At 45.5% G+C, this 144179-nt stretch overlaps 3 protein-coding genes across 7 annotated transcripts; 1 reads left to right on the forward strand and 2 right to left on the reverse strand.

Moving 5' to 3' along the window:
- Nucleotides 1–6817: 6817 nt before the first annotated feature.
- KLHL20 (kelch like family member 20) lies at nt 6818–53153 on the reverse strand. Of its 2 annotated transcripts, XM_040407233.1 has the most exons (12): nt 53002–53153; nt 48220–48403; nt 42373–42946; nt 25661–25819; nt 24617–24711; nt 23008–23123; nt 22265–22448; nt 21553–21696; nt 15677–15810; nt 14085–14293; nt 12617–12723; nt 6818–10102 (listed from the first exon to the last, which is right to left on the reverse strand). In XM_040407233.1, exons 2-12 carry the CDS (start codon nt 48240–48242, stop codon nt 10018–10020), a joined length of 1830 nt encoding a protein of 609 aa, XP_040263167.1. In that variant the 5' UTR covers nt 48243–48403; nt 53002–53153; the 3' UTR covers nt 6818–10017. The 2 variants fall into 2 exon arrangements, with proteins under 2 accessions (XP_040263167.1, XP_040263168.1); XM_040407234.1 differs by lacking the exons at nt 48220–48403; nt 53002–53153 and adding an exon at nt 44853–44969.
- Nucleotides 53154–53182: 29 nt separating this feature from the next.
- On the forward strand, nt 53183–118851 carry ANKRD45 (ankyrin repeat domain 45). Of its 3 annotated transcripts, none has more exons than XM_040407006.1 (6): nt 53183–53268; nt 57069–57341; nt 96799–96966; nt 112965–113059; nt 117411–117549; nt 118646–118851. In XM_040407006.1, the coding sequence occupies exons 2-6, from the start codon at nt 57074–57076 to the stop codon at nt 118672–118674; spliced, it is 699 nt and encodes a 232-aa protein (XP_040262940.1). In that variant the 5' UTR covers nt 53183–53268; nt 57069–57073; the 3' UTR covers nt 118675–118851. The 3 variants fall into 3 exon arrangements, with proteins under 3 accessions (XP_040262940.1, XP_040262942.1, XP_040262941.1); XM_040407008.1 differs by having other exon boundaries at nt 53234–53263; XM_040407007.1 differs by lacking the exon at nt 53183–53268 and adding an exon at nt 53276–53340.
- Nucleotides 118852–121025: 2174 nt separating this feature from the next.
- Nucleotides 121026–135137, reverse strand: PRDX6 (peroxiredoxin 6). 2 transcript variants are annotated; one of them, XM_040407009.1, is made up of 5 exons: nt 134968–135137; nt 123820–123976; nt 123166–123312; nt 122846–122992; nt 121026–121582 (listed from the first exon to the last, which is right to left on the reverse strand). In XM_040407009.1, the coding sequence occupies exons 1-5, from the start codon at nt 134988–134990 to the stop codon at nt 121451–121453; spliced, it is 606 nt and encodes a 201-aa protein (XP_040262943.1). In that variant the 5' UTR covers nt 134991–135137; the 3' UTR covers nt 121026–121450. The 2 variants fall into 2 exon arrangements, with proteins under 2 accessions (XP_040262943.1, XP_040262944.1); XM_040407010.1 differs by having other exon boundaries at nt 134972–135078.
- Between the last annotated feature and the right edge of the window lie 9042 nt (nt 135138–144179).

The raw sequence follows: 144179 nt of genomic DNA on the forward strand, positions 1-144179 counted from the left end.
ATCTCTCCTCCTCCCCCCCCCCCCATGCCAAATTCTTGACCTTCCCCTTCCCTCCAGCCAGAGATGTAACTTGACCAGCATGCACTTTCTATAATACCGGTGTCTTCTTATGCAGCACAAGGGTCTTTGGACCCCCTCAGGCTCCTGGGCCCAGTAGGACTGCTACCTTTGCACTAGCTATAGCTATAGCTATGCCCCTGCTAGATCTCATATAGTCAGCAAGATGGACGGATTAGAGAAAAGCCGACAAAGTCTAGTACACAGGCGAGCCGCACTGCTGCTATGGGGCACATCGAGGGAAGATGCCAATTACATTTTTAAGAAAAACATCAATAGGGCATAGTCACCCCTTTCTGTGCTGTCCTTGGCTTCTTTTCCTTGCATGCCTGAACATTATAACACAGGCGTAGAAGAGTCTGTTCAGGGACAACAGATGTGGGTGAAAAAATCCTCACTGCCACGGTTTACACAGCACGATCAGCTGCCCAGAAACAATGACTTAGGTGTCGGCATCAATGATTACACCCGATAAATTAGTGTTTTACACGTTCATCGAGTTATCTGCGGAAACTTTACCTGTGCCAGTTATCGGGAACGAGAATTCGTACTAGCGGTTATTGCAGATAATTATCCTAACAATTACCCCATGTAAATCCAGCTTAAAGAGAACCTTTCACCGCTCCTGACATGCCCGTTTTAATAGCTTCGTGCATTCCCCGTTTAATAACAATTCTGGAGCATCTATTCTTATGGCTACATGTTGTGCCATTCCTTTATTATTTCTACTAGAAGTTATGGATGAATTGCTAGCAGTTTGCAGTAAGGGTACAGAGGGGCGGTAACCAGTTGGGGGTGTGTACCTGCACAGTCTGAAAATGGCAGCACTGATTGGATAGAGTGAGTCTGTGCAGGTACACACCTCCAACTGGTTACCGCCCCTCTGTACCCTGACTGCAGACTGCTAGCAATTCATCCATAACTTCTAGTAGAAATAATAAAGGAATGGCACAACATACAGACATAAGAATAGATGCTCCAGAATTGTTATTACATGGGAAATGTATGTAACTATTAAAACAGACATGTCAGGAGCGGTGAAAGGTCCTCTTTAAGTACAGTAAAACCACTGGACTCCATGCATTTACTGGTTTTCCACATTGTAACAGCTTATTGCGGTAGTTTTCATAACAGGACATGTCTCAGCTGTATGTTTATTAAAGGGTTTATCTTGTTTCAGAAAGAAAAAAAAAGGACTCTTGGGATATGCCTGTAATTAATAATAGTTGATATTTACCCACAATATGTATGATGCCCGCTGTGCTGTTGAGTGTGCAGAGATGGACTAGCCATAGCCACCACAGTGAAATTTCTCTGTGGGCTGATGCCCCAGAGGCCTCCCCAAGCCCTCCTATATAATGATCTCAAGCTCTCAGTAGTAATTACAGCTAGGAGCAGCAGGTATTTGTGCACTTGGCCGGCAGCTGCAGGTGCCTACCTGAACTCAGCTGTATCACCTTCCTCAGTTGAATACTGCAATGGGGACAGCAGTATTTTGTGCTGCACTGTGGTATTTGGGTCTGCTGAGGTGGTAATTTGTGCTGCCTTACGGTATTGCTTGTCCCATCTACGTGTCTTTCCTTATGTCAATTTGGACCCACCGACAGCATAGGGGCCCTTTTAGGTTTTTTCCAGGGCCACTTTAAGTTCTGAGTCTTCCCCTGAGAGCGGGCACCATCGATAAAGACCTGACTTCCACAATACGTGTATGTCGGAGGATGGGAAAGGGTAAAAAAAAAAACAAAAAAAAAACCAACTTAAAAATGGTAATGTTTTCTTAACCCTCTAATTGGGCCAAAGACAACATGTATATATGCTAGTCCAGGGATCAGCAATCCCCCGCACTCCAGCTGCTGGGAAATCACAACTCCCAGCAAGGGCTGAAACAATTACTCGGTTAGATGGAGTAATTAGGCACACAAAAAATCCTTGATGCAAATTTTTTGCATCGAAGATTCGTTTGTGTCACGTGACCACGGAGCAGGAGTGAAGCGCTTGCTATTACTCCCACTCCATGGTCTTCCGCTGGCCCGCAATACTCACATTTCCAGCAGGGGGCCTCCGGACACTTCACAGCACGTCCATGGTCCCGCGCTGCACTGACCTCCTGACGTACGCACGCCGTGACCTGACGCGCTGTGTGACGTCAGACGTAGAGCGGAACAATGGAGTGTCGGCGGCGCCCCTGCTGGAAAGGTAGGTTGGTGCGACTAAGGCCGGGCTCCCGGACTGCACAGCGTCATAGCAACCAATGCTATGAGAGCTGCTGGCACAAGTGGCTGGGGGGTGGGAGCTGCTGTCACAAGAGGGGGGGGGAGCTGATGGCGCTGGGGGAAACTGAAGCACTTGAGCTGATCAAACAGGGGGGAACGAAGGGTGTTGGGGACTGATGGCAGGGGGTCTGATGAGTTTTTATAAAGGAAAACAGTATTAATTCATTTTGTCTTATTAGATTACTGGATTAATTGTAAAAATAAAATCGATAGAATATTCGATTTCTAAAATAATCGGTTTACTGCAGCCCTACACCCAGCATATACACACACACACACACACACATATATATATATATATATATATATACACACACACGTCCATAGTAACAAGACAACGACAGGTTATTGAAAAAAGAAGCATTAACATTTATTTGACGCTAACATTTTTTTCTTTGTTTACACTTTACACATGCTAAAAAAGCATAAAATGACCAAGTAAACATTTTATGTACACAACACTTTATAAAAAGGTGCAAATGATGTGTAGTCTTCACCTTTTGTGCATATGCTTTACAGGTATTACCGTCCTGCCCGTGCTTTATTTTTTTAAGCAGAAATTGGGTAGCAGGTCAGTCACATGAGACTGTTAGATTGCAGAGTGAGAATTAGGTAGATCTAGTGTACGGATTATTTAGGCAGAACAGCCATCAGCTGAGTAATTTGCAGTTCAATGATTGACGGGACCACGGGTCCCGTCAATACAATTGCCAAAAAGTATTGTAAACATTTCACGGGGATGGATGGGTTTTTGCACATTTCACAGCGTTCCGAGGTTGCAATAAAGCCTTCAAGCCGGAGATTCCTCCGCAGAGTACGGGCATTTGAGGACGGGGGGGGGGGGAAGTCTTCTTGTTTCAGATTACAGAAGGTGAAAATTAACAACCATACCTGGTGAAATGTAGCATCTTCACTCATATACAAGGCAATTTAAGGAGCCGTTTAATGCAATCCTGAGTCCAGCCTCTCAATGACAATTTAAGCTGCACTTGCCAACATGATGCGGTACCCAACAAACACCGATAACCTATACCTGCAGGATCGTGCCCGAAAGACATCACCAGTAGGTAGTGGTACACACAGATGAAGCGTATCACAATACAACGCACTTCTCAGACTTGTATAAATCCTTACATCGCCATGTCCTAATGCACTTCTAGACACTATAGGGCCAACTGAGGACATTGAGGAGATGATAAACTGGAGGAAATGGAGTAAATGTGCCAAATGTTTTAAAAAGAGATTACCATCTACACAGAAATGTTCATATAGTGTCTCTTAAAGCGTTGTCCAATTTAGAAAACCCATTTTCAGAGCGCAGACCACTCTAGAGGACATATTCAGCATTACATGGGCAGTCCATTGATGGGGACGGGCAGTGTATCCCCCTGTGATGGCATAGCAGGCAAACTGAACACTTACAGGGGTTGGTCACTTTCTGGCTTCTTTGACAAATGTAGGTAAGGTGACTATATGACACTTACTAGTATAGTCTTTGTTGATTTTCTGTGTCGCTTGCTATATTTCATAAGTCATGTCTCCTTCCTGACCAAATATCTCACAGAAAACCTGTCCATAAGATGGCTGCTGATGAAGGGTCATGTGACCAGTAAAAATAAAAGTCCAGACACATCCCTCAGCCTTCTCCACTCAAATACATCACATCTGTCTCTGCACTTGCAATGTTGAGTGTTTTATTGCCGGAGCAGTGTATTTGAATAGAGGAGACTGAGTGATCTGCCTGGTCACATGACCCTCCATCAGCAGCCATTTTATGGACAGGACTTCTGTGTGGACAGCACAAAAGACTTGACCAACAAGCAGAACATTGTGGATGTTGGTGTTTTTTGTGGCAAATTTTTTGTGGTAAACATAGCATGCTCTAGGTTTGACATTTTCTCTGTTATATGCCCATTAGACTTCTTTATAGGACTTAAAAAAAAAAAAAAAAAAAGGCATGTACAACATTTTTGTCAGATTTCACTCCGAATTCTGCACTGAAATCAGATGACAATCCACACCCTATGCATGTGAATAGTGTTTCCGCAACCCTGGTCACATGCCAAGGAAAAACTCTATGCAGGGTTTTGGCTGCAGGTAGCATGTTGCTTGTTTCACACGGGACCACTGAGGATTAGGCTACTTTCACACTAGCGCTTTTTGCGGATCCGTTATGGATCTGAAAAAAACGCTTCCGTTACAATAATACAACCGCATGCATCCGTCATGACCGGTCTTCTATAGCCATGACGGATCCGTCTTGAACACCAGAGAAAGTCAATAGGGGACGGATTCTTTTTCTATTGTGCCAGAGAAAACGTTTGGCTCCGCTTCGTCAGGCGGACAGCAAAGCGCCGCAGGCAGCGTTTTGGTGTCCTCCTCCAGAGCGGAATGGTGACTGAACGGAGGCAAACTGATGTATTCTGAGCGGATGCTTTCCCATTCAGAATGCATTAGGGCAAAACAGAGCCATCTTGGACCGCTTGTGAGAGCCCTGAGCGGATCTCACAAACGGAAAGCCAAAGTGTGAAAGTAGCCTTAGTCCCACTGACCGACAGTGAGGTGAATCCTCCTGTGGATCTGCGGCAAGTCCGATATACATGTGAAACAATAGAACACGGAACAGTCTGGGGGTTGGTGCAGGGGGTGCTGAATATGTTTAACAGGCATTGTATACATGGATGACTTGATAGAAAGAAATGTTTTAAGGCTGTAATTCTACAGAAAAGTCCTTCATTAAATATTTACATCAGTTACATAGTATAGCGCTGATTCTATTAAAGTAAAAAAGCATATTTTTAGATTCTGTTAAAGGGCATCTGTCAGCAGATTTGTACCCAATACACTGGCTGACCTGTTCCATGTGCGCTTGGCAGCTGATCAGAGCCTCGAGGTGCAATGACAACGCCCCTGTTCCTCCTAGAGGCTCATTTGCATATATTAAAAAATCATTTTTCTCAGCAACATATGAACAGGAGACCAACACGGATGCCTTCAGATGCAAAGTGCACATGCGAGAGGTCAGCCATTTTCATAGGTACAAATCTGCTGACAGATGGCCTTTAAAGAAAGCCTTTTCTTCTAATCCAGTAGTCCTTTACATGCTGCCCACCACAAGCCTTGGCCGCATCAAAACAAAGGTGCAGCACAGGGCTGGGCGCGATACTGAAAATGAAAAGTAACTCGCTCCAATCTAGAGCGACAGATTATCCGACCAATTTCTGTCCAATCGTTGGTGTGTATAACAAAAGATCTGGGTGTGTAAACAGCCATCTGACCAATGATTGGTGAGAATCTGTCAGATAATCTGTTGGTGTAATACAGCCCTAAGAAGGCATCACTTGCTGATCCATTTATCCACATAGGTAAAAAAACAATCCTGTTCAGACAAAATGTGGAGGAGTTCACTCCCTTCATTTTACAACACACACTGAAAACATAAAAGTGTGAGTCAGACTGGTTACTATGCTGAAAACGTATTTATGCTTGCACAAATTTGCATTACTAAGTACTGTGGGGAAATCCCGAATGACGTTAGGATACCTTCACACTTACATTGTTTCCGGCAGAGGAGCTCCATACTGGAATTAAACGGATCCGTTATGACTACACACCAGGATGCATCCCTTCTGAAAAAATGGCTCCTCAAAAAACCGTATCCGTCACCATTGACTTACATTGTTTTCAGTGCCGGATCAGTTTTTTTCCCCATTTTTATGACTGGACACAAAACCGCAGCTTGCAGGTTTTTGATGCAAATTTTATAGCCAAAATCAGGAGGTGATCATAAAAGGAGAGAAAGATTAACCACTTCGGGATCAGAGCATTTTTTTGTTTTTGCATTTTTAAACTCCCTGCCTTCAACGCTATAATTTTTTATTATTTTTTTTTTTCTCTACATATAGCCTTATGTGGGGTTGTTGTTTGCAGGACAGATTGTATTTTGTAACAGCACCATTTAATTTTAAAAAAGTTAAAAAAATTCATTGCAGGGTAACATTGGAAAAATTCAATTCCTCCCTTAGGCCCCTTTCACACGAGCGTGACGGATTGGCTCCGGATGCGTTCAGTGAAACTCGCACCATTTTGCAATCAAGTTCAGTCAGTTTTGTCTGCGATTGCGTTAATTTTTTTCTGCCCGGGTGCTATGTGTTTTGATGCGTTTTTCACGCGCGTGATAAAAAAACTGAAGGTTTACAAACAACATCTCTTAGCAACCATCAGTGAAAAACGCATCGCACCCGCACTTGCTTTCCGGATGCAATGCGTTTTTCACTGAAGCCCCATTCACTTCTATGGGGCCAGGGCTGCGTGAAAAAAAAACGCAGAATATAGAACATGCTGCGATTTTCACGCAACTCAGAACGCTCATGTACACAGACCCATCAAAATGAATGGGTCCGGACTCAGTGCGGGCGCAACGCGTTCACGTCACTCACTGCACCTGCGTGGAAAACTCGCTCGAGTGAAAGAGGCCTTAATTTTTGCTTTTTTTGCCGTCCACTAAAAATGACATGGCAACCTTATTCTGCTGGTCAGTACATTGGCAGCAATACCAAGTTACAACAGTTTTTAAGAACTTTTTAAGAACCTTTGACAAAAATGTTTTTCTTTGCATCACCAAATTCTGACATGTGTAACTTTTTGATATTTCTGTCTACAGATCTGTGTGAGAAATTATTTTTTGGGGGGTGAGATTTAGGTTATACTGCTACCATTTAGATTTTTTGATCACTTTTTATAAAAAAAATTTAGGGGGAAATCATCCAGCTTTTTTTTCCCCATTACGGCTTTATATCTTAATAGTTTGAACATTTTGAGACATAGCAATACCAATTAGGTTTACTTTTTAGTTTATTCTTATATGTAAAATGGGGAAAGGGGCTGATTTAAATTTTTAATATTTTTGTGTTTTTTTAAGTTATTTTTTAAGTTAGGGGACCTGAACATGTGAAAACTTTGAATGCTTATACCATAAACTGCATTTGTGTACTATTGCAATCTGTAGGATTTTCAATGGCTGTCTATAGGCAGTTTCCGATGAAAGGACAGAGGGAGCCCCCTCTGCCTCTATCTAACCACTCCGACGTGGTGGTCACTACTGAATGGAAGAGACTGATTTATCTTGATCCTAATGTAGTAGGTGACGTAGTCAGAGTTTATATTTGTGACTTTGAACTCGGTCCTTGCACCCCACGGGGCACAGTCTGTTGCTGGCCATACTGATTGACTTGTACTCTTAGGTCAGTACTTATGCATGAAAGGCCTCTACACTATAAAAAAGTATCACTATAAATTTAATGTTTGTGGCCTTTTTCGTGGTGTTTTTTTTAAAATCCAGTTTCAATTTGTACATGTGTTTTTCAAGACCTATAGAGAAGGCTATAGGAGAAACACCAGGAAAAACACATTTTAAGAAAAATAAAACGGACCTAAACAAAACCCCAAAAAGTTACCAAAATGACACAAACCAAAATGCATTGAAGGCAGTGTCTTTTATATTTGACTATAGACTTTACAGTAACATCTGGCATTTTGGGCAAGAAAAAAAACCTAAAAAAAACATGGCATTTTTACAAATATGCAATATGTGAAACCAGTCAAAAGGTATTTCCAGGATTAGCGCCACTGTAGTGAATACCAGAGACAGCCCATGGACAAGAGAAGTGTTATTTCTGGACTAAAAAACAAAAACAAAAAAAAAAATGATAATTTTTTTTTCTAACTCAGACCAACCCCTTTAAAACAGGATGCCATTGGCATTACAGATTCATTAGCACGGCTCCGATGTTTCTCATAGAGCAAGGGTCAGCGACCTTCGGTGGGTCAGCTGCCGTGAAACTATCACTCCCAGCATGCACACTTGCTCATCTGTTCTTGCAACTGCCCAAAAAAAGTGAGGGGAGGATTCTGGGAGTTGTAGTATCAGAACAGCTGGCGTGCCGGAGGCCGCTGATCCCCGTCACAGAGCATGCCTCAGGCTAAGGACAAATGTACATTCTTTCTCACTCCATTTTACAGAAATTTAAGGCAGACGTGACAACAGAACAAGGATGTCTATTCCCAAAAATACAGGTAATTGTAAGGACTCATTAAACCCAAGCTAATTCGGGCTTTCAACCCTTGGAAAATGAAGGTGCAGACTATGACTCTCAAAGCCATGAGACATTGGATAAGTTATATTTACAGTAGGCATAAATTAACTAAAAAACATTCTTCATACAAATGTACAGAATTTTATGGTAGCCACCTTAAATCTGCGTAGGCACATGAGACAGGGTTTTGCTAGGGTTGATGGAAAACGACCAGTTGGTGACCACCACAAACAAGTCATACATGAGGACCTGTTCCGCACTGCGATTTGGCCGATTCAGGGTCAGTACGTGGCCAATTGCGCCCCAATGTGTGTGATAAATTGCCAAATCAAATGTGTCTACGACGGGGTCCATAAGGGAGCTTGCAAGACCAGCAACAGGTAATGTGAGGCCCATATCTGGAGAAGTCTCCTCTAGAACAATCCTGACTCGCTCATTATTTTATCAAGTGCATTCCAGAATGTTTGTTTTTTGCTGACAGAGCAGTAAATAATTAAAAATTTTTGCAAAGCCTTCAAGATGAGGGTTTTTGCAGGCTTCACAGAACCTCACTAATGTAATACAAACCTTAGCCTAGAGCTAGGCCTTCGATGTGAGCACCTTATGACGCATTACAACCCTACCATAGGTGGCATAGTATATACCTGCAGGAACATAAAACTGCTGGACTGGATGAAGTATGTAATACTTAGGTGGACTGCTTTTTCACCCACAATAATATCATCTTATACACAAACTGTACAATGTTTGCTACATCTTCACAAGGCAGTGCTACTTTGAGAGTAGCCTAGTCATGGCCTGGAACAGTATGCATGGTAGCAGTTAGTGCAGCAGGTTTTAGAGGCACAAGGAAACTTGGGGGAGACACTAGTGCACGTGGCTGTACAAGGCATGTACTGCAGCATCTTACTGTATGGAAAAGGCTCATAAATCTCAGGGTGGATTAGGAGCATCCAATGGAGGGGTCAAAAAAAAAAGAAATAATCTTCATTTTGCAAGCAGTCATTCATGTGTCCTGTTAGGTCAACCATTTCAAAGCTAGGAATTCACATATTTGCCCAGTTATAGGAAAGGAGCAGTCTTGGACATACTCATACCGTATGCACTGACGCAATGATTTTGGGTATCGGTGGATTGTAACGTAGGTTCTTGGCACATCACCGATCTATTCAGGATCAGATAACATGCAAGTAAACGTTCCTCAGCTTCACAGGCTTGGTGCCACCAAGACGTATCACTTTCAGAGCTTCCCAAAAGATACAAGAGTCATTGCATCACCTACTAAAACTGAAAAATCGTAGAAGGAAACTGGTGTTGGGGAAGGGGGAAGTCAAAATGCAACAAACTTAAGTCTTCCATAGGGGCCAAAGATACCGCCGGCATCCCATGTAAAAATCAGGAAGACTAAGAAGACTTGTATAATGCATTAGAGAGGGATATGGATAGGACTATTCTTTTAATAATTACGCGTCCCTTGGTGTTACTGGTGGAAATGCTAACCACAAGGGGCTTATATCTCAAGATCATGAGGGAAGTCTCTGGCAGTATTCATGAACCAAGGCTTTGTCAGACTCGACGTCCGATCAGACGCACTACCAGATGTGGGATTCACAGTGTGTCATTTTGATCACGCCAACGCCTCCACCTAACCGCCGGTAGTTCATGCCTCCATACAGTCTGCAAAGAGAAAGAAGCCGCTCATTACTTTCCAAAGTACACTGGTAACCAGACAAGTGAACAGCAATTGTACTATTACAATGGCAAACGTGCAAATGAAAGACCCCACCCCCCCCCATTATATTCCAATGCCTTGTTAAAGGGGATGTCTGCCATTATATGTTAAAAGGCTCGCTAGTGACAAAAGAGGAAAAAAAATATAAAATGCAATATTCATGCCCGCTGCTCCTTTCCCAAAGTCTCACGGTGCCCTGCAGGAAACACCCGCTAAGAATCACAGACAGCAGCAAAGACTGGTGGCGAGAGGTCAGTGAGCGAGTATAGGATTTATTTTATTAATTTTTGCCATGGGGAGCCTATAAAAATATGTCCAGACAAAGGCCTCATGCACGCGAACGTATTTAATTTCCGTTCCGTTTTTTTTTGCGGATAGGGTGCGGACCCATTCAGTTCAATGGGTCTGCAAAAAATGCGGATAGCACACCGTGTGCTATCCGCATCCGTATGTCCATTCCATAGCCACGCAAAAAAATAAAAAGTCCTATTCTTGTCCGTTTTATGCATTGTTACAATGGATCCGCAAAAAAAAAACAGATGGCATACGGATGCCAACAGTTTTTTTGGCGTATCCGCAATTCACGGACCGCAGAACACATAGTCGTGTGCATGTCGCCAAACCCTGCATTTTTCATTCTGGTTTTTTTTTGTCATATTTTTGCTAAATGCCAAAACGGATGTCCGGAGAAGGGCATCATCATTGGAAATTGCTTAGCGTCTTACCTCTGCAGGGATTACATTTCATTTTGGGGGGAAAAAAATTAGCAAATACATCCCTGTATATATGCACTAGGGCAGTGATGGCTAACCTCCGATACTCCAGCTGTGGTAAAACTAGGACTCCCAGCATGCTCTATTCATTTTTATGGAGTTGTGAGAACAACCAAGCGTGTGTGCATCTTGGGAGCTGAAGTCTGACCACTGCTGGAGTGCCGGAGGTTCGCCATCACAGCACTAGGGAGTACACCCAATAAAATCTGGTCTTTTTTTGCGGAACAGATTTGTGGACATACGGATACGGAATGCACGCAGTCAGTGAAATGAACGGTTCCACATAAGGGCCGCAAAAAAAAAATGGAACGGAAATACATTTGTGTGCATGAGCCCTAAGGCTGAATTCACATGACAGTTATTTTTTTATTCTTCTAATCCATCAGAAGAACAGAAAAATAAAGAAAAAAACTGATCCTTGAAATAAAAAAATGGATCCGGTGCATTAGTTATGCACATTTGGCGTCCGTTTCAGCCATTTCAGTCAGAGATCTGTTTTTTTAAAAGGAGAAAAAGTCCCTTATTCCTGTCTAAAATGACAGTTATGCACATTTGGCGTCCGTTTGAGCCATTTCCATCAGATATCTAATGCACCAGATCCATTTTTTTTTTTTTCAAGGATCTGTTTTTTTCTTTATTTTTCTGTTCTTCTAATAGAAGAAAAGAAAAATAACAGGGATGTGAACTCTCCCTTACCTCGCCATCTTCTACCACTGACTCCAGCAAACACACTGACAATCCGGTTGCCCTCCCATTTTTTATTTATAAGTGGCCGGCATGCGTCTGCTGCAGCCAATCAGTGGCCTCTGAGGTCACGTGGCATACTACTGGCATCAGGGTCCCAATCACTGAGCAGTGGCATCAGTAAAATGGCCACTGATTACCCGCTGGTAAACACAGACGAGGGGCCTGCCCATCAGTGGGGGATAGAAATGGTGACTAGTTATTTATTTATTTTTTTAAGAAATTAGATAACTGCTTTCAACTTTCAGTAAGACAACGGATTAGGGGGGGGAAAAAAAAAAAGGAAAAAGACCCAGAGCAATGAGAGAAAGAAAGCATCATTTTACCTTACAATTATTTATAATTTTTGTCTTTTTATTTTAATTTTGCTGTGTGTATCAGCATACAAATAAACTGGTAAATTCTGCAGTTTCCATACTGGCTGCTAGATGTCAGAAACACCGGCAGCTTCTTTTACTCTGACTCAGCGCTTGGCCAGACACAGATCATTTGGCAATAAATATAATAATTAGCATTTGTCAGTATAATTTGGATATTGTAACTTGTATAACCGGGAATACTGGTGTGGAAAATGTGGCAAACCTGAGAATAGCTGATCGGTGGGGGGGTGGGGTTTCCCCACCTCCCGCAATAAGATATTGATGGCCTATCCTGAGGACTGGCCATCAATCTAAAAATCCTGGAAAAAACAAAACAAAAAGCCTTATACTCTTTAGTGTTTTAGGGCGTTTTGTTTTGGCCTTTATTTCAAATTGCGGCATATGCAAAGAGCAGTGTTCTTCCAACTGATTCTCTTTAGAACTTCAAGAAGAAGATGCATATACTGAACATAAAAAAAACAAAAAACAAGGACACCATAAATGCTTGTTAAAAAAAACAAAAACAAGAAAAACACTATATACAAAACAGGGGTCACAAAGAGATTAAATCTGTGTCACGTACCTCCATGTATTAGCGTCTGGGTCAAATACTTCTATCGTCTTCAAGTATGTTGTTCCGTCAAATCCTCCTACCGCCATCAACTGTCCATTCACCACAGCAAGACCGACCTATAGCACACGCATAAGCGCAGTGGTTAAATACTGCTAAAGGGGCTGTCCGGTTTCATGACATTCATGATAACTCTGGAACTTGTGTAACTTTAGCTCCTAACCAGTGTCGGTATGAAAAATGGCCCCACCGGTCATACTGCTGCACCAATAAGGGAGATGTTGGAAGGGAAGGACTGGGCTATGGGGCACGCCAACAAACCCTAAAGGGGTATTACTATATTAGACATTTATGTGTATTATATACAAACGGGACCTGAAGTTATATTTTCTGGTAAAATCTCATCCGTCTTCCTACCACTATAAACGCATTATTCCGAGGCAGAGGATCCACAGAGTATCAGCCCCCAGGGAGCATCCCCAAATGTGAACAAGGTCTTCTAACATTACCAAAAAAATCCCGCACTGACTAAGTGTTCAGGAATTAGCAGACCACTGGCAACCCGGACCATATGTGAAGGCATTATTCTAGAAACAGTCCTCTAAGACAACACCAGGGCAGATCCATGGCCATGATAAAGTCATCAAGGGGGAGATTTAGCATCCAGTTTGTGGCAGAAAAGTGGTGTTAAAAAGTCATGTTTGAGACTTTTTTTTTTAAATTGTCGCAAGTGCCTTTTTGACGCCGCCATTGCAACAATTTCTTAAAGGGGACATGCCCAGTGTGGGGGGTGATCAGCCAATGCTACAAATTTATCTTCATTTACACCACTTTTCTGATGCAAATGGAGCCAGGAATCTATGGCATCTCAGAGCTCAGACGCGCGGACTGCTGGACGATGCGCCTAAGTTATGACGGGGCCTGGACCCTGTCATAAATTAGGTGCATCTTCCGGCAGTGCAGGGGATATCAAGATCAGTGTAGAAAGCACCGGTCTTGATAAATTGCCCCCTATGACATAAAATTTTTAGAGACGCCATCTAAGTCACTGATAACTTTAATATGCCCAACTGGCACTGCACAATGGTCGGAGGAACTTTTAGCAGAACAATGAACATCCAATTTGCCATAAATATCTGACAGGTGTGAGTCTCAGAGGTGCGACCTGCAACCATCTTGAGAACAGGGCCCTGCCCCACACCGCCGTGGAGAGGTGGCCATGCAGGCAGGAGTTCTGAAAACAGCCAAGTAAGCACACACTGCCATTTTTGGAAGTTCAACAGAAGTGAATGGAGAAAGTAGCACATGTGCCGCCATATCTCCATTCACAGAAGCACAAGACGGAGACCCGTTCCCGAAACAGCAGCGGGTCATTTATGGCACAACATAGCTATCTCTGACAGCATTGATAAATCTACCTTACTATCTCAAATATGGATATAAAGACCTTAAAATCATTTTACAGCACATATGTTCCTACCCCACTCCGCCGCGAGGTCATGGCGACTACTGGTGACCACTGGTTGGTCCTGGGATTGTACCGTTCAGCACTACTCAGCTCTGTGGTGTCATCTCTTCCGCCTACTGCATAGATCATATCCTGGTACACAGCACAGCCCAGGTGTTTTCGTCGGGTACCCATTGGGGCTATTGTGTGCCAGCGATTTTCCTGAGGATTGTACCGCTCAACTGAAATAGGAGAACATAAAACTGTGAAGCAACTTTTTTGGGCAGATTTGTGGGAAGCAAACATTTCACGCATTGGATGAAAAATAGTTTTGGCGCCTCCATTTTAGACAAAATTTGCAAGGAGGTAATTTGACTTCTAAAATCGTACGCACCCTGGTTATTACTTAGGGCAGGCAGATCTGCTAGTAACGTGGCCCTTCTGCGCGTACGTCTTTTTAGACTGTCTGCTCTACTCCCTAGGAATCCACACTCGCTGTCAGGGTTCTAGCTGCCCAACATCTCACAAAAGGATAAATGGCCGATTTACAGATATATCCGATAAAGCAACGACTGTCAATTATTGTGAAGGGGCAAGGAGAGAAGAAAAACCATGAGTCTGCATAATGGCTGATGATAAAGAATTCAGCCAACTTAGAGAAAGTCTTCTTATTCTAGTGGCGATTGTATTCCTGGAAGAATTTATAACGGCCATGGCACAGTAATCTCATGTAGGAGATGTGAAGCAGCACAGAGCATTCCATTATAGGAGCTTGATAAAAGGGTTAGTCAATAACTTGTTAATTTAATTCAAAAGAAGCTGGCAGAATTGTAAATGCAGCTCTGGAGTATGGCTCACTTTCAGTAAATGTCAGGAAGGTGCGGTTCACACTGGTTCTATTCTGTCGGGTCTCTTTTGAACGTAACAGACACAATAGTATAGTCTTCTCAGCTGCTTGGTAAAATAATGTATTTTCGCTCCATAAGACGTGCAGGGGAAATGACAGTGCGCCCTATGGTGTGAATACTAACAACCGCTTCCATTATGTAGGAGGCGCTGAGTGTAGCGCTGCGCTGGTTGTACTCATAGCTCTCTGGTCTTCTGCCCGTGTCCTGACTGCGAACAGCATGAGGGCGTTCCGCACATAGGAGCGCACTATGACCTCATGATGTGCTACTTTTTTCCTGATTTGAGCTTGGAGGTCTGATGTGACGAGGAATGGGGCTCTGATACAGAGGTCTGATGTAAATATTTTTTCTTATTTTCCTCCTCTATATCCTAGGTCTTATGATTTGGTGCGTCTTATGGAAGGAAAAATATGGTAAATAACAGACTCTTTAAAAATGGAAGCCATGAAGCAGAACATAGGGCACCCTCATCGATTAACTCTTTCTGCAGCTTTTATCAATTGTATCAACCTATAACAATGTTATTTTTTTAATACAGAGCTACCTGCCCTCATCCAACCTCAGGTAATAGTCAAGGATCTGTTAATTGACATGTGCAATCTTGAGTGACAAATGTGCTCATAAACACCGTTTACTCCCACCCCCCCACAGCAGAAATCCATTGAGGATAAATGAAAACAAAAATAATAATTATGTAACACCCTTAAATTTACTCACCGGTATTGAGAGGAGACGTTCCATCTGAACCCCCAACAGCATACAGAAAACCGCCAAGGACTGCGACAGCCACTCCAAGTCTTCGCGTACTCATGGAGGCAACGCGTGTCCATTTATTTTCCTTTGGATCATACCTATATGACAGAGGGAAGAAATTAGGCAACTTTTTCAGATACGCACTGCCGCCAATAGTACCGCTCTGTGTCAGTGAATGGGAATATCTATAAGTTACATTCAGAGGCCAAAATCCTGTTCTGACCTAGCCTAATGTGTCAATCCAAGTAAGTAAGATAGGGTACTTTCACAAGAGTGATGTTTCCATCTGGGTGCAGTCCGTTTTTTTTGCACACGGACACGTTGTGCATATATCCATTTAATTGAACAACACTATGCAGAGACCTGGCTTTAGGGTCAGTGACTAAGCATGTGTGACCAGCTGCACTCATAAGTATTCATGTAAGGCTTCATGCACACCACAAACCATGGATACCGGCCACGTGCATGCTGCCATTTTATTTTCACCACCTGTAGAAATATTCTAACCTTGGCCACCATTTGAAATGAATGGTTCTGGGTGTGCATGGAGCCTATAGAATATCCCTGCTGTGGTTCTATACGAAGCATGTTCAGACTAAGAACTCTACCTTTTAATTACTACCGTACAGGACAGTTTATTGCCCAAGAGGATATTTCTCAATCTGGTCTTCATTGCAACATTAGTTTGTGAAACTCGCCTTTGACTGTCTCTTTATAATTATAAAGCTCACTTTAATGACAAATGTGAATTAAAAAGTTTGAGCAGATTTGTCACATTTATATTAAAAAAATAGTGTAACCTGCACCCCAAGGTCAATAAAGGAATAAAGAAAGAAAAATAATAATTAGATTTAGATATATCTATCTCAGGAGGTATGGGACAAGAACAATCACCTTTTATTAAAAATAGTTTTTTTTGTGCTTACCTGTAAAAATCCTTTTCTCGCCGGGTTCATTGGGGATACAGAAGACCATGGGTATAGCTGCTGCCACCAGTGTTAGCTCCTCCCCTCAGATATACCCCTCCTGCAGACACTGAGCTAATCAGTTTCTACAAAAGCAGTAGGAGCAGCCAGGAGAAGCCAACAGAAAACAATAAAAAGTAAAGAAAGGCGAAGATGGGTCAGAATCAAGAACCAGAGGGACCCATCAAGGAGCGCCATCAATGCACTTACGGGGGAAGGGGGGGGGGGGAAGGAGAGGTGTCCCCCAATGAACTCAGCAAGAAAATAATTTTACAGGTCAGCACAAAAAATCCTATTTTCTCACTCGTATCATTGGGGGGACACAGAAGACCATGGGACGTTAAAGAGCAGTACCATGGGGAGGGAACAGGGACAGAATCAATCCAAGGCTGGTCATAATGCCCCGCACAGAAATGTGGGGGAGGGCACACCGGGAACCCTGATAAGGGACAGGAAGAATCATTCCCAGGAAGGCCAGCCAGAGAGCAGCTGAACACGCAGAGGCTCCGGCTGGGCAGAAGAACAGTCCAGGGAATATAAGTCACGGCTTAGGAGACTGCAGAAGATACAGTAGAGAGAGACCTAGCCTGGATTCAGAAGACTTCTTAGGAAGGGATATCCACAGGTCAGAACCCCAGGAAAAAAACACGCTAGAGCCATTAACAGACACAACATGGTGTGAGAAGAAAAAAGGGAACCACTCAGTGGAAAACAGATTGGAAGAATACGAACTAAAAATGGCGTCAGTGCAGATGAAGTGCAGTCTTGCAGATGTGACAAAAATGTTGCCCCCCATGGGGGACGAAGTTGGGGTTCCAGAAGGCAGGGCCCCAAAACCATAACAGGCTGCCAGAAGAGAAAACTACTCCAGTGGGACCATGACAAACAAGACAGGGCTAGAGAACCTGGATGACGGGCATGAAAATGGCCCACAAGAAAAAGTTCTTGAGGGAGTGAAGAAAGTCAATGGGAACAAGGCAGTGAAACTGACCCCAAACCACAAAAAAGGAGGGGAGTAAGCTTGCAGGAAAAAAAAAAAAAAAAAAGTGTCCTCTGGAAGCAAAAATGTCCCCTCAGACCTAGGGCCAAAAGGGTTTGCTGCATAGAGTGTTCCCCAAGGGGAACGCCAATGTGATAAGTAGAGGTAGGTAGAGGAGGACCTTAAATTCCAGAACAAGAGAGGAGAGAAGCCGACAGATACGCCATGGAAGTGTGCCTGAACTGGCAGACCTAACCGGAAATTGAAGAAAAAAAACACCTAGGCCAAAGGAACGAAAATATTAAGGTTGTGTAAACTCATGAGACACTGTCGGCTGCCAATGAGAGTGATGATACAGAATGAATAGAATCGAGAGGCAAGTGCAAACACTCCGTCAATTAAAAAAGGAGGGTAATGCTGCAGGCTGAACAGCACCCAATGGAAGTACAAGTACTCCGCCCATGGAAGGAGGGTAATGCTACAGGTTGTATCGTATCCAGGGGAGGAGCTATTACTCTGTCTATGGAAAGAGAATAATGGTACGGACTGTATGGTACCCAATGGCAGTGCTATTACCTCGTCTATGGAAGAAGGGTACAGGCTGTACAGTACAGAGTGGAAGTGCAATTACTCCACCTATGGAAGGATGGTAATGCAATAGGCTGTACAGTATCCAGTGGTATAGCCATTACGCTGCCTATGGAAGGAAGACAATGCTATGGGCTGTACAGTATCCAGTGCAAGTACTCCATCTATGAAGGAAGAGTAATGCTACACAGTACGGTATCCAGTGCAAACCCTATCACTCCACCTAAAGGAGGAGGGCAATGCCACAGGCAGAACAGCATCCAGTGCAAGTGCAATTACTCCGCCTATGGAAGGAGGGTAATGTTACAGGATGTACAGGGTCCAGTAGTAAGCGCACATATTCCGCCTAAGGAGGGGAATGTGACAAGACCTACAGAATCCAGTAATAGTGAAACAACTGTGCCTATGGAACTACAGGGAATGCAGTATTCAGCGGTAGTGCAAGACTGCTGCCTTTGGAAGGAAAGTAGCGCTACCGGACGTATGTATCCAGCATTAGTGAGAGCATCCGGCTGTAGTGGTAAGAACCGACTATGGAATGGCAGTGGGAACTTGGTCCAGAACAGGACCAGATAGCTTTGAGGGTTAATAATAATACCTAATTAATTACTTACAACTCAAATCTGAACCCCCAGATGTCTCGAGTCCAGGAAGCATTTTGCCCAGCGCAGTAGTACTGAAGGCAAGGAAAGAGTTAAGCCCAGGGGCGGAGCTTATTGGCCGCTGGTGGAAGAAATGTCGAAAAATTTTGCGCTCTGATAGAACAGTTCCCGTCTCCGAAACAGTCTTGAAGATGCGGCCTATGTAGGCCGCAGAGCCGGGGCTGACCGGAAGAGCTTCCGGTTGGGGCGGCAACGCAGGGAGGGAGCGGGAAAGCAAACCTGTGACATACCCCGGCCGGACAATAAGCCGGCCAGGAGCTAGGGAACTGCCGCGGGAAGCCGGATGGGGGTGGTTGGCCGCAGAGAAGCCTGGGCCTTGATTACCAGCAGAAGACATGGACCGGAACACTGGGAATAAGCGGCCTGACATGAAGTCTCCCTCTCCCTCCCCCTCCCCCTTCCGAAACTGAGGCCTCAGGGGGAAGGGAGGAGGAACGGGGCCTTGGGGACTGAGAGAATACTCAACCGTCTGGCGTTTTCTGCCCCCCTGGCTCCAGCCGGGTCACCAGCTTCGGTGTGTTACCCCTTGGTGAGGGTAGCTACACCGGTAACAGAGGGGACTTAGCAGAGGCCAGACCTGGAGACCCGAAAGCTGGTGGGATACAGAGGCTTTAGGAACCTCTGGTCCTCCTTGCCTTCTGGAGACTGGGAATGAGCAGCAGGCTTGGGGACCCCCTGGACTCCCGTCTATTGGGCGGGAACGCAGGAATCTTGGAGACTGCCAGCAGCCCAGCTAAAGGAAAGAAAATAAAATTTAAAAAAAATCAGCAGACCTGCAAAGCAGGGAGGTCTGCCTCCTACGGACACTAAGCTAAAATTGATTAGCTCAGTGTCTGCAGGAGGGGTATAGCTGAGGGGAAAAGCTAACACATTTTTTTGCTTAGTGCCGCCTCCTAGTGGCAGCAGCTATACCCATGGTGTTCTGTGTCCCCCAATGATACGAGCGAGAAATACATTTTAATACATTTGTAGGTTACAATTTAAATACTATATTCAAAAGTATGTGACCGAAATTACAGTGGAAAATTCTGCTTCAGTTTTGCAGCCATTATTATGTATTAAGTGTGGTTTTTAACACCAAATAACTTTGGGTTCCACCCTCTCCATTGCAAAAGTTCAAATCCGCGGTGGAGATCCGCAGGATAAATTGACATACTGCAGATTTCAAAACCGCACTGGAGGTCAAGGTATGAAAACTGCAGCATGTAGACAAGATTATGTCATCCACTTTGCCAGTAACGGAGAATGCTGCGGATCTGCCTGGCGAAAACCTGTGATGGCAAAGTTGCTGAATTTTTGTCATGTGTGGACAAAGTCTAAAAGTAATACTATATTATAATACAGATAGATCGATAGACAGACGTACTGCTTGAAAATCTCATCAAATATTATTGGGGGGAAAAAAAGCTACTTTATTCTTCGACCAAAGCAATTTTTAGTTGTTGAACACTTACTTAAAACTACAACTCCCAGCATGCTTAGCCTGCCTACAGCTATCAGCTTATTAGGGCTCCAGATGGCGACCAAAATGGTCGCCAATGGGACTTCGCCATTTGTGACTGTACGCAGCCTAAGTTCTCCTTACTAGCACAGTGGAGAAGGAAGGAGTCCCTCCCTCTTTACTGTGACGCGGCCGCCACTACCACCAATGGGGATATAGCAGGGAGGAGGAGGGGAGGAGCTGTCGCCACTGCGCCACCAATGAATGTAAAACATAAGCATAGGCAGCGGTATCACAGACCCGGCCTCAATAACAGGGCATGCGATACGAGGCAATTAACCCCTCAGGTGCCACATGCTCTGAATGTTGAAAATACCGGGGGGCACAGCGGCGAACGGAGCGGCGCCCAGGAATAATAGTAAGTGCACTTAGATCCCTGGGTGCCGCTCTATGCATCCTGCTACTAAGTTCATATTCTTTGGACCTATGAAAGGTCCTCTTTAATTACATTCATTGGTGGTGCAGTGCGCCCCCCCAAAGCCTCCCCCCCCCCCCCCCATTATCACTTGCCACAAGTCGTCGTCCCCCCATTGCTATATGGTGGCCACAGGGTCCCATACCCTCCAGTGGTGGCAGTGACAGATTACACTGCTGGGGCTCAGATCGTTACCATGGCAGCCAGGACGCTACTGAAGCTCTGGCTGCCATGTTCAGCTCCCTGCTGCTGTGTGCACAAAGCACAGGGCAGCAGGGAGATGTGAGATCCTATTCACCCTGATAGAGCTCTATCAGGGTGAATAGCACAAGCGATGAAAAGATCCAGGTTCTATTCCCTAAGGGAAGAAATTTTTTATTAAATTAAAGTTTAAATGGCCCCCTTCCCAGATTTACATAAAACAAATTCTGAATGTGCCTTAAAGGGGGGCTACTGGGGTGAAAATGGAAATATGTCCGGGTTCAGCTCTGAACCCAGACAACCCCTTTAAGGCACATTCTTATCAGTAAGATAAGAACTGAACTATACTAAATGTTTATAATGTCAGAGAGCAGAGATAAGGAGCCCGTCTGCTCCTGGTCTGATGGAGAAGAAAAATGCAAAAGTGTGCTACTCTGGCATCACTTGTAAAATCCAAGAAAACCCCTTTTAAACATTTTTTAAATAAAGATATATCTATATTTCTATTAACGCACACACATATAGATACCTTTCTACAATGTTCAGGCAGGAGACACCATCCTGACCGCCTACAGCATAAAGATACCCCCCTAGAACAGCCACACCAACACTCGTCCTGCAAGTGCTAGTTGGAGCCACATCACTGCTCCACTGGTTTGTCTTTGGGTCATATCTAGGAGGAAAAAAAGACAATTTATATATTTTTCCACAAAAAAAAATATCTATATATTCCTCAATGTCTTAAAGCCTATGGACATATTTGAACTAAAAAATTTTATGGATAATTTGCTTCCTAAATGCAAAATTAAGCATATCCAAATAGTCTTTATTAAAAATGTTCTACCATTCGGCTTCTGCAGAGAGTGTGTAAGCCCATCACCTAGCTGCTGGATCTGACCTAAATCCACCAGAGCTTTTCTCATGTTTCTAACAGCTCTGTCTGCTCTCCATCTTCCTTCTCTAAGAGTCTAGAGGGGTCAAGGATTCAAGCAGGACAGCTCACACAGGCGGTAGATCGGGAGGGAAGCAAACACAAGGCCACTTGTAGAGGTCAAGGAAGCATTTTGGACACACAGATCCAGTACATATTATTGGGAGAGGCCATCCACATGAGAACAGTCAAACTAGGAACAGGTTGTGAAATGAATATCTGGTGCTCTGCAATTTTTCATGTCAAATGCTATCCATAGCCTGTAACATATTGGGAAATCAGGACATAGAAAGGGATAGCTAAACATTACCTTTCAACACTGTTGAGGTATGAAGATCCATCATGGCCTCCTACAGCATACAGGAGATCATCTAAAACACTAACTCCAACCCCACAGCGCCTTTTGCTCATAGATGCCACCATTCTCCACTCGTTGGTTTGAGGGTCGTAACGTTCTACACTAGAAATAGCATCTCCGCTACACCATCCTCCCACTGTAAAAAACAAAACAAAAAAACATGTTGAAGTGGTTCAGGGTGGCTTAGGGGTCATCACTGGTGCCTTACAGCACGGGGGTCCGTGGTTTGAATCTGACCAAGGGCAACATCTGCATGGAGTTTTTATGTTCTCCTCGTGTTTGGGTGGATTTCCTCCCACACTCCAAGTACATACTGATAGGGAACTTAGATTGTGAGCCCCGTTGGGGGACAGCAAGTGGTGATAATGTCTGTAAAATGCTGCTGAATATGTTGGTGCTACATAAGTGAGTAATAAAATAGAAAAAAAGTTAGCATTGAAGAGTCCCCCAATGTTTAATCGGTGGTAGTCCCCGGTTGACCGAGACATAGCAGCTTGACTGTACAAGCATCTGTGCCTGGCACTGCAGCTACTCTCATTCAATCCCTTTCAAGTGAATAGGACGAGCTGAGATACCAGGTACAGCTGCTTGTACAGGAGACAGCACTCAGAGGAGAGCTATACATGTATTTATAATGACAGTTTTTTTAATTTTTTTATTGTTTTCTCGGACAACCCCTTTAAGGAAAACTGTACCTGCAAACAGAACCTCCCCACAGCGAATTGGCTTTCGAGGTCTCGTTCTTGGACCCTGCATTAGTGGACGCTCCTGTGGAAGCAGAAGGTAGTTCTTGGCTTCATCCACCAAGTCCCTAGAAGGAAAGTTGACATACTCATGTGAAATGACGACATTTTTTTTTTTTATTCCTTCTTTATTAGCACTGCCATGTTTTTATGCTTAGAGTGTTCCTAGCCCTTTGAACAAGTTTATTAAAAAAACAATTCTAAATGCAACTGAATTAATCTCTGTAATATAATTTAATTTTAAACAGGCGCCTGAAGTTCAGGTATCAATAGCGCACTGGTACAGGTGTCCCTATACACAATGGCACACCGCTAACATGTTAGCATCATACAGATTCCATTGTGGGGCCGCAGTGAGTGCTGTACTGGCAGGGGCACACATCACTGCTCCTGCCCGTGCCAGGGCTGCTTAAGCCGGCCTTCAGACATCCGATGTGCTATGCCAGGCTTTAGTGGAGCGTCCACGGGCAGGAGCAGCGATGTGCTATGCAAAGCTCCTGCCTGCACTCACTCCACCATCAGGGAAGGAGACATTGTACCTTTCTGGTATGCAAGGCTTTAGCAGAGCGGGTGCGGACAGAAGCTTTGCTTAGCACATCGGATGTCCTATACCAGGCTTGGAGTAGAGCGGAGTTGGCACTGGCCCTTACCCGGAATCCATACACCACTGACATGTACGAACATTCATTGACAAAAAAAAAAAGTAAATGCACCATGAAGGAGTTGTTAGGATCAAACAAAACTGAGTGTAATGTAATGACGATATAGGAAAGTAATTTAGACATTAGAGCGAAAGAATACGTTTATTGGGGAAAACTGTACAATGGAAAGGAGGCTGCCCCATCTCTAGCCTGGATACAAGATGAAATATGGTTGGGCATGGAAAGATACAGGTTCCATATGGTATCCTGCGAACCATTTGCCCACAGATGTTACAGCTGGGCCTGTAGATCCTGCACACTAAGTGGCCAAAGCTGAAGTCCCAGCTGGTCCCATATATGCTCTACTAGCAATAAATCTGGAGATCAGACGGCCAAGGAAGTGTTGTAATCTGGCGGAGACATTCCTGGGAAACCCTAGCTGTGTGTGGACAAGCATTATCCTACTGAAACATGCTAGTTGGAAGCCCTGCCATGAGAGGAACACATGTGGCTGCCGGATGTCCTGCACACATCGCTGAGCTGTTAGTGTCCCTCGGATCGCTACTAGGGGTGACCGGCTGTCCTATGTGGGGGCTCCCCTGATCATCACACCAGCAGTCGGGGGCATTGTGCTGCAGAAGATTTAAAGAAGAAGTAGAGCGTCGATGGCTCAGTTCGGATAACTCCGGACCAGCACATACAGTGGGTTAGTCAGGGACAGCCCCTTTAATTTTGTTTTGAAGGTAAGCGGAGAAGAAAACTCAGTAATACACAAAGTAAATCATTTACATAGCTCCAGATTATTTTTTTTGTCTAGATTGCAACCATGAAATGTAAAAATTAAAGTTTTATCTACCCATGGGAGCCAATAGATATGGGATTAAAATTTTGAATATTTCCACATACAGATTGTAACATACCTGCATTCTTCATCACTTTTAATCAATGGATCAGACCCCACCGTTCCGACTAGGAATTTTGGACTTAACAAGGGTAAACGGACATGTTGTAAAACCTAGCACGAGAAAGAAGGAAAGACACCTTTGACCTACAAATCACATGTGTGCTGTGCGCCCTTTTGTAATACTTTTCTATTGCTTGAAGCTGTTGAACACCAGCATGGCCACTACAAAGTCAACAGAGCCTTCTGCTTCTGGCTCCAGCCACTGTTTGGGGGCAGGTGTCTGATGCCCCCCCGATGTGGTATTGATGACCTATCCTGAGGAAGGATCATCAATATCTTTAGCTATCTATATCCAGTAATACGCTCTTCTGCATTTGGTAGGTTAGCAAGAAGCAGAAGACGGATAGAAGTGCACAAAAAATGACTAATGCCCATTAAACTATGTTCTTCCAACACTATTTTTAGTATACTTTAAATTGCTGTTTTCAGGAGGAAATCAGACAACACAGGGGAACCGCCTGCAATTAAGAAGTGATCATTACTTACCTGACAGAACCCGCACCGCTGCTCCGGTTCTCCCAACCGGGATCTGTATACTCAGACGCAGCAGTGACGTGATCACCGCTAACCATCATGGACCTCTTTGGTGCGGCAACTGCCTGTTTAGTGCCCTCAAATCTCTGCACTTCTAATTTACAGCTGTAGTGTCCGGTCAGGGGCCCGTCATTCACAGCAGAGGGGACGGGGAAGTGTTCAGTGCAGAGAGCCGAGGACAGTGAACAGGAAGGGAACGCCTCCATGACATTTGCAATTGAGGAGCCGTAGGGATTAAAGATAGGACTTCTTGGTCATGATGATCTCCCCAGGTAAGTTTAGTACACTGCTCCTGTGGACACCAATATAGTGCTGTCAGCAGTACTGAGGGGTCGGAACGGCTGACAGATTCCCTTTAATGTCAGCCTCAGGCATCGCCATCTGTATTCACTGCTGTATTAACATATACTGCGGAGGACCATCTCAGCATTTGCATCTCGTAGCGTACCAGGACCAGTGTACATACCTGTGGTAGCTGCGGCCTCCGTTCCTGAATGCTGTATTTTACCCAGGCCATAACCGCGTTGAACACCTGCTCTTCACTGCGCACATTTAGCTCATCACTGGAAATAATGTCGATCAGCTGATTGGCTGGAAGAAGCATAAACTCCTCGCTTTCCATAACCTGTGTTAGAAAAGTAATCAGTGCAGACCGTGAACATAAGAAGCCCGACATCCAAGATCCTTTCAAATCCTCTCCTTTAGGCCTCACACACTTGACCAAGTTCGGTCCCCAACAAGATCCGAACCCATTCAATTCACATCATGTACTGTCTGCATCCGCATTTCCGTTCCGCGGCCCCGCAAAAAAAGATAAAACATGTTCTATTGTCCGTTTGTGGACAAGAATAGGAGATTTCAACAGGAGTTAACAAAATGGTGGCATTCACACGGCTGGTATCCATGTTTTGCAGATCCGCGGCTTGTAGCCGGTAAAACACTTACAGTTGTGTGCACGAGGCACTAATCCCAGTTTGTCACAAATTACACTTAAAACTGAGAAATATGTAAAAGCCATCTTCCTGTGTGTCCCTATAGGACTGCTAGAGATACAGTAAAGTGCTCGTCTATTTCCAGCAGTCACATAGAGAACAGATGGAGCAGTAGAGCGCATGCTCGACCAGACGCTCTATTCATTTCGGGGTTTCTGTCCTCATTCTCGAGTTCTTTAAAAATGTGAAAAAGATAAAGTAACAGATCCGTTTTTCCGGATGACAACCAGAGAGACTGATCCGGTATTGCAAAACATTTGTGAGACGGATGCGCAGTTTACAAATGGTATCCGTTTGCATACAGATTGCCAGATCCGGCAGGCAGTTCCGGTGACGGAACTGCCTTCCGGAATCCAACGACGCTAGTGAGAAAGTACCCTAAGTATATTGAACAGATATTGCCCCACTTTAGACAGACCTTCCTATAATTCCATGATGGAAGTGTATGCCGGGAATACACGCTCCCATTCTGACACATGATGCTAGCATGTGATCCAATGTACATGAAGATCCCAGCTGTAATGCCTTTTGATGTAGGTGGCACAGTTCATGTGCCATGTACCACTGTCGTCCACCAATATAATGGCAGCAAACATCACAAATTCCATTTAAGGGGTTCTCCCACAAAAATATTTTACAGTTTTCAATCCAGCACCTGGATCCGAATTCAATTTATATATTGCTAATGATATTATCTCTCTGTATGGTATAATTAGGTTACAACATATGTTAATCAATAATTCATATAATGTGTTATCTATGTGTAACAATGTATTGATTTATATATATGTTATACCATGTATTTATCATTTAGAATGTATTGTAGAAGGTACAGAAACATTGTAGTAAGTTTATGTTAATTGGATTTCTGAGAAGAGTAAATGTTATTTCAATACAATAGTTATTCATGGATGTACAAATTCCGATGCCAAGCATCAAAGCCGTTATATAAAATTTTCATCAAGTCAACCTATATTTCAAAAAGATAGGAGAAGACAGCCAACTCCAACAAGTCCAGGATATAGGCAATTAAAAGTGTCAGGAAAAGATCTTCCTCAATGATTTATATTAAGAAGGTCAACGAGGTCATGTGAACGTATTATTAGATATTTAATTTTAATGCTTAAAAGTTGTGATGTTCATCTGTAGTACCACAGTGCCATCTGGAGGCAGATGGACAATATTATATTATTTCATTATTTGTTCTATACCATATTAGGAGTTAATATGACATCATGGTGTTATTAGCATGCGAATACACCCACCTTACCTGATTAGGAATCCCTAATCTAAAGGGGATGATTCTTAGATAAAGGGGGGGGGGAATAATTACTTGTGTGCGGAGCAGCAAGGGAGATCCATATAGATCCAGGGATCCATATTAAGCCATAGATCCATCCAATCAAAAAGAAAACTTTACCAGAAGAAACTTGGATTTTTTTTTTGGCTTACTAGGAAAGTTCTTCAGAACTGGTGCCATCTGAACTCTGTCTACCTTTGACCCGGTAACGTATATTTTATTTACTACTCATGATATTAATAAGATATTTCTCTCGGTATATAGCCAAGAGTTCCCATACTGTGGGAATATATAGTGTTAGGCGCCTCCATAATGCTGATTATTCTCTTAGCAAAGATGCATATTGTTAATGGAAGATCTGACATTTGAAAAGAGGACTAAACCCTTGGAAAGTTAGTTATTTTCCATAGTCTGATTGCCAAGCTGAATATTTTATCATATTAATATCATATATTTTTGATTGCTCATAGGAAAACAGAGTCAAGGGATAACAGTTATTTTCCTGTAATCAGTGTTTTTATTGTTATAGTCTGTTTGTAAAACAGAAGATCCTAAGTTTCTCTTGGTATATGAGTCCGTTTGTTAAAAGTATGACACTGGTTGTCATAAATCACACTGTGCTGATCAGATAGAAGTGTGTTAACTAGGGATCGACCGATTATCGGTTTGGCCGATATTATCGGCCGATATTGAGGATTTTGAACGTTATCGGTATCGGCATCTATTTTGCCGATATACCGATAACGTATTGGGAACACAGAACGCGCTGCTGACAGCGCTCTCTGTGTTCCCTCCACAGCACAGGGGAGAAGGAAGCAGTGTCTCCTCCCCCTGTGCTGCTGCCGCTGCCGCCAATGAGGGGATAGAACATAGGAGGAGGGGCGGGGCTGTGGCCGCTGCGCCACCAATGAAGATAAGCCTTTCATTCATTCATATACAGGAGGCGGGAGCTGGCTGCAGAATCACATAGCCGGCTCCCGACCTCTATGAGCAATAGCTGCGGTCCGCGGTAGTTAACTCCTCAGGTGCCGCGGATCGCAGCTACCGCTGATAGAGGTCGGGAGCCGGCTATGTGATTCTGCAGCCTGCTCCCGCCTCCTGTATATGAATGATCGATAGACTTATCTTCATTGGTGGCGCAGTGCGCCCCCCCCAAGCCCCCCAGTATTAATCATTGGTGGCGCAGTGCGCCCCCCACCCCCATCCCGGCCAATAGTAAAAACATTGGTGGCGCAGTGCGCCCCCCCCCCCCCCCAGTATTAATCATTGGTGGCAGTGGCCACAGGATCCCCTCTCCCCTGCTCCTCCGATCGGAGCCCCAGCTGTGTAAGCCTGGGGCTCCGATCGGTTGCCATGGCAGCCAGGACGCTATTGAAGCCCTGGCTGCCATGTTCAGCTCCATGCTGCTGTGTGCACAGAGCACAGAGCAGCAGGGACAGTGTGAGCTCCTATTCACCCTGATAGAGATCTATCAGGGGGAATAGGACAAGGGTTCTAGTCCCTAAGGGGGTTGAAAGTTAGTAAAAAAAAAAAACACAAAAATATGAAGTATAAATGAAAAAGATTTATAAAAAAAAAATACACATTAACAATAAACAAAAAAAAATACACATTAACAATAAACATATTAATTTTCAGCAGATTTGTGTAGCAATTTTTTTTTTTCTCAAAAATGAAAATTCCCAGAATATCGGTATAAATTATCGGCTATCGGCCTGAAAGTTCACAAATTATCGGTATCGGTATCGGCCCTAAAAAATCAATATCGGTCGATCCCTAGTGTTAACACCACCGTGTGGTACATTTTGGGTATTATTTTCTAACTTCATAATTTGTTTTGCAATTGTATTGATTTTATATTCTGTTTTATAATAAACGATTATATATTTTGCATATACAATTGTCCCTTTGTTTCACTGCTTGCACAAATCAAATTAAGATACTTGATAAAAAAGAACTTAGAGACGTTTTTATGTCCGCCCGAAGGAGAAATATAAAATTTATGTTTTTTGTATCCTCTCTTTTATATGAAGATTCTTTTTATATAGAAGATATGACAATAGCCACCGAGTTATTCAATAAAATGTATCTGTACAGCGCCACCTGCTGTTCTTTCTTATTTCTTTGACCTGCTCACTGAGAAGGCCGCACATGCTCAGTTTTCATCCTTCAACTGCCCCCTGAGCTGTAATAGGGAGAGCATGGACACGCCCCCTGAGCTGCAGCAGAAGAGACACTCCCCCTGAGCTGCAGCAGAAGAGACACTCCCCCTGAGCTGCAGCAGAAGAGACACTCCCCTTGGGCTGTCAGCTAATGCCCTTAAATAAGTGGCTCAAAGAGTGCAAATGATTCAAGTTTTTATTAATTAAATTCATTACATTGAATCAAATGCACAATTTTTGCATGTAGAGAAGTCTCTGCTCTTTACAACCCCCAGCAGCTGCTTTGACTCTGTTATCCCTCCAACCAGCACTAAAATAAGGCTGTGTCCTTGTCCGAACCCTCGCCCTGGTCACAGCTGCTGGGTTTCTCCACAGGACTCCTATAGAGAGCATACAGCAGGGGACATGAAACAGATGCCCTGATGCTATAGCCCCGTTCTAAACGTGCCCTTGTTAAATCATTCATTATCAGGGAGAGAAAAAATAAAAAAAAGACAAGGTGCAGAGCTCACCATCTAGGGCAGTGGAGGCGAACCTATGGCACGGGGGCCAGAGGCGGCACTTGGAGCCCTCTCTGTGGGCACCCGCACCCTGGAAAAAGACTTTTCCTGCCATTCATCAGCACAAGGTGCACTATGAACAGCACAGGCAGTGCACTGAATGTAGGCAGGCTATAATAGCTAAATGATAAAGTACATGGAAGATAGACTATATTGGACTGTAGTATTCAGGTAAATTGCTGTGTTGGCACTTTGCAATAAATAAGTGGGTTTTGGGTTACAGTTTGGGCACTCTGTAAAAGGTTCACCATCACTGATCTAGGGGATACAACAGTCATAGTATCGTCAATGTTAGCGTGCCTATTCAGTCTTGATTGACATCCTGCTGGGCATGGGGAGTCAATGCTAGCTCTGACGAGCAGAAAGTCTGATCTCACACTGATCTGGCACAATAATCTAAGAATCAGACCATTGGACTCTATGGCACTGTGCTTAGAATGTTGCCTTGGATTTTCAATAACAAATCTCTAAGGCTACTTTCACACTTGCGTTCGGAGCGGATCCGTCTGGTGTCTGCACAGACGGATCCGCTCCTATAATGCAAACGATGGTATCCGTTCAGAACGGATCCGTCTGCATTATATTTCAGAAAAAAAATCTAAAGTGTGAAAGTTAGTCAGACGGATCCGTCCAGACTTTGCATTGAAAGTCAATGGGGGACGGATCCGTTTGAAATTGCACCATATTGTGTCAACGTCAAACGGATCCGTCCAGGTGTCCGCCTGCTGAGCGGAACGGAGGCCAAACTGTGCCAAACTGATGCATTCTGAGCGGATCCGCATCCACTCAGAATACATTGGGGCTGGACGGATGCGTGTGAGAGCCTTCAAACGAAACCCTGAACGCAAGTGTGAAAGTAGACACAAATGGTTAACTGTCTAGCTGTGTGAATGGTACTTTCACTTTGTGCCAATCATCTAATAAACTAAAAGGTCGTAGACACTTATTTAACCCCTTTTTTTCCTCCCTTAATTTTTGTGCTTTTGTTTTTCACCCCCTGCCTCTCCGGGGCCAGACATTTTATTTTTCCGTTCACATAGCTGTATGAGGGCTTGTTTTTGTGGGACAAGTATCACTTGCTAATACCACAACCGTTTTATGGGTTTTGTTTTTACAGTGTTCCCTAAATGGTAAAACTGACCTGTCACTTTCATTCTCCAGGTCAGTACATTTATGGCGATACCAGATATGTATAGTTTTGAGTACATTTTAATATTGAGAAAAAAAAAGTAAAAATTTTTTTCTTCTCTTTTCATCGCCATATTCTGACCCCTATAACTTTTTTGTAGTTCTGTGTATGGAGCAGTGTGAGGGCTCATGTTTTGCGAGGCGATCTGTACTTTTCATTGACACCATTTTGGGGTGTGTGTGGCTCTCTGATCACCTTCTACGACAAATTAAATAAAAGGTGAAGTGACCAAAAGAAGGCAAATCAGCCATTTTGACTTGTTTTCTGTTTCGCCGTATGGGATAAATATTTTTCCATTTTAATAGTACAGGTGTTTTCGCACACGGTGATGCAAGGATGTATTTTTTTTTATTATTATTGTTTGTGTTTTTATTTCTATTTTGGGGAATTTGAAATATATGGTACTGCGTTGTACAGTACCAGCAACGTAGGTGATATTTTAAGGGAAAAAAAAAAAAAAAAAAAAAAAGGTGTACTGACCTGCAGTGTGGACCTGAAATCTGCAGTACGTCAGTCTATGCCGTGGATCTTCAGCACAGATTTCACATTTGCAAAGGAAAGGGTGAAACCCATACAACACATGTAGCTTTGGCCACAGTCTTTTTCCCTGCAGAGGATTATTTGGTTGTATATCCAGTCACATGTGGACATACCATACATTTGCAGAAATGCTGCTGATTTGACATTTACTCTGCATTGCAAAGTGCAAAATGAATGTAAATTGGCAGAACACACCGACATGTTGCAGACTTAAAATCTGTCAATTTACCCGGGATTTTTTCAGCCGATTGTGGGTAAGTAATGCTAAAAACGTACTCACTCTGCTGACACTGTACAATGCTGCGGAAGTCAAAGATGGTAAATCCGCAGAATTTGTCATGTGTGGGCACATACACACACACACACACACAAAAACCTGCGCTGCAGCCAGGATGCAATGTTTCGGCTGCTGCAATGTCATGCCGTACACCCCACGTGACCACTGCAGCCAATCACTGGTCTCAGCTGTACAGGAGTTAATCACTGCTGCAGTGGTGGAACAGAGAGAATTAAGAAGAGTGAGCGTCGGATATTTGTTTCTATTATTATAATTTCGTCCCTTACATTTTTTTAATCCCTGTAATAATCTTAATTTTGTTTTGGGATAAATCCAAGGACTCCATAGACTTTCTTAGACCATAAAAGACATTTTAATTAGTATAAAACATGTGTGTGTGTGTGTGTGTGTGTGTGTGTGTGTGTGCTGGTTGCATTCAGTCCTAAGCCTCCTTTGCATCGGCCTTAGAGGCAAAGTTAGGCTACTTTCACACTAGCGTTCGGAGCGGATCCGTCTGATGTTTCATCAGACGGATCCGCTCCTATAATGCAAACGCTTGCATCCGTTCAGAACGGATCCGTTTGCATAACAGTTTATTTCAGATCTGATTTTTCACTTCGGAAAACTCAGATCCGACAGTATATTCTAAACACAGAAGCGTTCCCATGGTGATGGGGACGCTTCAAGTTAGAATATACTGAGAACTGTGTACATGACTGCCCCCTGCTGCCTGGCAGGTGCTTCCAGGCAGCAGGGGGCAGACCCCCCCCCCCCCTCCTGTATTTAACTTATTGGTGGCCAGTGCGGCCCCCCCTCCCTCCCCAGTATTAATTGTAAGCAGTGCGGCCCCCCTCCCTCTATATTCATCGGTGGCCAGTGCGGATATTAAATATGAGCAGTGCGGTCTCCCCCTCCCTCCCTCCCCAGTATTAAATATGAGCAGTGCGGTCTCCCCCTCCCTCCCTCCCCAGTATTAAATATGAGCAGTGCGGTCTCCCCCTCCCTCCCTCCCCAGTATTAAATATGAGCAGTGCGGTCTCCCCCTCCCTCCCTCCCTCCCCAGTATTAAATATGAGCAGTGCGGTCTCCCCCTCCCTCCCTCCCCAGTATTAAATATGAGCAGTGCGGTCTCCCCCTCCCTCTATTCATTGGTGGCCAGTGCGGATTCAAAGTATTGTGATCAGTGCGGCCTCTCCTCTCGACCCCCCCCCATCATTGGTGGCAGCGGAGAGTACCGATCGGAGTCCCAGTTTAAATCGCTGGGGCTCCGATCGGTTACCATGGCAGCCAAGACGCTATTGCAGTCTTGGCTGCCATGGTTACTTAGCAACAAATAGCAGCATTATACTTACCTGAAGAGCTGCGATCTATGTGACCGGCCGGGAGCTCCTCCTACTGGTAAAGTGACAGGTCTGTGCGGCGCATTGCCTATAGACCTGTCACTTACCAGTAGGAGGAGCTCCCGGCCGGTCACATAGATCGCAGCTCTTCAGGTAAGTATAATGCTGCTATTTGTTGCTAAGTAACCATGGCAGCCAAGACTGCAATAGCGTCTTGGCTGCCATGGTAACCGATCGGAGCCCCAGCGATTTAAACTGGGACTCCGATCGGTACTCTCCGCTGCCACCAATGATGGGGGGGGGGGGGGGGTCGAGAGGAGAGGCCGCACTGATCACAATACTTTGAATCCGCACTGGCCACCAATGAATAGAGGGAGGGGGAGACCGCACTGCTCATATTTAATACTGGGGAGGGAGGGAGGGGGAGACCACACTGCTCATATTTAATACTGGGGAGGGAGGGAGGGAGGGGGAGACCGCACTGCTCATATTTAATACTGGGGAGGGAGGGAGGGGGAGACCGCACTGCTCATATTTAATATCCGCACTGGCCACCGATGAATATAGAGGGAGGGGGGCCGCACTGCTTACAATTAATACTGGGGAGGGAGGGGGGGCCCCACTGGCCACCAATAAGTTAAATACAGGAGGGGGGGGGGGGTCTGCCCCCTGCTGCCTGGCAGCACCTGCCAGGCAGCAGGGGGCAGTCATGTACACAGTTCTCATTATATTCTAACTTGAAGCGTCCCCATCACCATGGGAACGCCTCTGTGTTAGAATATACTGTCGGATTTGAGTTTCACGATGTAACTCAAATCCGATGGTATATTCTAACATAGAGGCGTTCCCATGGTGATGGGGACGCTTCAAGTTAAAATATACCATCGGATTGGAGAAAACTCCGATCTGATGGTATAATCCTGACTTTACATTGAAAGTCAATGGGGGACGGATCCGTTTGAAATTGCACCATATTGTGTCAACGTCAAATGGATCCGTCCCCCTTGACTTGCATTGTAAGTCTGGACGGATCCGTTTGGCTCCGCACGGCCAGGCGGACACGAAAACGCTGCAAGCTGCGTTCGGGTGTCCGCCTGCTGAGCGGAGCGGAGGCCAAACGGTGCCAAACTGATGCATTCTGAGCGGATCCGCATCCACTCAGAATGCATTGGGGCAGTACGGATCAGTTCGGGGCCGCTTGTGAGAGCCTTCAAACGGAACTCACAAGCGGAGCCCCGAACGCTAGTGTGAAAGTAGCCTTAGAAGCCCCTGTGAAAAATGGTGCCGCACGCTACATTACTCTGACGACAGGACAAGCACTAGGAAAGGAACCCAACAGACTTCATTCTAGAACTTAAAGGACATCTGTCAGCAGATTTGTACCATGTGGGCACATAGGAACATGGGACCAACAAGATGCCTTGAGCTGCCAACTGGTCAGCCAGTTTCATAGGTACAAATTCTGTTGACACGTGCCCTTTAAATACTGTTAGGTTATAAATATGTGATTGATGGGAGTCCGACTGCCGGCACCCCCGACACACAGATCAGCGCTGCGGCCTCTTCATTGTATACGAAGCACAGCTAGAGGCTATGAACGCCTTCCAGGCAATTTTTTTTATGATTGCACTGCACTTATTATGGGCTGAAAAGAATAATAATAATAATAATAATAAAAAACAAACAAACGTTTTCAGTTGTTCTATATTTAACATTTTCAGTAATTTTTGTCATTAAAAGGTTAGGTTTGAGATCTGCAAAAACGCTTCCATTACAATAATACAGCTGCATACATCCGTCATGAACGGATCCGGTTGTATTAGGTCTTCTATAGCCATGATGGATCAGTCTTGAACACCATTGAAAGTCAAAGGGGGACGGATCCTTTTTCTATTGTGCCGTTTGGCTCCGCTTCGTCAGGCGGACACCAAAAAGCCTCCAGAGCGGAATGGAGACTGATCAGAGGCAAACTGATGCATTCTGAGTGGATCCTTTTCCATTCAGAATGCATTAGGGCAAAACTGATCCGTTTTGGACCGCGTGTGAGAGCCCTGAAACGGATCTCACAAACGGACAGCCTTAGGCCTCATGCACACGGCCGTGTTCCGCGGCCAAGAGCGGTCCATGGTAACCCGGCCGGGATTTCTTTCTGACCGCAGGAGCGCACGGCGCCATTGGTTGCTATGACGCCGTGCGCTTCATGCCGCCGCTGCTGTACAGTGATACACTGGTATGATCTATACGAGTGCATCACTGTACAGCAGCGGCGGCATGAAGCGCACGGCGTCATAGCAACCAATGACACCGTGCGCTCCTGCTGTCAGAAGGAATCCCGGCCGGGTTACCACGGACCGCTCTCGGCCACGGAACACGGCCGTGTGCATGAGGCCTAAGGCTACTTTCACACTCGCGTTTTGGGCAGATCCATCATGGATCTGCAAAAACTAATCCGTTACAATAATACAACCGCATGCATCCGTCATGAACGGATCCGTTTGCATCATCTGTAACATAGCCAAGACGGATCCGTCATGAACTCCATTGAAAGTCAATGGGAGACGGATCCATTTTCTATTGTGCCAGATTGTGTCAGAGAAAACGGATCCGTCCCCATTGACTTACATTGTGTGCCAGGACGGATACGTTTGGCTCAGTTTCGTCAAGCGGACAGCAAAACGCTGCAGGCAGCGTTTTGGTGTCCACCTGCAAAACGGAATGGAGACTGAACGGAGGCAAACTGATGCATTCTGAGTGAATCCGTTTCCATTCAGAATGCATTAGGGCAAAACTGATCCGTTTGGACCGCCTGTGAGAGTCCTGAACGGATCCCACAAACGGAAACCAAAACGCCAGTGTGAAAGCAGCCCCCGTGAACTACTAACAGCTTGTAAACACTTAAGCCATAGCCTTATCAGTAAGATAAAGGATTGAGCTATAAGGACTGTTTATGAACTTTCAGGAAATCAGAGATAAGCCTCACATGAGCCATCAGCTGAGAGAAAGGGGCTGACATTTTTTAATACAATTATTTCTAGCCCCCCACAATCAGATACTGATGACCTATCATCTAGCCAAGTATTGGACAACTTCTTAAAACACAATAAATAAATGCTAACATTTAACAATGACCTGAAGATGGGCGTATTAGGAAAAAAAATAAAAGACATGTTCTGCTACTTTCTTCAAAGCTCAAGTGTATAGAACGGTAACCTGAAACCCCCAATATCCGCCCAGGTGGTTGTCGTATAGCCTTCTATGTAAACAGGTTTAGGATTGCACACTCGCAGTAAAGGAATGAGGGATCTGTGAGGGCCTCAGCTGTCTCTGCAACTCAACACGCGGCTCACTGTAACCCCTGTCATCTCCTCATGAATATGCTGCCCATAAGTACACTTGTAAAAAGGTCTACGACCGCTCCGGGGGGAGGGGCTCGCTTTAAGACATACTTAAGATCTGCAAGAGTAACTATTCCCAAAAACAATAATATTCTTATAAGCCGACATGCTCTGTACGGTGAAGGTCGTGGATTATCAGAAGGGCTGAACAATCGCTCCATTGATGCTGCAATGCCTCCCTGACACAAGTCTATATACTGCAGGGGCGGCTAGGAATGTCCACACGCCTGCCCCGCAAGATCCAGCAGTAGAGTAGAGGCGGCCTTCATTTTCTCAATGGACTAAACAGGAGGAAGAGAAAAGTCAGCGGGTCTCTGCGGCCTATATGTGCAGAGCAAGGACAGAATATAAGTCCTGGAAAAGGTGACTTGCATTCTACTGAGGGGTCCTGCCGGAGATGATCGTATTTCTCCCACCTATTATAAGAAACTCCGAAATTATAACAGTGCATTCAGAAAGTCTACAGACCCTTTCACTTTTTTCACATTTTGTTATGCTGTGGCCTTATGCTAAAATAAAAAAAAAAGTTTGTTCCAAACTTCTTCCATTAAAGAATTATGGAGGCCACTGTGCTTTTTGGGACTTTTAGAGCAAAATAAATGTTTTTGCATCTTCTCCAGATCTGTGCCTCCACACAGTCCTGTCTCTGATCTCCACAGGCAGTTCTTTGCTCCGATATGCATTGTCAGCTGTGAGGTCTTATATAGACAGGGCTGTATCTTAAATCATGTCCAAGCAACTGAACTTATCCCAGATGGATTCCAATCAAGGTGTAGAAAGATCTCAAAGAGGATCATGAGAAGTGGAAGGCTCCCAGAGCTAGATTTCAAGTTCCATAGGAAAGGGTCTGAATACGCAAGTCCGTGCAACATTTTAGTTTTTCCTTTTTTAATAAAATGGGGGTGGAACTGAAAAAACAAAGGGGGTCATTTCTTAATGAAAGTACGCCCCAGATTCGGTCGCAAAGGGGATTAGAGGCTGAATCTGCGATTTTTCCCTGCTCACGCCACTTTTCCGAGGTGATGGAAAAAGGGGGAGTGGCATGGGCATTGAAGAGGGCGGGCCATCCGTCCCCCTTCATTTACCATTTTCTACGCCAGTTTATGGCATGGAAAATGGTCTTAAACTATGCCAGCAAGGGAAATGCCATGTCGTAAGGCCGGGTACACCTCACACCAAAGTTATGTAGAGGCAGTACGACATGCATCCGCACCCAGCGCCGGTCTTAATAAATGACCCCAAAAAGGTTTTGCAAACGGCACAGGATGTTGAGGGGGGGAAAAAAAAAAAAAAAAAAAAAAAAAAGGAAAAAGAATTGATATCTCCCCGATCCTTCAAAAACGTACCTGTTCCTGGTGCAGTCTTAGGGCTCGTTCACACGACCGTGTGAAGCTCGTGCCGTGGACCGCAAATTGCAGTCCGCAATGCACGGGCACCATCTGTGGGGCAGCCGCATGGGGATCGTGGACCCATTCACTTGAATGGGTCCGCGATCCCTCCGTTCCGCAAAAAGATAGAACATGCTCTATCTTTTTGCGGTGCGGAGGCACGGAACGGAACCCCAGGAAGCACTCCGTAGTGCTTCCGTTCAGCATCTCCGGATTTGTGGACCCATTGTAGTGAATGGGTCCAGATCCGTGATGCGGAATGCACACGGAACAGTGCCCGTCTATTGCAGATCCGCAAATGCGGTCCGCAATATGGCAACGGGCAGCACACGTTCGTGTGAACGAGCCTTTAACATGCAGAAAAAGCCAGGTGAGGCCTGATCATCCAATCACTGGTCAAAGCCGGTCACCACTGTGGCCAGTGATTGGCTGAGTGGTCATCTACCGTTTCCTGCCTGACAAGACCTGTGTGAATAGGAGAGGCAGGGGATCGGTCAGGAGAGCATAGATTTTACTATGCTGAGCCATTTGCAAAAAATATTCTCCCGCTAGACTATTCCTTTAAAAAAAAAATAGTTTATGGATCTGCATAAGGGTACTTTCACACTTGCGTTTTTCTTTTCCGGCATAGAGATCCGTCCTTCAGGTATGCGCATGCGCAGACTGAAAAAAAGGTGAAAAAATAAATGCCGGATCCGTTTTTGCCGGATGACACCGGAAAGACTGATCCGGCATTTCAATGCATTTTTTCGACTGATCAGGCATTTTTAAGACTGATCAGTCTTACTAATGCCATCAGTTAGCATACATTTTACCTGATCCGGCAGGCAGTTCCGGCGACGGAACTGCTTGCCGGATCTCTCTGCCGCAAGTGTGAAAGTAGCCTAACCCTCGTTTCATCCAATTTAAAATGACAAAAAAAAAAAATGTATAAGCGAGCCTGAACATATTTTCCAGGAATGCAGGGAAGTAGGAAATGACCTAAACAAGTACGTGTGGGGGTTCAATGGCATGGGACATTCCAATAATCCGGCCTGAGGATGGACATGTGCATGAGCCCCATGAAATGCATAACTGAAGAGCAACATACCCTCATGTGCTGCGAGGAACAGGGCAACAACCAGAGACTACCAGAACTGCATGGGAAGTTCTAATACGTGCAACATAGAAAGAGATGCACCTCCGGCCAGCTAGAGGCCACCATACTGTCTGCATTATGGGTACAATGGAATGAGTAAAATCTAGAAGAAAAGCACCAAATTAAGACGCTCAATAAAAGGAAACCATAAAAAAAGGACAAAAGTCTGAAATCGCCTTCTTCAATTAGGAATAGCTCCAGACTGCTCTCCTGAAAAAAAACAAAAAAAACAAACAAGAACACCCCAATATATTTACCAGGAGCCATAGGGTTCCCATAACTGCTTGCACCTTCTCAGGCCGCAGTCAGTCCAGAAATGGCATGTGAATTGGATCACGCCTATCACAATCCTGGTTTGCTCTCTAAATAGATTTGCTCGAGAGGAAAGCATACGGGCACACGCGCTTCCGAGCAGAGCCCTGAAACTGAATCTCATGGACTGTCACGGGCATGTGCATCCACCATAGACACTGACCGAAAACCCACCTGGGACCCTGGCAATATTACACCAATTGAAAGACAGGACCCCCTGGGACGTGGTGACTAATTACCTCCAGTGTGATAGCCTCTGCTTTGCTGGTCTGTAAAGCTTTTGCTCGTCTGCAATGGACAAGGTCTACAACAAACTAAAAACTATAAAACGTCCATTTATTTTTAGATAAAACAAAGCCTCCATAAACTACCGCATCGATTAAGACTTTGACGTTCAATATAAAAGCAATTAGAGCGGAAAATAAAATAATGGACAAATTGAAAAGCCATCAATCATGCTATGAAGAAGTATGGCCACAGCAGCTCATTAGTTTCCATACGTTAAAGGGGTTGTCAGGCCTTCGAGTTGACAACCTTGGGGTCCTCGTCTATGCCCCTGAACATTTTAAAAAAAAATAATAAAAATTATCAACTCACCCATCCGCAATCCTACTGGTGCTCTGTTCCTGGCCACTTTTGGTCTCTGCAGCCAATCACTGACCTCAGCAGTCACAGCAGCTTGAACCCTACGCCACAGAAGCGATGCACGTTCAAGCGATGAGGCTGCAGCGGTCACAGGAAAAAGCCGCTTCCTGGACCTGCAGAGATCGGAAGCAGCTGAGAACGGAGCAGTGGCAGGATCGCCAACAGGTGACATTTATTTATGTTCCTGGGGATAGAGGAGGACCCTAGGGGTGGTGGCTCAAAGCTGGACAACCCCTTTAAAGGGGATGTCTCATCTCAGACAATGGGGGCATATTGCTAGGATATGCCCCCATTATCCGATAGGTGTGACTCCCACCTCTGGGACCCGCACGTATCTCGTAAACAGAGCCTTGAAAGTCACTGAGGGCGCACCGCGCTTGCGCGGCCACCCTCCATTTATTTCTATGGGGCCGCCAAAAATAGCCACGCCCTCCATGACTTTAAAGGCTATCGGACAATAGGGGCATATCCTAGCAAAATGCCCCCATTGTCTGAGATGACACAACCCCTTTAACTTGTGCATGTGGCATGCTTGTACGTACTGAGAATCCAAGCTAAAGACCTGACCGAGAAGTCAATTATCGGGAAAGAACTGTCCATTGCCGATAACTGCCTGCTCATCAGTATGATTATTGATAATTAGCAACAAGCATTTGCATGAACACCCATTCCTGATAATCGGCCTGTGTAAAGGGGCCTTTAGCTGGGAGCCAATATCTTCAATATAACGGACAAGGGCAACTGGGAGCTCTCCATTTTGAGTAGCAAGTATCAGCTGTTATTGGTAATGGGGGCACTAACTGCCCTCAATCCTATTGGTGTCTGGACAGTTTATAGTTTAATGGGGTTGTTTATCTTTTGGGGGGCTTTTAGCAGACCCCCTTTGTGGCCGGGCCTGTGGAGGGAGGCATACTTATCCGCTCCCTGCCGCTGGCTCCAATCTCCCCCACCGCCGCTGCAGCACTCGGGTTTTCTGCTGTCAACATCTGGTTTGATAACGTTGCAGCCAATGACTGGCCGCAGCAGTGACCTGCCCCATTTACATCACATGACCAACTGACATGCTGCAAAGGTCACAAAGTCACTACTGCAGCCAGTCCTTGGCTGCAGAGGTGTCAAACAGGAGGCAGACAGTGGGGGACATGAGGGCTACAGTGGTGACGAGCCGGGAGCCAGCAGAGGTGAGCAGGTAAGTATGCCCCCCTCCGCAGGTTCAGCCACAAGGGGGGTTCTGCCGAAAGAGCCCCAGAAAATGAACTTTTCTGCAATGGAAATTCCACTCTCAATCTGAATGCATTTGTTGTGGCTGGAAGGACATGAAACTCCTCAAACTCCATACAGATGAATGGGACAGTCACAGAATCTTACGCGGTGAATCTATAAGCAACTCTTTTTCTAAGAGAGGGGGCTAAACATCAGTCCCCCCCGCCACACAAAAAAATCCATTTCAAAATAGGTTGGCCACTGCAGGCAATCCTAAAGGTACATTAGTAAGTGAAACAGGAGCTCTTAGGAGCGGCCGACCATGTAATGTGTATGAGGAGGGGGGGGGCCCAATGGTTTGGGGAAAGAAAGGATCGGATGTGTTGAATCCACATAAGATAGAGGCCGAAAATGTGCAGATAAAAAGTTGCATCAGCATTTTTTGGATAAATTGGACAGATGGAGGTTCTATCCTCGGGGACAGTCAGGGATCTTCTTGCTGAATCGGTGTGAAATAAAAGATGTACACAGTTATAGGGCTGAGTAATGAAAATGGACACGTACTTATAGGGGACCCTATTGTGAACTTTAGGTTGAACAGGTGTTGTTTGTTTAAAGGGTGGTGTCCTTTAGCTGTCATCACGGTGTCACTTTTGTCATATTTCAAGGGCACTCAAGTGGCAGGAAACCTTATCCCACCTAGAGAATTGACTTACTGCCATTTTCCACCGCCTTACCTCTTGGAAGTTGTGCTGGGTAAACTTGTCTGCAATCCTCAGCAGCTCTCTGCAGGAGTGAGTGTCGGCAAAGGCTCGGATACCCAAGCAGTTGGATGGATCAAGCTGCCGCTTCAGGAATTCACAGCAGGCCTCCTGGATCTCTGCAAGCTGGAGGAGACAGGCGGCCGGCAGCAGCGTTTGCACATTGCTTTCTTCTACTGTGATTTGCGACGTGTAAGAGAAGTCAATGAGCAACTCCATGGCCCGCTCGTCAATGTCCCGGATCACCACTTCGGTCTGTCGACTTTCCGCTAGCTCCCCGGTAAACATCGCCCGAAAGTAAGGGCTGCAGGCAGAGAGGATGACCCGATGGGCGTAGATCTTTTTGGCACCAACCACAAGGACCACGTCACAGAGCTCTCTGTGCTTCCGCAGGAGGTTAATGACCTCCAGTGTCTGCCGCGGATGCTTATCTGAGACATAAGGCATGCGGGCCGGCTGTGGGACCCCCTCCGGTAACTTGTTGGGGTCTCCCAGGGTGCAACGGCTCGTCACATCCATTCCAGTCTCACCTGGGCGCGTATTCAGACACCTGAGAGCAAAAAGCAGAAAGATATCAGTAAATCAAAATAAGACGCCATTTACCCGTTTTTATTCAATCTTGGAACAGCAGAAAATAATAAACACTCACATGACATTGTACGTGCACAATCTGACCTGCAGCGCCAATTTTAAAAACTGCTCAATGCCAATTGTAGTGTATTCGTTGTGGATTTTCACAGCGCATTTCTAGAACATGCCAATTGCTGTGGACTTTCCCTTGCATGTGCGCTTTGGCTATATGCTGTCTACAAACTGCGGCTATCTTCTGTCTGCTAGTTCCATTTTCCTCAGTCCCCATTAAAGAAATGGCTAGTCTTGTCCACAAAACGGAGAAGACTAGGACATGTTCTATCATTTGCGAGAAGGACATATAGATGCAGACAGCATGGATGGATGGATGGGTCCGTGCGCGATAAGATAAAAATGTGGATCGAACTATGACCCAAAATACAGTCTTGCGCATGAGGTCTTACCCTAATAAAAGCAGACTTCAATGTGCTACAGATTTGGTGCAAAACAGTCAGCGTTACTTTATTGGGGCGCGTTCAACGTCCAGGAGTCTGACATTTGCATACAAGTCCAAACAGAATCCATGGAAATCCTGCTTCTGAGGATTTCCATTCCCATGTGGATTAATGAATGAAGGTTTGGTTCACATTGCATTTTATGCATCCGTTTGACATACATGTTAGAAATCGGATGGGAAAAACGCAATGTGAACCCAGCCTAATCTGGGGGCATACAGTTGCAAATTTAAAGCGGAAATATGTGGTGGAATCTGCTCATCAATTGGAATTTACCTTCTAGGATCAAAACTATAGTCTAAAGCTGCGAGGAGCAGTTGATTGTTGAGAAGGAAGCGTTCCTTCCCAGCAAGCGATTACTCGTTAAAGGAGTTGTTCGGGTTCAGCCCTAACCCCTTCTTCCCCCACTCGGCCCCTCTGACATGAGCTTCCGCCTAGCAGTGAGCACGGAGACATCACCGGCACTAATGGGCAGGCTTCAGTGCTGCCCTAGCTTGCAGAATGGCTAGGGCAGCGCTAAAGCCCGCCCATCAGTGTCGGTGACATCACCGGGAACACTGCTAGGCAGAAGCCTCAGCCTAGCAGTGGAAAAATGTAAACAAAAAAGCCCTTGCACTGCACAATATAGCACAGGGCAAGGGAGAGCATCGGAGCATGAAATGATCCGATGCCCACGTCAGAAGGGCTGAGTGGGGGAAGAGGAGGATATGTCCGGGTTCAGCTCTGAACCCAGACAACCCCTTCAAGTAGAGGTGAAGCACTGCATTTACATGTATGTAATCCCTTGTGACCATACAAAAGCATTGCCTGGGAACAATGACTGGGGTGTCCTCACCTCAGATCATTTCGCTTGTTTATTGGGCGATATGTGGCACCTTTACACAGTGCGATTATCGGAAACGAGCACTTGTAGGAACGCTCATTCCGGATAATCAGCCTGAACATTGGGCTGTGTAAATGCGGCTTAAACAAAATGAGCAGACCTTTCATAACCAAGCTTCTCTAAGCGCGACTACAGCACACAGTATTGATGGATCCCACCACATATATGCACTCATCAGATCTGTTAGGAGTAACGTTTAGAAGTGCATTAAAAGAAGCACTGTCCATACAAGACCTGACTGCGGTTAATAAATGCTATATCTGACAGCCACATAGAAGTACTCTCTGGCAACATTATAACATTTGTGAACATCAAATAATAAAAGAACATTTCTAACCTGCATATGGAATACCGGAAATTTACCATGCTAGCGGCTGGCGTGCAGGATCTAAGCTTCTCATGCCCCTTGCTTTCATACTACAGGCACACTACGTCTTTACTTGCTCCCTATCATAACCTATCGTGAACCCGTCTGTAGGACCCATTACCAGGCTATGAGATCGGGCATCTGTGAGCCGTCTCGGTCCTCGCTCGGGGACAAGCTGCTGCTGAGGTCGACAAGAGACAGTGAGGAAAGCGTGGGATGGACAACACAAGGAGCGCCTTCCCCGACTCGCCCATCATTGATCCAACAGCTGCAAGGTGAAACTGGAGCCCAGACCAGCGGGCACAGGGATTAGCTTGCCTCAGCTCTTGGCATGGGAGAAAACATTAAAATGCATTTATATATAGAACGGATGGGAAGGGAGGATACGCTGTGAGGGCTGCAATCCATTTGCAAAATAAAAAAGGAAAATTTTTGAAAACGCAATAAATACTTTACACGTCTTTACTTCCAGACTTACTGACAAATGAAAATTCAACAGGAATAGCACTAAATAACCTTCTCCGGAAAGAAAAATGCATTGAAAGCAAGAAAATAGAATAATACTAAATGAAAAACCCTGTTAATGTAATAAGGGACTAATAAGGAGGCACTTGGGGTACGACCAAGCGGTCAGGTTTCTACATGCAGTTTTGGAAGCCAAAATCAGGATTGAATCATAACAGGAGAGAAAGTATAGAGGACAGATAGGACTTCTCCTCTCTTTAGAATTCACTCCTGGCTTTGACTTCCAAAACTGCACCAGGAAACCTGAGCGTGTGGCCGTACCCTTAAATATATGAACATTAAAGAGGGGGAACCCCGGCTCTATGAGCCAGAACAGAGGGACAGTGACTACCATTCTGGTGAACTTGAGCCAGCCTTGTGTTCCAATGGAAACTGTTCTGCTAAATGGTCACATTCCCCTGCAGTGACCGCTTCAGGGAAACTTCCTGGTGACCTCGGCTTCCTCGGCAGTACGACCGGGGGCATTCAGCTGATCACATGGGGACCAAATTCTGAAAGGCGTTGTTTCTGATAAAACAACCATGTAATGACAGAAAGGGATTTGTGCAAAAATAAATAAAAAATTTGAAAAATGCATCTTCCTTTACAGCAGTTTTCTGGTGTAAATGAAGCCAGAAGTCAATGGCAGCTCTGAGCGGTCGCAGATTTCTAGTTAGGTGCAGGGACTGCGACTAATTTATGACGAGGTGTGGGGCTCACCATAAATTAGGCGCATCCTCCAGAAGCACAGGGGATATCAAGACTACGGATCGACCGATTATCACATTTACCGATGTTATCGGCCGATATTCATGATTATCTAAGTTATCGGTATCGGCATCTAACCTTGCCGATAGCGCGCTGGACGCATTATCACAGAACATGAGGGCGCTGCTGTCAGCGCGCCATGTTCCCTCAGCAGCACAGGGGAGAAGGAGTCACTTTCTCAATCCCCCCCTGTGCCGCCGCTGCTGCCAATGAGGAGAGACGGGAGGAGGGGCGGGCGCACTGCGCCACCAATGAAAGTTAACGTCTAATACAAATACAGGAGGTGGTGCCCAGCCTATATGACAGGGAGCTGCGATCAGCGGCAGTTAACTGCTGCTGCTGATCGCAGCTCCCTGTCAGAGGCAGGGTGCTGGCTGTGTGATTTTTGCCGCCGACACACCCGCCTCCTGTATTAAACATTAATTATCATTGGTGGCGCAGTGCGCCCCCTCCCCCCCACCGCCCAGTATTATAATCATTAGTGGCAGTGGCCACAGGGTCCCCTCCTCTCCTCCTCATTGGTGGTGCAGTGGCAGCTTCTGATCAGAGCCCCAGCAGTGTAATCCTGGGGCTCCGATCGGTTACCATGGCAGCCAGGACACTACTGAAGCCTTCCATGGTAATCTCCCTGCTGCTGTGTGTACTATGCACAGGGCAGCAGGGAGAGGGTGAAGTCCTATTCATCCTAATAGAGCTCTATCAGGGTGAATAGGACAAGGGATTAAAAGATCCCAGGTTCTAGTCCCTAACGGGGGAAAATAGTTATTAAATAAAAAGTAAAAAAAAATAAAAATATGTTAAAAATTACAGCAAAATTCTAAGTATAAATCTCGCCCTTTCCCAATTTTACATATCAAATATATAAATAAATAAATCACATATTGCCACGTCCGAAAAGTCTAAACTATTAAAATATAAAAAAAAATCTCCTATGTGGTAAACGCCGTAACAGAAAAATATATATATTTTTTTAAAATGAAAACGCACAGAACATCGGTATAAGTTATCGGCTATCAGCCTGAAAGTTCACAGGTTATCGGTATTGGCTGTAAAAAATCTATATCGGTCGATCCCTAATGAAGACCAGCGCAGAAAACACCAGTCTTGATAAATCTCCCCCACAGTGTCTATGGGCCTCTATTCCTACACTACTCATAGGATCCTTTTGGCAGGCATCTACCATACTGTCTAAAAATTGATGCAAATTTGCTAAATTCGGCTCAAGTACAGTTCTATAATTTTTCCCTGATTTAAAGGGGTTGTCTCACTTCAGCAAATAACTTTCTCTACATGATAAATGCTAATACAAACCATTTACTAATGTATTCTGAATGTCTATATTGCTTCCTTTACTGGCAGGATAAATTTTTCCATCACATTATACACTGCTCGTTTCCATGGTTAGACCCACCCTGCAATCCAGCAGAGGTGGCCGTGCTTGCACCAGCCTATGTGAATTCCTGCGGTCTCGGCCACCAGAGAGGCTGGAACTCTTTCTTATATAGTGCAAGCACGACCACCACTGCTGGACACCAGGGTGGTCGTAACCATGGAGCTGTGGATAATGTGATTGAAAAATGAATCCTGCCAGCAAAGGAAGCAATATGGATAATCACATTACATTAGTAAGTGCCTTGCATTAACTTTCTCTACAAGATAAATGCCATTTGCTGAAGTGAGACAACCCCTTTAATTGAAAAAAAGGCGGAGATGAAAGGGACAAAGCTTCATTAGGGGAAAGAAAGTGTGGCCTAAGATGGGACATTTAGCACCAAAATGGCGCCACAATTCTGGCATTAAATTCTGTCTCAGATTACGCCAATCATCAGCTGGCGTAGAATCAGAGACATGTGTCTGTCCCTGCACCACATTTATCATCCAGCCTGAGCCCGTGATAAATCTGGTGCCGGTCTACGCACAGGATCTGTAAGACTAGAAAATCTGGGCCCCTGTGTACAGGCCAAGCACGCATTGCCAACCCTGACCTAGAAAATCTGGGCCCCTGTGTACAGGCCAAGCACGCATTGCCAACCCTGACCTAGAAAATCTAGGCCCCTGTGTACAGGCCAAGCACGCATTGCCAACCCTGACCTAGAAAATCTGGGCCCCTGTGTACAGGCCAAGCACGCATTGCCAACCCTGACCTAGAAAATCTGGGCCCCTGTGTACAGGCCAAGCACGCATTGCCAACCCTGACAGATGGCTCTGGTACTCACCTACGCATTGGCTTTCTGTCCATGCACAGTGAAGAGAAATCTTCACACAAAGTGTAAAAAGAGTAACGGGGAAGACAGACGCATGGAGTCTCTACCAGTCCTCTCTACGGCGGTAGCCTTGCTTGCAGAACGACATCCAGTTTACGGCCTTCTGCGTTGGCAGAGATGCGACTTCTTGCTGCATCTGCAAAAAGACAAGACGTAGTAGTAACAATGCTTGGAAAAAGGAGAAACCCCGTGAGCCGCTTACAGTCACATTTTCCATCTCACAGAAATAGATGCTATTAGGACGAGAAATCCATCTATAGGTTCTGGAGATGTCGCTGAATTCCGCTATGTCATAGGCAATTTCAAAATCTGGACTAGATCCCAGAACACAGAAGAAACATCTCTCGGCGCCGGCCTCTACATCGGCTTTCTATTAGACTCCACATTCCTCTGCAGAGTGTTTCACAGCCAGGAAATAGGGGTTTCTGAGACTTTTCTACTGATGACTAGTGTTGAGCGAACTTGTGTTTTTAAGATCGGCGTACAAGGTTCAGGTTATCCAAGGATCCCGTCATGGATTCCCACTACCAAGGACCACAAATTGTGGTCCGCGGTAGCTGAAGCCATAACGGAATTCCTAGATAACCTGAACCTTGTACGCCGATCTTGAAAACACAAGCTCGCTCATCCTCAAGATAGGTCCTCAGTATCTGATCGGTAGGGGGTCCGACAGCTGGGACCCCAGCTGATCAGCTGTTTGAGAAGGCAACGGTGCTCGCAGTAGCTCCACGGCTTCTCCAGCTTTTCCTAGGACAGTGACGTCACATTCATCAGTCACGTGGCCTAGGAGCAGCTCCGTTCCCTAGAAGTGAACGGGGCCGAGTGCGATACCAAGCTCAGCGGCTATTTAATGTACTACATTGTGCTTGGTCAGATGGGAGAAGGCTACGGCGAGCGGAGGTGCCCTATACTGATAGGCAAGGGGTCCCGGGTGGACCCAAAGTGACCAGAAACTGATGACGAGCTGCATCCAGCAGAACTGTGAATGCAGCTCTGGGGTACAATACAATGTGTAAGATTAGTCCAAAAACAGTATTGAAATGGAAAGCTCTACACATGAGAATATTGCTGCTTTATCCTCCAACCTCCATGTAAGGCTACTTTCACACTGTTTGGTGCGGATCCGTCATGGATCTGCACAGACGGATCCGTTCAGATAATACAACCGCACGCATCCGTTCAGAACGGATCCGTTTGTATTATCTTTAACATAGCCAAGACGGATCAGTCATGAACTCTATTGAAAGTCGATGGAGCACAGGTCCGTTTTCGATTGTGTCATAGAAAACTGATCCGTCCCCATTGACTTACATTGTGTGTCAGGACGGATCCGTTTGGCTCAGTTTCGTCAGATGGATACCAAAACTGTCCGCCTCCAGAGCGGAATGGAGACTGAACGGAGGCAAACTGAGGCATTCTGAGCGGATCCTTATCTATTCAGAATGCATTAGGGCAAAACTGATCCGTTTTGGACCGCTTGTGAGAGCCCTGAACGGATCTCACAAACGGAAAGCCACAACGCCAGTGTGAAAGGAGCCTTAACTTCAATGGTGAATGTGGAAAGAGCTGTGGTCTGGCAGGAAGGGGATGTCTGAGATAATAAAAATTCTTGGAAATGCAGCCAATCACGGTCCCCAGCAGTATACCGCGACCGCTGCAGCCAATCACCCTCCATAGCAGTATATCTCTGAGAACAGTATCTGTAGAGCCGCTGTGGGAGCCTCATGAAAAACACAGCGTAGCATTTTCTGCCGTGGGATACGCGCACATTTTGTTGTGGATAAAATCCTCCATCTTACCATACGGTACTCGCAGGCTACACAGAGATCTACATACACCCAGGTTTGAGGAACGGAAATGGAGGTCGGCATCCGGCCTAAGGGAAATGCAGATCGCAAAGCAATCCAATCATCGGACACGGACAAAACGGCAGATTTTAGGAGCCTGTTAAACCTGAGGTTTTTTTTACTGGCCTGCACCAAAATGTTCCCAGATATCCACAAAAAACTAACCAGAAGGTGGGAGATTTCTGAGGGTCTATGGATGGACTACTGTCGTCAGCTCTTCTGTCATTCCTTTTACATTAAAAATCTAATTTGAAATAACAAGAAAAAACCCGAACATACAAGATGCGGGGACAGATCATTTTTTTTTTTACAGGTTATACTGACAATTTAATGCAGGGCAGAAGAAAAAAAAAAAATATCTAACATGCCCAACGTATGGGGTTGTTTCCAGCACAGAATCCACTCCCTAATACCTGCACCAGGCATAACAGTCAAGAGCGGGGTGGGCAACCTGCGGACTCCGGCTGTTGGGAAACTACTAATCCCAGCATGCTCCATTCATTTCTATGAGAGTTCTAAGAAGAGCAGAGAAAGGATGCATGCTGGGAGTTGTAGTTTCACAACAGCTGGAGCGCCGCAGGTTGCCCACCGCTGGTCTATAGTTATGCCACTGGAAAATCAAGCACTTCCTTCATTAGGCCCCATTCACACGATTGTATTTTTGGTGCGCATCCATTCTGCATTTCCTGCAGATCGCACATGGACCCATTCATTTCTATCAGTCTGCAAAAAAAATAAAAAAAACGGACAGCACACAATGTGCGGTCCACATCCGTATGTCCGTTCTGCAGTCCAGCAAAAAAAGATAGAACATGTCCTATTCTTGTCTGTTTTGAGGACAAGGGCAGGCATCGTTACAGTGGATCTGGAAAAAAAAAAAAAAAAAAAAAAAAAAAAAAGAAGATGCAACATGGACGTCATCCATATTTTTGGCGAAACTGTGCTTTGCGGATTGCGAAATACATATGGTCGTGTCCATGAACCCTTATAGTCTATGGGTCAGTGAAAACCATGGATGCCATCCGTGTTTCACAGATGATTAGGAAGAGATACTTTGAAAATTATTGGCCAGCTTCACAGTGTCCGTGAAACACCGATAGCAAAAAAATGGACACACGGATCCTTCACAGCGGCATCACTGACCACCTTTTCACGGATCACATGAAGGACGTGTGACTGAGAGCGGCCCATGCCTAAGGCCTTATTCACATTTCTGTTTTTCACCGACGTGTACTATCTGCATTTTCCATGCACACGTACCCATTGATTTTAACGTGTCCGTTTACACATCGGTAGTTTTCCATTTCAGTGGAAAAATCACGGAGACGTGCACCACTTCAATGGGAGTGTTTGGTCTGCATCACGGAAGTCTAAAGATCCGTGAAATGCTCAGATGACAGACGGAGAGCAAAAAAACAATGGACACATGGACCAAATACAGATTCTTTCCACTGACGTCAAATGGACAGAGAAATGTGAACGAGGCCTTAGTCTTAGACAGCATAGACTTAGGCCTCATGCACACGACCGTATGTATTTTGCAGTACGAAAAAAAACGGATCCACAAACAAAAAAAAGAATGACGTCCGTGTGCATCCCGTATTTTGCAGAACAGAACAGCTGGCCCTTAATAGAATAGTCCTATACTTGTCCGTAACGCGGACAATAATAGGACACGTTCTATTTTTTTTGCAGAACAGACATATGGAAACAGCGTAACTTCCGTTTTTTGGGGGGATCCATTGAAATGAATGATTCCGCAAACTGTCTGCAAATAAAAATAGAACGGACACGGAAAGAAAATACGTTCGTGTGCGGGGGCCCTTAGGATGCTCAGGCTGGATGAAAAATCTGGCGCGTATTTATCCGCAGTGTATGAGACCAGCAGCGAAGTGGATTCGATTTTAACAACTCTCATCTACAAAAAAATAAAATAAACTGCATGTTAACGGCCATTCGGAGAGAATTGCAAATTTGCAGCAGATTGTTAGCCCTTTCCATATAGAGGGGTGAAATCTGCAGGCGAAGTCTCCTGGTACCAGTAGATGAACACAAAAACATCAGTGGGACCAGTTATCAAACTGGTGTAAAGTAGAACTGTCTCAGTTGCCCATAGCAACCAATCAGATTCCACCTTTCATTTTCCAAAGGAGCTGTGAAAAGTAAAAAGGTGGAATCTGATTGGTTGCTATTAGGGATGAGCGAATCGACTTCGGATGAAACAACTGAGCCAATACATTCTAATACTGTACAGAGTGAGCGCTCCGTACAGTATACAAACAAAGTATCATGCGAATGTTTCATCCGAAGTCGATTCGCTCATCCCTTGTTGCTATGGGCAACTAAGCCAGTTCTACTTTGCACCAGATCTTGTCCGTGTCTCACGCCACCTACCGTTAGGGGGAGACATGAATCTACGGACAGGTCCCAGTAAAGCGGCTCAGCCGTGCTGCACCCAGTCCCATAGAGAATGAATGGAGCCGGCTCTCAGGATGGGTGGGGGTCCCTATCCCTTATCCTGTGGATAGGCAATAACCTTTAAAGATGTTGAGAGTTGTAGTTTTACAACACGAGGGTGGATCAGATGATTGTGGAGGCTACCAAGAGAAAGATCAAAGGCCACAAATGGAGAAGTCCTTTAAATCGGGTCCTTTTTCCAGGAGGTTCCAGCCTCTAAGGGTCCTTCACAGTTATAATTAAATCCTCGCGACATATCGTGACTGGCCGCTAGCTATGGGGAAATACTGGATCTTCGGTAGACGATTTTACAATTCTTGTGAACATATCATTGTGTTTATGGGTCAATTAATCAACACGAAGCGACAGAGAGAACATTCGACCACCGCTGGGCCTCTATGGAGAGCAGACACAAACTACAGGCACTTACCGTCCTCCAGCTCCGCAACCTCTCACCGGTCTACCCGGCAGAACCGGGCACAGGCGCTGCCTTTCCAACCGGAGACTTCGGTCTTCCTCCACGACAGACCCGGAAGAGGTCCGCCGCCTCTGCTCTTCCCCCTGCCAAGACTGTGTCACCTGGAAGAACGTCTGTAGAGCTGCACGCTCAACCAGAACGAGGCTTGACGCGCACTTCCGGCGGTGCAGCAGTCTCCATGACAACGCGTCTACAGCGGCTTCTAGCGGCGTAGGTCAGGTGAGACGAGGGGGAAGTAAGGACGGCAGGAGGGGCTGTTAGGTGGGATGGCGGGGCAAACTTATTAAAGGGGTAATACATTTAATTAGCTGATAATTGTTGTAAAGATGGCCTTGGCAGGGATGACAAACTGGGAGAGTCCTTCACAGGGTGATGGGAGTGGTCATTTTCCGAGGGGCGTGGTTTATATTCAGATCAGACAGAAATTATTATTCAGACCCTTAAATTAGATTCAGGCCCCAGACCAGACCCCCGAAATATACTCAGACCTGTACTCAATATACTCAACACCCCCCCTCCCCCAATATACTCAGACCTCTGTTTTAATATCACCCCCCCAATAGTGTCAGACCTCTATATTAGTATCACAGACATCCCAACCTGCAAAAACTCATTTCAGGGAGGTTTTCTTTTTTTTTCTTTCACGAACTTTTTATAAACTTCTCCAGACATATGCAGTATCTGCACACTTTGCTCTATGGTGTGGAGGACTGGGCTCATTACCCTGCCCCAAATTATCACATTTATGTATATGATTAAAGGGATTCTGTCACCACCTTTAGGCCCTGTGAGCTAAACATCTGCTCATGTCCAGGGCAGCATTCTGATTTCTAAGGTGGCCTTATAAAAGCTATTTGTGGCTTTATTCTGCGGAGAAACAGGTTTTACTAACCTGTCAATCATTGAATTAAGGTGCCCAAGCAGGGGAGGTCTGTGGATGATTGGTGCCCGGCCGCACGCATCGCCGTTCGTGCCCAGCGCCGCCTTCTACTCCTCAGTGCCGCCTCTCCCTCGCTTTGAGATCCCGCGCGTGCGCACAGGCTCAGCCTGATGCGCCGTTGCGGACTGCTGGCATCGGCTTCTTCTTGCACTGTGCGCACGCGCCGAGAAGGGGACACTGCTGCAGGTTGCCGGAAAGGTTTACTGCGAGTAAACTAGAGATGGGAAGTTCGGATCATTCAAATGAACCGATTCATGAATCGAATCTTCGGGTTATTCGCTGAGCTGACAAGAAGCAAGTGAACCGAAGCTTAGGTTGCGCAATGTGCATGCGCGGATGCTTCCATTCACTTGCTGAGTCGGCTTTTGGTCTGAGTCAGGAAGTTTATTCTTTAAAACCCTGTGTGTAATTATCTACCCCACTGTAGGAAAAAAACAAGCATCCAGGGGGTGTGAATTTAAGGCTACTTTCACACTAGCGTTCAGAGCGCATCCGTCTGATGTCTGCACAGACGGATCCGCTCCTATAATGCAGACGTTTGGATCTGTTCAGAACGGATCCGTCTGCATTATAGTTTAGAAAAAAATCTAAGTCTGAAAGTTTATCAGACGGATCCGTCCATACTTTACATTAAAAGTCAATGGGGGACGGATCCGTTTGAAAATTGAGCCATACTGTGTCAACTTCAAACGGATCCGGAGCGGATGCTGAACGCTGCCAGACTGATGCATTCTGAGTGGATCCGCGTCCACTCAGAATGCATTAGGGCTGGACGGATCCGTTTGGGACCGCTTGTGAGAGCCTTCAAACGGAGCTCACAAGCGGAGCCCCGATGCTAGTGTGAAAGTAGCCTTATGGGGTAAATAATATAATTAAAATGGAGGGTTAAATGTGTAAATGTATTTAAAAAAAATACATCTCTCCCAATAGTTCTATAGCTACTGAATGAGACAGAAGAAGGGATGCCTTTAACATATATATCTCCTTGAGAAGCCAATTTGACCCTAAAGGGTTAATTCAACCTGTAATCTAAACTCTCTGTCCTGTCACTTCTCTTATCTCTCTGCTCTGCTATCAGTAAACCTTTCCTATATTGTTTCACATGGGGTGTCAGGGAGCCGCTATCTAATAGCGGGAGACTCCCTGAACCTCCGGGAGAGTTGAGATCCCTGGTATCAGACCCCCTAAATATACTCAGACCTGTATTAATATCATCACCCTCCCCCCAAATATAGTCAGACCTCTATATTAATATCAATTCCCCTCCGAATATACTCCAAGCTTTATATTAACATCAGACACCCCCCCCCCCCAAATATATTCAGACCTCTATATTAAAGGGGTTTTCCAAGATTTGTATACTGATGACCTATCGTCAGTGGGGGTCCGACACTCCTGTCATCGCTGCGGCCTTCTCTCTGCTTTTCCTAGGCTGAGTGAGTTCACGTTCATGTGTCATATGGTCTAGGAGCAGCTCAACCCCATTGAGGAGGATAGGTCATCAGTAAAAGAAAAAAAAAATCTCAGAAAACCCTTTTAATATCAGCCCCCCCCCCCCTTAAACATATTCTGACCTCTATATTAACCCCTTAAAGACCGAACCTATTTTCATTATTACAATTTTTAATTTTTTTCCCCATGTTCCAATAGCCATAACTTTTTTAATTTTTCCATTCACATATGAGACATATGAGGGTTTTTATTTTGTGGGACAACATGCATTTTTTAAATGGCACCATTTAATTTACCATCTCTCGTATTAGAAAACAGGGGAAAAAAACAAAACTCTGCTAAGGTTTTGACATCACCATATTCACTGTGCCCCCAAAATGACATGATGTCCTTGTTTTTTGCAGAACAAACTGTAGTTTTTATTGGTACTTTTTTTGTGTTACGTCCGACTTTTTGATCACTGTTTAATTTTTGGGGGGGACAAGGTGACTAAACATTTTTTATCTGTCACTGCATAGGAAATGTTTTCAAATATATCTACGGTGATATACCAGGAATACCTAATATGTTTATTTTATATATATATATCATTTATTTTTTTATATGTAAAATTGGGAATGGGGGCGTGATTTAAACTTTTAATATTTTGATGGTTTTATTTAAAGGGATTCTGCAGTTTGTTTAAACTGATGATCTATCCTCTGGATCATCAGCATCTGATCGGCGGGGGTCTGACACCCGGGACCCCCGCCGATCAGCTGATTGAGAAGGCAGTGGCGCTGGCAGTAGCGCCGCGGCCTTCTCACTGTTTACCGCAGGCCCAGTGACGTCACAACTAGTATCAATGGCCTGGGCTTAGCCCCACCCAGGCCAGTTGATACTAGTCGTGACGTCACTGGGCCTCCGGTAAACAGTGAGAAGGCCGCGGCGCTCCTGGAGCGCCGCTGCCTTCTCAATCAGCTGATGAGCGGGGGTCCCAGGTGTCGGACAAACAGAACACCTTTAATAACTATTAGCCCCTTAGTGGGCTAGAACCTGGGATCTTTTGATCATTTGTCCCATTCACCATTATAGAGATCTGGGCCAAACACAAGGACGTTCTCCTGGCGGCTCCCTGGTTTTCACCCTTTAACCCCCTATACAGGGATCTGGTCTTCACTGCAGGAAAGCACCAGGTCACTGCCTCTTGGAGTCTTTTTGTGTTTGGCTACTGACCAAGAGACACTGGTGCACGGCACCGAAGAGACTGGCAAACTCATAGCTCAAACATGCCAAGGTCATGGCAGGCAGAGCACATGCAAATCTGAGAAACAGGTCCAAGAACAGGGCAAGAGGTACCAATCGGAACCGAACCCGAATTCGGTAAAAGTTTTTTTACATTAGAAAATAAATTTTTGAGGTTATTACCTGGTCTCGCGAGACTTCGCAAAGTAATAACTTCGGCTCATCGGAGCCAATACATTCTAATACTGTACAGAGCGCTCGCTTCGTACAGTATTTTAACAAAGTTTTAATCCGAAGTCGATTCGCTCATCCCTACTCACAACCTTCATCTGACCATGGCACTGTCCTTAAAATGTTAGCGCTGTTGTTGAAATTTGACATCTTCCTATTTTTCACTATTTAGGTGTAATGGAGAATATAAAGAGGATGGATATTCTAAATCCTCTCACCCACGACAACCCCGTACTTCAGTGTGCTCTGGAAGGAAATCTACAAGGTCTACAATCCATCTTTGAAGATCCAGCTGATGACCACCATGAGCAATGTAGCAAACTGCTTGTAGAAGAAGATCTCCTGGGGAGGAACCCGCTGTTCGTAGCCTCTATACTGGGACGTACAGAAGTGGTGAAGGGATTGGCTAAGTATGGCGCCAACTTTAATCAGCAGACAGCTCGAGGTACCCTTATATCTCACATATCTTTGGACTCCTTCTCCTTGGGCCACATATAGCAGCTTACAGGCAGTCTGTCAGCAGTTATGAGGCCTCAAAACAGCTAGGAGCACGGTTCGGACATGTCTAGAGTGATGGTCAGTGAAATGTAAGTTTCCTTAAGCCCCAGCACTGCAAGTTCCCAGGAGGCGGCACCTTCGTGTTCAGTGCCCTGGGCATTCTACGGTGACCGCTTTTCAGCACCTCCCCTCTGCTCTGAGTGACGGCTCTAGTGTCTCCTGATTGACCCCTTGCACTGAATGCTCCTCAGCTTCCTGAGTCCCAATCAGTGGACCACTAAAGCTGTCACGCAGAGGGAAGGGGCTGAAAAGCGTTCAATACAGAATGCCCGGGGCAATGAACATGAAGTGGCGCAGCCTGTACGACCAGGTATGTCTGCAACGCTCTCCCTGTCAAGGTATAGCGTTGTGAGTAGATTTAAAGGCTCGAAACAGCTGAAAGACTCCTCTTAGGCTGGGTTCAGACCTGAGCGTCTTTGATATGCGCGTTTAACACGCGTTTTTGACGCGCGTTTTTGACGAGCGTTTTTTGCAATAGTAAACGCGCGTTTGACGCGCGTTTGTGTGATTGACTGCAATGTCCTATGGCCACAAACGCGCGTCAAAACGCCCCAAAGAAGCTCAAGTACTTGTTTGAGCGTAGGGCGTTTTACAGCGCGTTTTTCAGCGCTGTAAAACGCTCAAGTGAGAACCAGGGCCATAGGGAAGCATTGGTTTTCATGTGTTGAGCGTTTTACAGCGCGTTTGAACGCGCTGTAAAACGCTCAAGTGTGAACCCAGCCTTAAAGGCTATGGGCACCCTCGGGGCAATTTAGTTTTATGATTGTATTTTATGCTAAGAATACATTTTTTAATTAGTATTAAAGGGATTTGGTCACCAGAATTAACCCTATTAAACTAGCTGACATCAGCGATGTGCTAATGTCAGCTGAACCTAACTAGCCTATTCCTACTTTTATCTATGCCCCCGTTACTCCAGAAATATAACTTTTATAATATGCTAATATAATATGCTAATTAATCTGCATGGCCTTTCCGCAAAAAAAGATACAACATGTCCTATTTTTGTCCGTTTTGCGGACAAAGATAGGCATTGTTACAATGGATCCGCAAAAAAACAAACGGATGCAATACGGATGTCATCCATATTTTTTGCGGATCCATGTTTTGCGGACCTCAAAATACATACGTTCGTGTGCATGAGCCCTAAAAGTTACTGCTACACGTTGAGGATTTTTGTGTGAAAAAAACAGTGTAAGGCCTCATGCACACGACCGTTTTTGTGGTCCGCATCCGAGCCGCATTTTTTGCGGCTTGGGTGCGGACCCATTCACTTAAATGGGGCCGCAAAAGATGCGGACAGCACTCGAGTAAATGGGTCTGCATCCGTGATGTGGGGAGCACACGGTCGGTGACAGCATATTGCGGACCCGCTGTTTGCGGGCCACAATACGGCCACGGCCGGGCAATGGCTGTGTGCATGAGGCCTAATACAGTACCAACAAAATGAATTAGATTTGAAAAATCTCTTGTACACTTTCGGGCAGATTTATCCCGTCTTCACTTCATTCTGGCTTCAAAAAGTCACAAAATAGGGCTTTTGTGACCTTTTTTACTCGCTTGCTCAAACATTTTGAAACTTTTTGCATTTTACACCACACACTCCAGTTTTGTAATATGGGTGGGAAAGTGGGTGTGGCTAGCTATGTTAATGAGTTTCACTCCAGATTTATTATTAAGGGCTCATGCACACGACTGTATGTATTTTGCGGTCCACAAAAAAAAAACGGAGCCGCAAAAAATACAGATGACATCCGTGTGCATTCTGTATTTTGCGGAACAGAACAGCTAGCCCCTAATAGAACAGTACTATCCTTGTCCGTAATGCGGCCAATAATAGGACATGTTCTATTTTTTTGCGGAACGGAAATATGCAAACGGAATGCACACGGAGTAACTTCTGTTTTTTTTTTTGCGGACCCATTGAAGTGAATGGTTCCGCGTACGGTCCGCCAAAAAAAACAGAATGGACACGGAAATAAAATACCTTCGTGTGCGTGAGCCCTAAGACTTTTTTTTTAAGTTGCAAAAACGTTGCAGTCGCTCCAGCTGGAGGGTAGAGTAGGAAAACTGGAGTATCTTTTCTAGACATAAGTGTTAGGCTTAAAGGGGTTATCCCATCTTAGACAATGGGGACATATCGCTAAGATATGCCCCCATTGTCTGATAGGGGCAGGTCCTACCTCTGGAGCGGAGCCGGGGAGAGTTGTGGCGGGAGGACCGCCGGGTTTCCTGGGGTCCGTCCACCACCAGGCGCAGCTTCCCGCCTCTCCCATTGAAGTGAATGGGAGCGCACAGCACATGCTCGGCTATTTTCGGCGGCTCCATAGAAATGAATGGAGGGCGGCTGCGCATGCGCAGTGCGCCCTCCTCAACTTTCTCCGCTCCATTCTCCTTGTAGGTGCGGGACCTGCACCTATCGGACAATGGGGGCATATCCTAGCGATATGTCCCCATTGTCTAAGATGGGAATACCTCTTTAAGGATAAGACAAATTTATCAAACAGCATGAGACATTTAATAAGTGTGGCTTAAAGTCCTCCAACGCAGACTCAAGCAAAACTGACTTCAAATATTCCCCCCATTCACTTTGCTGGTCCTATACAACACTGCAGAAAATCAGTGACAGCACATGTGCAGCTAATCAGTCATGTGTGAACCTTCCCCAGGTTTTTAAATGATTTTATTTATAATTTAAAGGGCTTATCCGAGATGCGCTGCGATCCCCTGCGGCGGCCACTTCCGGGATCACGTGCCGCACATTAATAAAGCATATGTAGAGTCCCAAACTACTTAGAATAGCTGAGACTTTCTTTTCCTCCACCAGTGCCTGCCGGCGTTCATAGTGTATTCAACGCCAGCAGATTTTTCCAGCCAAATTCCAAGTGCTGCCCTCTAGTGGCTGTGCTGCAAACATTCAGCTCAAAAGAGATGTAAAAGAAGACACATCCTTATGGCATAATAATTGTTAGGATTTATATATCTGCAGACACCGTGACCAGTGTACGGTAAATGGACAAATTGATCAGAAATAAAGGATAATGAGTGTTCATTAAAAAATGGCTGTTCTTGCATCAAAGCCAGGATTATTCAATTCTGATGATTTACATGAGAAGATGCTGTCGTGTGTACAATAACTGTACGGTGTACTGTATATAACCAGCTTTAGGGTAGTAGCGACAAGAGCTGAGGATTGTTTGTCAAAATGTCACATGTAAATGCAGCTTAAAGGATAACTGTCGTATATATTCTTTTTTGGAGTATTGGATTGTGGTGATTAATATCTCCTTGGTGGCCCTATTTCAACTTTTCACTGTGTATTCAATTACCCCTTAATTCCACATTTTTGTTCCCTGTACTGCCTACTTTTACCTGTGCTTAAAATAGGGTTGCTAGGCATGGTCCGTCTATCTGTTGGAAGACGCAGAAGCAGGCTGCGTGCAAGGTCAGATTACTGACAGCCAGGGACTGTAAGTAAATGATTAAAGCCAGGTCCTCCCCAGCAGCTGATAACAGTGCCTGGGCTGTGTGCACTTCTCCCTGTCCCTGCGCTTGGCAGACGCTCCCTCACTCAGCAGAGCTGGAGAAGTAGAGTTGGAAGCAGCGCAGAGCAGGGAAGGGAGATCTGCCATCTGCTCAGTGTATAAATGAGAGCAACATGTGGTAAGAGGACCCCTTTGTGCTGCAGGAGATTAACCCTTTAGGGGAGGGCTCTGGTTACTGACACTTTTGGGGGGTTATTGTTACTGGCTAGTGAGGGCAGGCGGGATTAGCCTCAGGGTGAGGGCAGTGGCGGCCATCTTAACTGAATAGTGAAATTGCAGTTTTATGCAGACTGGTTGCTAAGGGCTGAATCTTATTAAATATGGGGTAAGTCAGTCTAATAGTAACTGATTCTGGAATATCATGTTATTAGTAACTACATATATGAAAATTGAAATTAGGGTCTAAATGTGACAGTTATCCTTTAACCACCTCCGGACCGCCTAACGCAGGATCGCGTTCCGGAGGTGGCAGCCCTGCGCAGAGTCACGCATATATGCGTCATCTCGCGATGGCCGAGATTTCCTGTGAACGCGCGCACACAGGCGCGCGCGCTCACAGGAACGGAAGGTAAGAGAGTTGATCTCCAGCCTGCCAGCGGCGATCGTTCGCTGGCAGGCTGGAGATGTGTTTTTTTTAACCCCTAACAGGTATATTAGACGCTGTTTTGATAACAGCGTCTAATATACCTGCTACCTGGTCCTCTGGTGGTCCCCTTTGTTTGGATCGACCACCAGAGGACACAGGTAGCTCAGTAAAGTAGCACCAAGCACCACTACACTACACTACACCCCCCCCCCCCCCGTCACTTATTAACCCCTTATTAGCCCCTGATCACCCCTGATCACCCCATATAGACTCCCTGATCACCCCCCTGTCATTGATTACCCCCCTGTCATTGATCAACCCCCTGTAAAGCTCCATTCAGATGTCCGCATGATTTTTACGGATCCACTGATAGATGGATCGGATCCGCAAAACGCATCCGGACGTCTGAATGAAGCCTTACAGGGGCATGATCAATGACTGTGGTGATCACCCCATATAGACTCCCTGATCACCCCCCTGTCATTGATTACCCCCCTGTAAAGCTCCATTCAGATGTCCGCATGATTTTTACGGATGCACTGATAGATGGATCGGATCCGCAAAACGCATCCGGACGTCTGAATGAAGCCTTACAGGGGCATGATCAATGACTGTGGTGATCACCCCATATAGACTCCCTGATCACCCCCCTGTCATTGATTACACCCCTGTCATTGATTACCCCCCTGTCATTGATTACCCCCCTGTCATTGATCACTCCCCCTGTCATTGATCACCCCCCTGTCATTGATCACCCCCCCTGTCATTAATCACCCCCCCCTGTCATTGATCACCCCCCTGTCATTGATCACTCCCCCTGTCATTGATCCCCCCCCCTGTCATTGATCACCCTCTGTAAGGCTCCATTCAGACATTTTTTTGGCCCAAGTTAGCGGAATTTTTTTTTTTTTTTCTTACAAAGTCTCATATTCCACTAACTTGTGTCAAAAAATAAAATCTCACATGAACTCACCATACCCCTCACGGAAACCAAATGCGTAAAATTTTTTAGACATTTATATTCCAGACTTCTTCTCACGCTTTAGGGCCCCTAGAATGCCAGGGCAGTATAAATACCCCACATGTGACCCCATTTCGGAAAGAAGACACCCCCAGGTATTCCGTGAGGGGCATATTGAGTCCATGAAAGATTGAAATTTTTGTCCCAAGTTAGCGGAACGGGAGACTTTGTGAGAAAAAAATTAAAAATATCAATTTCCGCTAACTTGTGCCAAAAAAAAAAAATTTCTATGAACTCGCCATGCCCCTCATTGAATACCTTGGGGTGTCTTCTTTCCAAAATGGGGTCACATGTGGGGTATTTATACTGCCCTGGCATTCTAGGGGCCCCAAAGCGTGAGAAGAAGTCTGGTATCCAAATGTCTAAAAATGCCCTCCTAAAAGGAATTTGGGCACCTTTGCGCATCTAGGCTGCAAAAAATTGTCACACATCTGGTATCGCCGTACTCAGGAGAAGTTGGGGAATGTGTTTTGGGGTGTCATTTTACATATACCCATGCTGGGTGAGAGAAATATCTTGGTCAAATGCCAACTTTGTATAAAAAAATGGGAAAAGTTGTCTTTTGCCAAGATATTTCTCTCACCCAGCAAGGGTATATGTAAAATGACACCCCAAAACACATTCCCCAACTTCTCCTGAATACGGCGATACCACATGTGTGACACTTTTTTGCAGCCTAGGTGGGCAAAGGGGCCCATATTCCAAAGAGCACCTTTAGGATTTCACAGGTCATTTACCTACTTACCACACATTAGGGCCCCTGGAAAATGCCAGGGCAGTATAACTACCCCACAAGTGACCCCATTTTGGAAAGAAGAGACCCCAAGGTATTCGCTGATGGGCATAGTGAGTTCATGGAAGTTTTTATTTTTTGTCACAAGTTAGTGGAATATGAGACTTTGTATGAAAAAAATAAATAAAAAAAAAATCATCATTTTCCACTAACTTGTGACAAAAAATAAAAAATTCTAGGAACTTGCCATGCCCCTCACGGAATACCTTGGGGTGTCTTCTTTCCAAAATGGGGTCACTTGTGGGGTAGTTATACTGCCCTGGCATTCTAGGAGCCCAAATGTGTGGTAGGGAGTTTGAAATCAAATTCTGTAAAAAATGATCTGTGAAATCCGAAAGGTGCTCTTTGGAATATGGGCCCCTTTGCCCACCTAGGCTGCAAAAAAGTGTCACACATCTGGTATTGCCGTACTCAGGAGAAGGTGGGGAATGTGTTTTGGGGTGTCATTTTACATATACCCATGCTGGGTGAGATAAATATCTTGGCAAAAGACAACTTTTCCCATTTTTTTATACAAAGTTCGCATTTGACCAAGATATTTCTCTCACCCAGCATGGGTATATGTAAAAAGACACCCCAAAACACATTCCCCACCTTCCCCTGAGTACGGAGATACCAGATGTGTGACACTTTTTTGCAGCCTAGGTGGGCAAAGGGGCCCATATTCCAAAGAGCACCTTTCGGATTTCACAGGTCATTTTTTACAGAATTTGATTTCAAACTCCTTACCACACATTTGGGCCCCTAAAATGCCAGGGCAGTATAACTACCCCACAAGTGACCCCATTTTGGAAAGAAGACACCCCAAGGTATTCGCTGATGGGCATAGTGAGTTCATAGAAGTTTTTATTTTTTGTCACAAGTTAGTGGAATATGAGACTTTGTAAGAAAAAAAAAAAAAATCATCATTTTCCGCTAACTTGTGACAAAAAATAAAAAGTTCTATGAACTCACTATGCCCATCAGCGAATACCTTAGGGTGTGTACTTTCCGAAATGGGGTCATTTGTGGGGTGTTTGTACTGTCTGGCCATTGTAGAACCTCAGGAAACATGACAGGTGCTCAGAAAGTCAGAGCTGCTTCAAAAAGCGGAAATTCACATTTTTGTACCATAGTTTGTAAACGCTATAACTTTTACCCAAACCATTTTTTTTTTACCCAAACATTTTTTTTTTATCAAAGACATGTAGAACAATAAATTTAGAGCAAAATTTCTATATGGATCTCGTTTTTTTTGCAACATTTTACAACTGAAAGTGAAAAATGTCATTTTTTTGCAAAAAAAATCGTTAAATTTCGATTAATAACAAAAAAAGTAAAAATGTCAGCAGCAATGAAATACCACCAAATGAAAGCTCTATTAGTGAGAAGAAAAGGAGGTAAAATTCATTTGGGTGGTAAGTTGCATGACCGAGCAATAAACGGTGAAAGTAGTGTAGGTCAGAAGTGTAAAAAGTGGCCTGGTCTTTCAGGGTGTTTAAGCACTGGGGGCTGAAGTGGTTAAAGGGGTTGTCCAGGTTCAGGGCTGAACCCAAATATAATCTCCCCTTCTTTCCTTGACTATGTATAAGGCCCCTTTCACACGGGCGAGTATTCCGCGCGGAGGCGATGCGTGAGTTGAACGCATTGCACCCGCACTGAATACCGACCCTTTCATTTCTATGGGGCTGTTCACATGAGCGGTGATTTTCACGCATCACTTGTGCGTTGCGTGAAAATCGCAGCAAGCTCTATATTCTGCATTTTTCACGCAACGCAGGCCCCATAGAAGTGAATGGGGTTGCGTTAAAATCACAAGCATCCGCAAGCAAGTGCGGATGCAGTGCGATTTTCACGCACGGTTGCTAGGAAACGATCGGGATGGAGACCCGATCATTATTATTTCCCCTTATAACATGGTTATAAGAGAAAATAATAGCATTCTGAATACAGAATGCAAAGTAAAATAGCGCTGGAGGGGTTAAAAAAAATATAAAAATAATTTAACTCACCTTAGTCCACTTGATAGCGCAGCCCGGCATCTCCGTCTGTATTCTTTCTTCAGGACCTGGGTAAAGGACCTGTGGTGACGTCACTCCGGTCGTCACATGGTCCATCACATGATTCATCACCATGGTAAAAGATCATGTGATGGATCATGTGCTGACCGGAGTGACGTCACCACAGGTCCTTTACCCAGGTCCTGAAGAAAGAATACAGAAGGAGATGCCGGGCTGCGCTATCAAGTGGATTAAGGTGAGTTAAATTATTATTATTATTTTTTTAACCCCTCCAGCGCTATTTTACTTTGCATTCTGTATTCAGAATGCTATTATTTTACCTTATAACCATGTTATAAGGGGAAATAATACAATCTACAGAACACCGATCCCAAGCCCGAACTTCTGTGAAGAAGTTCGGGTTTGGGTACCAAACATGCGTGATTTTTCTCACTCGAGTGCAAAACGCATTACAATGTTTTGCACTCGCGCGGAAAAATCGCGGGTGTTCCCGCAACGCACCCACACATTTTCCCGCAACGCCTGTGTGAAAGAGGCCTAAGAGGAGCATCGGAGCAGCTCCTCGCTCTGATGCTCCCCCTGTCTTGTGCTGCATTGCGCAGGGAAAGGTCTGTTTGTTGTGCTAGGCAGAGACTTCTGCCTAGCAGGGAGCCCCGCGATGTCACCGGCACAAATGGACATTGTATAACGCTGTTCTGGGTGGTTTTAGAGGCGGGTACTACTAGTGATATTAGTGATGCAGCACAGGGCAAGGGGAGCATCGGAGCAAGGAAATACTCCGCACCACTCCTACATGGTAATGCCACATTCAGACTCAACACATTTGTTGTAGATGCATACTGCAGATCAGTGGCGTAACTCGAAGTGACAGCAAATTTTTTGAATGGGCCCCTCCCGTGCAACCACCACTCCTGCAGCTAGATCTCTCTCTTAGACCAGGCCAGTCCGTTTCCTACACGTACAGTACAGACCAAAAGTTTGGACACACCTTCTCATTCAAAGAGTTTTCTTTATTTTCATGACTATGAAAATTGTAGATTCACACTGAAGGCATCAAAACTATGAATTAACACATGTGGAATTATATACATAACAAACAAGTGTGAAACAACTGAAAATATGTCATATTCTAGGTTCTTCAAAGTAGCCACCTTTTGCTTTGATTACTGCTTTGCACACTCTTGGCATTCTCTTGATGAGCTTCAAGAGGTAGTCCCCTGAAATGGTTTTCACTTCACAGGTGTCCCTGTCAGGTTTAATAAGTGGGATTTCTTGCCTTATAAATGGGGTTGGGACCATCAGTTGCGTTGAGGAGAAGTCAGGTGGATACACAACTGATAGTCCTACTGAATAGACTGTTAGAATTTGTATTATGGCAAGAAAAAAGCAGCTAAGTAAAGAAAAACGAGTGGCCATCATTACTTTAAGAAATGAAGGTCAGTCAGTCAGCCGAAAAATTGGGAAAACTTTGAAAGTAAGGGCTATTTGACCATGAAGGAGAGTGATGGGGTGCTGCGCCAGATGACCTGGCCTCCACAGTCACCGAACCTGAACCCAATCGAGATGGTTTGGGGTGAGCTGGACCGCAGAGTGAAGGCAAAAGGGCCAACAAGTGCTAAGCATCTCTGGGAACTCCTTCAAGACTGTTGGAAGACCATTTCAGGGGACTAACTCTTGAAGATCATCAAGAGAATGCCAAGAGTGTGCAAAGCAGTAATCAAAGCAAAAGGTATCTACTTTGAAGAACCTAGAATATGACATATTTTCAGTTGTTTCACACTTGTTTGTTATGTATATAATTCCACATGTGTTAATTCATAGTTTTGATGCCTTCATAAAATAAAGAAAACTCTATGAATGAGAAGGTGTGTCCAAACTTTTGGTCTGTACTGTATATACTGTGTGTCATGTCACGCTATATACTGTCTCTGTATATAATGTCATTGTATAATACTGTTAAGGGGGCCCTGACAAAATCTTTCAGTGCTCCTCCCAGACGGACCCTTTTTTAATTTGGGCCCCGTAGCAGCCACTTCCCCTGCTTCCACTATGGCTACGTCCCTGCGGCAGATGTAAAACTTGTGGATTGTCCCACAGACTGTTGTCTGAACTCTCTCTCAGAGTCTCTATTCTTTGTGTCAATCACTTTCCTATAGACATAGCCGTCCCCGCCTACAGTGCCTTGCAAAAGTATTCCCCCCCCTTGACTTTTTTCATACAGTATTTTGGTGTCTCACAACCTTGAAATAACATGGATTGTTTGAGGATTTGCATCATTTAATTTACAGAACATGGCCACAACTTAGAAGATGTTTATTTATTTATTGTGAAGCAAACAACAAATAGGACAAAATAACAGAAAAGGTCAATGTGCATAACTATTCACCCCCCTAAAGTCAATACTTTGTAGAGCCACCTTTTGCGGCAATCACAGCTCCAAGTCGCTTTGGATAAGTCTCTATGAGCTCGCCACATCTTACCACTGGGATTTTTGGCTGTTCCTCCTTGCAAAACTGCTCCAGCTCCTTCAAGTTGGATGGTTTGCGCTTGTGAACAGCAATCTTTAAGTCTGACCACAGATTTTCTATTGGATTGAGATCTGGGCTGTGACGAGGCCATTCAAACACATTTACATGTTTCCCCTTAAACCACTCAAGTGTAGCTTTAGCCGTGTGTTTGGGGTCATCATCCTGCTGGAAGGTGAACCTCCGTCCTAGCCTCAGATCACGCACAGAGTGGTACAGGTTTTGCTCAAGAATATCCCTGTATTTAGCCCCATCCATCTTTCCCTCAACTCTGACCAGTTTCCCAGTCCCATCCCCACATTATGTTGCTGCCACCACTATGTCTCACTGTGGGGATGGTGTTCTTTGGGTGATGTGATGTGTTGGGTTTGCGCCAGACATAGCGTTTTCTTTGATGGCCGAAAAGTTCAATTTTAGTCTCCTCAGACCAGAGCACCTTCCTCCATACATTTTGGGAGTCTTCCACATGCCTTTTCGCAAACTCACAACGTGCCTTTTTGTTTTTAGCTGAAAGTAATGGCTTTCTTCTGGCTACTCTGCCATAAAGCCCAACTCTATGGAGCGTACGGCTTATTGTCGTCCTATGTACAGATACTCCAGTCTCTGCTGTGGAACTCTGCAGCTCCTCCAGGGGGACCTTAGGTCTCTGTGCTGCCTCTCTGATTAATGCCTTCCTTGCCCGGTCTGTGAGTTTTGGTGGGCTGCCGTCTCTTGGCAGGTTTGCTGTTGTGCCACGTTCTTTCCATTTGGTTACGAAAGATTTGATGGTGCTCCTGTGGATCATCAAAGATTTGGATATTTTTTATAACCTAACCCTGACTTGTACTTCTCAACAACATTGTCCCTTACTTGTTTGGTATGTGTTGCAGCCTCTGGGGCCTTTCAAAAAAGGTGTGTGTATATGTAATGACAGATCATGTGACACTTAGATTGCACACAGGTAGACGTCATTTCACTAATTATGTGACTTCTGAAGGTAATTTGTTGCACCAGAGCTTTTTATGGTCCTCCTAACAATTTTCAGTTTTCTATTTCTAAACCATAGTTTTATTTATTGTAAGGGATCGTTTACTTTTAGGGGGTCTCCATCACAGATTACTTCACCAAACAAGGGTAGAATGTCCAAACTCGTGTTTTATTCCGGACATTTCAGCGAAACAGGTTATGAAGTTGCAGCTTTTTACCAGCAGGGGACACTTCTTCCCTGTCCACAACCTGCAACGGAAAAAGCATGTCATCATCACATATTTTACATGACATCACATTTTCATTATTCAATTCCGCAAACTTGGTACAATCTCTTTGCACCTTATCAGCGCCATTGTTTCTAATGGTCACTTCATTTAAAGGGCTAGGTACCAGTTCTGCAGGAGATTTAACACTGACTGCAGAAGTGGTTCCACTTCCCCACAAATCATAGAACAAAGGAACATCACGGCCAAACATTCCCTCATGTATGAGCACTTTTGCATTACCAAGATCATCAGTCTCAGTTTTCACCAGGGTCTCACCCTCAGTGAGGACCCCCGGATAGTCCGTAGTATCCGCATAATTGTCCCGAACATTCTACCAGTCTCAGGTTTTACTATCCTGCTACCTCTTACCCGGGCTAGCATGGGATCTCTGACTTTTCCCACCCCAAATCTAGCCTTGGTCACAGGCTCTTTGAGCAACACAACAACCTTCTCCCCTGCAGATTCCTGCGAGGGAGCAACTGCAACAGGCTTACCCGCATGTTCAGAGTAGGGTTGGGCGATATCAAAAATATTCCCACGATAACGATATTAAGAAATTTATCGCAATAACGATATATATCGCGATAAATACCCATTTAGCCGAAAAAAAAAACACTTGGGGCCAAAAGGAGACGTTATACTATAGGTCCTTCTCAAAAAATTAGCATATTGTGATAAAGTTCATTATTTTCTGTAATGTACTGATAAACATTAGACTTTCATATATTTTAGATTCATTACACACAACTGAAGTAGTTCAAGCCTTTTCTTGTTTTAATATTGATGATTTTGGCATACAGCTCATGAAAACCCAAAATTCCTATCTCAAAAAATTAGCATATCATGAAAAGGTTCTCTAAACGAGCTATTAACCTAATCATCTGAATCAACTAATTAACTCTAAACACCTACAAAAGATTCCTGAGGCTTTTAAAAACTCCCAACCTGGTTCATTACTCAAAACCGCAATCATGGGTAAGACTGCCGACCTGACTGCTGTCCAGAAGGCCATCATTGACACCCTCAAGCAAGAGGGTAAGACACAAAAAGAAATTTCTGAACGAATAGGCTGTTCCCAGAGTGCTGTATCAAGGCACCTCAGTGGGAAGGAAAAAGTGTGGCAGAAACCGCTGCACAACGAGAAGAGATGACCGGACCCTGAGGAAGATTGTGGAGAAGGACCGATTCCAGATCTTGGGGGACCTGCGGAACCAGTGGACTGAGTCTGGAGTAGAAACATCCAGAGCCACCGTGTACAGGCGTGTGCAGGAAATGGGCTACAGGTGCCGCATTCCCCAGGTCAAGCCACTTTTGAACCAGAAACAGCGGCAGAAGAGCCTGACCTGGGCTACAGAGAAGCAGCACTGGACTGTTGCTCAGTGGTCCAAAGTACTTTTTTTGGATGAAAGCAAATTTTGCATGTCATCCGGAAATCAAGGTGCCAGAGTCTGGAGGAAGACTGGGGAGAGGGAAATGCCAAAATGCCTGAAGTCCAGTGTCAAGTACCCACAGTCAGTGATGGTCTGGGGTGCCATGTCAGCTGCTGGTGTTGGTCCACTGTGTTTTATCAAGGGCAGGGTCAATGCAGCTAGCTATCAGGAGATTTTGGAGCACTTCATGCTTCCATCTGCTGAAAAGCTTTATAGAGATGAAGATTTCATTTTTCAGCACGACCTGGCACCTGCTCACAGTGCCAAAACCACTGGTAAATGGTTTACTGACCATGGTATTACTCTGCTCAATTGGCCTGCCAACTCTCCTGACCTGAACCCCATAGAGAATCTGTGGGATATTGGGAAGAGAAAGTTGAGAGACGCAAGACCCAACACTCTGGATGAGCTTAAGGCCGCTATCGAAGCATCCTGGGCCTCCATAACACCTCAGCAGTGCCACAGGCTGATTGCCTCCATGCCACATTGCCGCATTGAAGCAGTCATTTCTGCAAAAGGATTCCCGACCAAGTATTGAGTGCATAACTGAACTTAATTATTTGAAGGTTGACTTTTTTGTATTAAAAACACTTTTCTTTTATTGGTCGGATGAAATATGCTAATTTTTTGAGATAGGAATTTTGGGTTTTCATGAGCTGTATGCCAAAATCATCAATATTAAAACAAGAAAAGGCTTGAACTACTTCAGTTGTGTGTAAAGAATCTAAAATATATGAAAGTCTAATGTATATCAGTACATTACAGAAAATAATGAACTTTATCACAATATGCTAATTTTTTGAGAAGGACCTGTATATGGGGCAGCCACAAGGAGACGTTACACTGTATGGGGCAGCCACAAGGAGACGTTACACTGTATGGGGCAGCCACAAGGAGACGTTACACTGTATGGGGCAGCCACAAGGAGACGTTACACTGTATGGGGCAGCCACAAGGAGACGTTGCACTGTATGGGGCAGCCACAAGGAGACGTTACACTGTATGGAGCAGCCACAAGGAGACGTTGCACTGTATGGGGCAGCCACAAGGAGACTTTGCACTGTATGGGGCAGCCACAAGGAGACGTTGCACTGTATGGGGCAGCCACAAGGAGACGTTACACTGTATGGGGCAGCCACAAGGAGACGTTGCACTGTATGGGGCAGCCACAAGGAGACTTTGCACTGTATGGGGCAGCCACAAGGAGACGTTGCACTGTATGGGGCAACCACAAGGAGACGTTATACTGTATGGGGGGGCCACAAGGAGACTTTGCACTGTATGGAGCAGCCACAAGGAGACGTTACACTGTATGGGGCAGCCACAAGGAGACGTTATACTGTATGGGGGCAGCCACAAGGAGACGTTGCACTGTATGGGGCAGCCACAAGGAGACGTTGCACTGTATGGGGCAGCCACAAGGAGACGTTGCACTGTATGGGGCAGCCACAAGAAGACGTTGCACTGTATGAGGCAGCCACAAGGAGAAGTTTTACTGTATGGGGCAGCCACAAGGAGAAGTTTTACTGTATGGGGCGGTGGGCCACAAGAAGACATTATACTGTATGGGGCGGTGGGCCACAAGGAGACGTTTTTCCTGTATGGGGCGGTGGGCCACAAGAAGACATTATACTGTATGGGGCGGTGGGCCACAAGGAGACGTTATACTGTATGGGGCGGTGTGTGGTAGTGTAGGGACGCCTCTTACGATCCATCTTACTGGGGTGAAATCCTATTAGGATAATTCGTGGAGGAAATCTTCTTTGGGAGATTATAAAGAAGAGGACAGGGCTCCACATGGGCTAGAAGTGACAACTGGTATTGTGTGTGGGGGGAGGGGGGGTCATTCTGTGGTGATATCACTCTCCACCCCCAAAATAGCACTACATAGGAAGCTGACTTCAAATATGAAGTTCTCCTACCCCTATAAATCACCCCCATGGACAGTGACTGCAGTGACATAGCCAGGGGTTATGTTAGCAGTCAGTAGCGGGCTGTCGGTCACAAAGGGCGACGCAGATGAAAACACAGAAAACACCATCAATGTAAACCATCAGTCTACCGGAGCCCAGTACACATGATATATACAGATATACACGTCATGTATGTACATAGTGACGTCTCTATTTATATGCGTATCACATCACAGGTGGACACTGGAGTGAAGACATGCGTTGGTGACACATATTAAAGAGGACCTTTCATGGGTCCAAAGAATATGAACTTAGTAGCAGGCTGCATAGAGCGGTGCCCGCGGATCTAAGTGCGCTTACTATTATTCCTGGGCGCCGCTCCGTTCGCCCGCTGTGGCCCCCGGTAATTTCTCAACATTCGGTGCAAGTAGGAGGAGACGCCAGTGTCTGTCCTTCTCCCTGACAGCAGCGCTGTCCAATCAGAGCTCAGAGACAGGGAGGTTTTTTTTTCTCCCTGGCTCTGAGCTCTGAGCTGTGATTGGACAGCGCTGCTGTCAGGGAGAAGGACAGACACTGGCGTCTCCTCCTACTTGCACCGAATGTTGAGAAATTACTGGGGGCCACAGCCGACGAACGGAGCAGCGCCCAGGAATAATAGTAAGCGCACTTAGATCCGCGGGCGCCGCTCTATGCAGCCTGCTACTAAGTTCATATTCTTTGGACCCATGAAAGGTCCTCTTTAATGTTTGTACAAAGTCTTGGTAAAGTTGCCATCACAGGTTTAAATAAAGTGAAGAAAACAAAACAAAAAACCTGCTCGTCCCTGCAGCCAGGTTCAGCCCTTCGTGTGCTAGTAGTAATGCAGAGGCCAGTGACCGGGGAACATAAGCAGGTGGAATCGGACATTTTAGAAGTAGGTCAGCACACATGCGACCACTCCTATGACGTCATTAAATACCGCGGTTTTTCAGAAACGGTGATATCGCCATATCGCCGCTTTTTAATATCGCGGTATATCGTGGATACCGGTATATCGCTCAACCCTAGTTCAGACACTGCATTTTCCATATGGTCACACACTTTTGAGACAGTTTCTCGCCTCGGTGACATATCAGCCACCGGCACAGCGGGTAGGAACTGCCGCCGGCTCAATGTCACTGGGTCTGTTACACATGGGATAATCGGAACGATCTTACAGATTGTCGTCACGGATTCGGCACTCACGGGAGATGAGGGGAGTCCAGGAATATCTCCAGCATGGTCATCACCCTTCTCCTTAATACAGTAGTTGCCACGGGAAACGCCTTGGCCTTGATTCCAGCCTTTTTCCGGACAGTCACTCCATCCGCACCCTTTAGGACTTTGCGCACATGTGCAGGTAACATAGGATCTCCTGAGAGCCGCACCGCTCTCCATCTCCTTTTCTTCCCGACGGTTGCCCTTGGCAACGGCACACATCTTTTCCTCTGGAACTCCAGCCCTTTTTCCGCTCCATAGCTGCCAGAAGAACGGAAAGTCTTTGCCGAGCACAAACTCCTCTTCCAGGGTCTCACATTTTAAGAGCTCCCATTGCACAGGGCCATAGTCCGTTATAAAGATCAGAGACACGGTGACATCTGTCTCTGGCCCCCTCTTTAGAAAGTCCAGTACTTCGGGCTTAACCCGGGACACGCGTTGGCGGGAATCTAAAGTGAGCCACAGCGGGATTCCCCCAAATCACCAACTCGCAGGATATTTCTGTATCCGATCTTCTGACCTCACAATCATCCATTGCGTAGTCCTGCTGCAGGTGGGTCTGCACAGACCTCATAGTGACAACAAAAACATTATATATTTTTTTTTTTCTAGTCAGTCTCTTCTCTGGGCTTCTGGCCCTTTAAATCTCTGCACCAAAGCAAAAATAGTCCACTATAGCATGAGCAGCACCTGCTCCACCGAACAAACAGGCTTCTGGCTCATTAACTCCAGCACAGCAGGATTCAGCAGCACCTGCTCTTTCTCGTCGTTGCCCCTGGCAACCGGCTGTTGTTGCCCTTTTCTCATGGACAACTTGCCCGCATCCTCCACCAATTGTAAGGGATCGTTTAATTTTAGGGGGTCGCCATCACAGATTACTTCACCAGACAAGGGTAGAATGTCCAAACTCGTGTTTTTTTCCGGACGTGTCAGCAAAACAGGTTATGAAGTCGCAGCTTCAACTCATCACCTGTGACAGCTACACAAAATAATAAACACTTGCCCGTCTAGGCTCTAACTAAACATATGATGTGTCTCTCTGACTCACCTATACATCACAGTTCACACACTGACTCAGGTGTGGCTTTCTCAGCCCAATAGTCCAGCAGCCTCCAGGCTGTAGCAAATACAAGTCCCTTTGGGGGATTGTGGTCCAGCAGTCCTCCCGACTCTGGCCTTGTGACCCTTGTGCCGCAGGCTGAGACCACACACGCAGAAACTTAACAGGCCTCTGTTTCTGGATAACACACTCCCCAGAGTGAGACACACCCAAGATCCAGTAGCAAATAGAATCCCTGGACATGAGCATGCCTCAAGTCCCGGACTGGAACCTGGGGAACAGGCACCCACCCAACACATTGCCTGTTCCCAGTAAAAGCCTGCCCTGAACTAGCTGAACCAGCTACACTATCTATATGGTGTTCCCCAACTATTTTAGTGGACACCTGAACTAGGGCTTTTTCTCCACCAAGGCCGGCCCCTTGGTGACACGCTCCCGGTGCACACAACACCCCTTTTATCCTGCTTCCCCGTGACTTTACTGCACACCTCCATGTTCACATTGCCTCATTATATTATTTTTCTCATTTCACTTCACCAACTTAGACTATTGTGTTCTGATCCATCACATAAAATTCAGATTAACAAAACATTGAACTTAAGTCTGTAATGTAACAAAATACGAAAAAAGTCAAGGGGGGTGAATACTTTTGCAAGGCACTGTATGTCACCAGTAGTGACAGCAGTCCTCCTATATTTCCACATTAGAACCCCCACCTATTTTCCCAGTAGTCACAGCAGCTCCCACCTACTTCTGCATTAGTTACAAAAAACCCACCTCCTCCCCCAGCAGTCACAGCAGCCCTTCCCCACTTCCTCTGTATTCACAGCGGCCCCCCATTTCCCCAGTAGTCACGGCAGCCCTTCCCCACTTTCTCTGTAGTCACAGCGGCCCCCCATTTCCCCAGTAGTCACGGCAGCCTTCCCCAATAATCACAAAAAAACCACCTACTTTCCCAATAGACGCAACAAGCCCCTACCCACTTGTCCAGTAGTCATGGTGCCTTTTACCTACTTCCCCAGTAAGCAAAGCATCAACTCACCTACTTCCCCGTAGGTCAGAGCTGTACACCACGTACTTCCACTGTAGACAAAGCAAGCCACCATTTCTCAGCAGCATTTCACTAATATCCCCAGTAATCAAACACACCCTCACCTACCTTCCCAGTAGTCACAGTAACCCCCATGCACTAGTATTGCCAGCAGAATTCTCTGCCCCCTTTTCCCTCCCAGTATTCACAGCAGTACAAAGAGGAAAAAAAAAAAAAAAGGGAATAACGAGGCGCTGCACTGGAACCAACTATTTATAAAAAAAAGAAAGAAATGCAATATAAAAGAAGACAACAAATGATAAAAGTTACAACGCGTTTTGGCAACGAACTGCCGCCTTCCTCGGGTACAACTTGTTTGGCGTCGTCATGGTGGTTTGTATACCCATAACCTGGAAGTATAAGGTGCAGATGTACCACAAGTACCCCAAAGATAACACATATTTTATAAATATATGCATTCCAGAGGATCCAAAGCACGATGTGTTCACAAGCTTTCCATCACAGTACATATCATAGTTTCCAACAGTCCGGCAATGAATAAACCGCCAAAGCCATGGAGGCAGTCACTGACGTGGTACATCAGTCATGGCGAGTTGCTGAGAGACCTGTATAAACAGAGGGGAGGGAGCCTGTAATGGGCAGATCACATGTAACTCGATCTAAATGGCATAACTATATAACGCGAAGGGAAGACAAAGCAATTCCCTGTATAATGTGCTCAGTCAGGTAAGTATATAATGCTGGGAGGGTCACGGATAAAGTGGAACCACTGCGCCTAATAACCGGAAAACACCAAAAGGCAAATTCCAGAATAGAAGGCAGCTGACCCAGACAGACAAGGGACATATGCAGACTTAAAGGGGTTGTCCGCCTTTTTAATGTTGATGACCTATCCTCAGGGAACAGGCCGCCAACTTGCACTTCCAGATTATGGGTATTTAAACCACCATGTGGACGCTGAACATGTTATACCTTAGGAGGGCAGCGGTCCATTGCCAAAACGCGCTATATCTTTTGCGTCTTCTTTTATATTGCATTTATTACTTTTTTTAATAAATAGTTGGTTCCAGTGCAGCGCCCCTTTATTCCCTATTTTATTTTTTGTCTTTGTACTTCTGTCTCCGGTTTCTGGGTGGAGTATCTGGCGGGAGCAGCAGACTGGGATCCTCTGGATATTCACAAAAACCCTATTGTGGAGGAGCAGCAGACTGAGATCCTCTGGATTCGGATATTTACGCTTTGCCCCGGTGTTGTGCTTGGCATGCACAACTAGATCTGGTAAGACGGTGTAGGGATTAGTCCTTGAGGAGTTACGCTAGGGGAGCGCCCCGCTATTTTCCTTCTCCACAATATTCACAGCAGGACACTACTCAGCTAACGCTCCCTCCTGTTAATTAGTCACAGGAGGACTAAAGGTCCTTTTTCACATACAAATGATCTGGGGGATTATCGGCGTGAGCGTTTGTATAAATGCTCATACCGAATAATTTGCCTGCTTCAAAAGTTCTGGCAATCACCTAATGAATGACCAAATACTCCTTCATTGGGTGATCATGTCGTTCTGCCGGCAGCGAAAAACCATTGTTTCTGTGCAGCAGATCGTTCTACCTAACCGAAGATCTGCTCGGCAGGAATAATAATTCTTTATAGGGACAGCGACGCTGTATCCATCTCTTGTCCCCATACATCGGAGGTGATTGCTGTATATAAATGCATCCATCATCTCAACTAATGATCTGGCAGTGATCAGGAACATCTCCTCCGTTCCCTATAATCTACCGGATCATCTGTACGTGTAAAAGGACCTTAACCCTATCCTGCCCCTCAGAGGTCACAAAAGAAACCCCATGTCCACCTCCCCTACCCAGGCAGAGGCGGATTGGCCATTTACCTTACAGGAAAATTTCCCAGTGGTCCGATGCCCAGAGGGCAGCCAAGCCCTCTTCTTTGTCGCTCGTTGGGTACCTAGAAGCTCTCAGCAGTAAATAATGTGGTGAGAATTAGGTACTCATGTACCTGGGCAGCGACCGCACATGACCTCCTGAATTCAACTGATGTGGCCTGCACCTCACCCCCTAAGGAGGACAGAAAATGGCGCTACTGATGGCCACAGCAGAAGGACAGCTTTTGGGCAATATATTGTGCTGCTTTGTGGGATATGGTTCTGCTGGGACGGTATTTTTTGTGCTATGGTATTGCTGACTCCACCTACTCATGTTGCTCCACCTTTTGTCAGTTTGGACCTCCCATAACATGGGGCCACTTTTAGGTTTTTCCAGGGCCATTCCCAGTCCACCCCTGCCCACAGGAGTCACAGCTGGTCTTCCTCCAACTCTCTTTTCCTCCCATTAGTTTCAGCCGTACTTCCCACCGCTTCCAAATCACCCAGACACCATTTATCTTTGGAAACAATGAGATTGGACAGACTGACATCCATCAACCAATCCCCGATAGACGTTATGACATTATGTGAAAGGACTTGTCTGGGATTTTAAGGACAATCACTAAAACTCACCTGGCAAATCCCCAGCTGCTCCTCTTTTAGTCCAAATCAGTCTCGCATTACTTTCCTACATTGATGACGTGCCGTACATGCGCATATGACTACTATAGCCAATATTTGGCCTAAGAGGCGATGCCTGCATGTACGGCACCAGACTGCGGAGGCCAGTGATTGTGCGGCACATGATTATGCTAGCTGGGGCAACAATATCTTATTGTGTCATTACAGTCTTGCATATCTTTATTAAAGGGAATCTGTCGTCACGATCTTGGACTATTACAGTATCTGCCGTAATAAATTAGTAGTACTTGGGGGATACTATATCTCCTTATGGACAGCGCCTATTCGGCGTGAAGAGTCTTATTGGCCAGGCAATGCTCCTCTGGAATTCTGGGAAGAGGATATGCAGATGAGTGCTTAACAAGCTCTGCCTCTAATGCCATCAGATGTAAGGCAGCTATCCTATAAGTCAATGTTCGACCTTCTAAAACAGGCCTTGAGACATGACTTTTGTGGTGATTGCCCCCTGATCAATGCAGAACAGAGAGAACTGACTTAACTGGGCAAGAGGCCTAGGTCAGGATTCGGGGGACACTATATCTCTTTATGTAGAGGGGGGGGGGATATAGTATCCCCCAAATCCTGACCTAGGCCTGTCACGGGCTTTGCTGTGTGCGCAGTGACAATTTTGCCACGCTTGCAGTTGCCCTGGGCAGCGTGTTGCTGTTATGGCATGTGGTGGCAGTGTCTTGGCTTTTGCTGTGTGCTCCGTGACATGGTTGCCACGCATCCTGTTGCCGGTGGCAACGTGTTGCTGCTATGGCAGGTCGTGGCAGTGTCTCTGCTTTTGCTGTGTTCGCCGTGACATGGTTGCCACGCATGCTGTTGCCTGTGGTAACGTGTTACTTGTTGGCTGGTGTGTGCACTTCTCCTTTTAGTGGTATCCTCCCTCTGTCTGGTGCTGGAAGGGTTAACTCCCTGACTGGGTGTGGCAACTAGGGTTTTTAGCCCCTGTGGCTCCCTGGCTTGAGTCAGTTGTACTTCAGCTGTCGTTTGTGCGGGAGCTTTGCTCCATTCCAGGGTGTTCTATCTGCCCAGTCCTTGAGGACCACCTTGTAGGACATCGATGTAATCTGCGATGTCATCCCTCTGTCTTCTCCTTGTCCTTTCCCTACCTTATCTGTTGTCTGTTTGGTGAGGGTTTGATTTGGGGATTTGTTGTTATGTTTGTTGATACATGTCTGGTGTGTTGTTTGTGTTGTCCAGCATGTATGCTAGACATTCCCTTGTCTACCTCCGGAAGGGGGCTGGTTTCCCGGAGGGGTGAACCATAAGTCTGTATGCAGTGCTGCCTAGGGCTGCCGTGCACCTTGCTGTATGGGGCCCAGGCAGTATCAGGTGTGCTGGATACCTGTGTGTGATGTTGTTTGTACGGAGTCCTGTTTGTTGTGTGGGCTCTTGTACATATGCACGGGTTCCAGCGGTTCGTGGTGGCAGCGGCAGGTAAGCGTGTTGTCTGGTGTTCTTACCTGCTGACTCTGTTGCTGTATTCAGTCTTCCACTTTTCCCTACAGCTAGGCCATTTGAGACTCCTGTTCCTCCGTGTCTGGGAAGAACAGGTCGTCTCTCTCCTGCTCCTATGTGAGAGATTCTCAGGGCGACTCAGGGCCAAAGGTATCCAGGGTATGAGCCGTCCTACCATCAAGGTCCGCTCATACGGTTAGGAGTTAGGGCGAGGATTAGGGACACAATAGGAGGTGACCTGCTCCCTGATCCCAGGCGTCCTGGCCTAGCTGCTTCCCCTTTATACTTGACATTGTACGGTGGGGGTTTTTCCCCACTCCCCACTGTGACAGGCCTCTGGCTTAGTTAAGGCCTAGGTCAGGACTGACAGCTGTCTGCAGATGAGGTGCTGGCTTATTTATTTTCCAAGTCACATTTCAAGGCCTCATAAAAGGTTGAACTTATAGGATAGCTGCCTTACATCTGAGGGCACTAGAGAGAGAACTTGCTGTGGCCTCATTTGCATACCCTCTTACATGAGTAGTACTGAAGATAAGATCGCTATTTTTTATTTTCTCACTGCCTCCCGTTCTCCCGCTGTCAGGGTTTAAAGCTGCGCTGAAATACATTGTCAGGACTGCTGTGCTTTCGCACAGGGGACCTCTTCTTTTTGTTAGCGCAGCAGTCCAGATGTCATGCCCTGCCCTGTGAGTGATCTGAGAAGGTTTGTCAGCCTTGCGGCACGTGAGCCTATCTGACAGATTGCTTTGTTGTGTTGTCGGGCAGGGTCCCACCTCCTCGCAGGTTCTGCTCGTTAGTCAGTTAGTGATGCTATTTATCTCCGCCTCTCACTATAGCCCTTGCGGTTTATAGTTTCTTCTAGAGTTCTCTGCTGGTGCTTGGCGGATCTCCTGCTCCCAGTCCGTCTTGAGAAGTCCTCTTTTCTTCCCTTTTGTTGTATTTCCTGGCTAGGCCTTAGGAAGACACTGGTTCCTTCATCTCTTGCAAGGAACCGGTTCTCTTATCGCCTGTTCCCTAGCTGAGGGTCTGTTTCAGTTGCAGCAGGGATTAGGTTCCAGTGCATGAACACTTCTACCATTGGGATTTGTTCATGTTGTTAGCAGTGAGGGAAAGGCTTAGGGTTTATCAGGTGGTGACCATTCCCTGTTCCTTAGCTGTGCGGCCTAGCCTGGTGTTTTGTTACCTGTTAGTTGTGTTTGGTGTGCTTTCCTTTCCTCGCCTTCCGTGACACCAGACTGTGCGTTTCAGTGCAGCTTTCAGTGCAGGCAGTAGGAAAATAAAATATGGCAATATGGACTCCTTATATGCAGTACTACTCATGTATAATAGTCCAGAATTGTGGTGACAGGTTGCCATTAAACATCATGACATCATCATATACAGCAGCTTGTGACATTGTAGTCACTTGACATGTGTTCCAGTGATTAGGATCTTGAGTCTGAGAATGAATAATATTACAGGAAAACATATGGGGGAGATCTCGTGGCATTATAATATCACATTACAGTCACATTGCTTCAAATCAGTTACACCACGCGCAGCAAACAGAAGATCTGTTCAAACGTCAGGAGGTCAGTTATCATCGGTTTCTTTGCAAAATCACGTCTTTATCTGCAAATGTTTGTGCTTGTCATCTTATTGAGTTCATGTTTGTTTATGTAGTGTGGGGATTTGCTGTGGTAGGCAGGGTAAGCAGACGCAGAACAGAGGCAAAAAAACTATTTGTAAGCAAAACGTCAGTGTTTATTCACACACAAGGCAAAAACAAAGCAACATTTTCCAGTCTTGGTGTTAGTTCACACAAAGGAAAGTCCACAGAACAAAAGAATCACCTTGTTGGCAGTACAATCTCCAGCGATCCACAACAGCAGGATTTAGGGGGCCTGTTTCCCCAGCGTGCGGCTCTCAGCCCTCTAGCACGGCGCCATGCCTCAGATCCCAAAACAGAGACACTTTGCTGCTGAGCCCAGCTGTCTTTTAAGGACAGCTAGCTTGTCAAAACCTGGACCGGCACTTAAAATCCAGTCCGGTGTTTGACCCCATCTGGCTGCAAATCAGCCCAGCAGCACACACTGGTAGGAAAATACCTGTCCTCCCAGACCATACCCTTCACTGTGTCACAGTAGGCATCAGTGTTGATGGAGCTCGTGTGCTCTGGCCAAACTCATCAGTATGCTCGAGTGCTCTACCGAGCACCCGAGCACAATGGAAGTCAATGGGAGAACCCCAGGCCCCCCCTGTTCGGAAGAAGAGAGGGTGTCTGGTTCACAAAAAAAGGTTAGAAATTGATGGCAACCCCATCAAAATGGTTTGGAAACAGCATTAAGAGGATAGCTGGATGCATCTTGGACTTCTATTATCTATGACATACAATAGACAACCACACAAAGGCTATATGCCAAAAGCCAGGTATGTGGAAGCCATCAATCTATCCATGAGACAGATAACAGTCAGCATACCTTACAATGGCAGCCTTGTACACTATGAGACATTCCAAACCAGCTCTCATCTGACTGAAAACCAGTAAGCCTCAAAGTTACTTCCGATCTGTTGGATGGCTTGGGTGGACCTGCGCACCTAGATCAATATCATTAGGGTGACAAAAAGTTTTCTGATTGTCCTAACATAATATTCAATAATCTTTCTATACAGTTTTGTCATGTGAAAACTCATTCGCATAAACATGGGCATATGGGAAAGACATGCAAATGAGCAGAATCTACCTTGTTTTTCAGCTGAAAAACCATTTGCATGGAAAATTCGCAATCTACACTACTCATGAACAGCGCCATCTATTGGATTCATAGTTGTCTATTGTATGTCATAGATAATAGAAGTCCAAGACGCATCCAGCCATCCTCTTAATGCTGTTTCCAAACCATTTTGATGGGGTTTCCATCAATTTCTAACCTTTTTTTGTGAACCAGACACCCTCTCTTCTTCAGAGCAGGGGGTGCCTGGTTTGATGCTCGGGTCTCCCATTCACTTTCATTGTATTAAATTGCACCCGCAGTATTTGGCCGAGCACTGCAATGTGCCGAGCATAGCGATGCTCGTTCCGAACAGCACTTCGGCCGAGCATGCTCGCTCAACACTAGTAGGCATTATACCCGTATTATATCATAAATCTTTACGATTACATGCTCCTGATCAGACTTGCTTACTTACAATACATCTCCACCCATATGATAAAATTTTGTGTGGGCTCATGAATTTTCCTCTTCAACTAGCTGGCTGTCTTGACCCACAATAAACATGAGCACCTAGCTTAGCCGAGCATGCATGTCTAGGTCAGTGGGAAGAGGGGAGTAAGCCACTGCCAGACAATACCCAGCTTTGGATGACTTTTTTCCATTTCACCACCATGACGGCACACATGAGATAGAGAGTGACCCCTGACCTCTGTAGGGGCAGGAACTGAGAAAGGTTAAATTGACCCCTCCCACCACCATACACCAGTGTGTTCCTGCCCCTACAGTGACCAGGACAGAGAAGGTCCTCTCTGCCAGTCATGGAGGTGAAACGCATTATGTACCCCTTTTTTTTATTTTCGCAGTACCTGGGAGCTACATCGAGAGCTCAGCGCTTCCCTTGCAGAAATCTCGTTCCGGGTACGTCCCCTGCTCTCCGGAGGTGCATGCCGAAGCTGACAGTGAGATGGCAGGGTCACGCTCCCTGTTAATCAGGAGCCTGCCCTGCGGCTGCCACTGGCCTGCTATCTCCTAGTGAGATCAGCTGGCCGAGACGTCGCACGTGTGCGGGCGTCTGACGTCACTTCGGGGTTAAGGAGTATACCCGGAAGTAACTTTGTCTCAGGTGGGGAATTTAAAAAAAGCTCCGTACCTTGCCGACACCGTCGCAATATGTCGGACCAGGAGCTACAGCAGCCAAATGAGCATGACGCTCCAACGCTGCAAACCGTGAGTGCACACTTTTTTGTGTGGTGGCAGCAGACCCACCAATGAAAGGGTCCATAGTGGAGATTATAGGAGGTAGTTTGGAATAACTACTATGGAATGCCTCTCCTTGGTCTAGTACCCCACATTTCAATGTATACTGCACTTTCTGATGATGTACTATATGATGAATCCTGCATTGATGCAGCTGCTCTCTCATAGGTCTCTAAACAAACCTTGAAGAAACCCAGGAAGTTTATGAGATGCATCCAATGCTGTACTAAACTTCCTGATAAATATACTAAAAAGCTCTGTAAAGAGTGCATTACAAAAATTGTGAGAGATGAACAGTCATCTATCATGCAGGAATTTAAGTCCATGATCCAAGAGGAAGTTAAATCTTCATTGGCATCGTTTCGCGAAGAAGCCCTTGCAGTGCCTCCGCCAAAATGCCAAAAATTGATAGACCTATCCTCCTCAGATTCTGAGGGGCTGGAGGACGAAGCTTCCTCATCTAAAAGAGATGAAGACGAGCATCCCTTATCTGAAGCGAAAATAACAGATGAATCAAAAAAATTCTTTTTCTCCACGACGGAGATGAATGATCTTTTAAAGGCTGTTAGAGATACTATGGGAGTAGAAGACGTCCAAAAACCTCATTCAGTTCAGGAGGAGATGTTTGGGGGATTAAAAACCAAACGCTTTAGAGTGTTTACCATGAACGAAAACATTAAAGAAATGATTATGGATGAGTGGGCATTCCCTGAGAAGCTTTTTCTGGGGAGTATGTATTTGGCCCCGTCCTGGACACGATCCTAGAAAAAACTACCGACAAGAAAAAAGGTTTTCCTGAAGGAAAGCCGACAAAAAGGAAATTTCCCTTTCGTCCCCAGTTTAATCAAAGAAAATCCTTTCGGGGAAAAGGGAAAACGGGCCGATGGAGCTATGCAAAATAGGGACGGGGTAGAGGATATCTTCTTAATCCCCAAAACAAAACCAGCGAGAAACAATGACGTAAGGATAGGGGGAAGACTAAAGACCTTCTACCCGCAGTGGAAATCCGTAACTTCAAATCCTTGGTCTTTAAACATAATAAAGGACGGTTACAGGATAGAGTTTTCTTAAACCCCCCCCCCCCCCTCCCCCCAGAAAGATTCAAAATGTCTCATCATCCGGCACAGTTACCATTAATTTGGTAAAAAATTCAGGATCTCCAAAAATTGGGTGTAGTAATTCCAGTCCCTCTATCTCAACAGGGTCAGGGCTATTACTCAAACCTGTTCCTAGTAAAAAAAAATAAAAAATAAACTGGGGGTGCATATCGAATGATAAACTTAAGGGACCTAAACAAGCATGTTACCTACAGGAAATTCAAGATGGAATCCCTGAGCTCCACCATCCTTCTAATAAAAAGAAATGCCCTGATGTGTACAGTCGACCTAAAAGACGTGTACTACCACGTCCCGATCCTTACCGAGTCTCAAAAATACCTGAGGTTCGCCATAAAAGATCACATGGGGAACCTTGCCCATTTTCCATTCGTCGCCCTCCCCTTCCGGATATCATCTGCCCCCTGAATATTCACCAAGTTAATCATAGAAATGATCGCCCTTTTGAGAACTCAGGGTCTTACAATCATCCCCTACTTAGACGACTTCCTAATCATATCAGAGTCAGAACAACAGATAAAAATAGATTGAGACCGGTTTTGCGTAAAAAAAAAAAAATCTAGGATGGATAATAAACTTAAACAAGTCCTGCCTATCACCAAAAACAAGGCTAAAATTTCTATGAGTTCTTTTAGACTCCACAAAACAAACTTCCTTCCTTCCAGAAGGAAGGATAGGAACTATACAAAAAACTGTCAGAAGTTTTTTAAAAAGGAGACTTTATTCCATCAGGGAGACAATGAGTCTCTTAGGGCAGATGACAGCTTGTATTGTTGCAGTTCCATGGTGTCAGGCCCACTACAGAACCCTCCAGGCTTGACTTCTGAAGAAGTCATCACTTCATCACTAGACCAAAGGATTCGGATCCCAGGACACGTAAAAAGCTCCACACTCTGGTGGTTGGATTAAAAAAATCTAAGGAAGGGCGTAGAATGGCAGAAAACACCAGCAATAATTATCCACACCGATGCAAGCGGCACGGGATGGGGAGCAAAGGTCAACACATACCTCTATCAGGGAATTTGGTCTACGGAAATAACAATGCGATCCTCGAACTATCGGGAACTCAGAGCGGTATGGGAGACCTTGAAGGCAGCCTCGGCAGAAATAGTAAACAACCACATAAAGATCTTCTCAGACAACGTAACAACAGTATTCTACCTAAAACATCAGGGGGGTACAAGATCAGTAAAACGACAGAATCTATCCACAAAAAATATTCTCCTGGGCAGAGGGAAAAGTAAAATCTGTCTCGGCCATTTACCTAAAAGGATAACAGAACGTAATAGCAGATTTTCTGAGCAGGACCACCATAGATTAGGGAGAATGGTCCTTAAACAGCGAGATATTCAACCTGTTGGTAGAAAAGTGGGGTCTCCCATCTATAGACCTATTCACATCCAAACTAAACTCAAAAGTCCCATTATTTTGCTCCCTGAACCCAAGGGACAATCCTTGGGCAATAGATGCGTTTTCCCAAAACTGGAATTGGGACCTCGCTTATGCCTTTCCCCCATTCCAGCTAATACCCAGGGTTCTACAGAAAGCCATGCAAGAGTCCGCAAAACTAATCTTAATAACCCCGTTCTGGCCCAAGAGGAGTTGGTTCTCCATTCTAATGAAACTATCTCCACAGGAACCTTTAACTCTTCCACTCAGGAAGGATACCTTGGTCCAGGGCCCGATCTCACATCCACATCCGGAGCTCTTTAAGCTAACAGCATGGATCCTGAATCCGACATCCTAAGACGCAAAGGCCTGTCTGAGAAAGTAATATCTACTCTCAAGGCAAGTAGAAAAAAGTAACCGGTGCCATTTATCTAAAAATATGAAAACAATTCGGTATCTGGAGTGGAGAGGACACACCTAACCACTCAGTGCCCAATATTCAGAAGATCCTAGACTTTCTTCAAAAGGGTCTAGAACTGGGCCTCAGACCCTCTACCCTGAGGGTTCAGATTTCAGCCCTAAGTGCCTTCTTTGATATTGAACTGGCCAGTTATAGATGGATCAGGAGATTTATTAGATCCGCATCTAGACCAAGACCTTTAATCAGACCCCGGATGCCTTCCTGGGACTTAAATACGGTTCTTAAAGGACTGACAGGGGCTCCATTTGAACCATTAGAAGACATCTCTTTAAAGAACCTTTCACAGAAAACAGCTTTCCTGAGCCATATCTCAGCTAAGAGGTTAAGCGAAATCCAGGCCCTTTCAATTCGTGAACCATATCTTACTATACAAGAAGACAGGATAACCCTCAGACTAGATCTAGGGTTTTTACCCAAGGTAGTAACCGATTTCCATAGAAACCAAGAAATAATATTACCTTCCTTCTGCACAAACCCCAAAAATCCTGGGGAGAAACAATTACACTGCCTGGATATCAGAAGAAAGGTCCTCAAATACCTGGAAAACACCAAGGATTTACGCCAAGTGGATAATTTACTTATCCAATTCCGAGGGAAAAATAAGGGCAAAGCAGTATAAAAGCAACCATCGCTAGATAGCTCAGACTGACGATTTCAGATTGTTACAATATTCAGGGTATTAGTTGCCCCGTAGGAGTTAAAGCCCATTCTACCAGGGCAGTTTCCTCATCATATGCAGAAAGAGCAGGGGCTTCTCTGGAACAAATATGCAGAGCAGCCACATGGTCTAGTATGAATACTTTTGTAAGACACTATAGATTGGACTTATCCAGATCCTCAGATCTTTCTTTCGGGAGGAAAGTTTTACAAGCCATAGCCCCCCCCCCCCCCCTTAATGTTGGTTATCTGGTAGGTCTCTCATGTGTGCCGTCATGGTGGTGAAATGGAAAACCGGAATTAGACTTACCGGTAATTCAGTTTCCATGAATCCACCATGACGGCACAATATCTCACCCCATTGGACCTCAATATCACGAGGTTATCATCCACATGATATAGGGATCAAATTGGGCCATATAGAGTGTGCATAGTGCACGGCCATCTCCTGGGTGACGCTCATATCCCAGTGGTGAGAGCGGTGCGGTTACCGTGCCTAGCACTGGGTTTTTTGCCTAGAGTCAGAGGCCGGTGGTCTTTTTCCCTAGGGCGCAATAATTATCGCACACTCTATATGGCCCAATTTGATCCCTATATCATGTGGATGATAACCTTGTGATATTAAGGTCCAAAAAATATATCCATCCATATGTTGGGCAGGAACTTTAAATGTGACAATAATTATATGTGTGACCACAAAAACACCACACAGTACATTTAGCCCTGGTGAACTACAGGGGAGAGGTGTGTCATTGTGGCACAGATTACCCCAGGGGTTTTATGTGATACCTGGCCTGTATTTTCAATATTATATTACGTTTGGAGGTTATACACCCCTTTGATTTTTTAATACTGGCTACCATTAAACTTTCATTTTTATTTTTTAGTTTTAACGTCTACGAACATTTATATTTGCTTCAGTTTTCATTTACACTAAATTTCACTTGCAGGGAATTCATTTTATGTCCCAGAGCTGGTCATCAGGCTTAAAGGAGTTGTCCAGCACAGGATAGGCCACCACTAGCTGATCAGACGGGCTCCGACATCCCTCACCGCTGCCGATTAGCTGTAGTTATAAGCTCTCCTCACTATACAGTTGACGGTGCTTTGTAGTTCTAGCGACAGAGCTAGACCCAAACTGCTGATCTGCACAGTGTCGGACTCTTACCGATCAGCTAGTGATGGCCAATCCTGAGAATAAAAGCTGGACAGTAGGTCACGACATCAGCCATTATGGCAGTATATAAGAAAACCTGTCTTCAGTCTCCCAGTCTGGATACGGGTATACACAGACTTTTCCATTTGTCCCCTCCTGTAAAGGAGTTTTCCAACCTTTTAAAATTTGAAGCCCAACTAGCTGTACCTATTGTAAAAAACCATACTCACCTGCTCCCCACCTCTCCGTTACGGATCTCCCCAAGTGCAACACATGAACCCGTCTGTCTGTACGGTTACAGGATGGGGAACGAAAGACCACAGAAAGGATCCAGGGAGCAAAATTGGAGCAGTGGAGAGCGTTCTTTTCAAAATGTATAACTACTGTAGCTGGGCTTCAAATAAAAATAAAAAAATAATTCAAATTAAGTACTGGCATCTATACGTTTTGCATAGTGCTGTTGCATTGTGTTTGTTTTTGCTTTTATACCTTTTTATGTCCCTTTTTATAAAGAGCAGAGGTCGTTTACAGTTATTAAACTGGTTTATTTATATTTCCCAGTTAACTGTCATTGGGTGAAAAGATTATCATTGTACAGAATATATAGCATCATAAAAACATAAAAAGTCAGTCTGGGAAAAAATAAGGTAAGGCAACAGCAGACACCTAATCAGGAAAACTGCTTTTAGTAGGTTCTCAGGACTACAGTAATGATGGCCTATGACTGCCCTGAAACCCTCGCTGCTTGAAGTGGCCACAATGGTCCACTTTATTGTCTACCAGGCAGCACACCATACTTTTGCTACTGGCTATGCTTGCTATTGCAGCTCAGTTCCATTCACCAAAAAGATCCGCACTGTACCAGGTAAACAATGAAGGGTAACAGCATGGCACAGCTGATCAGCTGGAGTGCTGCGAGTTGGAGTCTTGAGGATTGGCCATCAATATCACCCGTGATGTTGTCATGTGTTTACCCGGCTGCGATCCTGCAAAAAAAGTCTGGCCGCAATATTACTGTATCACTGACATCCCTCAATCGCTGTTGCACCCAGCCCCGCTGATAGTGGAGCTGGTCAGCCTATCATGGAACAAGGACGCCAGGCCAATCAGTGTTGAAGGTATGCCCCACTGCTGCCCACAGTTGCCTGTGATTTGGTCCCCTTACCTCACACACTTAGTTTCATAAACTGGACTTCAGATCTTCTGCCTCTGATTGCTGATTCTGGTTCTGACGTTACCTCCTGGTTTAGACCCTGCTTGGTATAGTACTCTGCATTTTTTTCTTCCTTGGTTCTGAATGTTTTCTCTGGTTTTGACTCAGGCTGTCTTACTTCCCCTTTTATCTCCACTTAATAGGTTCTGTGTACTTAGCTAGGTTAGGGACCGTCGCCCAGTTGGGGGCCACCGTTTAGGTTGGATCATCAAAGTGGATAGGGACAGTGGTGTGGGTTAGGTCAGGTCTGCACTGTCCCCCACCGGATGAGACAGACGTTTTGCCAGCAGCGGTGACATCCCGTACACCACTGCAGCCAATCACTGGCCTCAGTGGTCTCATGCCATACACCACTGAGGCGACACAGAATCCATAAGAAAAAGGTGTGGCATGTTCTATGGCATGCTGTATTATGAAGATATTTTCCCTAGAAACATTGCCGTATGCCCAAGGCCTTTAAATAGTATATGCACTTTGGCATTTAGACCTTTAGGATGCAATAACTTTTTATCTGACTTTTACTTCTGATCAGAATGTAAATTACTTTTACTTAGAGCCATTAAAACACATAGCCGTGCGCTGAGCACGTAGTAAAGACTGTCAGCACACAGTGCAGTTTTGGAAAGGTGTTTTCCTGCTTTTTTTTCACCCAGGCCACCAAAAAACCACCAAAGGAGCATCCCTGGACAGCCCAGGTAGACAATCATAGGCTTATATGTGTTGCTTGAAATACATAAAAATAAAATATGTGTCAAATATTGTGTTTTTCATTCTAATTTATTTATTTTTAAAGAAAATTATGTAGGGTATGGGGCAGGCGCCATGGAGTCACGTGACCCTGTTGTGGTCACGTGACCCAGTTGCTAGGAAGCAATTGACGCTAGTGTGTCAATTGCTGAAGCTGCGGACGCCCAAGGGCCACGTGGTCGCTGTGTGATGGGACCACGTGACCTGGTAACCAGGGAACGATGGATGCTATAGTGTTCCTGGCTGATGTATTGAGCGCTGAGGTTGCGGACCTGTGGAACAGGACAGAGGAGATCTTCCGGTCACGTGGTCGCTGTGTGGTGCGATCATGTGACTTAGTCGCCAAGGAGAAATAAACGCCGTCTTGCTCCAAACTGGAGCCTCCGGGTCGCGTGGTGACCTAGATAGGTCACATGACCAGTGTTGCTATAGAAATAGGATGCCTAGAAGAGAATTCTTTTAGGAGCGCCAACATGGATAAAAATGAAACAAAGATACGCCAATGGGCGGAATTGCCAGGGCAAAAGTGTACTTGTCAAAAGAGCATAGGAATTAACTTGTATAAGAGATGATTTCATGAAGCTATTTCATATATATGGGCGAAATTTATATCATGCGTGATCTCATAGAACAATTTGATATATATGGGCGGGGGTTGTGTATTTGTCGGGGGATGGTATCCAGGATGGTTATTAAAGGATGACTGTCATGGTTTTTTTAAATAAAATATTTGATTTGTCTCATTACGTTTACATTAGTGCCCTAGTTTATACTTTTGGCTAGGTATTAAATTACCATGTAATTCCTGCATGTTCGGTCCTCCCTCCGGCATTTTAGCTTTGCCGCTAAAAGAGCGTTGTTAGGTGTCCTCCGTCGCCCAGCTTCTTCATACAGAAGACGGAGGACGTAGAAGTGGGCAGTCCCGCACCCTGCGTGCTCGCTCCTGTCTGAACCCGGAAGTTACTTCCTGCATAGAGAGCTGTAAATCACGTTCTACTAAGCATTACACCAGGTACCCAGCCACGTGTAAAAAAAGGAAATATACATAAACATAAACCCCTACACTGACGTTCAGCAGCGCGGCTCCGATCCCCTCAGTGAGTGTTGAGGAGATCGGGCTGTGTTTCTGTGCCCTGATCTCCCCTTCAGGATGGCCGAGCCGGATAAAATTGTTATTTCAGACAGGGAGGCAGTCCATCCCCCCACCCCTCCTCTCCCCCGCAATTGAACAGGATGGCCGAGCGGTTTAGTAGATTGTCAGCTGTGACATCAGTGGGTGTCTGCCGTTTAACACCTACCTTGCGGCGGTCCGTAGGGACCGCTGTATGGAAGGGGTTAACAGTGAGGAAGCTCCCCCGTCCCCTCCCGGCGCTGCGCTGCTGTGGCAGCGTCCGGATTTCTCATAACAGAGGGAGGGAGATCTTTTTATGTGTCCAGGCTGAAATGACGCACAGCAATACAGCCACTTGCTAAAATGTATGGGCTCTCAGGAGGAAGATGGCGTGTTGAAGTGTGGACAACTCCGATTGGTTCAGTTGAGGCAGTGCGTTCCCGAGATTAGCACAATGCATTCTGGGTAGTGAGGGAAGGCGGGCTTAACCTCAGGGTGAGAGCATCGGCGGCCATCTTGAGAGGAGAGGCAGCATGAAGTCTGGTGAAGAACGGTTGCTATGGATGGAATCTTCTTAAATATGGGGTATGTGAGGATAAAAAATTGTGATTATGGATTATCACCTCAGTAGTAACTACATACTGTATGTGAAAATTGAATTTTGAGTTAAAATATGACAGTTATCCTTTAAGGGATGATATAGTAAAGTAATTTAGTATATAAGGATAGTGATTATGTAATTACTGTGGAAAAATGAAAACATAGGTATGGGGAAAGATATGTGCATTGCTTGGTTATGGATAGTAATGTGGTGTGGTTTTTGTGTTGTTTTCAGATTGAGACTAGGGAGAGGAGTTTTTTGAAACGTATAATAATGCTATGTAGCTGTGGTGGAATTAGTATTTGAACAAAATGAGCTGCTGTGGTTTAGAGATGAATTTCAAAGTCCTCATTTAGACCATATGGGTGCAATGTGTTCAATTTGTGAATCCAGTACATTTCTCTGCGCTTGATACACTGTACGTTTTTTCTTTGGTGAGCTGGTATCTGTTCTATGGGTGTAATTCTGAACCCAGAGAAGAGTCCCCCGTGCATATTGGCCGCATGCCTGGAAACACTGTGCTTTTGAAACAGTTTTTTTTACATTAGACTGGTGCGTGTTTAGTCTATTCCTGCGTGTTTGTGTGGTCCTGCCCACGTACTGTAGGCCGCACGGGCACTCCAAGATGTAAATAAAGTGGGTGGAATTACAATCCAAGCTGCTCTGTATTTGGAAGGATTCCACCTCTTTGTTGTTATTAAATATAGTTTTCTGACATATGGTCTTACAACACAGACATCTTGGATGACCGCATTTCTTGCTCCCTAGTTGTTGGGGTATACTGGTATGTTTGGTTACGGTTTCTAACTTCTCCAGCTTACTAGGCGCTAGGATGTTTTTTAGAGTCCGAGCCCTTCTTTATGTAAGGCGAGGTACTCTTGGAATGATTGAGGTAAGTATTGGGTCCTTTTTCAGAAGGTACCAGTTTGTGGCGAGGATTGTTCTGATCCTGTCGTGATCCTGATTGTATGTGGTGATAAAGTTCATGTCGAACTCAATCTCTCTTTTTTTTCTTTGAGCCCGATTTGGGTATCAGGCGATCCCCCTGTGTGAGGTTGGATACTCGTGTCTTAGCTTCGTTCACTACCCCACTTGGATATCCTTTTTCCTTGAATCTTGTCAGAAGGGTTTTGCTTTGTTCCTCGAAGTCCACCTCTCGGGTACAATTACGTCTCACTCTCTGGAACTGATTAAATGGGATATTATTTTTCCAGTGTATGATGAAATTTTCAATAATAGTAATATCTCCTTTCCAAATGAAGATAAAATCATTGATGTATCTTCTGAAAAAAAATGATATTATTGGTCCAAAAGTCGGTTTGGTAGATGTGAGTTTGGTAGATGTGAGTTTCTTCGAAGCTCCCCATGAAGAGGTTGGCATAACTTGGGGCAAATCTAGTCCCCATTGCTGTACCCCGTATTCGTTTATACATTTTGTCTTGAAATTGGAACGTATTATGTGTTAGAATGTATTTGATGCCCCCTAGGATGAAATCCTCCTTCTGTCCTGGCATTGTCTGATCTTTACTTAGGAAATCCAATGTGCATTGGATTCCCAAGTCATGGGTAATGTTTGAATACAATGCTGACACATCTAGACTAAGCCAATGGTATGAAGCTTCCCATTTTATGTTTTTTAATTCCTTTATGAAAGAGGTGGAGTCGTTGAGGCTCGACCTAAGTTCCGTTAAGTACTTCTGCAAAAAAATATCTATATAATGTGAAAGATTACGAGTGATTGATGAAACTCCCGAAATAATGGGTCTTCCCGGGGGATTTTGAAGATTTTTATGGGATATGATAAAAAGTGGCAAGCGTAGAATCTGGAACCATTATATATTCAAACTCTTTCTTCCCAAGGATGTTTACTGCTGATGTGATGAGAAGCTCAAACTTCTTCCTGTCTTCTTGGGAGGGATCCATTTCAAGGGGGATATAGTACTCCGAGTCGGATAGAATTCTTAGAGCTTTCTTGACATAGTCTTCTTTATTCTGTATGACTATGCCTCCCCCCTTGTCGGCATTGCGAATAACTATATCCTTATTGTCTTGGAGTTTTTTCAAAGCTGATTTTTTTATATGGTTTCAGATTAGGTTTCTTTGGCGCTTTCATCTTAATTTTCCGAAATTCTTCTGATACGATCGCAAAGAATGTATCTATGAAGTTTCCCTTATGGTGTATTGGGTAAAAGTTTGATGCGGGCTTAAGACCTGATGGTATACCTAGAGGGTGTTGACTTTTTTCACCTTCTTGTGCTTTCTGTACTTTTTGTACAGATTGTTCTTGGATCTTGAAATGTCTTTTCTTAACGAATTTATTCAGGTCCAAAAAGAGATCAAACTCATTTATTTTAGAGGCTGGACAAAAAGATAAACCCTTCTTCAACAAGGAGATTTCGTGCTTGGTTAAGTTGTGAGAGAAAAGGTTAAAAATACCCGAGGTTTTGGATTTCGGGGTAGTGGTATAGTTTCCCCCTAGGTTCTTGTTCCTGCCACCCCTGCAGCCTCTTCTATATTTTTTCTTTTTGTCGGTTTCCGTCCCAATGGTTGGAAATAATTTGTGATTCTCGTGGTGCAGTGGCTTTCTACTTTTTTTGCAAGGGTTAAGGATGTACCTGCCAATGGGTGGCATTCTAAAATATTAGCACCTATACTGAGATCTTCAGAGATCACACCATTTGTAAACTCGCTGGTCTTATTAGAATCGGATTCAGGTGTGATTTCCTTATTTTTTATGAAGGTTCGGAGGGGAATAGTGGTTATGTACAGTTGATAACGAATCTGCTTCCAAATCCGATATCTCCGAAAGGGCCAAAGATGTTTAGGCGAGTTGGAATATACGGAAAACTGGGTTGCTGGTAAATACAGCGGTGCACAGGTTGCCAAAATATCTTCACCAAAGGAGGCCAGAAGGGGATTGCTCCTAATGGTGGGTTTTGGAGTCTCTCTATTAGTCTCATTGTTTGTAGTGAGGGATGAGAGTGGGGTATAGAACTCCATGTTGGATGAATCCACATTATTCTCTTTTAAACCGATGGATGGGGTGTTTATTTTAATAGTTTGAGTGTGAGTACTGTTTGTAGTATTAATTGTATCAGATAGACAGATCTTTTTTGATGGGGTCCTATTTTCGATAGTTGGTGAGAGTGGGCCCCTACCAGGTTTGGAATTTCTATTTAGGGTTTGTGCCTTTTATTGAGAATTGCACATGGGGGCCCTTACGTCTGTGGCTATTGATAAATATATGGCCGCCTTTTTTATCGATGAATGGTGTATTGGTTTTCTTGGGGATGTGTTTAGTTGATCGCACAGTTTGAGATGTGTCAACAGCTGGTGTAATGATATTAATAGGCTTAGTGTTATTTCCCTCGGGCTGTTCCTTTTTTAACCAATATTTGACATTGTCAGTGGCGAAATCTGTTCTGTCCCTTGATAATTTGTTGCTCTTTTTTTGCAGGACCTCTTTTTCATAGGAAAGTACCCTAGTTGTTATCATTCGATCAAATTTCGTGAATGCTACACATGACCTATATTTTAATAGTTTATTGTAACCTTCCTGAATCTGATTGTCAAGGTTTACGTATAATGACTTTCTCTTTTCAATCAATCTAGTCATTAAGCCCTTGGCACATTACAACAAGTAAACATCCCAATCCCTACAAAAGTCCGAGTCTTCTTTGAAGGAGTTCTCAAAACGCAGCCTGAGACCACGTGGAACTATTTGTTTCTGAATATAAATTTCAAGAAAAGTTGCATCTAAGTGATGCTGGATTTCATCCAGCATCAGTTTTTCCAGTCTCCAATGCTCCAATGGTCGTGTCAGAGGGGCCTGAGGGGTGAAAATGGTGATATGACCGGGTTCAGCTCTGAATCCTGACAACCCCTTTAAGGTAGTCAGAAGACTTATGCCTACTAAATGACATTTAATGTTTATCGCTCATCTCTGTTGTATCGGAGTAATCTGGTATGTAAATTGGTTGGCATGTGCCCTGAAGGTGGTGCCAATTCCAGCAAGTGCTTCAGGTTTCATTTGCAGATCCTGCCCACTCTAACCCCTATACCCTGATTGATGACCCCAGCCTGTCACTGGTATCCACCTAGAAATCTTGTGCATGTGCAGTAAGTTCCCTGCGCATGCGCAGTATGCTTCATGTCTGCTTCACAGACATACTGAGCATGTTCCGGGAACAAATGGTACATGCACAAGATTTTTATGTGGGCACCAGGGTTGGAAAAGGCTGGGGCTGTTAATGAGGGCAACAGGGAAGTTACAGGGCAGGTTTTCTAAGTGCTTTGCAGAGTTTTCTTTTTCTCTAAAATAAAACAAATATGCACGTGTACACGTCTCTAAGTACCTACCAAGCACTTGACATTATTTGGTAGACACAATCTTCTCAGGGACTCCCATAAAGTCAAAGCCAGCAAATTATACAGTTTCTTTAACCCTCAAGGTCTGAATGAAATGTGAACTCACTAAAAATGTCTCTCTTTACTCTTTGCAGGATATTCACCATTGCATTGTGCTGCTGCATGGGGTCAGGTGGAGGTATTAAAGGCCCTTGTCGAGTTAGGAGGTGACATCTTGCTCCTCAATTTCCGTGGTGAAAAGGCATGTGAAATAGCGACCAGATACAACAAGACAGACTGTGCAGATTTCCTGAAATGGGCTGGTAAGTGGCGTTCTACCTGTGTAACATGTGCCACTTGCTAGACAAGTGGATGCTTCTTCTCCTTCCTCCAGTCTCTGGTTTCCATGTGGTCCTTTTGGTTCAGACTGTGCCCCTACTGCTCCTAGCACACAGTGGCATATGGTTTCGAAGGGCAAGCGGTGCCTGAAGATGATGTCAGTCCCAGTGGCCATTTGAAAGGTGCATTCCTTCTTGGCTCGGCCCTCCTAGTACATCCTCCTATTTTATTACTGGCCTTGATTTCCTGACTACATTCCTGCCCTGTACTTTGGATAATCCTACACCTGGTACATACTACATTACTGCAGGTCATAATGGCTCATTTCTAACTACAGATACTGAGCATGGTACCTTGTAGTACTGCTCCTGGTCCTGACCACTGTCTTGCCACTGACTTTGTTCCTGAATTATCTCTATGCCTGTTACATTCTGACTGCTCTGCTGGTGATAGTCCTCGGCTCCGTTCCTAACCATGCCTTGCTCTGACAAGGTCGCTGCTGCAGATCTGTAAAGGGCAACCTAGGAAACCTCTGCAACAAAACCCACACTTCCTTGCAGGGGTTAAAGGGTTTTTTCAGGAGTTTGATATTGATCAGGATAGGTGATCAATATATGATCGGTGGGGGTCCAACTCCTGACACCCCTAACGATCAACTCTTTGAAGAGGCTGCTGCACTTCCATGAGTGCCTCGGCCTATTTCTAGGCCAGTGATGTCACATTCATTGGTCACATGGCCTAGGCACAGCTGAGTCCCATTCAAGCCAATGGGCTTGAGCTGCAGTATCAAGCACAGCTGCTATGCAATGTATGGTGCTGTGCTTGGTAAGCTGCGAGGAGGCCGCAGCATTAACTGGAACTCTGTGCCTTCTTTAAACAGCTGGTTGTCGGGGGGTGCCGGGAGTCAGACCCCCCATCAATCAGATATTGATGACCTAACCTGAGGACCTGAAAACCTATTTATGGACCTCTCCTGACACGTCTGTTTTACTAACTACTTGCATCTTTTCTAATCTCTCACCTGCTGGCGTCAGATGCACCAAAATTATTGATAGGTACATGCCTCTTAATAATTGTGGCACATCTAGCGCCATAACTGACATCTATGCCATCTAGTAGTTGGCGTAAATTCCATGTATAACTGATGTTATAACTGAAGTTTTCTGGCATACATTTTGCTAAGTGTCAGCCTCAAGCAGAGAGTGCCTCACATAAACAGTGGTCCTGGCAGAGAACCCTGTTCACATGTGGAGGATATACCGCCAATTCACCTTTTCATGTGGCACATCTGCATCATTGTACATTACCAGCAAAGTCGATAAGATTTTAAGAAATCTCATCCATGTGCTGTCAAAAGAAATCAGCGGTGTAAAGTCTCCTGCAGTGCGGATTTGAAATCTGCAGCACGTCCATTTTTTTGCAGTGCACGGGGTGAAATTCACGGCCGTCAAAATCCTCATGCATACGCTGTATTTATCTTACGTATGGATGTATGTGAGGCCTGTATCACACTCGTGTTGTTGTTTTCTGGCAGAGGATCTCAAAACTGGGAAAAAACGTTTCCGTTTAGACTACTTTCACATCTGCGTTTTTGCTGGATCCGCCATGGATAAGCAAAAACGCTTCCGTTTTTTATAATACAACCATCTGCATCCGTTCTGAAAGGATCTGTTTGTATTATCTCTAATAGCGATGACGAATCCATTTTTCTTTTGTGTCCAAGAAATCGGATCCGGCACCATTGACTTACGTTGTGTTTCATGACGGATCCCCGTCTTGCTCCACATCCCATGCCAGACAGAAAAACACTGCTTGCAGCGTTTCTCTGTCCGGCATGGGAACGCAACCAAACAGAACGGAATGCATTCTGGTGCACTCCGTTCCGTTTTGTCCCCATTGACAATGAATAGGGACAAAATAGAAGCGTTTTCCTCCGGTATTAAGATCCTATAACGGATAAAAATACTGGAAAGGAAAAATGCTGATGTGAAAGTAGCCTTAGGCTTCATGCACACGACTGTCCGCAAACCGCTGATCTGTAAAGCACGGATACTGGCAGTTTGAATCCTGCATTTTTGTCATCGGTAGAAATGCCTAATCTTGTCCGCAAAATGGACAATAATAGGAGATGTTCTACAATTTGCGGAACGGCCACACGTATACGGATAGCACAGCAATGACCCACACAAATGAATGGCTTCACATGTGATCAGTAAAAAATGCAGATCGGACACGGGCCAAAACTACAGTCGTGTGCATGAGGCCTTAGCCAGTGAGTGTGCTGTGAACATGACCTTAGGCTGCTTTCACACAGTGTTTGATCAGTGATTTCCATCAGTGATTCTGAGCCAAAACCTGGTGCGGATCAAAAATACAGAACAAGTGCAAATTTTTCCATTAGACCTCATCTTGTGGAGGATCTCATCCGGGTTTGGTTCACAATTACCGATGGAAATTACTAATCAAACAGTGAAAGTGGCCTTAGCGTGACACTGACACAATAATCAAAAAACATTCGGCCATTTTTTTAATCTTTGCCTATCCCAGCCGAATATTTGTGCCCCATAGATTTAAAGGGAAATAGCACCTTTCTAACAGCGAATCGGTTAACCCCGGCCTCAGTCCTGAGGAACAATAAGAGATTTTCCCTATGAGCGATATTCTGTGAAGGTTATGCTTTATTTTCCTATTTTCCACATGGACAGCTTACAAGACGTTCCTTCGTTGCCTTCATTTTTAAAATCACATCTTTAACATGGCGTTCAGTCACAGACCTGGTCAGTGTGGTCTGACAAACGGGATCATACATGTCACTATCCACATCCATGTTACAATCCGACATATTACACTCCATGCAGGAACTGCAGACGTGATCCTAAAACGAGAGATGATTTGGAGACAAGCGAGTCATCAGGTCCATTTGGCAATGAACTGTACATCATACATTTTTATTATAAAATCAGATTTAAAGGGGTCGTCCTGACAATAATATATTTTTAAAAAGTCATGACAAAATAAAATAAAGAGATGGTCACCTCCCTGATCCCTGGCTTTCCCCTTCCAACACTTACGGGGTCCCTGCTGGTCTTTGCTTCTTGGTCCCTCTTGACATGCAGAGAATGGCTGCTCAGTGGGGACCCACCTCAGACAAGCATTTCCTGAGGGACCAGGAAGCAGAGTCCATCCGGGGAACCAATGAGCATCAGAACCGAAGGGGCTAGGGATTGTGAGTATTTTTTCTATACATTCTGGACAACCCCTTTAACGTGGGCTTTCCCTACTGTTAGGACATGCAGGACACATTTTCTACCAATGGCTGTATTTTTTTTTTTTTTGGGGGATCCTTATTTTTAGAAGTCTTACTGTTTCCATGGGATCGCATACTTCCAGGCTGTGTGTGCACTGGGCTATGCCCAATGTTCTGTGCGCAGATGTCTTGTCCCACACATCCCATATCATTCCCCTGACCTCCTCCACGCCGCTGTCATTGGCGGCTACTGTGCATGTGCAGGGAGGATATAGCCACTACAGATGAGCGAATTTCTGAAAAAATTTGGTTCAATCCGAATTTATTTGTGGTGAATCGCGTTAAAAAACACTATTTCCTGGCTGCATAGAGCCTGTATAGTGGTGTAGAACAATGTGCCTTGCAGTAACATGCATAGGGAGTCTGCTGTGGTAGTGAAACAATACTGTGAGTCTGTATGACATGTAGGTGACAGTAGTCGCTCTTAGAATCACTGCACACTTGAGGTTTTTGGTAGGTTTTAGCCCCATGACTGTCCAAATAAGTGAAGTGTGAACTCAGCCTTACAGGTCAATGTTAGCGCCAGGTATAAAGAACCGTGCAGAGGCCCAAGATCCTGCTATAGTGTGAAAGAGCACACTCCTTTTACACCAATTCACTGATTCTACATAGATTTCTACAGAACCTGTTCTATTAAACACTTATACAAGTAGAGCCCCCCGACAGAGTGGAGAGGGTGTCAGCAGTAAGTTTGTGTTGACGTCACTGATTATTTTGCACTTTCTCTGATCCGTCAGAACAATAACCCCCAAAAAAACGATCCTGTCTGTGGAGCATACGCCTTCACTCGGTTAGCATTTGGTCAGTAATCCATCAGTATTGCTAAAGCCAAAAAAAAACAGGAGTGGATCCAAAACAGAGATGACACATGAATGGAATATTTGCATGTCTTCTGTGTTTTGTACCCACTCCTGCTTTTGGCTACCAAATCATAAGCCGATTCTGATCCAAAATAGGGACCATGTCATGCAGGCCTTACAACTGTTACATAGACAGGATCCGTAGTGCGTCTCATTTTTCCTTCCTTCTGACAGATCAGAAGAAGGGTCAAATAAATGATGATGTCAGCCAGGCCAAAAGGCAAAATAATGGCCCAGTCATGAAGTGGGGATGGTGGGAACAGCATGAGAGTGGCCATATGACATAGTGGTGAGGTGGAAGCAGCATGAGGAGACCACAGAGTGGCCTAATGACAGAGTCTGGAGGTGGCAGCAGCATCAGGAGGAGGCCACAGAGTAACACAATGACAGTGTGGAGGTGGCGGCAGCAGCATCAGGAGGAGGCCACAGGGTGGCACAATGACAGTGTGGAGGTGGCAGCAGCAGCATCAGGAGACCTGAGTGGTGAGGTGGCAGCAGCATCAGGAGACCACAGAGTGACCCATTGAAAGAGTGGGGAGGTGGGTGGCAATAACAGTACCAGCTGAAGATGGTGGGTGAAAGAAGGAGCACTTGTCATCAGATGTGTGGCATCAGGCGGGTGGCAGCATTAGAATAGTAGCAGAGGCCGGTAGCCCGAAGAAACCAGTCTCTTTTGTCAAAGTGTTGGTGTGGCACCATGGATGATCTAGGCTGATGCATCAGGCATTGATGGGTGGAAATACTGGCTGATTCACGCCTGATTCATCTTGACAAAGGTCAGTCTCTCCACATTTTGGGTGGACAGGTGAGTTCTTCTTGGGGTAACTATGGCCCCCGCCGCACTAAACACCCGCTCTGATGCCACACTACTGGCCGGGCAGGACATCTTTTGCGGCAGCAAATCCAGTTTGGCTTCCCAGTAGTCCAGCGGATCTTCAATGTGGGGTGGCAGGGTTCTGTCCAAGTATGCCACCACTTGCTGGTTCAGGTCCTGCTCCAGGTCTAGCTGCTGCTGGTGAGTAGTTTCTTCACTAGGCGGGTGAAGAAATCTGCTCATCAGTGACTCTAGACTCAAGTTGCTGCTGATGGAGCTGGAACTGCTCCTACCCCCCCCTCCCACCCCCACCCTGCCACAGCAGCCATGGCAGAGGAACGTGAGTGCAGAGGGCCCCCCGGTCAGCAGTGCTCCAGACTAAAAAAAAATACAGCTCCTAACCTGAAAAATATAGGAGCCAAATTTAATTTTTAGTCGCCAAATTGAAAATATATATAATTATAATAAAAAAAAAAAAGACTTGGAGAAGATGAGACACAGGTAATGAGGCAGTACTACATATTCGAGAATACAGCACCACATACCTATTACATCCAGTGACATCTACTGTCATGTAGACTTTCTCTTTCGTCTTCTCCTCCATTTGACCCAGACCTCCATGACAAATTCTTTCAGCCGTATCTCGTTTCTACAGAGTTTGTTACAGACACGTTAGATTTTTTTATTTTTCCATCAACCTCCCATCCTGGTGTCCCAACAATGTGCCCGTGGTGCTCCCCAATGCCCCAGGTACTATACTGCTGAAAAAATTGTGACCCCATTAGAAATAATGTCCCTACAGTGTCTACAGAATTATAAATGCCACATAGAGTGCCCCCAGTAATAATAATAAAACAGATTAATCCCCCCCCCACACTGCCCTCACGTAGTAAATTCCCCACACACTGCCCGCACAATAGTAACTTCCCCCCCTCTCTGCTCTCCCACGCTGCCCCTATATAGTAATTTCCCCACACATAGTAATTACTCCCCCACTGCCCCCACAGTAGAAATATGCTCCACAGTAGTAATTTCCCCCCATACTGTCCTCTAGTGCCCCCCTCCACGGCCAGTAATTTCCCCCAGTGCCCCCCTTAAGGCCAAGAATATCCCCCCACTGCCCCCCTTATGGCTAGTAATGTCCCCCCAGTGTCCCCCTTATGGCCAGTAATGTCCCCCAGTGCCCCTTTTATGGCCAGTAATGTTCCCCCAGTGCCCCCCTTATGGCCAGTAATGTCCGCCCAGTGCCCCCCTTATGGCCAGTAATGTCCGCCCAGTGCCCCCCTTATGACCAGTAATGTCCGCTCAGTGCCCCCCTTATGGCCAGTAATGTCCGCCCAGTACCCCCCTTATGGTCAGTAATGTCCTCCCAGTAACCCCTTTATGGCCAGTAATGTCCCTCAGTGCCCCCCTTATGACCAGTAATGTCCCCCCAGTGCCCTCCTTATGGCCAGTAATGTCCCCCCAGTGCCCCCCCTTATGGCCAGTAATGTCCCCCGGTACCCCCCTTATGGCCAGTAATGTTGGCTACTGCTGTGCGTCCTGGCACAGGTGGGCGTGATGATGTCATCTCGCCCGCCTGTGCTGGGATTTCATTACTAAATAGACCCCAGGCCTGTAGCGTAGGTGATCGGCGGCGGGGCAAGGAATTATTGGCTCCCATGCCCCGCTGCAATATTCAGCAACAGCGCGGCAGCCCTGTCGCAAATAGCGACAAGGGTAAAAAGTCTTGTTGACATCTGCAAATTTTAAGGTGCATTGGCGACCATTTTTGTTGCAAAAGGGAGCGCTGGGTCAGACCTGCGAGAGGATGGACGATGGCGCAGATAGGCAGCGGCCAACTGACTACATAGGAGGTCTCTATAGTAGTTCAGTTTGTCCTCCCTCTCAGCGGGTGTAAAAAATGCCCCCATTTTGAACCGGTAGTGAGGGTCCAACAAGGTGGAAAGCCAGAAGTCATCCCTCTGCCGAATGCTGACAATTTGGCTGTCACTACGCAAGCAAGTGAGCATGCATCGGGCCATTTGTGCAAGTGACTTGGAGGGACTCCCTGCCTCCATCTCCACTGCATACTGCCACGGTGTGTCTGGGTCCTCTGCCACGTCTTCCTCATCTCCCTGTACCTTCTCTGGCTGCTCCTGCTACTCCTCTCCTGTAACCTATGTATAAAAGCCACCTATTTCGCTACACATTGCTTGTGCTTCAATGTCCTCCTCCTCCAGTTCAGCCCCTAAGGGCTCATGCGGCCGTGAGATCTAAGCGCCACATTTCCAGTCCCCTGACCAGCCAGATTTACCATCATTTGTTCCAGGACATGAAGCAGTGGAATGACGTTGTTCATCCCGTAGTCCTGGCGACTCACAAATAACGTGGCCTCCTCAAAGGGCCTGAGCAAACGGCAGGTGTAACGCATGAGCTGCCACTGGCTGACATCGAAGTTACACAGGGGAGTACTCCTGTCTGCTTGGATCATCAAGAAATCATTTATGGCCTTTCTCTGTATCGTCCAACATATGGAGGGTGGAATTCCAACGGGTGGAAATGTTGTATATCAGCCTATGTTAGGGGATGCCGTTCTGCCGCTGCTTTGTGGTGTACGAGTGGCTGAAGCGCATGCAAAGTTTCCTGGCCATTTTTAGGATGTCTTCCAGATGGGTGGAAGATTTCAGGAACCGCTTGACAACCAGATTGAACACATGTGCCATGCAGGGAACATGGCTCAGCCCTCCTTGACGCAGCGCCGACACCATGTTCTTCCCGTTGTCGGTCACCATGGTTCTGATTTTGAGTTGTCGCGGAGAAAGCCAGGTTTCGATTTCTTGATGAAAGACATGGAGCAGTTCCTCCCCTGTGTGACTCTGTTTGCCCAGGCAAATGAGGTGCAGAACAGCGTGACACAGCCGTGCCCTGCACATGTGGTATGCTGGAGGGGCACTGTGAATTGTCCCTGCAGTAGAGCCTGAGGACACTGTAGAGGATGAGGCGGCAGAGGCGGATATTGTCGCAGGACCAACAGCGTGAGAACGTAGAGGCAGAAGCCGTTTCACCTGGCCAAGTTACTGGGGTGGCTGCGCAGGAACCACATTCACCCAGTGGGCCGTAAAGGACATGTATTGTCCCTGACCGTAGTTACAGGTCCACACGTCGGCGCTGCCGTGCACTTTGGCAGACACAGACAGGCTCAAGGACTGGCCCACCTTCTGTTCTACATATTTGTGCAGGGCTGGTACTGCTTTTTTGGCAAAGAAATGACGTCTTAGGACTCTCCACCTCGGCTCGGCACATGCCATCAGTTCTCTGAAAGGTGCAGAGTCCACCACTTGGAAAGGGAGGGACTGCAGCACCAGCAACTTGGCCAGGAGCACATTCAGCTTCTGCGCCGTTGGATGAGTGCACGCATACTGTTGTCTCTTGGCAATCGCTTTAATGATCAATTGATGACGGAATGACTGACGAGGAGGAGGAGCAAAAGCATCAGGACCAGCAGATGATGGGAAGGACAGACAGCTCCCTTCGGCTGAGGTGGTGCAGCCTTGACTGCCTGAAATCGGGTGCGTGCGACCGGGTGATGCAGTGGTTTCTGCGGCAGGCTGGACCACCACATCGAAGCCACGATTCTCCCAGGCCACTTTAAGATGATGCTGCATATGTTGACGCAGGGCCGTGGTGCCAACATTGGTACCCTGGCCACGCTTCACCTTCTGCCCACAGATTCTACATATGGCCATGTTCATCTCCTCCGGCGGCTTAACAAAAAACTGCCACACCGCTGAGTAAATGATTTTACCCCCAACACTCCGCACTGACTGACTGCTACCGCCGCAGCTTCCGTGAACCCCTGCACCACTACTTTACGGGCAGGTAGGCTCCTGTGAAGCCGGTGGTCTACCCGGGCATGTTTGGCTCCAGACCTCCCACTGCCGCCACCCTGCTGACTCCTGGCCACGCTAGTGACTTGCTTGCTTCGCCGATGCCTCACGGGCAAGCTATGACCCTCTTCTCCCAATGAAGCCCTTAATTCACCAGGCTCCCAAGCGCGATAAGCTACATCATCATCATCGAGTATTGTCTGCACGTCACTGATGTCCTCCTCAACGGTCTCTGGGTCAGGAGCCTGACCGCTCGCAACACCAGCTTCCACACCACTCTCCTCATCACTACTTGCCCGCCTACCGGAGGATGTCTCCTCCACATCTTGGCTAGCCAGTAGCTGCTTACTGTCCTCTAGTAGCTTGTCCTCGCTGTATAATGGAGCTGAGCCCACAGCATATAATACTTCCCTGGCTGAGGGAACAGAAAAGGACAGAGGCAGGTTGAGGACAGGGGAGGGAACAGGGCCTGCTCCCGGCCATGCCAACTAAGGGTTGTGTCTGACCAACCCACCGACTCTTGTCTTATGGGACGAAGTGGATGACTGAGTCAACCATTCAAGAACTGCTGGGTTGCTGGTCAAGACACGACCGCTAGATGACACTGGGAGCTCAGGCCTCTCACTCCGACTCCTGCTGCCACGCCCCCTTACTCTGCTGCGACCTCTGCCTGCGCCAGAAACATTTGGGCCTCTGCCACTCCCCTGTGGAGGGCCTGGCACTTCTCTGTCTGACATATTGTTAGATTAAATAAATAAATAAAAAGGAAATTAAAACATCCCAAAAAAGTCTGTAGCTTTCTCACTTCACCACACAACGGCTAATATAAGCCCTTTTTTTCCCACTAATACAAGCCAAAGAAGGCTTTAGAACATATAACTGCACCGCTTACCGGTAAATAGGCCCTTACTTTTTACCACTAATACACGCCACAAAAGGCTTTAGAACATATAACTGAATTGCAAATAATTTATATTTTTTTGCCACTAATACAAGCCAACAAGGGCTGTAATTTTCTCACTTCACCACACAACGGCTAATAAGCCCTTTTTTACCACTAATACAAGCCAAAAAATGCTTTAGAACATATAACTGCACCGCGCAAGGGCAAATAAGACATATAAATATTTCCTTGAAATAAACCCTGTTATTGGCTGTATCAAACAGCACTTGCGCCCCAATAACAAGAATGGTTTGCTGGAATTACAGAGCTGTATAATGGCAATTTGAATCCGCAGTCAGTGTAGCAAGGTGTAATAGGATTGTTCCTATTACTCAGGCTGTAACCTCCCCTACTGAACCCTGTTCTGCTTCAATATTGTGGAATGATTCCTCCCTATCCTTTCCCTGAACTTTTATACAGCAAAATAAAAGTTTTCAAGTCTTTCCTAGCACTGTCCCTAGCGCCTGCTGACGTCTCTCCCTGCACTAAGTACACTGGAAAATGCAAGAATCCAAGATGGCTGAGGCTATTTATAGGGCTGTGACATCACAGGGCTGGCTGGGTGCTGATTGGCTGCATGCATGACATTGTGGGTGATCCCTCCTTCCCAGAGTTCCTTGCTCCATGTCCTAACACGTGCAGCAGCCATCTTAGGAACAAATGTGATTTGTTTACCACGAAGCGTGAGGAAATTTGGATTCGGTGCAAATCAAATTTTTCGATTCGCATTGCACTTCGTCAACTTCGATTCTCTCATCTCTAATAGCCACAGAGCAGATAGGCCCTAAATGTCCGATGGGTCCCACTGGGCACTGGCATTGTGAAAGGAGAGGTGGCTGCCCATGCAACTTCTATGGAGGTTCTGAAAATAGCAGAACATGCTTAAAGGGGTTGTCTGACCTAAAACATTGGACCAATGTCAGAGAGGTGTACGGGTCCCACCTATGGGACCTGCACCCATCTCTAGATTGGACCACCCATGCAGAGCCGCCCTCCATTCTTTTCTATGGCAGCATCAGCAGTTCCATAGAAGTGTTTAGAGCAGTTGCCACACTTGTGCAGTGCCGTCTCCCTGCATTTCTATGGGACTTACGAAAATAGGTGAATGTGCTGCTTGACTATTTTAGGGCCTTAAATAGAAATGAGCGGAGGGCGGACGTGCATGCGTGGTGCACTTTCCTTCACTTTGGAGAGGTGGGACCAGCGGTGGGATATTGATGGCATATCCTAGCGATATACCACCAGTGTCTCAGGTGAGACAGCCCCTTTAACCCTGTCCTTGGTGTGGGTCCCCTGTCCTTGGTGAGAATACTCCTTTAATTGTAATGACTCTGCAAAACCCCATTAAAGTCTTTTTTGGCTGTACCAAGTTCAGATTATGTTTTATAATGGGGCCTTTGTGGTCGTAATACAAACATTTCAGTCCTCTATGTCAAGAGGGTGTCTAACCGGCTGCCTGATTGTCACCGACAAGCTGTGCAACAGACTTTGCTGAAAGGGTCTGTAATTTGCGCCCCACCATATTTTTCGCCCTATAAGACGCACCTGCCGATAAGACGCACCTAGGTTTTAGAGGAGGACAATATGAAAAAAGATTTCAGATCAGACCACCAGTAAGACCCCTAATGTTAATAAGACCCCATTCAGACCTCAGCTCAGATGCCCAACGTGAATGACCCTTAATCACACCTCAGATCAGAGCCCAATGTGAATAGGACCCCCCCATTCAGACCTCAGATCAGACCCCCAATGTAAATGACCCACATTAAAACCTCAGTTCAGACCCTCATGCTCAGAGCAGACAAAAAAAAAAAAAAATCAACTCAGCTCTCCTGCTTCGGACGCCACCGCTCCTAACATCCACGCTCTTCCTGGTCTTCCTGCCACGCTGTGCTGTGACCCGATGTCACACAACATGAGGTCACAGAGGCCCGATGTCCTCACATGTATACCGATGTCCTATGAAATCTGGCAGGCTTTTCCAGCAGAGGAACAACCTGACAGAATTAACCGTATCAGACATAGCTGGATTATGCCAGGAGCCTCTGGATTCCGTTGACAGGAATCCAGCCACAACAAGCTGTCGGATTTCTCAACATAAATGTGAACCTAGCATTACTAGCCTCCGAGAGGTACAGGAGATTGGGCAGTGATCTCACGCATCTCCTGACGGCTTGTTAGTAAGTCAGATAACACGTACACTGTCAGCACTCACCACTACAGTGTACTAATGTCAGGGCAGTGTATGTATATATACTACATAGATAGTTTTAGCAATGTAGGAGGGAGGCAGTGAGTGCAGCAGCAGTGGGCGAGGAGCGTCTTCACTGTTTAGTACTGTGCTGTGAAGACGGATTAGGGACAACTCAAAATCAACAAAATATATATTGCCGAATAATCAAAATCAATTGCCCTACACATTTAAAGGGGTTATCCCATGAATAATGTAAAACAATAAGAATCAGACATCATATAATACATGACAGTCTCTTTCTAACAAAGCTAGAATCAGCCCTGCACCTCACATGGATCCAGAGATCTCCCCATTCATCCATTTCTCTGCTAGATTTGTATCAAGCTGACAACTCAAGGGGAGTGCCTTTTCTGCTACAGCTGAGGGGGCGTGTCCATGCTCTCCCTATCACAGCTCGGGAGGCATTTGAAAGATGAAACTGAGCATGTGCGGCCTTCTTAATGAGCCGGTCAAAGAAATTAGAAATTGAGTGGCACTATACAGATAGTTTTTTTTATTGAATAACTATTGGCAATGCAAAATTTTTAATTACATACAATTACAAAAGTATTCAGATTCAGGAGATGGTTTTAAATCATTTTTTGGGACATCCCCTTTAAGAATACAATTTAAATGACAGTTACACTTTCATTTTGGGTGATAAAAATTGACTCTGGAACCAAATGTATGTGTCACGCTCTAGTGTGGGAGGGAAAGGGAAAAGGAAATAAGGCCTAAAAACTAGGGAAGGAAGATGGACACCTGCTAGGGAAAACCCTAATGAAAGCCCTGACTGATTAACAGTATGAACAGACCCCAGAGGTACTGTAGGTGAGTTCATACACAGGAATACCTAGAGTCCTATCTAACCCTAAAGGACTCTGGTACTAACGACAGGAAAGAGACATCCTGTTCCCTCAAAAGGAAAACAAAGAAATGCAACACACAAAAAAGCCAAAATACAGAGGGAAAGGTAAGACTTAACTTCCAAGAAGCTATGGCAGCACCAGGAACTCAGCTGAGATCCAAACACCAGCTATCCACAGGTCCAACTGAAGCTATAAACCGCACAGCATTGTGAGAGAAACAACTATAAATAGGGAAAGTTAAATGACCACAATAGCAACACCTGGAGGTTAAGGGTGCGGCCAATAATAGAAACAACACAGACGCCTATTGATCCACAAGGTAAACAGGTCAAATCAAACCACGAGTTGCCAGTCTCAAAGATCTCCTGCCACTCACTGTCGCGGGGACGTCCGTATGCCTCGATACGTCCGTGACAGTATGTTACTTGTTGTGTGTGTAAGACAGTATAAACTGTGTAGTGATTTTTCTGGTAACATACAGTAGTATGGTAGCTTTTTTTTTCTCCATACCAGCAAAAATCCCAGTAACACTTTTTTCATTTTTTCAGTTCAATCCAATCAATTGACTGAATAAAAAAAAAAAAAAAACCCTGCTTGGTTGTAGCTGCTTTCTGGTGTGTTTTATGTAACTGTTGCTGGAGTTACCTTATTACAGAAAAGTCAGCTGGGACCGACCTACCAGATGGCAGATGTCACAGGAAGGAATGTCATGGGATTTCAACATGGCCAATCCCTGTCTGGCAGCAGCTTAGCCCCTCTCTCCATTAACAACATATACTTCTTGTGTATGTATATGGGGAGGGGTTGGGAGTAATATCTGCTGTATTTAAAGGGTATTTCCATCAGAAAACGCATGGCATAGCCACAGGATATACCTAAATGCGTATAAATGCAGGTTCCACATCTTGACCAGTTCCTGTCTCAAGAATGAGGCCCCATCTCTCCATTCCTTCCCAAGTAAGAGCACTCTCCATTTTTTATTAGGGTAGGTTCACATACCATTTCGTTTTCTGTTCTTCTGATCATCAGAAGAAAAAAAAAATCAATCCTTTAGATTAAGCATCCATTATGCTCATTAAAATGAGCATAATTGAGCGTAACGGATGCTTAAAATAAAGGATCCGGTTTTGTTTTTATTTCCGGTTTCCTGTTCTGATGGATCAGAAGAACGGAAAATGAAACAGGGATGTGAGCCCGGCCTTACTTTAATAGAAAGGAATGGAATGAGCCATGCATGCCCAGCCACCTCTCCATTCACGACGGTGCGAGATGGGCCCCAGTCTCGATATAGGAGCGGGTCCCAGAAGCAAGGAGTAAATAGGTCCTGAAGCGGGTCCCAAGGGGTAAACATGGTGGCCTGGCTGGTATGGGGGCAACTTTATGACCCTTTATTGGAGTATCTGAGACTGGTAAACATTGTTAAAGGCATTTTCCAGGCTTTTAAAAAAGCCATGCCCTCGTCTAACCTGTGTAAAGAAGTTACGTTTTTATAGTTAATACATACCCATCCCTCTCTCCGCCGATGTCGCTGTCCCTGCTGCACTCACACAGGCTGCGGGCTCAGGGTCCCGACAAGATTTCTTCCCTTCTCTTCCTGTTCAGCTGCATTTGCAGTGCACACTTCCGGTCGGGACCCCAGCAGCCTGTGTGAGTTCAGGGACTGCAACATCGGCGGAGCGAGGGATGGGTAAGTACTAACTAAACTATCTTTCTTCCACAGGTTAGAAGAAAGCTGAGATTTTTTTTTAAATCCCAGAGAACCCCATTTAAGGGAACCAACGTGTTTTACTCTCAGGAGCATTGGGGCTAAAAATAAAAATTCGGGAAGAAAAATGAACATCTTCTCACCTTGTGGTCATGCTGTGGCCGAGGCTTTGTAAAATAATATGCTGCTGATAGGAACATAATAGAGAGGGCAATGCAAGATAAATAAAGGTAGATCTGCTCATAGATCCACTGTAGATGATCAAGGCTGTTGGAAAGATGGTTCCCGTACGGTTCCTCGAGTTCTTCTGGTAACAAGTCATTTCCAATGGTAGTCCATGAAGGACGGTCACAAGTTGCTGAATGCTGAGGAGGTGGCTGAAACATCTCAAAACTCTACAGAAAATCTAGGATGACATAATTGCTAAAAACCGAGCATTACCCTTATTACTATTGTTTCCTCCACACGACATGTTACGCGTCATATTCTACTTGTGATGTCACAGACATCTGCAAGACCTGGGGAGTCATTTACCAAGACTGTGTTGCCGAGAGCAACCAATCAGAACTGGGCTTTCATTTCTTACACTGCTCTGGAGAAATGAAAGCAGAGCTCTGATTGGTCCATATGGGCAACAAAGACAGGTTTGATAAATGGTGTTCCAGGTGGTAACTGGCTCTATATATATTCTATGAGGAGCATTCCAGCAGAATGAATCAGAGGCTCTGTAACAGACTAATGGCAAACTTCATGAAATGACAGTTCTGGTAGGAGACATCAACCAGAGTCAAATAAATGAGATGTAGGGACCTAAGCACCTCTCCTTTGAGGGACATCTGTAGTGGGCTTCTGGATGGAGTGGGGCTTCGGAGCACTTTTAACCCACAGAAGCTTTAGGGCTCATGCACTCAACCGTTGCTGTTTTTGTGGTCTGCACGGATACCGACTGTGTGCGTTCCGCATTTTGCAGAACGTCCTAACCTCTATAGAACTGGCATATCCTTGTCTGTAAAACGGTCAAGAAAAGGACATGTTCTATTTTGCAGGGGCCCGGAACGGAGAGACCCATGTGCTGTCCGCATCTCTTGAGGCCCCATTGAAGTGAATGGGTCCGCAAAAAATATGGATCGAATACGGACCAAATCTATGTTTGTGTGCATGAGGCCTTATTCTGCACATGCACTAGTTCCCCTGTGCGTGCGCAGTGTAAGTGAATGTTGGCCACTGATGGACAGCACTGGTCACGTGCCTGTCCATGCTGGATCTACTTCTGGCTTTGGGTCATAAAACTGCAGTGGTGGTTGTTCACCAAAAAAAGCTGTGTGTGAAACCGGCCTAATTTATGTATTGCAAACCTTGCTATTTTTTATTTTTTTTTACAGAAGCTAGATTGGCCTTAAAATCATACATCAGCTTTATCCAGCAGACCATTTCAGACCCTGAAAAAGTTCATGGGAAACTTCATAAAGAAGACAAGGTTTGTGGTCATGAAGTGGTTTCCGTGCAATATTCTGTGTGCACTAATGTGTCCTCTGAGAATGGACAGCAATAGTAAAGCCTATATGAAGGATGAAACTACAGTGAGCTTACAGAAATAAATGCTCGCCTTCACTTCCGGTGGTCATATTGTCTAGATAGGAGCAGGTCCCAGACATGGGACCTGCACCTATCTGACATGGATGGCATATCCTATTACAATAGTTCTGACAATTGCCTTGTCATTCAGTCTCTTGTAAAAGGTCCTTAAAGGGGTATTCCAGTTGTTTGAAGTTATCCCCTATCCACAGGAGAGGGAATAGCTATTAGCTACCCAGCGGTAGGACCCCCCACCGATCACGAGAACGGGGGCCTGTACCCCCTGCAGCTCCCCTGAAATGAACAGAGCGGCCGGTTGCACGTGCTCGTGGCTGCTCCATTCATTTCTATGAAAGTTCCAGAGATAGCCGAGTACAGCCCTTGGCTATCTCCAGAATTCCCGTAGAAATGAATGAAGCGGCCGCATGCACTCTGTTAATTGCATTGGGTACGGGGCCCCCGTTACCGTGATTGGTTGGGGTCCGAGTGATAGATAGGGGATAAGTTCATTATAGGCTTCTGGAAAAAGAGCTGGTAGACTAGATTCAGTGTTTGGTGCCATTTTTTCCAAAATTTTTCATTTTTTCATGTGTTTTCCATTCCCTTCTCTATAGGGAAGAATCCCGAGAAAAACCACATGCAATTTTTCAGTTCTTTTAGGCAAAGCAAAAATAAATGAAATATGGCATAGCAAAGGGGACGTAAAAAGTTTACTGCAGGGTCGTCTGTTGCTGCCCTTGGTCCCTTGATAGATCGCCTACTTTACGCAAAACACTGAAAACGTTTGGTCACTCCTCATCAAATCAACACCAGAAACCACAAGAAACATGCGGTTTTTGGTGTCATTTGATGCAGACATGCACAGAAATTTGTGCAGACAGCCCGTATCCGTGCGCTGTAGACTTTGGCTCATAGAGAGGGGGGGCTCCTTCTAAGGCCTCTTGCACACGAACATTGTACATACGGCGGGTCCGCAATACACGCGTGGTGTTTCTGTCCGTGCCTCCACACCGCAAAAAAAAATATTTTTTTGCGGTGCGGACGGATCATGGACCCTTTCAAGTTGAATGGGTCTCAATCCGTCCCGGCCGCCGTACGGACGTTGCCCGTGCATTGGGGACCGCAAATTGTGGTCCCCAATGCACGGAACGGATGCACAACGTTTGTGTGCAAGAGGCCTAAGACGCCAATGCATTTTAGTCAGACTGATGAGCTGTATTGATGGCCTTTTACATGCCTCAACGTTGAAATTGCAACACCAAAAAGGACAAGCCGTACGGTTGTGCAAATTGTGGAAGTGGCCGGTGTCACTAAGATCTGCAAATGATTACATTTTCAAGCACCTTGCTCGAATCTGTGGCATGTGGGAGAGGCATAAAAGCCAGATTGAAAGCAAAGTTTTTTTTAGCCACATGAAACCTCAAAAATAGGATCAAGTTGTGTGGGATGATTGTGCGAAGCCTCCTGTTCATCGATGTGCCAGTTATCACCATATGGAGAAAACTGAGAGGGACAGAATCCTTGAACAGAGAGACCTGTTTTTATCACTCTGGCAGATCACTACACACCTAGGCCGAGATGTCAGCATTGCCAGATGTCCTGGTGGTTGGGAGAACGACGACAAACTGGAATGACAGCAAGAGGTGCACAGAGATGAATCTCTGCATGGATGGAGCATCTGATTAGAAGAATGGAGCATAGTGATCCATTCTGTACTGCAAGTGACATTGGACATCACATGCCATCCCAAGCCTACGGCGGCAAACAGTGTCTAAGCAAACCATCAGAAGGCATCTGCACGACATTGGGCTACGAACCGGGTGTCCTGCTACAGGTGTTCCATTGACTTTACACCACCACTGTGGTGCACAGCAAGAATGCAACGGAGGCTGCAATGGAGGTCTGTCCCCTTCAGCCATGAGTTCCACTTTTGTCTCGGATGCAGTGATAGCCAGAGATTGGTCTGGAGAACACATGGGCAGTGCCATGAAGAGGCCTTCACGAGGGCATGTCACACCGGTCCTACTCCCAGGATTATGGTGTGGGGTGGGATAATATATGGTAGCCAGACCCCTTTACTCTTCATGTCAGGTACTCCAACAGCTCGGCATTGCAATGAATTGGTTGTGAAACCAGTAGTATGGCCATTTCTCCAATGTGTCCCAGCAGCCATTTTTCAACAGGATACATGTTGCTTGCTGTGGCCTGCAGCATCTCAGAATTTGTCTGCCATAAGCGAATGTGTCATCATAAAATGACCTATTATTTAAATCATGTTTTCAAATAATTTTCCATGTCAATATCTATATTGAAACAAAAACCATAAAATCCTGCAGTTTTCGCCACTAAGCCCAAAAAATAGCTGCCCCTTCCTGGTCTGTACACATCACTTTACTTGCTTATCTGTCATTTTAATCCTGCCTGTAATGATACCACCTCTGTGTATAGATAAGACATGATCCACCATTCACAATAGGTGATTGTCTGGGCTCATCTATTCTTTCCTTGTACAATGACCTCTGCACAGGTCACAGATCATGCCTAGAAAACCCTCCCATAGAAGTTAATGAGGTCCCTTCCTGACCATTGTGTCTATGGCCCATGGGGCTGCTGTAAAGCATTTTAGTAATGCTGTATAAATGCTGTTAAGAACAGATCAGGCAAGATGGCCGCCCCCATAATCATGGTCAGGAAACAAAAAAAAAATTAAATCTGCAATGAGAAAATAAAAACGGATTAGAAAAAAATATGTATTAGGCCTCATGCACACGACCGTTGTGTGCATCCGTGGCCGTTGTGCCTGGTAAGTGACAGGTCTGTGTGGCGCATTGCTTAATGATCTGTCACTTACCAGTAGGAGGAGCTCCCGGCCGGACACAGACAGCGCAGCAGCCAGCAGGTAAGTATGATGCTTCTAATATTGTAATATTGCTAAGTAACCATGGCAACCAGGCCTGCAGTAGCGTCCTGGTTGCCATGGTTACCGATCGGAGCCCCAGAGCGATTAAACTGGGACTCCGATCGGAATCTCCGCTGCCACCAATGATCGGGCGAGGGATGGGGGGGGGGGGGGGGGAGAGGGGAGGCCACACACTGGCCACCAATGATATTCAAACTGGGGAGCGAGGGGGGTCTGCCCCCTGCTGCCTGGCAGCCCCAGATCTCTTACAGGGGGCTATGATACGCACAAATAACCCCTTCAGGTGCGGCACCTGAAGGGTTAATTGTGCTGATCACAGCCCCCTGTAAGAGATCGGGTGCTGCCAGGCAGCAGGGGGCAGTTATGTACAGTTCGTAGTATATTCTAACTAGAAGCGTCCCTATCACCATGGGAACGCCTCTATGTTAGAATATACTGTCGGATCTGAGTTTCACGATGTAACTCAAATCCGATGGTATATTCTAACATAGAGGCGTTCCCATGGTGATGGGGACGCTTCAAGTTAAAATATACCATCGGATTGGAGAAAACTCTGATCCTATGGTATATTAACTCCTGACTTTACATTGAAAGTCAATGGGGGACGGATCCATTTGAAATTGCACCATATTGTGTCAACGTCAAACGGATCCGTCCCCATTGACTTGCATTGTAATTCAGGACGGATCCGTTTGGCTCCACACGGCCAGGCGGACACCAAAACGACTTTTTTTTCATGTCCGTGGATCCTCCAAAAATCAAGGAAGACCCACGGATGAAAAAACGGTCACGGATCACGGAAAAACGGAACCCGTTTTTGCGGACTGCAAAAAAATATGGTAGTGTGCATGAGGCCTAACAATCTGGTTTTAACTGGCAGATAACATTTTTGGTGACACATTTCCTTTAAGCACATCTGAGGAGTCATTGGTCAGCAGTTGCAAAGAGTGCTGTCAGCAGCGGATCTTGATGATTTGCGTGCCCAAGTGCATTCAGTGTGGCAGAACATTTTAATAACCTCATTGATTGCATTGCCAAGGTGTTTAAGAGCTTGCATTTCTGCATGTGGTGCTCATACTCTATACTTAATAGAGTTGTTTTGAATATTTTGTTTCCAATTTTTTATTTTTATTTTGCATATCATTAACTTGTCTATTGATCCTTTGATTTCCATAATTCCACAACTTTTCCTTCCTGATATTGCAATTTAAATTTACGGGTGTATAAGATAGGGTTTCAGTGTAAATTATGAACTGGCCTGACATTTTTTTATGCGGTTATATATTATAACTTTTCTGAAACTGAGAATACAGATTCATTTTGATTCCTTCAGAACCAAGCAGTTGGCGCCTGCAAATCAAAAAATGAATGGCTGCAGAACGCCAAGGATCCAACAACACAAGACTTTGTGGATCAGAAGCAACAACTAGAGAACGCTGTGCAGCACATCTTCACAAAGCTCAGTACACCACGTAAGAATCATCAGAAGTGTTTACAGTGCAGTGCTCTCCAACCGGAAGCGGTCAGTGCATGCTGAGAGTTGTAGTTTTGCAACAGCTGAAGTGCCTCAGCTGCAAATCCCAGCCAGACTGTGAATCTGATGATCTGAACTGACAGGTGTATACCGGTAGTTGCCTAGGATGTTCTTGGGTTGGGTCCGTAGACTCGCGATTGGACTGGGATTTGCAGCTGTAGTACAGATGCTAAAAATGCAGCCATGTTATAGTTGTCTGAATGAGGCCTTCTAGGACTAAAGCTGCTCATACACAGATTAATCTTGGCAGTTCCTGCTATATGGGGCAGCCACTTGAGAGTCCATTAATAGGGTTGTCCACGATTTTAATATTGACGGCCTATCCTCATGCTAGGCCATCAATATCTAAATCGGTGGGGGTCCAACCCCCCCCCGCCAAGCAGATGTTTAAGAGTAGCTCCATCCATTGTGTAATGGAGAGAGCTTGTAACTGCAGCTGGAGCGGCCCTGCAGCTATATCCACTACATAGTGGATGTAGCTGTGTAATTCCAAGAACAAGGTAGGTCTTCCCTGACGAGTGACCATCAGTTATTAAAATCCTGGAAGTACATTGTAATTGCTGTAATGACCTTTTTAGACGTCAGAAAGAAATTATAAAGATAGTTTTACAAAAAAAAAATACCCCTTTAAGAGTGGTTACAAGAGCCTTTTTTTCCTCATTTGAGCTAAAACTATGAATGGATCTAGTAGGAAGGAGACGTTCTTTTCATCCACTTGTCTTTGGATAAAAAAAAATTATATATATATATAAAAATTAGACCTTTTTCCCGCAAACCAAAAAGCTGTGTGAAGCTCCCAAGTCCTTGATATCATGTAGGTTTTTGTGCGGTTTTGCAGACTGTGGCAGGTGTCTTCCTGCAGTTTAGCTCCACTTCATTCAAAACTCAGCAGATCCCTATCATTTTGTTTGCCAGGAGATAAAGCACTGCCAGAAATGTCTTTAAAACTGTTGATTTCCATCCCCCCAGTTACCCATCATCCGATATACCGGTAATTATCTTATAAATTGATATGACTTTCTTTCTCCCTATAGGTGTGGAAACTGGAAAGTCTAAACCGTGACCTCACAGATCTTCATGTCATCCCACATCATCCTCTAACTCCGGCCTTAATACACGGCTGAACTAATCTCATACATATCCCCTTTTCATTCAATATGGTTAATATTTTGATTGTATATAAAAGTGTAACTTTGAATCTATAAGTAGCAGTGTATGTATTTCTGATGGGAATTTGAGCACCTGGAATAGACCCAATTCTGACAGGGATAAAAGCGTATTCCCATTTCAACCATTCACGACAGATCAGGTTACCTGTTGCATGAAGCAGTGGGGGTACAGCAACATAAAAGTGAATGGGCGCAGCATGGCACAGCTGCCGTCTCCATAGCCCATGTCATTTCACTTTTTTAATGTGTAAGAGTTTGTAATATACTTTATTATAGAATTATGGACCACTGCTGCAAAGGAGGAGAATTTGTATTCAGCATCTACTGAAGATTGATTACTGGAAGATGCAAAGTTGGGCTTCTTGGATTACTGCCTATGTATTTTACAATCAATTGACACCACTTTTGTGGTGTTAACAGGTCACAAATTGTCACACACCCTTTGTGGCTCTTCTCCACTCACAACACTTTTCCTAAGTGGCAGGTAAAGTGTCCAGGAGGCCCAGCTTATTTATCATGTTCCATGCCAGGGGGGGGGGGGGGAATATTTAAGTAAAATCTTTTATAGGCAATAGTGAAGGGCAAGGATTGGGACAGGGAGGGCAGAGGCAGGCCGAGAAGCCTACACCTTAGGGCTAATTCACACAAACATATTCTGTGTCTATTCTGTTTTTTTCTTTTGCGGACTTTACGCAGAACCATTCATTTCAATGGGTCCACACAAAAATGTTTTTTTTTATATATATATATATATATATATATATATATATCATATCCTTGTACATATTGCAGACAATAATAGGACAGCACTGTTCTATTAGGGGCCAGATGTCCCGTTCCGCAAATTACGGAATGCACACAGACGTCATCCGTATCTTTTGCCGATCTGTGTTTTGCCATTTATTGAACTGAGACAACAGGGGTATTCCCAGCTACTCGGGATGAGCAAATCAACTTTGGATGAAACCTCCGAAGTCAATTTGCATAATGCTTTGAATACTGTACGGAGCAAACTCTGTACAGTATTAGAATGTATGTATTGGTATTACTTTCATGAAATAATGCAAAGTCTTGCAAGACTTCCTAATCAATTTCTACTTTAAAAAAAACATTTCCCGAACTCCGGTTCAGTTCCAAGGTACCACAAAACCAAACTCAAGTTTGGGAATTTTTTTACAGTAGAAATTAATTTATGAAATAATGCAAAGTCTCGCAAGACTTCGAAGTAATAACTTCGGGTCATAGGAGCCAATACATAGATACTGTACAGAGTGCTCGCTCCATACAGCATTCAACGTATTATGCAAATTGACATCGGCCATTTCATCCAAAGTCAATCCGCTCATCCCTACCGGCTACCATAAATATAACTTCTGCTTTAGACCAATCCATCATCAATAATTATTGAATGTAAATTTCACATTTACTGTTCAGTAGTTATACGTTTTCTTCCTCCACTACCCACTCATAAATTACCATGGCATCGACCTGTAGTTCTGAGCCTTTGTTAGGTCGAGCATGCTCAGTGTGTTACTACCAGTCCTCTAGCTAAATGTCTTGTGAAACAAAGGGCGTGTTAGTGTGCTGGTGATTACTGCGTAGAGGGGGCGTGACCGGACTGTATATCAGGCAGCCAATCAAACATCACTCATGAACGAGCACAAACTCACAGCAGGCAAGCTAGGGATTGTGGGAGTTGTAGTTTTGTGAGGGCCAATCAGGCGCCATGATTCTGTGTTGCAGACTCACACAGGAGCAAGACAAATCGATTGCAAGGTAAATTGAAACTCTGGTTATAGGTACAGGTATGGGTTCTGGGTGGGTCACTGCTTGCAGCCTTAATGCAGTTTTTCAAAAATTAAGTTACTTTACTGGAATACCCCTTTAAGCTTTTCTGTCTGAATACAGATTGTCCTTAGCAAAGCTGAGTGTTGGTATGGGGATACTTTACATGCACTTCCATAATAAAAAGTAAAAAAAGTTCCCATTATACTCACATTAAAAAAAGTGAACTGACTTCAGAATGAGAATTTCAATTCAGTCAGAATTGTATTTTTATGAGCAGATCGGCAAAAAAAAAAAAAATTATGTAGAAGCCTGGGTTTCACATATGCGGCCCTATTACATCTGTTCAAGGATATCTTTGAAGGCATGAAACAGCTACACATTAAGTAGCCTCGACTCCACAGCCCTGAATCGTGGAGACAGTTCATATTTACTGGATATTCAACAACTCACATCCATGTGTACTTCACAAGAGAATTTATTAAACTATATTGCAGCCAGCTCACAATGATAAAGGTCATCAGGACAAGACTTCTTGCGAAAAACATGTTGCAATTACATTGTAGCGAGAAAGGCACGGTGTTCTTGCCATACGGCTGATGAGGCAAGACCTCCCCCACCCCCAGAGATTTTTTGGGGGATATGAGGGGGCTCAAGTGCAAACATTTGGCAAAAAAAAAAAAAGTTTGGAGCTGGAGAATAATTATTATAAGTGCTTGAAAAATAGAATCCTTCTCATAACAGGGATTAGAGAATTTAAGAGGTGTGCAGTAGAACTTAGCCTCTAATGAGGACTGTGGTGTGATCTGCACTCAGACAGGACATTCCTTTGGTTAGATCACATCTGAAAAAGCACAGGGAAGCCTCTTCCTTGGCAGAAGAAATCTACTTTGGTTGTGCAGTATATCTCAGGTATTTCTTCCCAGAAGGTAAATCTTTGGTTTCAATGCCGCAGGTGAAGATCTTGCTCGCTTCGTCCTCAGGAACATTTGGAGGAACCATAACTCTGTCGCCAGGCTAGTAGAAAGTGGGAAGAAAAGCAGATTAAGTGCATTAGGCTTTGCACACAGGCTGTTGATTTACCAGACAGAGGCTGTTAACTAGGACTTATGTGCCAAAGTTGGGACGTGCGGTGGAAACCCCTTCATGACCAGGTTATCCCAGTGAGAAAGTTTGGTTTTATAATAAAGCTGATCTTAAGTTCTCTCTCACACATACTACGATGGAGGCACTTCATGTGTGTACTGCTATTCCCACAAATATCTGGAGTTCACTTTTTTTTTATTTTTTTTATCTGAAATAAAACACAGCTAAGGCCTCTTTCACACTTGCGTTATCCGGATTCGGCGTGTGCTCCACTTGCCGGAATTACACACCGGATCCGGAAAAACGCAAGTGTACTGAAAGCATTTGAAGACGGAGCCGTCTTCAAAATGCGTTCAGTGTTACTATGGCAGCCAGGACGCTATTAAAGTCCTGGTTGCCATAGTAGGAGCGGGGAGTGGGGGAGTGGTATACTTAGTCCGTGCGGCTCCCGGGGCGCTCCAGAATGACGTCAGAGCGCCCCATGCGCATGGATGACGTGATCCATGCGATCACATGATCCATGCGCTTGGGGCGCCCTGACGTCACTCTGGAGCGCCCAGGGAGCCGCACGGACGGCAAGTATGCTGCTCCCCACTACACTTTACCATGGCTGCCAGGACTTTAGCGTCCCGGCAGCCATGGTAACCATTCAGAAAAAGCTAAATGTCGGGTCCAGCAATGCGCCGAAACGACGTTTAGCTTAAGGCCGGATCCGGATCAATGGGCATTAATTCCGGATCCGGCCAGTCTTAAGGATTTTTGGCCGGAGCAAAAAGCGCAGCATGCTGCGGTATTTTCTCCGGCCAAAAACTGTTCCGTTCCGGAACTGAAGACATCCTGATGCATCCTGAACGGATTTCACTCCATTCAGAATGCATTGGGATAATCCTGATCAGGATTCTTCCGGCATAGAGCCCCGACGACGGAACTCTATGCCGGAAGAAAAGAACGCAGGTGTGAAAGAGCCCTAAAGTATTCAGAAACACCAGAGGAGGTGTCCAACAGTTCATTCACTTCTAAGGGGTTGACCGGGCGCCTTCTATATTTGCCTCCTAGAAATGAGTGCAGCAGTGGACCAAACCAACCTGCATACTACTGCTTCATTCAGAGAAGGGTCTCTGGAATCCCTCAATTTTGGGATAGCATGGGGTAGACTCAGACCACCCCCACAGTCTGTCACTTATCCCCTATTACCTTCCAGTCTACAGGAGTTGCAACATTGTGTTTTGCTGTTAGCAGAAGAGAATCCAAAACCCTCAAGATCTCATCAAAGTTTCTACCGGTGGTTGCTGGATACAAGATTGACAGCTTCATTTTCTTATCTGGGCCAATAATGAACACCTAAAAGAAAAAAGGACCTTAGTCTGTCAATTATATACAGATCCCAACCCATAGTGACATGGAGGTGAAAAAGTGAAGAAATGAAAGGTATGGTTTTTCTTTGTCTACATCACGACCGTCACCCATGTGTCATTGTAGAATCTCATTACCGCTAAATGTAAACAGATACTCACACATCGGGCAGTCACTGGCATCCCATCACTGTCCTTCTCATCAGGATCCAGCATACCCAGTTTTACAGCAAGGTCCCTTTTGGGGTCTGCAATAATTGGAAAGGGTAGAGTCTCGGTGGGCTCATCACAGTTGTAGGAATTTATGTCCTGCAGGAGAAGCCAGACGTAAGCCATATAAGCAATGTCAACTGTTGAGATGGTCATACATTTTAGATAGTGGTTAACCATCTCTACCAACCCTCATCTTTAGAGCTCATACGCACACGAGCGTATCTGCTTTGCAGTCCGCAAATCGCGGATTTGAAAAACACAGATCCCGGCCATGTGCATGCCACCATTCCTGTCTTCTGCCTTACACAGCAAGGTACAGATAGTGGACTTCTACAACACCTGATATAGTAGCATGGAATGAACATCCTATTGGCCACATCTGCCACCTGCAAACTATGCGGCCATACAGTACTCACCATCTCCATGAATAGAAGGCAGTTGATCACATCTTCTGGAACACAGGAGGCATCATGCATGTCAAGGACTGATGAGGGGGAGCCATGGCCACTAACCGTTCCCAGTCTACTTATCTACCTTTCATCCTTACAAGCTCGAAATATTCTAGGATTTCCTCATCACAGCAAAGACCTGCTCAGCATTTACCTTGCTCCAGCCCAGGTGATCCGGCACAGAATCTATGGACAGAGCAATCATGCGGACATTTCTTTTTGCGAATTCTGGTTCCAACTTCACTGCTCTTCCCAGCTCTGTGGTACACACTGGCGTATAATCTCTTGGATGTGAGAAAAGAATACCCCATCTGAAAAAATAAAAATTCCATATGAACCGGGAGCAACTTAACCCAAAGCCAGCCTGTGAAAAAACAGAATGTAGTATTCCGTAACTGGAGAAGATAATTTGCCACCCCACGAACGGCACAAGTAGACGTATCTGCAGAGGTAATCTGGCCATAGACTGCCAATAACCCCCTATTCTACTAAGGGCATGTACACATGTAGCGGTAGAAATGTGAATATTGCAATGTGGGGCTTACAGGTGAAAAACCACTAACGCATCAAAACCAGGTCTGGGTTTTTCCAGTGCACCTACGTGTGAACGCACCAAGTGTGTGTGCACTCAACGCCAAGGACACAGATCCTGTACAACGCAATCATAGTTCAGGATTACAGGTTCTTTTCACCATTAATTTTTTTCTGGCAGAAGATCTAAAAAACTGAATTAGGCTACTTTCACATTAGCGTTTTTGCAGATCCGTTACAATACAACTGCAGACATCCCAACCTGCAAAAACTCATTTCAGGGAGGTTTTTTTTTTTTTTTTTTTCACAAACTTATTACATTTACCAAACCTATGTAGTATCTGCACACTTTGCTCTATGGTGTGGAGGACTGGGCTCATTACCCTGCCCCAAATTATCATATTAATGTATATGATTAAAGGGATTCTGTCACCACCTTTAGGCCCTGTGAGCTAAACATCTGCTCTCGTCCAGGGCAGCATTCTGATTTATAAGGTGGCCTTATAAAAGCTATTTGTGGCTTTATTCTGCGGAGAAACAGGTTTTACTAACCTGTCAATCATTGAATTAAGGTGCCCAAGCAGGGGAGGTCTGTGGATGCATAGTGCCCGGCCACACGCATCGCCATTCGTGCCCACCGCCGCCTTCTACTCCTCAGTGCCGCCTCTCCCTCCCTCCCCTCCCGCTTTGAGATCCCGCGCGTGCGCACAGGCTCAGCCTGATGTGCCGTTGCGGACTGCTGGCATCGGCTTCTTCTTGCACTGTGCGCACGCGCCGAGAAGGGGACACTGCTACAGGTTGCCGGAAAGGTTTACTGCGAGTAAACTAGAGATGGGAAGTCCGGATCTTTCACATGAATCGGTTCATTCGCTGAGCTGACAAAAAGAAAGTGAACCGAAGCTTAGGTTGCGCAATGCGCATGCGCGGATACTTCGATTAACTTGCTGATCGCTGAGTCGGCTCTTGGTCTGAGTCAGGAAGTTTATTCTTTAAAACCCTGTGTGTAATTATCTACCCCACTGTAGGAAAAAAACAAGCATCCAGGAGGGGGTGAATTTAACACTGGGGTAAATAATATAATTAAAATGGAGGGTAAATGTATTTTAAAAAAAATACATCTCTCTCTCAATAGTTATATAGCTACTGAATGAGACAGAAGGAGGGATGCCTTTAATATATATCTCCTTGAGAAGCCAATTTGACCCTAAAGGGTTAATTCAATCTGTAATCTAAACTCTGTGTCCTGTCACTTCTCTTATCTCTCTGCTCTGCTGTCAGTAAACCTTTCCGGGATATATTGTCTCACATGCGGGCGTCAGGGAGCCGCTATCTAATAGCGGGAGACTCTCTGAACGTCCGGGAGACTGGAGATCCCTGCAACCGCATGCCTCAGTTATGAACAGAGCTAGTTGTATTATGTCTTCTATAGCCATGACGGATCAGTCATGACCACCACTGCAAGTCAATGGGGGACAGATCAGTTTTCCATTGTGTCAGAGAAAATAGATCCGTCCCCATTGACTTACATTGTGTGCCAGGACGGATCCGTTTTGCCATCCGCCTGATGCTGCCGGCAGCGTACTGGTGTCCTCCTCCAGAGCGGAATGGAGACTGATCGGAGGCAAACTGATGCATTCTGAGCGGATCCGTTTCCATTCAGAATGCATTAGGGCAAAACTGATCCGTTTTGGACTGCTGGTGAGAGCCCTGAACGGATCTCACAAACGGAAAGCCAAAACGCCAGTGTGAAAGTAGCCTAAAATGGATCAGTTTTGTCCCCATATATTGTCAGTAGGGACAAAACTGATCAGGATGCATTCCGTTGCGTTTTTGGACCGGACACAAAACAGCTTACTTACAATGACTTTCATACCAGATCTGGTTTGTTCAGTTTAGATTTAATACAAACGGATCAGGCCAAAATGAATGCATCCGGATTAAATGGCACAGATCCGTTTAATTTTGATTTTGAGATCCTCAGCCAGATCTCAAAACTGGAAAGCCACCACGCAAGTGTGAAACAGGCCTAAACTAAGATCACGTGTAGTACCTGGATTTAATCAGGTCAGAATGCCATTGTGCGGAAAGGCCCTCCACACGCTGGCAGGCTTCTTCAAGGCGGCCTCCAGTATCTCCTGGAACACCATGATATCCTCTACAAGCAATACTTCACGGGGAGAATATCTCTAAAAGTAAGACGCGTGTTGGATCCAGCTGTGTGTATGAACCAAAATGCTCGATATTGTGCTACAGCGGTGGCGGTCAGATCTGGCACAATTACTCAAAGGGGAAAACGTACTACACATGGCATTAGATTAGAACCAGATCCAGACTGACTAATGTCCTGTCTAAAGCAGGGGTGTGAAGTTGGCAAGCTCCACCGCCCTGGTATAAAGTCCACATGTGGGTCCGCTCTGGCGGTGCAGACAGTTCTACTTTAGAGCAAAACTCTGGAAGCACCAAACCGACTTCCCAACCAAGATTTATACTGAGAAGCTCGGTTATTAAAGCACCTAGGCCGTGTCGGTCTACACTGGGTGCTCTGCATGCTCCTGACAGTCTTTCAGAAATACTGCAGCTAACAGGGTTAATCCTCTGTTCTTGCTTGGCAAGCGTATTTGGGCACCATGCCATATAGTCACTGCCATCAGCAGTGGGTGCCAACAGTAACATACAGACGACACCCTGCTGTAACAGCAGAGATTGGCTCTAGCCCCGATACTGGACATTTAACCCCTTAGATGCCAGTCAGAAGAGACTGGCATCTAAGGAGTTTACAAAGGGACGCAGATCACAGGTTCCCAATTGTTGCTATGCAGTCAGAGGCAGGGTCCGATAGAGCCAAGTGTCATTGTACAAGTACAATACTCCGCAATAGAGGACTATTGTTATTTTTGCACCAAAGGGCGAACCACTGTTTCTTACATGTCCCCAAGTAGGACTTGGCAATATCATGTGTACCCTAAAGCGGTACCAATAAAAACCACAATCCCATTCCACAAAAAACAAGCCTTCACACTGCTATGTTGACAGAATAAAAAATGTTATGGGGCGTAGATATGGCAATACAAAAAAAAAAAAAAGTAATATATACACATTTAGTATATTCATGAACCCACAGAATAAATAATTTACACAGTCATATCTAGCTACATTGACAGAAAAATAAGTTATGGACACGAGAACATGGCTATGCAAAAAATTAAAGCCAATTTGATAGTAAAGTCAATTTATGATGCAAAAGTAGTAAAATATGGAGAAAAAAAAAAATTATAATTTATCAACCTGCAGAATAAAGTTATTGTTTAGGCCTCATGCACACAACCATTTCGCATTAATTCCTGTAAAACACCTAAAGTGTTAACTTCCTAAATGCCATTTTGAATACTTTAAAGGTGCAATTTTTTTAATTGGGCGATTCATGAGGGGTTCTAATATATAGACTCCTCAAAGCCACTTCAGAACGGAATAAAATTGCTGCTAAACCTGCAACACTTGTGCCGTTTTTGTTCCATTCCGCGGCCCCACAAAAAAAAAAAAGAGCCTGTCCTATTCTTGTCTGCAATTGTGGATAATAGGCATTTTCTATATAGCGCTGGCCATATGTGGTCTGCAAAACACTTACACTTAAGGGAGCATTCGCACAACTAACTGCCCTCTTTTTTTGCTAATGTGTAGGGACAGTGACCGGGAACATTTTTCAAATATACTTTTATTTAGGGAAAATGTTTATGGTACAAAACTTGAACTTCCACTTTAACTTCTCAAAAAAATAAAACCGCCACTGAACAATGATGCCAACATGAAGTGGACATATGGTAAATATTAATCGGACACCCCCTGATCCTAGTGCCACCTCTGGCCCTTGAAGTCCTTAGAGCAGGGAACCTCCATGTCTCTCATCTGTAGGCACAGGAAGAACATTGAAGGGTGGAGGGACCTTTTTAACCAGTTTCCTGTCCCAAAAAAGGTAAAAGGGGAACAACCTCCTTTCATGAGGAAAATAGCTTTAAGCACATAAAATTCAGCCCTTCCAACAGAGCAGGTCTGTGGTGTAATGGTAATTTTTCTGCCTGCCATACAGAGGTCTGGGGTTCAAATCCTGATGAAGACCTGTTAAACAAGTTTAGTAAAATGCTATATGCTGAAGTAGGCCCTCTCCCCAACCCAGCTTCATTAGTATTTACTATACTGAAGCCAATACTAATGAGGCTGCCCGGCCCTGTTTGGATGTGCAAGCTGGCATGGGAAAGACCTGATGCTACAGGATGTAATCACAGGGTGTGGGTCACAGATCGCAATCACGATGGAGGAACCAAAATGCATTTACAACTTCACCTGATTTATATAATGCAGTTCTTTACTTTGTGTAACTGGAAAACCCCTTTAAAAGGTCAAAAATGGCTTCATCTTAAAGGGTTTCTGTCACCTGAAAATGGGTATTAAGCTGACTGACGTTAGCGATGTGCTAATGTCAGCTGAACATAACTGTATTAGTGCCATCTCACTGCCTAAAGACTGAGAAAAACTAACCTTTATAATATGCTAATTAGCCTCTAGGAGCAGGGGGGTTGAGACTCCGTTTGCCCAACCTCTTTTTACGCTCTTCTCTTGACTGACAGGGCCAGGGCAGCGCTGATCTCCTCCCGCCAGCCGTGTAAATCTCGCGCCGTTCAGTATTCGGTGCAGGCTTCCTCACTGCACCTGCACCGAATACCGCGAGATTTACACTGCAGACACGGCCGGCGGGAGGAGAGCAGCGCTGCCTGGCCCTGTCAATCAAGAGAAGGGCGTAAAGAGGTTGGGCAAACGGAGTCTCAACCACCCCCCACTCCTAGAGGCTAATTAGCATATTATAAAAGTTAGTTTTTCTCAAAGTCTTCAGGCAGTGAGATGGCACTAATACAGTTATGTTCAGCGGACATTAGCACATCGCTCATGTCAGCCAGCTTAATACCCATTTTCAGGTGACAGAAACCCTTTAAAGGGGTTGTCTCATTTCAGCAAATGGCATGTATCATGTAGAGAAAGTTACTACAAGGCACTTACTGTCATTGTCCATGTCGCCTCCTTTGCTGGATTCATTTTTCCATCACATTATACACTGCTCACTTCCACCCTACAATCCAGGGGTGGTCGTGCTTGCACACTATAGGAAAAGGTAGTGTCTCTGGTCACCAGGACAGTGGGAATGTGCATATAGGCCGGTGCCATTTCCTATAGTGTGCAAGCACGACCAACACTGGATCCTCTAGATCCCATCCTTGGATATGAGGAGACCCAAGCAGACATCAAAAGGGGCAGACTGGGAACTAAGTGACCCTGGAAAAAAACTAAAAGTGGCCACATGTTGCAAGTGGGTCCAAACTGACAGAAGGCTGGGAAACAGGGCCAGCAATACCGCTGTGCAGCACAAAATACTGCTTCAGCAGAACCAAGTACTACAATGTAACAATATACTGCCCCAGCAGAACCAGATACCACAGTGCAGCACAAATACTGCTGCCCGTGCCACAGTATGAAACCATCATCCTGAGAACAGTAATACAGTTAGCTTCTGGAGGGCACCTGCATTGGCTCTGTACCTGATGCTCCTACATTTAGGCCCCTTTCACACGGGCGAGTATTCCGCGCGGATGCATGAGTTGAACGCATTGCACCCGCACTGAATACCGACCCATTCATTTCTATGGGGCTGTTCACATGAGCGGTGATTTTCAAGCATCACTTGTGCGTTGCGTGAAAATCGCAGCATGCTCTATATTCTGCGTTTTTCACGCAACGCAGGCCCCATAGAAGTGAATGGGGTTGCGTGAAAATCGCAAGCATCCGCAAGCAAGTGCGGATGCAGTGCGATTTTCACGCACGGTTGCTAGGAGACGATCAGGATGGAGACCCGATCATTATTATTTTCCCTTATAACATGGTTATAAGGGAAAAAAGCATTCTGAATACAGAATGCATAGTAAACTAGCGCTGGAGGGGTTAAAAAATAATAATTTAACTCCCCTTAGTCCACTTAATCGCGTAGCCCGGCATCTCCTTCTGTCTCCTTTGCTGAACAGGACCTGTGGTGAGCATTAATTACAGGTAAAGGACCTTTGGTGACGTCACTCCGGTCATCACATGATCTTTTACCATGGTGATGGATCATGTGATGACCGGAGTGACATCACCAAAGGTCCTTTACCTGTAATTTATGCTCACCACCGGTCCTGTTCAGCAAAGGAGACAGAAGGAGAAGCCGGGCAGCGCGATCAAGTGGACTAAGGCAAGTTAAATTATTATTTTTTTAACCCCTCCAGCGCTAGTTTACTATGCATTCTGTATTCAGAATGCTATTTTCCCTTATAACTATGTTATAAGGGGAAATAATACAATCTACAGAACACCGATCCCAAGCCCGAACTTCTGTGAAGAAGTTCAGGTTTGGGTACCAAACATGCGCGATTTTTCTCACGCGAGTGCAAAACGCATTACAATGTTTTGCACTCGCGCAGAAAATCACAGGTGTTCCCGCAACGCACCAGCACATTTTCCCGCAACGCCCGTGTGAACCCAGCCTTAGGGTACTTTCACACTAGCGTTATTCTTTTCCGGCATAGAGTTCCGTCACAGGGGCTCTATACCAGAAAAGAACTGATCAGGCATATCCCATGCATTCTGAATGGAGAGCATTCCGTTCAGGATGCATCAGGATGTCTTCAGTTCAGTCTTTTTGACTAATCAGGACAGAGATAATACCGCAGCATGCTACGTTTTTATCTCCGGGCAAAAATAAAAATAATTAACACTTGCCTAAATGCCGGATCCAGCATTTTTTCCCCATAGGAATGTATTAGGGCCGGATCTGGCATTCAAAATACCGGAATGCCGGATCCGTCCTTCCAGGCTGCGCATGCGCAAAACAGAAACATAAGTGGAAAAAAAAAATCCGGATCCGTTTTCCCGGATGACACCGGAAAGACAGATCTGGCATTTCAATGCATTCGTAAGACGGATCAGGATCCTGATCAGTCTTACAAATGCAATCAGTTAGCATACTTTGACGGATCCTGCGGGCAGATCCGGCGATGGAACTGCTTGCCGGATCATTCTGCCGCAAGTGTGAAAGTAGCCTAATTAATCCTGAGACCATCAGATCTTTATGTATCCGTCTGCCAGGCAAGAGAAGGGTTTGGGTGGCCCCCTGGGCATCAGCCCAATGGGAAATTTCCCTGTAGGGTCTATGGCCCGTCTGCCCATGGATATCAACCAAACAATCCCATTGCTCCAGGACCTGTCTGACCGGATTCTGCATACATCGACCCAGCCAAGTTACAGCGAGGCACAGACGCAGAATAAAGAGTTGACAAAGAAAAGAAAGGAAATTCCTCCTCCTTTGGATTGTGTAACAGGTTACATAAGAGCAGTCTGCCAACACACATTACCCAAATACCACTGCGGTCCTGGTATTACTAGGAAGCTTCCACTTCATGCCTGTGATCCACACATACAAGGCCCCAAGTCATCAGCCACTGCACCCGAGGCACAAGAATTGCAGATGACCATGAAGAAAGCAGAAACGTATTCCCTTGTGTGCCATAGTTCTGGGTATAGAGTAATAGAAAAGCATGGCTGCGTCCTTCCAGGAACAGCGCCACACAAGGGTCGTGTCTACAACTGCAGCTCAACTCTACTGAAGACAATGGGGGTCAATGATGCCACCAGTCTCTAGTGTTTAAAAAGTGGCTTTTTTTTTAGGGCCAATGTGCCTGAATTTAAGTGCTTAAGAACCTTAAAACGCCATGACCCAAAATATGGCTGAGCTGCAATACCACGTACAACTTGTGGACAGATGTGGTGCCATCTTTGAAAGGGATGCACTTGTAAAAAACCGCAGCACTCTCCAGTCTTTATTCTCTCAAAGGTTTATTCACCAACACTATGCAACGTTTCAACCTGTGGGGTCTTTATCAAGCGAGGCTTGATAAAGACCCCACAGGTCGAAACGTCGCATAGTGTTGGTGAATAAACCTTTGAGAGAATAAAGACTGGAGAGTGCTGCGGTTTTTTACAAGTGCATCTAAAGTTGGGGGAGTTGGAGACTGACTTCCGACACGGCGGGCACCACCACAATAAGGAACGGTATTTACCCCCGTTTTCCGTTGTGCTGCTACACTTTGTTTTTTTCTATCTTTGGAAGGGACTAGCCTGACATGTGTCACACAACTTATCTGCCACTTTCTGTTGCGTGACCACTTTAGAGCAGTAAAAAAAAACATGTTGCAGGCGAGACTCGTGTCATGTGGAGTAAAAGTTACACGCAACTCGTGGCACAAAATCCATCAGGTCTGGATATTTTGTGACTTCCGTGTCACAGTATATTGTGTATAACGCTGCAACACCATGGACAATCACTAGTTCTAACGTCGCTCAAAAGATGGCGTCGTGTAGCCCCCAACATTAAACCACGCACTTGCGCCTCCCCTGGGACCCTGCAGGAGCTGCGCTGTCTCCTGGGCTTTAGTGCCTACTGGAGGCCTCTCCTTTTCATTAGGGCTCATGAACAAACGTATTTTCTTTCCGTGTCAGTTTTCCCATATGCAGAACCACTCTTTTCAATGGGTCCACAAAAAAAAAAAAAAAAGTGAGCATGCCCGTTCTGCAAACAAATAGAACATGTCCTATTGTCCGCATTACAGACAAGGATAAGACTGTTCTATTAGGGGCCAGCCGTTCCGTAAAATAAAGAATACACACGGACATCTGTATTTTTTGCGGATCTGTTTTTTGCAGACCGTAAATACATACAGTTGTGTGCATGAGCCCTTAAAGGGGTTTTCCCCCCCAAGGATAGGTCATTAGTATCTGATCGTTGGGGGTCCGACAACCAAGACCTGACAATCAGCTGCTTGAGAAAGTACTGGCGCTCTCAGTAGCATTGCATCCTACTCCAGCTTTCCCTAAGCCGTGTGATGACATGTTCACCGGTCACCTCGCCTCGGCACAGCTCATCCCTATTGAAGTGAATGGGGCTGAGCTGCAATACAATGTATGGCGCTGTGCTTGGCGAGCAGGGAAAAGGCCGCAGCTCTGAGGAGTGCCGATGCCTTCTCAAACATCTGATCGGCGGGGTTCCAGGGTCTCAGACCCCCATCGATCGGATACCGATGACCTGTCCATCAGTAGAAATGTCTAGAAAAAACCCTTTAAGTGACATTACCTCTAAATTTTTACAAGGACAGTTCTCTAATGAAGTGTCTTACAAAGAACCTTACATTAAAGGGGTATTCTAATCTTAGACAATGAGGGCATATCGCTAGGCTATGCCCCCATTGTCTGATAAGTGCTGGTCCCACCACTGGGACCCACACCTATATCGAGAATGGAGCAGGGAGTGCTGTGGCTGGAGGACCCCAGATTTCCCAGGGTCCATCCACCACCAAGCGCTAATCCCCACCTCTTCCATAGAAGGCCCCATAGAAATAACTAGAGGGCTGCTGCGCATGCGCAGTGCGCTCTCCTTCACTTTTGGGGCTCCACTCCCGATATAGGTGCGGGTCCCAGCGGTGGGACCCCGCACATATAAGACAATGGGGGCATATCCTAGCGATATGCCCCCATTGTCTGAGATGAGAAAACCCCCTTTAACGAGTACCGTAAGTAGATGAGGAGTTAAAATAATTTCCCCCCTATAAAGGTTATACCTTTTTGAGACAAATTGCTAGGATATGCCATCAATGTCAGATACAGAAGGGGCAGGTCTCACCTTAGACTCGCTCCCATCTCCAGAATGGGTCCCACTGCACATGCGCAGTATGCTCTCCATTCACTTCTATGGGAATCCCATAGCAGTGAAGGGAGAGCAAACTGTGCAAGCAGTGGCGTAGCTAGAAATGACTGGGCCCCACAGCACATTTTTGAATGGGGGGCCCCCCTCCCCCAGTAATTTTTTAGCAACCCCTTCCTTTCATGCCACCCCCATTCCTGTGGCTAGTAAAGATCGCTCTCGCAGACCAGGGCCGGCAGCTGTTCCATCCGTTATATACACGGTCTATAATTTAATTGTATAATACTGTTGAGGGCCCTGACCAAATCCTTTAGTCGTCCTCCTCCTCCTGGATGGGCGCCAAACCAGCCGCTTCCCCTACAGCTACCACCCTGTGCACCAGCATAGCCACCCTCTATACACCTGTATGGACCTGCCAGTGATAGCCAAGCCAGCGCTCTGCTATTTTGAGAACTCCCATAGAAGTGAATGAACAGCAGTCGAGCTTGCGCAGTATGCTCTCCATTCACCCAAATGCACTTGCTCAGCTATTTTTTGGAAGTCCTATAGAAGTGAATGGAGAGTACGCTGCTCATGCACAGTGCACTGCCCTTGGCTTTGGGGGCCCCATTATGGAGATAGGAGCAGGCAAGAGGGGAGACCTGCCCCTATCCAAACCTATCCTAGCCATATGCCATCAGGGTCCCATAAATAGTTAAAAGGGAGTCTGTCACCTTTCTAATCGGGGAAAAACTTTTATGCAAATATTTTCAGTGCACCAGGTGGGAGACTGGCACCCAGCCTAGAGGCCCATCTACATGGTGCGTTAAGTAATCATACCCAGCAGGTGCGGTTTCCATTGTACATAACACTACTACCCACACCCTAGTACCGTGAACAGAAGGACAAGCCATCCAAAACTTCTCCCCCTTAGGTACTGCGCCTAAAAACCGCATGAGAAACGCGCCCCCTCAGCATCCACCACGTGTCACGACCCATTAACCCGTTCTCACCACACACTTACGAGTCTCCCAGGAACTCATGGAAGCGGATTTTGCCGATGGTTGTATCGGCCTCGAAATCCGGAAAGGGCTCGCCGAGCATCAGGCCGGGCATGGTGAAGACAGGTCAGGGTGACAGCGGGCAGCCAAGTGTATTAGTGTAGACGGAGGGGAGGAGGCGGCGTATATATAGAGATGGGCGTGTATTTATGCAAATTAGACGGCGGTGTTTTTTTTTTTTTTTTTTTTTTTTTAATAGGCTTATCAGTGTGGGCGTGGTTCTACTGCTATTGGCAATAGCGATGATTGGCTGGTGGAGACGCGGGCAGACGGGCGCTGACGTCACGCGCTGCTGTCCGTGCGGCTCTGAGGTGGTCTGGTCCAGTGGGACAGGATGTCATCCCCCGAGTGATGGAGGCTCGTCTGGAACAACATGGGTCTCATTGTATTCATTTGGGAGCAGCTGCTTGGTAATGGGTGTGCCGCCAGGGGACAGGTTGATGAAAACGCTGGTCAGGCTGTGTTCACACATGGCAGGTGTCCTTGAACCCCTTACTGACTAAGCGTTTTTCTTCCTTTTTTCATCTTGGCCTTTCAAGAGTTATATTTTTTTCTATGTAGCTGTAGGTTGGCTTGTTCTTTGCGGGACAGGTTATAATTTTTTTAATGGCGCCATTTTGGGGTACACACAACTTACTGATTAACTTTTATTAACTCTTTCTGGGAGGGAGATGGGAAAAACAGCAATACTGCCACTGACTTTTTACCTTCAAAATTTTGTGGAGTTCAGTTTTTGGCGTAAATAACATGAGAACTTTATTTTCTGGGCCAGTACGATTATAGCGATTGGAGATGAGCGAATCGACTTCGGATGAAACATCAAACTTCTTTCTAATGCTGTATGGAGCTCCGTACAGTATTAGAATGTATTGGGGCGAAGTTATTGCTTCGCGAAGTCTCGGCCAGACTTCGCACAATAACTTAGTGAATTAATTTATACTGTAAAAAACTATTTCCCGAACTGTGTTTCGGTTCCAAGGTACCACTTACATGTCATGAGCGCTACTGCATGGAAGAGGTTAAGCGGCCTAGATCGGCGCTCCTGCCGGCCCGGCCGTTAGAGCAGGAGCGAGGTCAGAGCTAAGCTCCGGCGCTCCGCTGTACGGGGGACCCCTGCAGCGTTTACACTGGGCCGCCGGAAAAAAGTGGCGGCTCTGCCTAAGGCCCCTTAGTGTCTGCTGTAAAAAGGTATTTTGCCGGTCAGTAAGGGGTTAAATAAGCCATTTACGCAATCCCCCTTCCCTCCTCCCATACTTGTTTACTATTAGCAATTGGCCCCTGGGAGTAGTAGAATTTTTCAGAGCATGGGTGCGTCCTCTTTTTTAAAAAAAAATCTGCCACTATTTGTGATATGTCACGTCCCTTCAGATCATGTATTGCCAACCACCCAGACATTTCTGGACAGTCCGTAAAAATAAGCAACTTTTGTTTAGTGTCCAAGAAATAAATAGAAGTGTTTATTTTTTTTTTTTTTTTTTTAGGCTGGAGCTACTTGACTGGATTACTTTGGTGGTAATTATTAGGGATCGACCGATATTGATTTTTTAGGGCCGATACCGATAATTTGTGAACTTTCAGGCCGATAGCCGATAATTTATACCGATATTCTGGTAATTTTCATTTTTGAAAACAAAAAAAATTCCTACACAAATCTGCTGAAAATTAATATGTTTATTGTTAACGTGTATTTTTTTTATTTTTTTTTATCTTTCTTTCATTTATACTTAAAGTGAATCTGTCACCGGGATTTTGTGTATAGAGCTGAGGACATGGGTTGCTAGATGACCGCTAGCACATCCGCAATACCCAGTCCCCATAGCTCTGTGTGCTTTTATTGTGTCAAAAAAAAACGATTTGATACATATGCAAATTAACCTGAGATGAGTCCTGTCCCTGACTCACATACAGGACTCATCTCAGGGTAATTTGCATATGTATCAAATCGTTTTTTTTTGACACAATAAAAGCACACAGAGCTATGGGGACTGGGTATTGCGGATGTGATAGTGGCCATCTAGCAACCCATGTCCTCAGCTCTATGCACAAAATCCTGGTGACAGGTTCCCTTTAGGCTGGGTTCAGACCTGAGCGTATTTGATATGCGCGTTTAACGCGCGTTTTTGTCGCGCGTTTTTATGCACGTTTTTTGCAATAGTAAACGCGCGTTTGACGCGCGTTTGTGTGATTGACTGCAGTGTCCTATGGCCACAAACGCGCGTCAAAACGCCCCAAAGAAGCTCAAGGACTTGTTTGAGTGTAGGGCGTTTTTCAGCGCGTTCAAACGCGCTGTAAAACGCTCAAGTGAGAACCAGGGCCATAGGGAAGCATTGGTTTTCATGTGTTGAGCGTTTTACAGCGCGTTTGAATGCGCTGTAAAACGCTCAAGTGTGAACCCAGCCTAAATATTTTGGTGTGTTTTTTATTTTTATTTTTATTTATTTATTTTTTTTACTAACTTTTAGCCCCCTTAGGGACTAGAACCCTTGTCCTATTCACCCTGGTAGATCTCTATCAGGGTGAATAGGATCTCACATTGTCCCTGCTGCTCTGTGCTTTGTGCACACAGCAGCATGGAGCTGAACATGGCAGCCAGGGCTTCAGTAGCATCCTGGCTGCCATGGTAACCGATCGTAGCCCCAGGCTTACACTGCTGGGGCTCCGATCAGAGGAGCAGGGGAGAGGGGATCCTGTGGCCACTGCCACCAATGATTAATACTGGGGGGGGGGGGGCGCTCTGCGCCACCAATGTTTTTAATACTGGGGTGGGGGGCGCACTGCGCCACCAAAGATTAATACGGGGGGGCGCACTGTGCCACCAATGAAGATAAGTCTCTCGATCATTCATATACAGGAGGCGGGAGCTGGCTGCAGAATCACATAGCCGGCTCCCGACCTCTATGAGCGGTAGCTGCGATCCGCGGCACCTGAGGGGTTAACTACCGCAGATCACAGCTACCGCTCATAGAGGTCGGGAGCCGGCTATGTGATTCTGCAGCCAGCTCCCGCCTCCTGTATATGAATGAATGAGAGATTTCTCTTCATTGGTGGCGCAGCGGCCACAGCCCCTCCCCTCCTCTTGTCTTCTCTCCTCTCATTGGTGGCAGCGGCAGCGGCATCACAGGGGGAGGAGACACTGCTTCCTTCTCCCCTGTGCTGCTGAGGGAACGCTGAGAGCAGCGCAATCCCTGTTCCCCATACGTTATCGGAATATCGGCAAAATAGATGCCGATAACGGTCAAAATCCTGAATATCGGCCGATAATATCGGTAAAACCGATAATCGGTCGATCCCTAGTAATTATCATCATTTTACAGCTCCCAGTAAATGCTGGTAATGAGTTCTTTTCAGTATATTGAGCTGTAGACATGGATTACCTCTAATCTGTATCATTCATTATGGTTTTCCAATTTGTCCATAAAAAATATATTGTGCTGTCCGTGATTTTGGGATAAGTTGTCCAGGAAAAAGAAAAAATCTGGTTGGCCACCCTGATGGGCACCAGAGCTTGTCACGGTCTCTCCTGTGACAGGGGTCAGAAGATCTAAGAGACTGGCTGCATGTGATGTGATCTGACAGCCTCTCTGGTTTCACTCTTCTGTGTTGTTGCTGGGTATGACCACACCTCTGGTCTCAGGTGTAGCTTAAAGGGTTTCTGTCACCAGATTTAACCCTTTTAACCTCTTGGGGACACAGGGCGTACAGGTACGCCGCCCTGATGTCCCGGTAATTAAGGACACGTGCGGCGGGCAGTGATCGGAACACAGTGCCTGCTGAAATCATTTAGCAGCCACTCTGTGACAGCAGATCGGCACCTCATCCCGCAAAAAATGAGCCCCTACATGAGACAATCGCCCAAAAAGTAAAAAAAAATATGGCTCTCAGACTATGGAGACACTAAAACATGGATTTTTTATTTATTTTTTCTAAAATGCTGTTATTGTGTTAACGTAAAATAAATTAAAAAAAATATACATATTAGGTATCGCCGCGTCCGTAAAAACCTGCTCTATAAAAATAACACATGACCTAACCCCTCAGGTAAACACAGCAAAAAAATAATAATATAAATACGGTGTCAAAAGCCATTTTTGTCACCTTACATCACAAAAAGTGTAATAGCAAGCAACCAAAATGTCATATGCACCCCAAGATAGTGCCAATCAAACCGACATCTCATCCCGCAAAAAATGAGCCCCTACATAGGACAATCGCCCAAAAAAAAAAAAAATTGGGCTCTCAGACTATGGAGACATTAAAACAACGGTGCCTGCTTCATTCATAAAGTGGGTGGAGCAGGCGCGTGACGTAGTGAGCCACGAAGTTATCAGTAAGTAGTACAGTGCTAGATTGACAATACCCACAAGGTAGATATGATTACCGTATACTACAGTGAGCGGGGCCCGGTGTAGTAGAATACAATGACTACACCGGGCCCCGCTGCCATTACAGAAACAGATGCCGGCCCCCAGCCCCTCCTCCCTCTCAGCCTATTCACCGGACGGTCGCAGCATTCGCCCCATAAGACGCACTGCTATTTTTCCCCCACTTTTGCGAAAAATACGGTACTTCTCTACTGTAAGAATAAAGGCCAATGCATGCAGTGCGTCACGTTACCGCCAAACGAACACGTTAAGTGACCATGAAGAAGCTTTTCATATGCTTCACTATATGGCACGCAACGCACTATATGGCACGCAACATGTAATGTTTGATCAAAGCCAGCCGTTTAGCTAAAACCCCCTTTGTTTACGTCAGTAAAAACACGTATGGGTGGTCACTAAGGGGTTAAGACTGAAGCTGTAAACCATTTGAAAAACTGCTGTCATTCAGCTAAGGCTATAAAAACTTGTAAACTCAGATTGTTAGCTTAAACTTTAAACAGGACTATGGGATTCTACTAGGGAAATCATGTTTTACAATAAATGCCCCGTCCTGGATCCTCCCACTGCCCTATCATCAGCAGAAGATCAGCACACAAAGGAGAAGGCAGCGGCTCCTAGCCACTAGTTCTGTGGTAATGACATGTATGTTGCCTTTCTTTCCTTCAAGGAATGTATAAAATACATCACCGAAAGAGAAGACGTCATCGGCGCAGGCGCACCGAGGGAGTGCTGAGGAGGCGAGCCTCCTTCTCTCAGAGCGCCTGCGCCGAATGAAGACAGGCACGGGATTTGACTTGCAGACAGGGCCAGTCAGAGGACGAGCGTGTTCGCTGGCCCTGTCAATCAACATGAGGAGGGGGCGTCTTTATGAAAGGAGGATGCGGCTGCTACCAGCAAGTAGCCGCCCTTCTTGCTGGTAGACAGGTAATTTACATATTATAAAAGTCAGTTTTTTGATTAAACTACTGAACGAAAAATGAGGAAGAGCATTATATATTGATATATCGCAGTATAAGTAATTTAAGTAACCCAAAAAAAAAAAAGACTTTAGTGGGGTGACAGAAGCCCTTTAAGGTGAAAATGAGCCCGGTCCTTAAGGGGTTAAACTAGCTGACATTAGCGATGTGCTAATGTCAGCTGAACCTAACTAGCCTATTCCTACTTTTAGCTATGCCCCCGTTATTACTCCAGAAATATAACTTTTATAATATGCTAATTAGCCTCTAGATGCAGGGGGGGGGGGGGGGGGGGGGAGAGGGCGTTGCCCCCGCTCCTAGAGGCTCCGTTCTCCCACCTCTGGCCACGCCCTGCTACACTAGATTGACAGGGCCGGCAGGAGGAGGTGAAGGCTGGGAAAATCTCGCACCGTTCAATACTGAACGGCGCAATGAGGAGGCCGGCGAGCGCCCTTCACTCACTGCACCTGCGCCGAATACTGAACGGGAGGGCGCAGGCGCGAGATTTACACGGCAGACAGGGCCGGCAGTAGGAGACCAACGCTGCCTGGCCCTGTCAATCTAGTGTAGCAGGGCGTGGCCAGAGGTGGGAGAACGGAGCCTCTAGGGGCGGGGGCACCTAGAGGCTAATTAGCATACTTTACTGACGTCAGCAAAGGATCTTTTGCAGGTCCTCCAAGAAGAACAAAGAGGATCCCGGCTGTGCGATCAAGTGGATGAGGTAAGTAATGTTTTTATTATTTTTTAACCCTCAATTGACATTTTACTATGCATTCTGTATTAAAGAATGCTATTATTTTCCATTATAACCATGTTATAATGGAAAATAATAAAGTAAATGGGGTCCCGGGTCATACACCCCTCGTCTCCTTAGCAGCCATGCGTGAAAATCGCACTGCATCTGCACTTGATTGCGGATGCGATTTTCACGCAGCCCCATTCACTTCTATGGGGCCTGCGTTGCGTGAAAAGCGCAGAATATAGAGCATGCTGCGATTTTCACACAATGCACAAGTGATGCGTGAAAATCACCGCTCGTGTGCACAGCCCCATTGAAATGAATGGGTCCGGATTCAGTGCGGGTGCAATGCGTTCACCTAACGCATTGCACCTGCGCGGAAATCTCGCCCGTGTGAAAGGGGCTTCAGGAGGGCTTTTGAATAAGGAGGGCTCTTTAAAATTTTTAAATCATCCCTCTTTCTCCAAAATAAAGATAAAAATAAATATAAAGTAAAAATATAAATTATCTTTGGCACCGCCACTTAAAAAAAAAAAGCTATCACTATTAAAATATGTATCCCATAGGCCCCTTTCACACGGGCGAGTATTCCGCGCGGATGCGATGCGGGAGGTGAACGCATTGCACCCGCACTGAATACCGACCCATTCATTTCTATGGGGCTGTGCACACGAGCGGTGATTTTCACGCATCACTTTTGCGTTGCGTGAAAATCGCAGCATGCTCCTCTTTGTGCGTTTTTCACGTAACGCAGGCCCCATAGAAATAAATGGGGTTGCGTGAAAATCGCAAGCATCCGCAAGCAAGTGCGGATGCGGTGCGATTTTCACGCACGGTTGCTAGGAGACGATCGGGATGGAGACCCGAACCTTATTATTTTCCCTTATAACATGGTTATAAGGGAAAATAATAGCATTCTGAATACAGAATGCTAAGTAAAACAGGGCTGGAGGGGTTAAAAAAAAAATATTCACCATGGTAAAAGATCATGTGACGTACCATGTGATGACCAGAGTGACGTCATCCCAGGTCCTTAAACTATAGTTAATGCTCACCACAGGTCCTATACAGTAAAAGAGACAGACGGAGATGCCGGGCATCGCGAGCAAGTGGATTAAGGTGAGTTAAATGATTTTTTATTTTTTTTTAACCCCTCCAGCGCTGTTTTACTATGCATTCTGTATTCAGAATGCTATTATTTTCCCTTATAACCCTTTCAGGACCAGGCCATTTTTAGCAAATCTGACCAGTGTCATTTTATATGGCAATAACTTTAGAACGCTTTTACTTATCCAGGCCATTCTGAGATTGTTTTCTTGTCACATATTGTACTTCATGACAGTGGTAAAATTGAGTCAAAATATTTCATTTTTATTTATAAAAAAAAAAACAAATTTACCAAAAATTTAGATAAATTTCAATTTCTCTAATTTTAAAATAGATAGTAATACCTCCAAAAGTAGTTATTACTTTACATTCCCCATATGTCTACTTCATGTTTGGATCATTTTGTGAATGCCATTTTATTTTTGGGGACGTTAGAAGGATTAGGCCTTTTTCACACGGGCGTTCCGCATTTGCTCCGGATGCGTCGCGTGTGCATTGCGGAAAGACCGCGCGAGTAGGCACGCAATTGCAGCCAGTTTTGACTGCGATTGCTTTCCGATGTTCAGTTTTTTCTGCGAGAGTGCAATGCGTTTTGCATGCGCTTGAGCAAAAACTGAATATGGTACCCAGATCCGAACCCGGACTTCTTCACTGAAGTTCGGGTTTGGGTTAGGTGTTCTATTCATTTTATTTTCCCTTATAACATGGTTATAGGGGAAAATAATAGCATTCCTTATACAGAATGCTTCCTAAAGTGTGGATTGAGGGTTTAAAAATTGTAAAAAATTAACTCACCTCATCCAATTGATCGCGCAGCCGGCATCGTCATCTTTCTTCTTCTTTCAGGACCTGCAAAAGGACCTTTGACGTAAAAGAGATCTTCTATCTTCATTCAGCAGGACCTGCGCTGACGTCACCACGCTCACCAACATGTTATAAGGGAAAAAAATACAGTGATTAGACTTTAATGGGGTTGCTCATCCCTATCATCTCCTAGCAACCATGCGTGAAAATCGCACCGCATCCGCACTTGCTTGCAGATGCTTGCGATTTTCACACAGACCCATTTGTTTCTATGGGGCCTGTGTTGCGTGAAAAACGCAGAATATAGAGCATGCTGCGATTTTTCACGCAACGCTCAAGTGATGCGTGAAAATCACCGCTCATTTGCACAGCCCCATTGAAGTGAAGTGAATGGGTCCGGATTCAGTGCGGGTGCAATGCGTTCACCTCACACATTTCAACCGCACGGAATACTCGCCCGTGTGAAAGGGGCCTAAGAAGTTTAGAAGCAAATCTTGAAATTTTTCAGGCTTACATAATAGAGACCACCCAAAAATGACCCCATTTTAGAAACTACACCCCTCAAGGTATTCAATGCGCCGTCCTCCTCATTCGCCGTCTTTCTTGCGGACACAAGCGCGATCCTGTAACAGAATCGCGCATGCGCCGTACGCGATGCCTGCCTGTCTGCTCTCCCTCCCGTGCGCGCGCTCCCCTATCTTCAGGCTCCAAGTGCCCCACGTGATCACTGTAGACTTGCCATCTGCGGCAAATCTATAGTGATCACGTGGGGCACTTGAAGATAGGGGAGCGCGCGCACGGGAGGGAGAGCAGACAGGCAGGCATCGCGTACGGCGCATGCGCGATTCTGTTACAGGATCGCGCTTGTGTCCGCAAGAAAGACGGCGAATGAGGAGGACGGCGCATGCGCAGGATTCACAAGCGCGGTCCCGGCGACTGAGCCGGCTGTCAATTACAGAGCATAGAGGCGGGGTTAGGGCAGGGGAGGTACAGCCAGAGGTGAGGGAAGGGATAGCCTCTTGACTTGTTGCGTGACTGTTGGAGCAGGAAATGTGAACTTTATAAGACGATTTTTTTCAAGAATAAACATCGCAGGAAAGCGGCACTAACATGTATAAGAACACACTGAAGATAATCTATAAGGTACTGTTGCTAGTTTATAAAGTGAAAATGAGGTGAAAGG

Source organism: Bufo bufo, chromosome 9 (assembly GCF_905171765.1).
Source record: "Bufo bufo chromosome 9, aBufBuf1.1, whole genome shotgun sequence".
In the NCBI taxonomy this organism is placed as follows: domain Eukaryota; kingdom Metazoa; phylum Chordata; class Amphibia; order Anura; family Bufonidae; genus Bufo; species Bufo bufo.

Excerpts from the sequence above, each read along its gene's own strand:
- KLHL20 (XM_040407233.1), bottom strand. The coding sequence starts at position 48,242 with ATGGACAGAAAGCCAATGCGTAG. Across the intron at positions 24,712-25,660 it reads GGAGGCCGCAGCTACCACAG|GTTTTACAACATGTCCGTTT; the intron begins GTATGTACACTG and ends TTCTCGTGCTAG. Across the intron at positions 12,724-14,084 it reads TGACCTCGCGGCGGAGTGGG|GTCGGTCTTGCTGTGGTGAA; the intron begins GTAGGAACATAT and ends CGTGTGCTATAG.
- ANKRD45 (XM_040407006.1), top strand. The coding sequence starts at position 57,074 with ATGGAGAATATAAAGAGGATGGATATTCTAAATCCTCTCACCCACGAC. Across the intron at positions 57,342-96,798 it reads TAATCAGCAGACAGCTCGAG|GATATTCACCATTGCATTGT; the intron begins GTACCCTTATAT and ends TACTCTTTGCAG. Across the intron at positions 113,060-117,410 it reads AACTTCATAAAGAAGACAAG|AACCAAGCAGTTGGCGCCTG; the intron begins GTTTGTGGTCAT and ends TGATTCCTTCAG.
- PRDX6 (XM_040407010.1), bottom strand. The coding sequence starts at position 135,063 with ATGCCCGGCCTGATGCTCGGCGAGCCCTTTCCGGATTTCGAGGCCGAT. Across the intron at positions 123,313-123,819 it reads ATCACCTGGGCTGGAGCAAG|GACATAAATTCCTACAACTG; the intron begins GTAAATGCTGAG and ends CTTCTCCTGCAG. Across the intron at positions 121,583-122,845 it reads CAACTCCTGTAGACTGGAAG|CCTGGCGACAGAGTTATGGT; the intron begins GTAATAGGGGAT and ends ACTTTCTACTAG.